This window comes from Canis aureus, chromosome 32, assembly GCF_053574225.1.
Source record: "Canis aureus isolate CA01 chromosome 32, VMU_Caureus_v.1.0, whole genome shotgun sequence".
In the NCBI taxonomy this organism is placed as follows: Eukaryota; Metazoa; Chordata; class Mammalia; order Carnivora; family Canidae; genus Canis; species Canis aureus.
Window position 1 is genome coordinate 32,534,277 of NC_135642.1, and position 122,549 is coordinate 32,656,825.

The following is a 122,549-nucleotide window of genomic DNA, read 5'->3' on the forward strand; positions in this document are numbered from 1 at the left end:
AAATCTGGGGACCATGTTTAAGGAGAGATACTATTTTTTAAATTCTATTTTTTAAAAGATTTTATTTATTTATTGAGAGACACACACAGAGAGAGACAAAGATATAGGCAGAGGGAGAAGCAGGCTCCCTGTGGGGAGCCCAATGCAGGACTTGATCCCAGGACCCTGGGATCACGACCTGAGCCAAAGGCAGTTGCTTAACCACTGAGCCAACCAGGTGCCCCAAGATACCATTTTTAAAGAGATATTATTTATGTACTTACTACTTACTTATTTTAGAGATAGAGAGCGAAAATGTAGGGAAGAACAGGAGGAAGAAGGACAAGCAGACTCCATGCTGAAGCCGGGAGCTCGATGCAGGGCTCAGTCCCACGATCCTGAGATTATGATCCAAGCCAAAATCAAGAGTCAGATGCCCAAACAACTGAGCCACCCAGGCACCCTCCATTTTTTTTTTTTTTTTTTTGAGAGAGAGAGAGAGAGCGTAGAGGGGAGGGGCAGAGGGAGAAAAAGAGGGAGAGGGAGAGGGAGAGTGAGAAGGAGAGGCTCTTAGGCAGGCTCCACCCCCAGCTTAACTGAATGAGCCACTCAGGCTCTCCAAGAGATACCATTTTAAACTGAAGACATACCCATTTACGATGATCCACACTGCTTAGCAATATATTTTCCAACTAACAAGGTGCTTTTTTTTTTTTTAAGATTTTATTTATTTATTCGTGAGAGACACAGAGAGAGGCAGAGTCATAGACAGAAGGAGAAGTAGACTCCTTGTGAGGAGCCTGATGCAGGACTCGATCCCAGGCCTCCAGAATCACATCCCAAGCCAAAGGTGGATGCTCATCAGCTGAGCCATCCAGGCATCCCAACGAGGTGCTTTTTAAACAGTCCTTATATTGTGTCTGAATGAGAACTATCTTACTCGTACTTCAAGTATCTAAAGAATAAAACCTGCAATCAGGGGCTAGAAGCAGAAAATTTTGAGTCTCTAACCTAAGCAGGTTCCTGCTTCATATTTATTAGGCAGCATTGAGGGAACTATGGGGTAGGCAGTTAAATCTAAAGGCTGTACTCTAAGGCTCTGCAAGCAACCATTTCTTCTTACCCTATAATCTCTCATGGTGATGACAACGATATCATCTGAACGCTTATTTCACGTCAGGCACTCTGCTAAGCACTTTACATAGATTATCTCATTTAATCTTTACCACATCTCTATAAGGTAAATAGTAGTATTATTTCCATTTAACAGATGAGGAAACTAAGGCACAGAGGTTGTTAAGTACCATTCCCAAGACCTCATGAATGGTAACTTGCAAAACTAAGATGTAAGCCTAGTTTTGGCTGAAGTTCAAGAATTTTGATCTTAAACAATATAACATACTTAGAGATTTGAATAAGAAATTTAAAAAAAATTATTTGCAAGTGGGGTGCCTGGGTGGCTCAGTTGCTTAAGAATCCAACTCTTGATTTTGGTTCAAGTCATGGTCTCGGGGTCATGAGATTGAGGCCCGAGTTGGGCTCACATGCTGGGTGTGGAGCCTGCTTATGATTCTCTCTCCCTTTCCCTTTGCCTTTCCCTCTCCCTCCCCGCCCTAAAAAAATTTATTTGAGGGGTGAGGTACATAGGTAGCTTAGGTCATGATCTGAGTTGTGAGATGGAGCCCCGTCCCAGAATTTGGGATTCACCTCCTTTTCCCTTTGCCCCTCCTCACCTCTCTCTCTCTCTCTCTTTTTCTAAAAAAATAAAAAATTAAAAAAAACATTAAAGCATATCTGGCTGGCTCAATCATTAAGCATCTGACTCTTGATCTCAGCTCAGATCTTGATCTCAGAGTCATGAGTTCAAGCCCCACACTGGGCTTCCATGCAGTGCGTGGTGCTTACTTTAAAAAAATTATTTGAAAATGAAGCTCTGAGAGAAAGGAAGAAAAAGAGGGGAGCCCCTCAATGAATATTAGGCCTTCCTAGCATTTTCATCATTCATTAGGTCTTACCACTTTCAATGTATTTGATTAAGTGTATTTTTGTGTCTCCTATAAAGAAGGCACTGCTGTCAAGGAGGATGTAAAAATGATTCAGACCTTCTGTGGGGTTTTTTTTTTTTAAGATTTTATTTATTTATTCATAAGAGACACACAGAGAGAGAGAGAGAGATGGAGACATAGGCAGAGGGAAATGCAGGCTCCATGCAGGAAGCCCGATGTAGGACTTGATCCCGGGACTCCAGGATCACACCCTGGGCCAAAGGCAGATAGATGCTCAACCACTGAGGTACCCAGGCGTCCTCTTGCAGTTTTCAAGGAGCTCAAAATCATCTAACAATAAGAAAGTGGTTATATAAACATAATTACATATGATACACCATCCTAGAACCTTAAAGTCTTACAGGAGATTAAGGGAAGGAGCCATCATGTTCACTTACTATATTAAAGTTACAATTTGTTGCATATGAATATTGTTAGGTGAATTGTAGAAGAGAGGCAGAAATCCCATGTTAACCAAAGTGATCAACCATTCTGTAGTGTGGTGCTTAGAAAGACTAGTATGACTCCTGGTAAATCATGTAGCTCTGTCTTTAAGTGAACCATGGAATGTGACCCCTATAAAAAAGACATGACTTGAAAAGAAGAAATGCGTCCTCGACAGGCCTGATGCTTGTTGCATATTTTCAGTAAATGCTCTCCGTGACGAAAACACCTCTAATGTGAGCTGTCGGCCAGCAAACCAAGGCAAAGACACTAGGAAGAAGTGCAGGGGAGATATTTGGAAAGAGCTCCCCACTCAATTTGATGCTTTAGGTCTCGAGAATCTTCCCAGAACGGTCCCAGAAATCCATGGATTTACCTGTTCTTTGTACTTGGAGCACAGAAACCAGTCTATCACCTGCCACCAGCCGGACCCAGTGGATCTTGGTGCCGCCTGCCATCCAAGAATCCGAGATGTGCACGGATTCCTCGCTCTGTGTTCCACTCCCACTACCAACCCTGCTTTCTGTTCAGGGATGCAAACCCAGCTCTGCTTTTCCATACCCCTGAAGTCTGCAGCAGTCTGTGAGCGGTTCGGAGAGGCTCAACCATGGCAGTGCAAAGCAGGATGCACTCCAGACTTTGGAAAAAATAGCTCTAGTGCTCCTTTTCATTTATATCCGACTTTACATTACAAAGCCCATTACAATCATCATTAATTAAACCTGCCACTCATTGCCCTCTGAGGTAGGACTGAATTAGTCTGCTCATTTTACTCCTGACAAAACAGATAGAAAGGCTTAGGGATTTGCTGAAGTGAAGTGGTTCAATCAAGGAAGCTTGGCCCAGTTCTTTTTTCTAGTTCATTCTTTTTCGCCTGGAAGAGGCCTTCACGGTGCCCAGCTCTTAACTCCAAGCAGCTTAAGCAAGTCAACTGGGAAGAGCTCCTTGGCAGGGAACCGGCAGCAATCTAGAGCAGAGCAGCAGTGTGGGGCTTGAATTCTTTGAAAACAGCCAAGTCATATTCTTCTGGTTCTCAGTGGATGTTAAACATACACACGCACACACGATTTCTCCTGTCAGGCCAGGGAGCAGGGCCAGGACATTGGGACATAGTTGGAACATTGATTATGAACAATGCTGCGTTTGACCTGGTCACAAAGCAGCCCACCCGCCACCCACATTTCAACCCTCTGTTACCAGATCCTTTGTATCAAGATTTTAAACAAACTCAAAATCAAACCTATTCCATGAGCAGGCCTAGTCACATAATTTGTGGGGCTCGAGGTGAAAAAAAAAAAGTGAAAACAACAAAAAACAAAAACAAATAGATGAATGAAAACAAGCCCACATATCTTGTATCTAAATATTTAGAAATAGTAGGAAAGATAACAAGTTTCCTACCTTGACATATATACATTTATAATGACCTAAAAAATGATACGAAATTTAGGATATTTTGGCTTCACGGAGCTCCATACCAGAATGTGATGATTCAGGGAGAGCAGTCCTGGCCTGCTTTCCCACCCTCAGGAAGGGCCCACATCGTGAAGGGCCTCATACACTGGTGATGAGGATGTCAGACCATCACCAAGCTCTGGCCACGTTAGCCCCCCTTTTGGCCATTGCTTATGCCAAGAGTGCTACACCCATGGCACAGTGTGCCCTCAGAAGGATAGATCAGGAGAAGAGGCCCATTCCATTCCTGGAAGCAGGGTCTTTGGCAGGGAATTCTGGGGTCTGGGTACCTAGAGTGTGTTCTAAAAGGAGAACATGGCTCTAAGTGAATACATCCACCTGGCCTGTGGATTCCTTGCCTAATAGGGAGTGGTGACCAGAAGAGGGCAAGGGTAGGGCTCTCTAAAGAATGGGCCCAAGGGAGGGGCCCCTCTTCCTAAGACATAAGAGCAAATGATATCTGGCTAAATTATAAGCCAGAAGTGTGAGTTAATACTGGAGTCTGCACAAATCTGGATACCATAAGTAATTGCTACCTCAGCTGTGAAACACAAAGGCACGAGCTGTTTCAAGTGTTTTGCCTGCTTGCCTCCCCCAGGGAACTGACTCTGGGCAGTGGACATGGTCTTCAGTAGGTATAAGGGCCAGATATCAAATGAATAAACTCCATAATTAAATATTTTACCGAAAGGCTGAGCTCCCACGAAAACCCCCATACCAAAGCTTTAGGGAGTGATCCTGGCATGGGTGACCTTTTTGTTGCCTCCCCAAAATGGACCAGTTAGGATGAAGACAAGTGTGGTTCCCTGGGGCCCTGAGCATGTGCTGCCCTGCTCTTTGTAGAGCAGTCCTTGGGTCAGCCAAAGTTGCAAGGAGCTATGGGACAAAACCAATCCTTCTGTCCAATGATTCCCTTCAGGATTGGAGTCATGATCTCAGTCCTGGCTTAATATACAAAAAAGTTAAAATTATGAGCTGCCTAGTTAACTCATGTCCCCATTTCATTTAATGATTTATAATATTTAATTTTTTAAAAGATTTTATTTATTTATTTGAGAGAGAATGAGAGAGAACATGAGTTGGGGGAGAAGCAGACTCTCTGCTGAGCAGGGAGCCTGATGTGGGGCTCGATCCCAGGACCCTGGGATCATGACCTGAGCTGAAGGCAGATGCTTAACTGACTGAACCCCCAGGTGCCCCTACAACATTCAATTTTAAGAAAAACTATGTCCACACATAAAAAGTATTTTTAATCATCAGGCAAAAGATGTAAATAGGGAAATGTGTAAGATGTATAGTTTGATGTTAATTTGTTGTTGTATATATCTTTTTTCATTATTTATTTATTTTTTGAAGATTTTATTTATTTATTCATAAGAAACACAGAGAGAGGGAGAGGCAGAGACACAGGCAGAGGGAGAAGCAGGCTCCCCACAGGGAGCCCCATGCAGGGTTCCATCCCAGGCCTGGGATCATGCCCTGAGCCAAAGGCAGATGCTCAACAACTGAGCCACCCAGGCACCCCTGTTTTGTATTTCAGTAATAAGAGCATTGAGTTCTGGATTCTTGACTCAGACAAAGGCTTTTTAGTCCAGCCTTCTCTAGCACCATCATTCCTAAAGACCTATTTCCTTAATGATCTTTGGATGTTGGTTATATAGATGTTCTTTAATTTTGGGTTTTTTGTTTTGTTTTGTTTTGTTTTTTGTTTTTGCTTTTAAAATGGAGATGAAAATGCAGTCCAAATCAGAACAAAAAGTCAATTCATACCATCAGGTCGTGGTCAGTTCTGGGGGTGTGTACAGACCGGTCTTCCCCCTATCTCTCCCACAACCTTCTCCCCTCACAGATCCACTCTCCGTTCAGACAGAGCCACTCCATGAGCCAGGGACAATTTGTGAGCCTATGTTGACACCATTTCTGGCTGTCCCTTGCTAGTTTGACCCATCTATTACTACGTTGCCACTCAAAGTACCCACCATCCTGTTGTGTGTCCTCAGCCTCCCCACCAGTTCAGGCTCCCATGATTCATCCTCCTCACCCACCCAGTTGAAGTGACTTGTGTGTCCAGGTAGGTGACTTGGTGCCAGCCAATCAGACCTTGCTGGGATGACCCTGTCCTATTATCCAATAAGAAGCGTGGCTCTCACGTGATGCTAATGACTGTTAATAGAATTTGACATCACAGATGCTGTTTATCCAGAATAATCAGAGAAAGGGGCATTCTTTTTTTTTTTAATTTTTTTTAAATTTATTTATGATAGTCACACACACAGAGAGAGAGAGAGAGGCAGAGATATAGGCAGAGGGAGAAGCAGGCTCCATGCACTGCGAGCCTGACGTGGGATTCGATCCCGGGTCTCCAGGATCACGCCCTGGGCCAAAGTCAGGCGCCAAACCGCTGCGCCACCCAGGGATTCCCAGAAAGGGGCATTCTAATACACTAGGGAATCTGTTTACCTATAGATGACCAATTTTGAAAGAAAAGTAAACTAATTTGGAAAGAAGTCTAAGTTAACACAACAGTGTATGACTAGCATATCATGGTTTTACTCAGCACTGTAATTACTTATGTGTATGTCCCACCTCTCCTGCAAGGGCACAGGCTTCTTGAGGGATGGTCTGGATCAGTTTCATCTTTATTCCCCTTAGTGTACCTAGTGGGTTGCTTCATATATTGTAGGTGCTAAAAAAAAAAAGTTTTTATTAAATGAATGAAAATATAGAACACAAACTATAATTTTCCAGTATTGACTTAATCTTTTTTTGATGACTCAGGCTCTCCACGGTCACACATTTCTTCAGGCTTATTATTATGTGTGTTATCTCAGAGGGTATTTAATACAGGCCAAGTGGCTGACAGGGGAATTCTATAGTGATGGAAGATAGGACTTGGTATCTACTGACTCATTCCACTTCTAAATCTATGTGCATGTATTCAAAAGTCACAGAAGTGATCCCACTTATCATTCCCTGAAAGAAATACCGCATCACATAGAAGATTACAAATAAAGAGTGTCTTTAACTAGCTTCTGCTTTTAAACTGTAACCAGGTCAAGGAGCTTATCTTTGAGATTTTTGAGAAGGTAGGATGTTATGAGTACCGTTAATATAACGATTATTTCATTAAAGTATAATCATCAGATTATAATTTACTAATGAATGCAAACATATTTATCACTATGTGCCTAATATATGCCAAGTTTTGTGTTAGTCAATAGGGATACAATATGAATATAATTCATGCCCTCAAGAAATTTAAATAATTTATCTTTAAGAGCATTTTATTATACGGATCATTTTACAGAACTTTAGATGTCACTGTAGAAAACAAGCCTGGGTGTGATTTGACCCTGTAACATGTCCTATGACTCATTCAAAATACAGATAATGCAAGAGAAAAAAACCACAAATGTTAGCTTAATTGCTCGGCATTAGTCTTTTTTTTTTTTTTCCTGAAAAACTCAGCCTCCAGAACGTTCATTTAAGAATCTAGTTTTTTGCACTTTTCAAATGCTGGGTAAATTTGCTTCTGGACATACGGTGATTTTCATTTCAGTTCAATACAATGTCTGTTCCCTAGGACTTGGGGGCAAGACAGCTGCCCCCCGGTGGGGAGGAAGCCTCCATCACAGCACCCATCCCCTCCTGGCCAGTCTTTCTGTGGGTGGGTGCAATCGTGAGAGAGACAGCATGAGGGAGCCCTGCCCGGGGATTCAGGAGAAACCTGGGGAGGCAGGGACAGGTGTTCTCGGTCCAGTTTGTCAGGAACTCTAGTAATGGATGTTGCCTCCCTTCCAGACAGCTTCCTGTAAACACGCTAATTTTCATCAGGACAGTAGGACTCTATAATTCAATCTTCATATCTAAAACTAAGGGTTTATTTATTTATTTATTTAAAAATATTTTATTTACTTATTCATGAGAGACACACAGAGAGGCAGAGGGAGAAGCAGGCTCCATGCAGGGAGCCTGACGTGGGAGTCCATCCTGGGTCTCCAGGATCAGGCCCTAGGCTGAAGGCAGCACTAAACTACTGAACCACCAGGCTGCCCTAAAACTAAGGGTTTAGATGCCATCATTTTCCCAACATCTATTGTGCTGAACACAGGTGCTCCATCAAAAGGTGCCTCAGAGCACAAGTGTGGGGAAAGCTGCACTCTGCATCCAATTGTGAAGAGTTACAAAGCACTTCAGCATATTAAGGGTTCAGAGAAGCCATATCATCAAAACACTGTAAGAGGGACATTTTTCAAAAGGGTTTGTCCTTGAAACCCATTCTTCGGGTTTCACCTACTGTTTTATTTAATGTTTTAAGGTACAAACTTTGGAAACAATAAACAATCTCTATACTCATTGGTTTTATAGCATCCTAAAGCAGAAAAGTATTTTAGGAAACAGAGGTCCATAAGGTTAGGATCTCATAGATAGTCAGTGGCCAAACTAGGTCCCTTTCATTTGTCATTTTCTTATATTCCATATGCCATTAACCCTGGTGAATGAAATTTTACTCTGGGGAGGGCTCCGAAGAGCATCAGTAATTGAAATCTACAGATTTTCTCTAAGCCCCAGGGCTTCCCCTTTGGGTTAAATTCTTGATTGAAGTTACTCCTGATTAAGCAAAACTAATGGTGCATATCCATAGGCTAGGGAGATGTTACTGAGCAGAGAATTATCCACAATTCAAGAAACTAATGAGAAGGGAGAAAGGCGAAATAAACAGCACAGAGTCCAAAGCCCAAGTAATTATCTCCTGGGTGACTAGGAGAAAATTCCTTTTTATTTTTTATTTTTATTTATTTTTTTGATACTGAGTTCAAGGAGATCCTTTGATTTTTTTTTTTTTTAAGTATTGAGTCATATATTCCTTTGGTATCAGGATTAAAAAAAAAAAAGAAAACTGATGTCTGCTATACCAATCTCAAAGTCCAGTGTCCTAGATAGTATCTCCTTAAGGCTAACTTAAAGTCTCACATATCACTTCACAGTGGACTTTGCCTTGAGTTTAAAGGATAAAGATAGTTTTAGGCTTCAATTTCTTTTTCATTCCGTTTGCGTGTAAAGAATTCTGTAAATCGGTGACTGAGTAAACAAACACTGCTCTTAGCAGTGAATTGGCTGTCCCACAGTCCCAAGTATAGTGTCGCCTAACCCCAAAGTAATTAAAAAAACCAAGCAATTTGCATTCTTTTCTACAAAACTACTCTTGAGTAGCAGATGGCAAACACAAATGTTTTGCTCTAGAGACATATGGAAACCTCTCTGTTTCATAAAAGCCTCAATGAATATTAAACGCTGAATGATGCCATTCATTGCAGAAATAAGATGTTGTGATAATCTCCCAAACAGACCTAATTAGGCCATATAGCTACTTGAGTTTCAGAGAGTAATACGTGGGAAATTACTATGTGATTGGGATTTCATTAGCAGTTTTTCTTAATCTGAATATTCATCCTGGCCCCAAAGAATCACCTATTGAGTCTTATTTTTTTCAGCATTGTTATGTTGTCACCATCACTTATAATTGTAAATCTTAAAAATGAGTAATCAAAGAGTTCTGCTTGATTTCATATTAACTGTTTCAGTTCTGTCTGAACAGTCAGAGCAAGGAATTTCAAGAGAGATAGGGTGTTTTATCATAGGTTCTGGAGCATTCAGCATGCTCCCTGATTAACTCCATTTTAATAAGACTTGCTGCTATTAAACAAGACCCCAAAAAAAGTCTGCATTTAAGGTTATTCAGGAAATGATTATCCATGTTAAGTAGGAATTGGAGGCAGGGATATGACTGGATATGGCTCAAAATACAAAGCCAAGTCTTATTTTTCTCTTAACCTTCGAGATTGGCAACCTAATAAATTGCTGTTGCCACTCCAGGGAAGACTGAAACTTTGCACTCCTTGGAAAAGAGAAGTACAGATAACTGAGTCATAAGGTGAATTGAGTGCTGTTTGGAACAAGGAACTAGGTGTCTTGGGCTCCGTTCCCAACACCACACCCTGCCTGGCCTCCAAGAGACCCACTAGGCTTTGAGGCTGTTGATAAATCCCTTCTGTTCACCAGGGGGTTTGGTTCACCTGGGAGACCAATGTCTGTAAAACCAGAACCCCCAAGACAGGTCTGTTATGGGGGTTTGGATTCAAGAGCCAAAGGATTTTTTTTAACGATTTTATTTATTTATTCATGAGAGACAGAGAGAGGCAGAGGCATAGGCAGAGGGAGGAGTAGGGTCCTTGTGGGGAGCTCGATGCAGGACTCAATCCCAGGACCCCAGGATCATGACCTGAGCCAAAGACAGATGCTCAACCACTGAGCCACCCAGGCATCCCAAGATCCAAAGGCTTCTCTAGACAGAAAGAGATGATCTAATCTGGCTCCCCTCATTTTACAGATGAGGAAACTGAGGCATAGAAAAGTTGTTCTCCTTGTTTAAGGTCACAGAGATAGTGGCAGAGCTGGGAACAGAACCCAGGTTACCTGGTGTTCTGTCCAATCCTCTTTCTATTACAAAACCCCAAAATGTAGAAAGTTCAAGGCTGGGATGCCTGGGTGGCTCAGTTGGTTGAGCATCCGATTCTTGATTTCAGCTCAGGTCATGACCTCAGGGTCCTGAGGATGAACTCCTATTGGGCTCCTTGCTTATTGGAGAGTTTGCTTGAGATTCTCTCTGCCTCCCCCCACCACACTCTCTCTCAAATAAATAAATAAATCTTTTTTAAAAAGAAGAAAAAGTTCAAGGCTGCTAAAATGTTGTTTTTGTTTTTGTTTTTTTAAATATTTTATTTATTTATTCATGAGAGACATAGAGAGAGAGGCAGAGACACAGGCAGAGGGAGAAGCAGGCCTCAGGCATGGAGCCCGACATGGGGCTCGATCCCGGGTCTCCAGGATCATGCCCTGGGACGAAGGTAGGCACCAAACCATTGAGCCACCCAGGGATCCCCTAAAATGTTTAACCTTAGCTTCTTGCTGAAGCTGAGTAGAAAGTAGCCAGGTGTGTAAGTGCCGATATTAATTCTAGCTTTGGACCACCCATCCATTCCTTGCCTCTTCTTCCCAGTTCAACATAAATTCATCTGCTTAAGAGAACAAGTCGGAGTTTTCCTGGATTCAGCTCCATGATTTCTTCAAAAATTCCAACAGAACCAACCATTTAGGGGCACCTGGATGGCTCAGTGATTGAGCGTCTGCCTTTGGCTTGGGTTGTGATCCCAGGGTCCTGGGATTGAGTCCCGCATTGGGCTCCTCATAGAGAGCCTACTTCTGCCTCTTGCCTATGTCTCTGCCTCTTTCTCTGTGTCTCACATGAATAAATAAATAAAATCTAAAAAAAAATAAAAAATAAAAACCAACCACTTAGCAGTACTCCATACAAATATCAATATGCACGTGACACCGAAACAGGTGGTAGTATTCACTTGTTGGTTCTATAGCCTGTCTCTTCTTTTCTCTGTTTCTAATGAACCCTATGGTTTAGGTTGAGCTTGACTCTCTACTCAGCTCTACCCCAGTTGGTCTAGGCCAGTCTCTTGGATCCTAGGATTGCTTCATGCAGGACAGTCAGGCCCCGTGGAACTCAACTTTAGGGTATTTACGTAAACTTTTGAGAAAGAGGATCCTCTACATTCTGCTTTGCTGAACCTGGAAGCAAGGAGTTTGGGGAGTTTCAGGAAGACATTTTGTGACCACATTGGGCTGGCCTTTTGAAATAAGTGTTGCTTTGAGGAAGCATTGCTAAGAAAATGAAAGAAAGAAAACCCAGGTCCCAGGCATGTCATTTGACCTGCTAGATTACTCACCTGTCATTAGTTTTATATCTGATTATTTTAGTACATGATTAAATAAATATTTTCATTACTTAAGCCATCTAGTGTTCTATTATTTACTGTCAGAAGCATCTCAAACCTGTTATGATGCTGATATTTTCAGGATATGTTCACTTTGTGTGTGTGTTTTTTTTTTTAAGATTTTATTTATTTATTCATGAGATACAGAGAGAGAGAGAGAGAGGCAGAGACACAGGCAGAGGGAGAAGCAGGCTCCATTCAGGGAGCCTGACGTGGGACTCAATCCTGGGTCTCCAGGATCACACCCTGGGCCGAAGGCAGGCGCTAAACTGCTGAGCCACCTGGGGATCCCCGATATGTTCACTTTGCCATTGGATCGGAATCCATTTTATAATTCCAAAAGGCTTTCTTTAATCCTTCAAGTTTATAAGAAACTCTACCCAAAATGCATAGTATTTACTACATATGCCTTATTTGAAACAAAATCCTACATAGCAATGTCTAGGTTAATGAGAGGAGTGGATTTTACTAAAATATTTTTATTATTTTTTATAAAATATTTTATTGTCAGAAATTTTATGTTAGAGAAAGAAATATGAGGTATTTGAATGGATTCCTTCCAGTCCACCCTCTAGTAGAGTAAAATATTGATCCCAACTCTCTATGCAGGCTAAGCTTGACCTCCTCTTTCTGCTGGCTAGACTCTGCCCAGAAAAGGAAACACTCAGAATTGTTGCAACTTGGGTGGCTTCCTTTGCATTCTAGATGATTAGGTATTCCCTCCTGATACCAAGAAAGAGTTTTGCTTTCATCTGGGCATTGGCCATAGTCCTTGCCCATATTCTAAGGGCCTATGCTATAGATGGCCTCCCATTCAGTCATGTTCTTTAACCCAGGCCTGAAGGATGCAGAATGTCCACATGTCCCTCTACACTTTTTTTTTTAATTTTAAGATTTTATTTATTTATTCATGAGAGACAGAGACAGAGAGAGAGAGAGAGAGAGAGAGGCAGAGACACAGGCAGAGGGAGAAGCAGGCTCCATGAAGGGAGCCCAACGTGGGACTCGATCCTGGGTCCCCAGGATCACACCCTGGGCTGAAGGCAGTATTAAACCGCTGAGCCACCCAGGCTGCCCTGATATGCAAAATATTTAGCAGTCTGTTTGGCATGAGCATTTGATCAAGCAGATTGGAAGCGTGACCAAGAAGAATGTATGTCCAAATAATTAAAATGGACACCCAACCAATCAAAAAGGACGCCTGACAAATCTGAATTAAAAGCCAACCACTCAGAATGAACACCTGACCCATCAGAATAAATGAAGTGTATGCAGCCAAATACCCGTCTCCCATTTATCACTGAACTTTTCACTTGTGGATTCTCCTCGTAATTAACTAGGAAGCAAACTGAGGGCAGGGACCTCGTGATAGATCTCTTTGTATTCTCCAAGTGGCCTTGCTGAGCTGGTTTCATAGTGTGAGCCTAATGGATGTTTGTTTGAGTGGACGTTATTCATCCCATGATTACTCAGGAAACATCAGTGGGTGGAAAGAGTACAGTTTGTCCCTCTTGGATGAAGATAATTATAGATTTATCCCACTGGAATATCACTAAACAAATAGCATGTTTTTGGATGACACACAAGTGATAAGAGAAATTGGTATTTTTGAGGGCTTATCATTCAATATGATCTTGACATGATGGAGAAATAAGATATAATCACATTGGTTTCTTAAACACAACAATGAATAGTATACTTACAGAATAAATGACTTATAAATACAAGATAGTATACAACCAGAAAGGTATTTGTGAGGCCAAAAATACCTAGGTCTTACAGCAAATAATAAACTGAAGGTCCCAGCTGATTAAAAAATAGAAAATGGTTCTCCTTCTGCCTGTGTCTCTGCCTCTCTCTCTCTCTCTCTCTCTCTGTGACTATCATAAATAAATAAAAATTAAAAAAAAATAGAAAACGGGCATGATAGTCAGATGTTCATTCACTTATTTAATAACTTAATTGAGTACCTACTTAAGGCATCATGGTAGGCGTGCTGGGGTCACAGTGAGAAATTAGCAATGTCCTTTTCCTCAAAGACCTCAAGTTTTGTTTTTGTTTTGTTTTTATTTATTTTTAAAGATTTTATTTATTTATGAGAAACACACACAGAGAGAGAGAAGCAGAGACACAGGCAGAAGGAGAAGCAGGCTCCATGCAGGGAGCCCGACGTGGGACTCGATCCCAGGTCTCCAGGATCACGCCCTGGGCTGAAGGTGGTGCTAAACTGCTGAGCCACCTGGGCTGCCCTTGTTTTCATTTTAAAGAATTTATTTATTTATTTATTTATTTATTTATTTATTTATTTATTTATTTATTTGAGACAGAGAGGCAGAGGGAGCAGCAGGCTCCGGAGGGAGCCTGATGTGGGACTAGATCCTAGGACCCTGGGATCATGACCTGAGCCTAAGGCAGACGCTCAACCACAGAGCCACCCAAGCCTCCCAAGAGCTCAAGTTTTAAGGGAGAGGACAAAGAAGTACACAAACTATTAGATAACAGAGAGAGAACTTATTCGATGGCTGAGTCATCAGTCAGTGAAAATAATCACCATGAAGGACATCTTTGTAGCCCACCGGGACAGCTGTGCTCAACAGATGGCAGAGGACCAGAACCCAAGAGTGTTTGGACAGAAGTGTCAACACTGATGGGTGCAGACTGATGATAAGAAGCTGCTTTTCCCCCTAATTTTTCAGGACCATGTAAGCTCCCGGATTCTTCTAGGGTGCAGTTAAGAGGAGGAAAAGCCCCACTGATGGTAGATACCAGTTTGCCAGCCTTTGACAAGTAGGGATCTCAACTGAATTTAATTTCATTCAAGCAGTTAAGAAAGGTGACTTTTCTTACACTCAAGTTTTATAGAGCAATTTAAAACAGTTGAAAAATGCTTGCATGAGTTTGAAGATTTGCCTAGAGAACACACAGACCCTCAAGAATATGTGTAGATTCTTGGGGGGTCTTTGAGCCCCAAATGAATAAACTGTAAGAAGTGAATATTGCACTTGACATTGTGCAACATGGCAGAGGAAAGCCAGCTTGAGGACAAAATAAACATATAGAGGAGGGCAGCAAAAGAGATTACAGGAAAATGAACTAAAGTTCTGATCCAAACCAGCCTGAAGCTCACCCAGACCTCCCACCATTCAGACCTCCTTTCAGCATCATTACCCCACCTCATTAGAAAATTAGCAGGGAAAAGCTCAGATTGACCTAGCCTGGTCATGTCCACCTCTATGGCTGGAGGAGTAAAGAACCATGACTCACAGCCATGACTGGGAGGAGAGCAGCTTCCCAAAAGCAGGCAGAAAGAGTGCCGGCCTGACAAAAACCACAGAGGTAAACTCCTTGAACATCTAGATTTCTGTAAGTCCAGCTGCTGTGTACACGTTAACCTTACCAAACGCTTCAATAAACATTTACAGAATCAGATTGAATGTGCTGGTCTTGCTAGTGCTCTACAGTGATGTAGCATTTCAAAGATGGGTCTGGGCAACTGGCAAAAAATATTGATGTGGTTTCCTCAGAGCACAGTAGCATGGATTTTTAGAAGGGGGTCCACTGATGCCACCTGGAGAAAGAAAGGAAGGTGGCAATGAGCATCCTGTTCCACATGGTACCCTCAGCTCTACAAATATACTCATTGTCCAGTCTTTTGAGCAAAGTACCTTGATTTAATAGTACTGTTACTACAATATGTTACTAAGCAACATATTGTACAAATGTAAAAATTAATAATGCATAAAGAAAACATTTGGATTCTTCCTGAAATAGTGTCCACATATCAAAATTCTTGAATAGTTCAGCAGTGATGCATAGGCTTACCTACCACCTAGAAAGTCCCAATATTATATACACGTGGTGGTAGAGAAAAACCAGGGAAGTGAAAATAAGACAATTTTTTTTTTTATTCCCATCAGTTAACAAAATTCCCCTAAGGAAATTTAGGGACTTTAAAATTCCTAACTCTGACTTCTTTTCTGAACTTAAGTTCAGTGCCACATCAGTATGTTCTTACTCATACAGAAAAATGAATGCTAACAGTAGCATGCAGACAGTGGGGCTGAAGTTTATTTTAATCAGTACACATTTGATAAAAGAAAGATTTCACTGGTTTTTGAAGTTTTTTTCTCCCTTCTTTTCCAGAATGAAGGTGAGGATATAGAATTGAGCTGTCCATGCTTGTTCAGTCCTAGTTGAGTTCTAATTCACAGATTTGCCCAAGTATTGGTGGGGGGGGGGGGGCAGGGAGGCTTAGCCTGTGCCAGAGGGCAGGGCCCTTCTCTTGAGGGGACAGAAACTGACATTGACCTCCTTAGAGCTTTGTTCCCATCAAGTGGGCTCTAGGAATTAGACGTCAGATTGGTAACAACTCTCTGGGTACTGTTATCATAAGTGTGAGTTACTCCTTTCATCTTCTTTCCACATAGAAGGTGAAGGTCAACACTAAGGCCAAGTGAATCTTTTGCCATAGCAAGACTAGGAATAGCGAATCACTGGCACTTTTTGTGAAGTCACAAGGTACTCGAGATGTGTTTTAGAAAAGCCTGCTGTCTTGTTTAACTAACTGTCCCAAGTTTTTTTCTTATTCTAATGGTTGAGTCCATTGGCTCCCTTAATAACCTCCTCCAACCTTCTGGAAGGTATTTCCTTAGATCTAAAGTAAATGCTTAGGCCCATGGTTCTCAATTATTTTGACCTCAGGACCTCTTTATCCTCTCCGAAGAGCTTTTGTTCATGAGGGTCTTATCAATCAGTACTTGACATATTAGAAATTATTTTTTTAAGATTTTATTTATTTATTCATGAGAGACAGAGAGAGAGGCAGAGACACAGGCAGAGGGAGAAGCAGGCTCCCTCCGGGGAGCCTGATGTGGGATCCATCCCAGGAACCTGGGATCACAACCTGAGCCAAAGGCAGACGCCCAACCACTGAGCCACCCAGGCGCCCCGACTATTAGAAATTAAAACTGAGAAGGGAGCAGAGATGAGAGAGGGAGCCCTGACTGGATAGAGTTTCTGATCCTAGACCTCCTTAGCCTTTCCTTGCCCTTTGGCTTTACTTGAGCCAGGAAACCTCCCTTCCAGGAGATCTGGTGGGATTCCTGCCACTAGCAAATGGAAGAGGCCTGAATAATATATCCACAAAACATTTAAAGTATAGTCTAAATCAGTAAGTAAAGGATTAAAGTGAGTATAACACAATGCTGCCCCCCCCCTTCATTTGTCATCCACTGAGAGCTTACTGAGGGCTTAAAAAGTAACCATCACCACAAACATTTCTACAACGCCTGTGGATGTCAAAGTGCTTTCACATTAAGTTGTCTCTTAATTTTTCTCTACAACCCTATGAAAAAAGTTTGTTTCATGCCCATTTTGCAGGTGAGAAAACTGGGGCGCAGAGACGGAGCAATTAAGCCGCTGAGCCAACACTCAGTAAAATCCAAATCTTATTCTCTAGATCCCAAGGGTCATAGTTCCTGCTTTGCCACTTTATAGGGCGCAGACCTGTAGCACAAGCCTTAATATTTTCAATTCCCAGATTGAGCCCATCGCCTTGTAGGGGGAGGGGGGTGGTCTGCAGAGCAGATCCTCTGAAATACCCCTGGGATCTGGCTCTGGTCTGTGCGAGGAGAACATGACTGGGGCTCAAGTTAGAAAGGCAATCATTCTCGCGGAGCTCTGCAACCGAGGGGCTGCGGGAGGGGGCACCGAGGCGGTGCGGGGCAGGAACCCGCGGAGAAGCCGAGGCGCCCCGCAGATAATCCACAGGCTGCGCCCCCGCAGCGGGCAGCAAAGAAAGCATCCCCGCTCCGGGGCCGGGCGGAAGAGATGCGCCAGTCGTGGGACTCGGGTTCCGAGGTCTGGGTTTGCAAGGCGCCCGCACACAAAGAAACCGTCAAGTTGAGTTCCGGCCGCACGACGCGCGGAGCTCGACACGGAGCCTTCTTTCCCAGCAGCGTTGGAAACGCCTCGTCCGCCCGCTCGCCCCGCACGCAGCGCATCTTCCTTTATCCCCGGGGCCGCTCCGACCGCGGGCGCCGGGCACGCCCGAGGCTCCCGCAGGCAACTACAAGTCCCAGCAAGCCCCGGGACGCGCGGGCTGTGATGACGAGGCGCCCGCGGATTGGCCGCTCGGGGCGGGGCGCGCAGGGCTTCTCCAGGGGAAGGGGCGGGCTGCGGGGCGGGGCGGGCGGCGGCGGCTCGGCGGACACGCCCCCTCGCCCGCGGCCCCCTCCCCGCCTCTCTCCGCCGCTGCTCTCGCTCCCCGGTCAGAGGGCCGGAGCGAGAAGATGGCGAAGACGTACGATTATCTGTTCAAGCTGCTGCTGATCGGCGACTCGGGGGTGGGCAAGACTTGCCTCCTGTTCCGCTTCTCCGAGGACGCCTTCAACACCACCTTCATCTCCACCATCGGTGAGGGAGGGGCCGCGGCCGGGCGCGGAGTGAGAGGGAGATGGGGGGCGGGTGCACGGGCCGAGGGGAAGGCTGCGGGAGGGCTGGGAGCCCCAGCCGGGGGACCCCGGGGGCTGCAGGGCGGCGAGGGCGGGGGGTGCAGGAGGGGGGCGAGGGGCGGGCGGGGACGTGAGGCCGGGGGGCGAACGGGGAACTTGGGGGCAAAGGAAGGGGAAGGGGGAGCAGAGCGAGAGGGACCTGGGGTGATGGGGGGCACGACAGGGTTGGGCGAGCGACAGACAAGGTCTTAGCGGGACAAAGTGTGTGTGTGTGGGGGGGGGGGGACACGGAATCTCATGGAGAAAGAGAAGGGGGTAGTGGGTGTGAGATGGATTAAAAGACAGGAAAGAGGAAGGAAATGCAAAGGGGGAAATGAAGCTTTGGGGGAATGGGAGGGACCTGAAGTAAAAGAACAGAGGACACGAGGGACAGGAGAGGTGAGAACCCAACCATCAGGAGGAAATTCGGAGGAACGAGTGACCGGGAGGCGAGGGGTGGGGGCCCCTGGCCACGGGAGGGCTGGATCTCTGGTCAGGGGAGGGTCACTCTACAAAATTGCAGGATGGGGAGAAGAAAGAGTTCAGGGGACCAGAGGGCGGAGTGAGGACAGGTGGTGGAGAGAGTAGAGGAACTCTGGGTGTGAGATGGAGAGGAAAAGGAGAAGCAGGACCTGCAGCCCTGAGGTCGCGCAGAGAAGAGGGAGAGCATGGGGAAGGGAGAACAAGTGGGGAGCATGGGGCGCAGGACTTTCTCCAGCCACTGGGAACCCTGGTTACCATTTTCTGCCTCCCTTTGCTTTTGCTGCTCAGCTGCAGGAGAAAGAGCGAAATGTGACTAATGGTGGCACAACGTACACAGTGTTGGGTTGTGCTGTGCGCGGTAACCGGTGTTGGGAGAATCGGTGGCTCTTGGGAATGGCGTGGTCAGGGAAGACGGGGTTCACCCCTTCACCACCATCTCCTGACAAACAACATTTCTCAACTTTTTGAATTCTTGGGCCTGACTGTTTAGGGACTTCTCCGCGGAGGAATTGATCTTACATCCTGCCTGCCTCGCCTCCCTGTGCATTTTGCCTTGGTTTTTAATGATCACTCGCTAAACGAATCACAACACACAAGTGTACCCCCCAATTACTTTGAATTAATTGTTTTTCCTGGTCTTGGCTGGGAGCTGTCCTTTCTACCTTTGTACTGGCGGCCTTTGTGCTCAGGTATCAAAATTTATAACTTACCATAAACCGAAGAGCAAATCAAAGCTGGTTTTAAGCTGCCTGTACAAGTGACCTTAACATCATTCCCTTTGTCAAATAAATAGCTGCAGTTAATTAAGTACCTTAAGAATCTTAGCGTTTGGTTGTCTGGGTGATGCTTGTGGTTTCTACTAGTAGCTCACTTAAGCACCTTTCACATGGTTCTTTTGGCATATTTCACCGTCAGTTTCTGGGATTATTATGGGGCTAGTGCTATGGTAACAATCGTATTTGAATATTGTATGTTTTAAGGATAATTTGCCTTTTTTTTTTTTTTTTAAAGAATGTTTGGGCATAGAGTGCTCTTAAAATTGAGAACTAGGAAAGTCTATGGTTTGTTTGTTTGTTCTGGCCTCTTTCATATGGATTGAGTGCTCTGAAACCTCCCTGGTGTTATGATGTCTGGGCTTAGGGAAGTTTGAGTTGCAAGTTCTTGGCAGTCATTATTGAGTGGGACTTTTTCTTTTCTGAGGAAGCAGATTTTAAATGTCATGTCTCAAGTATATTCCTAAGAGACTTGGTGGGAGCTGTCGCAGCAATTAAAGGACGTTAGTTTTGGATGCTGGTACCAATTTCAAAACCCCCGAATAAACCTTTTGCATTGTTGATTGTATAGTGCAATCCAGATGGTAAAGGACAGTTTCTAACAAGTTGAGTGGGTAGCCTTTTGTCCATTCTCTCTGTGTGACCCTCCCAGAAGCATTCTCCTGTGTCGAAAGTGAGTGAGTCTTGCTGATGCTGTTTCTGTTAAGCTCCTTGCATGACTTTTGCTCATTTGAAATAGCTTTGTTAGTTTCCCCTTAATTTTTGTCCCACATTTTCTGTAAGGGTATCTGCTTCCTTTTGTGATAGTCGCTTTTAAAAATTACTCTTCATGCTGATGGCTTAGAATCTTTCTTGTATGGATTTTTTTTTTTTTTAATTGAAATTGGTTCTGTGAAGGGTTGCAGCTATGAAGGCAGGAAAACCAGTGTCCCTAAACTGTGTGGAACGGAAGGTAGACGTTAAATGGGATGAGTTTCATATGTGATTTTGGTCTTTATATTTTCTGTGGGGTGGATGTGGTTAAAAGAGGCTATATCTGTGTCTTCAGTTGACTTGGAGGAGGGGAAATCCATGCCTCTTATGTAGCCCCAGAGCCCAACAGGAAGTGGTATTGCACTGCCTTCAAACAGTAGAAAAATTTATATACCTGAAACCTCATGCTTTGCATTTGAAATGAAGCTGGGAAAAGAAGGTGAATATTAACACCATTCTAGTGGAAAAAGTTCCATGCATTCTTCCCTAACCACAAACATCAGCTTGGGGTGTCCACATCTCTAGCAGCAATAGCACTCCCCCCCGCCCAGACCTCTCCCCCATCAGCTGGTGATCTGAAGATGTGGAGTTGGTGGTCCATCTCCTTCCAGTCCTAATTCTTTTTTGAGGTACCTGGGTGTGTAAGTTCTTGGGCTTTTCTGACTGGGTTTTGACAGGGTCTGCCTCAGCCTTGCTGATGAAACTCGATAAGGTCAACATCACAGGAAAAAGCTATTTCTTAATGGCTGAGGTTTGTGTGTGCACTTTGGTAGATGTGTATGTGTGCTCATTTCTTCCGTGCAGATACATACTTAATTTTAATGTTGCTTTGTCAAAGTTTTAAGTCGTTTTTTTTTTTAAGAATTTATTTATTTATTCATGAGAGACACATAGAGGCAGAGATATAGGCAGAGGAAGAAGCAGGCTCCCCTTGGGGAGCCTGATGTGGGATTCGATCCCAGGACCCCGGGGATCATGACCTGAGCCGAAGGCAGACGCTCAACCACTGAGCTACTACCCAAGTGCCCCTAAGTCATTTTTAAAAAAAGCATCTGCCATCTTTAGACCCTGTTTGATAGTGGTTTTGCTGTCATGAAAGGAAGGAAACAGTCATTTTGATTACAGGTAAGGCCGTCTCTCGAGTACTTTCTTCTCATTTCTTTATTTTTTTTTTTTTTAAGATTTTATTTATGTATTCATGAGAGACAGAGAGAGAGGCAGAGACAAAGGCAGAGGGAGCCTGACGTGGGACTCGATCCCAGGTCTCCAGGATCAGGCCCTGAACTGAAGGTGGCACTAAACCGCTGAGCCACCCGGGCTGCCCTCTTCTTATTTCTCTAAGATTCTGCTACCTTCTCTGATATTCCAGCTCCTCTCATTTCCTTTCTGCTCTTGGGAATGGTGGAGGATGCATTATCTTTCACCTGACCCATGGAGAATCTTTCAGTGTATCAGTCAGATAATATTCCTTAACTATTGAGTAGGGATGTTTTATCCATTTGAAATTACAGGCCCAGTTACTAGGACCAGCCAGCCTTTCAGTTCAAATGTTTGAGAACTGAAAAAAAGTTTTTTTCTAATTCTTCATCTTTAAAAAAAAAAGTTATTTACTTGAGAGAGAGACAACAGAGTAGAGAGAGCATGGAGGGGGCAGAGGGAGAAGCAGACTCCCTGCAGATCAGAGAGTCCGATGTGGGGCTGGATCCTAGGACCCCGGGATCATGACCCGAGCTGAAGGCAGACGCCCAACCAAGTGGGCCACCCAGGTACTCCTGAAAAAAGTTTCTCAATGAGCTCCCCCAAACCTCCCACGTAATCACAACTAATGTTTTAAATGTCTGCAATATGTGATGTTAAGACAAGTAGGAAATAGTAATACAGTCAGCTCTGCATTATATTTCCTGTGGGATGTAGATGCGGTTTACTATTGATATGAGGCTGTACCAACCCCTTGAAATGGCCTGTCCTGAGCAAGGGGCTGCTGATAGAACAGAAAGAGAAAACCCAGCCCTGTCCTTTCACCTCTAGCTGGACAATGTGAGCGTCTTCCCTTTGCTGTCTCTCCCCTCCCCACCGCATCCCCTTTCCTGTTAGGGTATTTCCTGAGTGGTTTCATTATTTAGTATAGTCATAGTTTGACAGCAGAAAGAGTTGGAGATTATCACCTTTCTGCCCCTGCCCCAATTGTGTCAGTAGGAAATCTAAGGTTAAGTTGACAGTGTCAAGATCACACAGCTGGTTGTCGTAGAACTTCTCATGAGCCCCCTGGTTCAAGTTTGTGTGACTTCTCACAGTTGAGCTGCTGCTATTTCTGATCAGTCTGATCATCGTCTCCATAAATCTAAGTTACCACCTTTTCCAGGGAGGAATTAGATTTTGCACATATGTTTTTCTGCGAGGAATTTCTCCTAGGCATAACTCAGCATATTATGGCTGTCCTTTGCCCTTTCTTTTGTGTCCCTAGTTACAAGTTGGAAGATCAAAGTGCATCCTGTCATTAAAATTCCTTCCACGTGCAAAATCGCTAATGAAATCATGTTAATAGCAGCATGCTGGTTAATTGTTGCAGCCTGGTCTCATCAGAGCACTTTTAGATGTTTTATTTTGTAATGCTGCATTTTTTTTTTCTTGGATTCACTTTTCCTAAAATCAGGGGTTGGCAGACTATGACCACGGGGCCAGATGTGGCCTGCAGGTTTTGTGTCATTGACAAGCAAAGAATGCTTGGTAACGTTTCTAAAGGGTTATTAAAATAGAAAACAAAGACCAATACGCAACAGGGACCATCTGTGTTCCACAGAGCTTAAAATATTTACTGACTGTTCCTTTATAGAAAAAGTTTGTCGACCCCAGCTTAAAATTAAAAACTGTTTTTGGTTGGTAGCAATTCAAGGCTTTTATCAAGACTTATTGACTGAAAAACAAACTTTGTCATATTTACATTTTTATCCAAGATGTTATCAACATTTGGCTGAGCATAATCCAGATATGTAGAGCAAGTTGATTTTAATTTTCATAGTTGTTTTCCTTAGTTTCAGCCTCTCAAGCAAAAATATGCAAGGAACATGCAACTTCAAATTGAACATTTTGTACATAAAGTCTTACTTTAATGTCAGTTGTCTTCTCTCGAAGCTGTCAGATTTTTCCCTCTGATAGCTTTCATAACAATACTCTTTCAGAAAGAGTAGAACTTAATGCTTGATAATAAAGGGTTGAACGTAACCTTCTCAATTCATGTTCTAGTGAATGGAAAAACCATTCAGCAAAATAAGAATGGGTGTGGGGAAACTGAGTCTTGGATACAATATGGATGTGTTTTAAGACTAAGCATACTTGAGGGGCGCCTGGGTGGCTCAGTCAGCTCAGGTCATGATCCCAGTCCTGGGATCGAGCCCTATAAAATAAATAAAATCTTAAAAAAAAAAAAAAAAAAAAAGACTAAGTGTACTTAAAAAAAAAAAAAAAAAAAGAGTTTTGCCAGCTGTTCTACATGGCAGCAAATCAGGGAGGAGGTTCTCTGGGCAACAACACCAAGATTGTTTGGACCTACTGAGAAAGCTGGAGGGAAATGGGTTCGGATATTGTCTTGGAAAAAAGTCTAGCCTTTGAAGACCAGGAAAAATTTAGCAGTTGATTTTTTAATTAAATCCGATAACTGAATCTGAAAAGAACCATGGAACCAGAAGTGGAAGACTGAAGAGCTGCTGGCATGGCCTGGAGGCTGGATCTGGTTTAGGTCTGCCTGCCTGCAAACGGGGCCGTTCTGGGGACCAGCTGTCTTGGGTGTATTAGAATTAGGGATATTTTGCAGGTAAGAGATTTCACACAGGATGCAGAGAGGGTTGGAGTGGGGATGGAGAAGTAGATTTTAGCTAGTGAGTAATATTATGGAACATAACATAATTAGGGAGCTTCAGAAATATAAGTAGCAGGTGAAGTGGACTGTGCCATGTTGGGTGTTAGAGAGCATGGCGAAGGTAGAGGAGCAGTGGGTCTGCAGTCAGGTCACATCCTAACCTCTGCCATTCCTAGTTTTCTGGCCTTGGTAAGTTACTTGTCCTTCTAGGGCCTTAGTTCCTTTATCTTGAATGGAGTCTAATAATATTAAACCAACTTCTCAGGGTTGCTGCGAATTCCCTAGAGCAGGAATCAAGCCTTATTCACCTTCTAAATCTCCGAGGCCTGTATTAAATGACTCATCAACTAGATGAATGAATGGCTGGATGGATGAATTGTGAAAGCACTGCATGAGCTATAAAGCACTGCTTGAATTTTGGTTATTATTCTCTTTCATAGTATTATAATTAGATTATGTCTGAGATAAGATCAGAAGTGCTTAATTGGAATCCTTAACACAAGAATGGTATTTTCCCCAGTAAAAAATTGTTACATATCTTTCTATTACCGGTTTTAAAGGGATGTTTTAGACTAGGTAAGATATCACATATCTTTCAGTCTCCATAATAAGCTGTTTAACACCCCGCTTCCAGTCCCCCACTGACATAAATACCAAATAGAAAATGAGTGAAATCACTGGGTTTGCTTTAGAAGAGCCATTTCAGCTTTGTCTCTGCCCATTAGCTTCAAACAATGCAACAGATGCCTGTTAACAGTTTCGTGCCCAGTTTTAATTAGCAGATGGAGCTCTGTTTGTGTCTGTACTCTGCCCAGTGCTTGTTTGAGTGACAGGGTAGTGAGTGGATTGGAACTGGGCTGGGCATGTGGGTTGAATAAAGCCAAATTCTGTTTTGAAAAAGATGAATATAAACATTTATTGTATAGAACTTCTTGTGTATCTCACTGGAATGGCATGGTGTCTAGAGTAAAACTAATGTTTACAGTTATGTTCTCTGCTCTTCTTACTGCTCTAAAATTACGTAAGGTAGAAAAAAATTACCATTTCATGGCTTAAATGAAGGGCTTTACTGTCATGAAGTGGCTTTCTTTGGAGACCCATTTCAATATTTTGGCATAGTATGTTGAGGAATATGCAAAGCTGGGATCCAGTAGACTTGAGCATGAATGCCAGCTCTGGTGGCTGGGTGGCGGCCACCCGCAGCGCTGCCTGGTGGCATCCTGAGAGACCAAGGGCTGTGATGAATTCCTGACCTCTGCCTCGATTATGGAGGGAGAAGGTGGGTGGCATCGCCCTACACATTTGCCATCTCTTTCCTGAAGTGTATAGGTTTGCTGTACATCATCTTCGGGCTAAATTTTAGTATTACAAATATTATCCAGGAATGATAATTGGATACGTATTATCCGGAAATGTGTCCTTTTCCTCTGCTTGTTTTGTGTTTAGAGATTTTTCTTATTTTGAGTCAAATTAATAAGAACCTTAAAGGAATTGGGTACCTGATTGTCTTTAGAGGAAGAAACGTCTGCCTTTTTATTTTTTTATTTTTATTTTTTTTAAGTTACTGAGTGAGTAACTCTGGACTTCTTTTGGAAAGCCACATAAAGTGGTGGAGGCAATTGGATGGAAGCTGTTCTCTGCAGCAGACCTGTTACTTGACTGTGGTAAAATACCTTTTTTCTCTGTCTTACCTGCAGCATTCTGCATCAGTTTGATTGGGCACTTTGGTATTTACTGTTGCTGGACCTTTGGACATTTTCCAGGTAGCTCTCACATTCCTCAGCCCAGAATGTTCATTCTTGGTTCCTAGGAATAGATGCTAAAGCTCTCTGTGTCCTCATGTTCATCAAATTTAGGCTTGCTGTCACTAAGAGAGAGGCTGGGACAGTGCTAGTGGCGGCCTTGTGATGGCACTGCAGAACTTCAGAGCACTTTGCAAAAGCTAGGTTAGGTATGGAATCCCACCTCATTATAAAAAACCAAACACAAGGTGGCTAAGCAATGTGTAGTGTTGCAGAGCTTTCTGCTGGCAGAGCTGGGACTGGCATGACTTCCCCACATCACATTGTAATTTTGCATATTTTGGCAAAGAACTTAGCGGTGGTTATTTTAATAACTTATAGATGAGGAATATGCAAAGCTGGGATCCAGTAGACTTGAGATCCAAGTTGAGGAAGTTGAGGGATAGTCTCTAAAATATACAGTCAAGTTTTGACATGAAACATAGGGTGATCTATTTAAAAGTTGAATTGTAAGAGTGTGTTTCTTACGGCCCTATGCAGAATTTATCTGGAATAGGTATCACAAAATATTCTAATCTCATACACACAAATACACAAGGTCCATCACAAAGAGTAAATAAATGAAAGTTTGCTTTGTGAGCAGTGACTAACCCTACTATAATTTGTTTGTTGCCTCTGAATTTGGATGGGGTAACTGTTCATGGCTTTCAACAAGGAACTTTTCATTTTTTCTTTTCTAAAGGTCTCTGAATAAAATCTTGAGATAGCATGGGAAACAATTTTTTGTTGAGAGTTAACTCATTCAGTTTTGGAATGATTCAGACCACTGTCTCGGTTCAGACTTCAGTTCACGAACACTTCACCCCTACCAGGGCTTGGGGAAAGGGGTTGTTGGATCGGGAAGAGGAAAAGAATGAGAACAACATTCTGCCCTTTGCCCCTGTCCATTTCTTTGGCTACTCTTTCAGTCTCTTTTGTTTTTGTTAGTCGCTGGAGAAACTATTAGGTAAGGAATTAGAAACTTCTGCCTCTTAAGAGTGTGAGCATTGGGGCATCTGGCTGGCTCAGCCTGAAAAGTGTGTGACTCCTAATCTTGGAGTTGTGAGTTGGAGCCCCACATTGGGTATAGAGATTACTTAAAAATAAAATCATTAAGAAAAGGAATACATAAAAGGGTGTGAGGATTAATGGTGACTTTGACTCCATTGCTGACTTATATTGTTTAGAACTTGTTGGTAAAGAATTGGTGCTTGTCTCAGTCACAGCCAACAATGAACAGTGACAGGTTAAGTTGTTGAAAAAAAATTTTGACTGGGTACATTTCCCATTTTGTCTATTTACTATTATTTTGAAAATTTCCAGTCCTACAGAAGCATGACAAATTGGTGGGACAAGCAAAATAATTCCTTTCACTTCCAGAAAATTCCATTTATTTATTTGTTTGTTTGTTTATTTTATTTATTCATGACAGACACACAGAGAGAGGGGCAGAAACACAGGCAGAGGGAGAAGCAGGCTCCATGCGGGGAGCCTGACATGGGACTTGATCCCAGGTCTCCAGGATCGCACTCCGGGCTGAAGGCGGTGCTAAACTGCTGGGCCACTGGAGCTGCCCAGAAAATTCCATTTATAATCAAATTTTAAAACATGCATACATAATATCAGATGTGTCTCTCTCTTGGCCCTTCAGCCTTCAACCTTGACAAATAACATTACATTTGAAATTTGTGTTGTGATCTCAGTATACAATTTAGCACATTTTTTGTTGCAATCATCTATTATTGCAAAATATATAATACCCTGAAAAACAATTGGTGCATGTTTGCAATCAGCCCTGCTTAAGCCCCTCCCAAGGACAGTTAGATTGGGCCTCTTTTCTCATTGTGAAAGGCAGATACAGGCTTCGATGGTTTTCATAGTCTCTTCTGGCTGCGGCATTCTGTGAGTCTATGAAATCAAGTAGTGTCTGTAAAGAAAAAAGGATTTGTCCGTTCTTCAGTTAATGGCTATGGGCGAGGGTTCTTTTTTGCAGGTGGATACTACTGTCTTGATGACATGAAGCCAGAAGGAAGAAATAGTAACGCTAGTTAATTTCAGTAAAGCCTGTGTTGATCTTATAAATTGGTTAAATTTTTTGTAGTTCTAAAGAGATTGCTTAATGAATTTGAATCCTGTCCTTAAAAAAATGCTTTGGTTCAAGGTGCCTGGGTGGCTCAGTTGGTTAAGCGTCCAACTCTTTGTTTCAACTCAGGTCATGATCTCAGGGTTGTGAGATCAAGCCCCATGTCCAGCTCTGTGCTAGGCATGGAACCTGCTTAAGATTCTGTCTCCTGGGGATCCCTGGGTGGCTCAACGATTTGGCGCCTGCCCAGGGCGTGATCCTGGGGTCCTGGGATAGAGTCCCACGTCGGGCTCCCTTCATGGAGCCTGCTTCTCCCTCTGCCTGTGTCTCTGCCTCTCTCTCTCTCTCTCTCTGTGTCCCTCATGAATAAATAAACAAAATCTTAAAAAAAAAAAAAGAAAGAAAGAAAGATTCTGTCTCTGTCTTCCTCTGCTCCTCCCCCACCTAAAAAATGCTTTGGTTTGAATAATAAAGCTAAATGTCACCAGAAAAATATCCACATGAAAGTTGGAAAAATATTTTTTTGAAAAGAAAAGCATAAAGTATTTTAAAGTTATCTTGTTTTCTTTACATAAAACGTGGTGAGTGAGGTAGGTGAAAAATAATCTTAAAAGATTAAGAAGGTTTTTTGCTGCTTAGGTTTACTAGTGCTGAACTTCCCTTTGACAGATGAGGGGCCCGAGGCATGGAGATGGCTCCAGGTCCCACAGAGCTAGGCCTTGAGCAGCAGTGTTTGGATTTTAAGTCTCTTTTCTCTTGCACCTCCTCTGCCTTCACTTCTCTTGCTATGAGAAGACACTAATGGTATAGCAAACAATCTGGGCATAGCCAACATTCTGTTGGAGAAAATTCAGGGATTGAACCAGGAGATGGAAAGTCCAAACCCATCTCTGCCCTTGATGAGCCATTACTTTTAGTCAAGGCTTTTAGCTTCTTCCGGTGATCTTTGCTTGCTTGCTTTCTTTCTTTCTTTCTTTCTTTCTTTCTTTTTTTTTAATTCTTTTTAAATTTATTTATTTATTTATTTATTTATTTATTTATTTATTTATTTATTTATTTATTTATTTATTTATTTATGATCTTTGCTTTCTTACCAGTTGAAAGGAGAGGCTGGCAGTGGGGTGAGGTTGCTTATGAAGTTTAAGTTTAGGGTGGGAACTGCAGAGATTTTCTAAATTCTTTACTAATGTCAGACACTAAGTTATTCTTCTTTTCACTAACTTTACTTATTCAGCAACATTGTTTCATTCACAAAATTTTGAGAGAGGAAAGAGTAACAGGAGGAGGATTGCCAGCAATTTAACAGGATGATCAAGAGGGCTCCAAAGGGGTAAACAGAAGAGGTTGTGAAAGCGTGGAAGAGAGGTAGAGGAAAGTTTCTAGGAGGGAATGGCATCTAAGCTAAAATCGGAACCCAAAGGAGGACTCAGTTTGACAGAATGGGAGAGCACAGGGAGGGAGGGCTCCCCGCGGCAGGTGCACCAGACAGCATAGCCCTCTGGAGGAGCTCAGGTCACCCTGCTTGGCCAAAGCCTCAGTGAGGTGGGAGGTGAAGTTGAAAGAAATCAGCGGGCAGGCTGTGATGGGCTTTTAACCTGCTCAAGGGTCTGGACTTTGTCCTGAGAACAGCGGGAGTCACTGAGGGTTTTATGCTGGGCCCGGGTAGGTTAGCAGAGAGTATCCGTGGCCTCTTCCCTCATCTGGACCCCTGTGTTTCCGAAGGGCTTTCACTTATATGTATATTTAAACTCCTCCATCATCACGTCTATGGATAGAGGTTGCTACCTCCCAGTTCTGGAAGCTACCGTTCTGGGAGAGTCATTGACTTGACCCATCAAGTACAACCCAGAGGAAACCCCGACCACACTCTGTCTACAGCAGGCCCCTCTCTCAGAGCGGGTCCCTGCCTTCTCCGGGGGACTGACTGTATTGGCCCCGAGGCTGTGGTAGCAGTTCCCCCTCAGGGGTCAGTAACAACTGTGTAAAGTGACTTGAGAAGCGTGTCACACGGAAAGATGAAATCAACCTCTCCCCAGACAGGCTCCTGTACAGCTAATGCAAACATGTGTCGCCTTGCCCATTGGCCCTGGGAGGTCAGTGAACTTGTGGTTTGGGGTTGTCTCTTGGCCTCTAACCCTGTCCCTTTGGAAGCAGTCAGATACGGGGGCAGGAAGGGACAGAGTTTAATTATGAATCCAACTCTCTGGTGAAAAGGGACCTAATTATAACGGCATCTTGGGACTGCCTTTGCCCAGGGGCTGTTGGTTGTTAGGCTTGTACTGTTGGGGCCTGAGATTGTAATGCGTTAGGAACAGCTGCTGTAATTGTAAGCTGCTTTCCTTTGACAAATTAAGTTTCAACTTTGTGCTAGCCTGTCCTATTCTTTTTTTCAGGGCGAAACTGCCTCCATTCCAGGTTTTCTTTGAAAGTCCAGTTTAACAGTTTACCTCAGAATCACACGGACATTGTAGACTAGACTCACACCTGACTTGTTTGCTAGCCCCAAGTCTCCAGAATGCTGCTGTGAGCCAGAAAAGCAGAAAGGCCCGAGCAGCTAAACTTGATAAAACAAAGTCCCATTTGCTAAAACTCAGGATGTTGCCTGCTAGGGGAGCTCCTGGGTCTCTTATTTAGCCTCTGCCTTCTGGAGTTTTGCAATGGTCATTTGTTTCTCTGAGCCCCTGGAGGATTAGGAGCAGAGCTGAGGTAGGCCACTGGCTTCTGAGAGGAAAAAGTGGCAGTGTGCCACTGCAGCAGGGGCAGTTGTCATAGGACTGTGGGCAGCTCAGTAGTAAGCTCCTAGGACTTCCATTTCTTCAGAAGCCAAAAGGGAATGTCCTGTGCAATACACTCTAAAGACCCTTCCAGGGGCAGCCCCGGTGACTCTGTGGTTTAGCGCTGCCTTCAACCCAGGGTGTGATCCTGGAGTCCCAGGATCGAGTCCCACGTTGGGTTCCCTGCATGGAGCCTGCTTCTCCCTCTGCCTGTGTCTCTGTCTCTCTCTCTGTGTGTCTCTCATGAATAAATAAATAAAATCTTAAAAAAAAAAAAAAAGACCCTTCCAAAACTCTCATCCTAAGTGATCAGCAAAGGATTCACTGACAAAATGGAAAAAAATAGATTTAGGAACACAAAATAATGTGTAGATAAAAGAACTTGGGCTGCTGAGACAAACTCAAGGTCAAGTTTTGTTCAAGAGTCTTGGGCAAATGATTTAAGCATTTTCTTTATCAATAAAGAAAGGATAGTAACTCCCTTTCAGGCTTTTTGCTTCATTTTATTTTGAGAATGAAATGCATCATCGTGTGTATATTATCTTCAACACGTGGGACACACATAAGAAAGGTCTCTGAAAAAAAAAAAAAGAAAGAAAGGTCTGTGTGTGAGCAAACTCAGTCCCAGTCCTACCAAGGCTGTGAGGGAGGACCTTCGCAATCCTCAGGCCTTCACTGTTATAAAGCACTTGCTTTTAGTAAAAGCTAGCATTTATCGAGTGCCTACTATATGCTAGGTACAGGTCTGGGCATTTTACATGATCTAACATTTCTCAGGGATCAATCCATGTAATTCTCAAAATAACCTCTTAGGTGCATTCTGCTGTTATTCCCATTTTCCAAAAGAGGTAATGGAGGCACAGAATGGTAAAATAACTTCACATAGCTGGTAAGTAGTGAAACCAACCCAGATCTGAATTCAGGCATTCTCATTCCAGAGTCTGCTTTTAACTACACTGTGCCTTTCTACACCATCAGGGACTCAGAAATATTATAAAAAAAAAAAAAAAGAAGAAGAAGAAGAAGAAGATTAGTTATCTTCATGGAGGCAGTGTGGTGCCAGGTGTCCTGACCAGACCAGCTGGGTGATGTCACCAAGTCTTTTGACCTCTTTGGTATCAGTTTTCCTTTTGTGCAGAGGATTGTTGTGAGGTGCTTTAATGACGGTGCTGTACTAAAGCATTTAGCACAGGGGCTAGTGTGCAGCCAGGCTCAGTAATTGGTGAGGAGTTTTGTTTTTTCCAGGTAATTTAAGAAGCCCTTGTTAGAATGAGTTCCATAAAAACTATGGGAACATTTTGATTACTTAATGGGGTATGTTTCAGTTTTCTAGAAAATTCGTTCTGAAAGTTAAGGCAATATGCATTTTACAAAGCCAGAATTAGAAATATTTGTCTTTAGCCTCATTCTCAGAGTGAAGTGATTGTCCCTGGCCTTGGCTGGCCTTAAGAAGGTGTCCAAGAGCAGTCCTTGACCTCAGGGCCAGCATGTCAGTATAATGTAAGGAACGAATTCTCCACAGCCTTCTGGCTGCTGCAGACGCCCGGGGCATCTTGAATTCTTCCTGTGGTTGAGAACAAAAACAAAAACAAAAAACAGTGCAAAGTACCCTGTCTAGGAGGGACAAATGTTTCAATTTAAATATTCCAGCTCAGTGTCCTCTGTTAGGGTCCTGAATTTTAAGTGCAGCGACTTTCTGAGGGAAGTCTCCTGAATTTTAATGAATTTGTTTGCATACATGAATTTGAACAATACATTAAATCTTGAAACACCGTAGCTGATTTTAATGGAGTAAATTACCCAACTTGAAAGTTAGTTGATAGGCTTTTCTTTACCAAATAATCAAGATGATGATGCTTTAGTCTCAAAAAAAAAGTCATTAATCATGATCTTACAATATCGATACATGCTATTAATTTCTTTTTAATCATTAAACTGTCTCATCAAGAGAATTAGGGGAATAAATGTGTCAGTATGAGTGTAAAGCATGATTTCCCCCTCTCATGATATTTTGTACTTAATGAGTGATTACATGAACATGGTAGACATAGAGCTGATATTGGGTTTGGTTTAGTATAGTACTTGCTCTGGACCACAAAGGTGAGGTGAGATGCAATTCCCTAGCTTTTAAAAGTATTTTTAAATATTAAAAACATATATACAAAGCTGGTATAAGAGGTTGGCGGAGGCCATGTCTTAAAGGGCCTCCCTGGGTGGTACAGCGGTTTAGCGCCTGCCTTTGGCCCGCGATCCGCCTTTGGCCCAGGGCGCGATCCTGGAGACCCGGGATCGAATCCCACGTCGGGCTCCCGGTGCATGGAGCCTGCTTCTCCCTCTGCTTATGTCTCTGCCTCTCTCTCTCTCTGTGTGACTATCATAAAAAAAAAATTTTTTTTTGAAGGGCCTCAAGGGCCATCATAAAGAGCACATATTTGGGGATCCCTGGGTGGCACAGCGGTTGAGCACCTCCCTTCGGCCCAGGGTGCGATCCTGGAGTCCCGGGATTGAGTCCTGCATCGGGCTCCCAGTGCATGGAGCCTGCTTCTCCCTCTGCCTGTGTCTCTGCCTCTCTCTCTCCGTTTCTCATGAATAAATAAAATCTTAAAAAAGAAAAAGAAAAAGAAAAATCTTTAAAAAATATAAGTTTATTTTGAGGCTTAATAGCATTGAGAAACCATACTCTGGAACTCTCTGGTCTAGTTCATTCTGTCAGGTGACGTTGTATCCAGGAGAGTATCTTATCTTACTAATACTTACTAATAGTCTTCAGATGGTCAGAGTCTTACCTTCTAATAAAGTATAAAGATTGTGATGGTGAGTTCAGTTAATGCTCTGAGCAATGAAATGTGCCAAAATGGGGGAAAGAGCAGAAGCATTCAGAATATCACTTCTGATTCTGGCCCTCTAGAGGACGGGAACCATGACTTGCCTCTTCAGAGCTTGTTTATCTGATGCTCAGGCACACAGTGTTTGTAGAAAAAGTAAACTAACACCATCCATTTCCTTCTGAGGACTGGATCTTGGGCTCCTGCAATAGTGACATCTCATCCATGAGCACATACGTTAGCTTCAAAGGATGTGTAATTATCACCTGTTACTGCTTATGGCTTTTTCTAGATGCAAGAGTGATAAAATCAACCTGTTTTCTCTTTTACCCAGAGAACAAATGCCTGCTAACTTCATTTATGCTCAGGCATACATGCACACTTTCTGGCGCATGGGAGGACCTCGGAATGTTTGTTGAGCGAGTGTACAGTTGATGGCTGATGCCATCTTCTGAAGTCCCAGCCGTAGATGGCTCACTCGTGTCTCTTCCCATAGTTTCTGGAAAAGACCCCACTGCACCCTAACAGGAGCTTCCTCGACCTTTTTCCTTGCCATCTCTAATTTCTGGGTACTTTCACCTTCCCTCGTTTACTTTTCCCTTCTCTCCAAGGAGGCAGTGGTGACCTGTTGATTTCATGAAATACCTTCCCTCTCTCTTGTGACCAGGCCCTGGCAGTTGTCATCTTCTCTCTTACATCTTCTGTTTTTTTTTTTTTCTTCCTCTTTCTCTGCTGGCCCTTTCTGCCCTGCTTTCAATCCTGTTGAAATTGTCCCCATTTTGATAGGAAGACCTGATAAATGCATTACTTCCTCAAGTTACCCATCTCCTTTTCCTTTGTTGTTTGACTCCTTAAAAGAGAAGTCTTGTCACCTACACTTTTCTGTATGTCCTCATGCATTAACCCCTTGAAATTCTGCTTCACAGGCTTCAACACTGTATCCAGGTCACCCTGTCCTCTTCATATATCCAGGCCAGTGGCCCTTTCTCTATGCTTGTCCCTCTTGGCCTCTCAGCAGCCTTTGGCACTGTTTTATTACTTGCTCCTTGAAACTCATTCTTCTACCAGCTTCCAGAATTGTCTGCTCCAATTTGCTTCCTACTCTTCTAACTGTGCCTCTGTTTCCATTGGTAGCCTCATTTCGCCCCCTCCCCCCTTTTTTTTTAAAGATCTTATTGGGCAGCCCCGGTGGCTCAGCAGTTTAGCGCCACCTTCAGCCGGGGCATGATCCTGGAGACCTGGGATCGAGTCCCACATCAGGTTCCCTGCATGGAGCCTGCTTCTCCCTTTGCCTGTCTCTCTGTCTCTCTCTCTCTCTGTTTCTGTGTCTGTTATAAATAAATAAAATCTTAAAAAAGAAAAGATTTTATATTTATTTATTTATTTACTTACTTACTTATTTTAAAGATTTTATTTATTCAGGAGAGACACAGAGACACAGGCAGAGGGAGAAGCAGGCTCCATGCTGGGAGCCTGATGCCAGACTCAATCCCGGGACTCCAGGACAACGCCCTGAGTGGAAGGCAGATGCTCAACCCCTGAGCCATCCAGGCGTCCCTCATTTTGCCTTTTAATTGAAGTCATTGTCCAAGTATCCTGTTTTTTTTTTTTTTTTCCTTTTTTTTTCCTCTTTTGGAAATTAGGCACTTTAATACAATTTGTCATCACACTCATCTGTGTGATTACTGCATGAAGGTCTGTCTTCCTGCCAGATTGACCCTCTGTGAATGCAGGTACCAGCTCTGTTCTTCATGTGTACACTAGCACCTAGTACAGTTAAATAATCTCCAAGTGATAAAGGAGGTAGGCTTGCCCCCTCCAAGTCTTCCATGTAGGACTCCCCAACTTCTTCTTCTTTTTTTTAAGATTTTATTTATTTATTCATGACAGACACACAGAGAGAGGCAGAGACACAGGCAGAGGGAGAAGCAGGCTCCCTGCAGGGAGTGTGATGCAGGACTTGGGTCCTGCAGGGAGTGTGAGGCAGGTCCCGGGATCACGACCTGAGCCAAAGGCAGAGGCTCAACCACTGAGCCACCCAGGTGCCCCCCAACAACTTCTATTTCGTTATATCCCCAGCCTTTCCCAAAGTCCTGCCCTGTATATCCCACCTCAAAATGAGTTCATTTCCTCCTCTTATCTTGTACCCTTTCATGAATTTTCATGTATCTTTTAACACTACCATCAGTTTTGTTTTGTTTTGTTTTTCATTTATCTAGGCTCAAGACCTGGAAGTCCTCTCTGGCTCTTTCCTTTTCCTCAAACCCTGCATATAATTTGTTATCAATTCCTTTCCATTCTTTCTTCTACCACCCTTGTATATGCCCTCCACACATCTCACCTGGATTTTGCAGTGTCCCCTTGGTTTCCTGGACACTTCCAGCTTTACTTGGGCAACACCCCTGATCCTCATTCTATCCTGTACACTTTAATCAGATTCATCGTAGAGCACAGCTCTAGATATTAATCATACTAATCCCTAACTCCTCTTCTTGAAGGTCTTATTTTTCACTTTGCCAGTTGAATATGTCTTTCTCAGTCCCTCCTTTCATACGGTGAGGCTTCAGTTGTATTTCCTTCTGTTTCTTACAGGAATCCTACACTTAAACCCAGGGCCTCCTGACTTGGTACCCAGCAGGTTGTGGCCAAGCTTTCACCTGACCAGTGTAAGGTTTCTAGCTACTCTTTTTTGAGAAGGAATGCCACTTTTAAGTTCCCAAAATTATGTGCTTCCTACATTTTTAGAAGTCAGATGCTCTGTTACTTATAAAATGCTGGTGATAATAGATGGTCATTATTTATCTCACTATCATTTGTAATAGAATTCTTGCTATTTTATTGCTATTTTCAACCTAAGGGAGAAAAGGCAATTTCTAGCCCAGTTTTCTCCCCAAGCAAATTTTATGGGATAACAGTTCCTAGCTTAGTATATTCCTTCTTTCAGCTTCTTCCATTCTCCCTACCACCACCATGTTTTTTCCCCCTTGAAATGTTACCAATTCACAAAGTTAAAAAGTCTAGGAATCACTCTACCCAGAATGGGATGTTTCATGAACACACTTCATATCTGCCTGTTGACATCCTGCCTTTCCTTCCTGATGCTCCTCAGGATGTTCCTTTCTTGTGGTACCATGTCAGAGCTTTTTCCCTGCCCTCATACCTCTGGAAGATACATCCTCTTTCCTCAGTGGTCCTTTGTACGCTGTAGTACTTTGGACTTTTGCATACCTCCCATGTTCTTCCTGTGTTCAGGTGGAACTGGCTTCTTTCTCTGCAGCCCCATCTCCCCACTCCCGTGATAATTTTCTTTAGGGCAGAAGCTTTCTTTGTGTTCTTTGTGTTTTTTCTTTATGTTCTTTGTGTTTTTTCTTTGTGTTCTTTGCATTGCTAGACATTGTAGTTGGTACATAATTGGTGCTCAAAAAAATTGTCATGGAACTGAACTCTGAGGATGATACTGATAAAGTAATTAGGTAAAGCTCACATCTTTGGGGTAAAGGTCTTTAAAAGTGTAAGTTCAGGATTTTTTTTTATTATTCTGAAATTAAAATTACAGTTGCTTACTAAAACATGTTGAGAATAATTGCCCATTTATCTTTACCAACATGAGGCTTGAACTCACGACCCTGAGATCAAGACCTGAGCTGAGATCAAGAGTTGGATGCTCAACTGACTGAGCCACCCAGGCACCTCTGCCCAATTATCTTTTTTTTTTTTTTTTTTAAGATTTTATTTATTTATTTATTTATGAGAGACAGAGAGAGAGAGAGAAAGAGAAACAGGCAGAAACAGGCAGAGACAGGCAGAGGGAGAAGCAGGCTCCTTGCAGGGAGCCTGATGTGGGACTAGATCCTGGGACCCCAGGATCACACCCTGGGCCGAAGGCAGGCACCAAACCGCTGAGCCACCCAGGGATCCCCCCCCCCCCCAAATTATCTTTTAAATACAAAATCATGTTAAACTGTAGCTATAGCTATCTCAGCACTGGGGTAAGGTCTGCAGTGGTTGTGGTGGTGGAGAAATTACACACCTCATTTAACATCTTTTGTGAAACCTGTGAAATCTTTGTTGGAACATTGATTTTGATTTCATTTTGACAGAGGGGCCCTGCAAATTTTTTTTCGCCCAGGTGATAGGCAAACATTTCTGTGCCTCTGGCTTTCTCTAGAGTTGTCAACACCCCGTAAACTTTGGCCTGATCTAGATAATGAGGCTTTCTCTATGTGTATGAGCAAGCCATCTATGAGCTATATAAAAGCCTGTCACTTTCATTTTTCTTTAAGAAACATTTTTATGGGCAGCCCGGGTGGCTCAGCAGTTTTGCGCTGCCTTCAGCCCAGGGTGTGATCCTGGAGACCTGGATTGAGTCCCGCATCAGGCTCCCTGCATGGAGCCTGCTTTTCCCTCTGCTTGCTTCTCCCTCTGCCTGTGTCTCTGCCTCTTTCTCTCTCCGTGTCTCTCATGAATTAATAAATAAAATTTAAAAAAAAAGAAACATTTTTATAAGTGAATTAGGTTTTTCTTTCCACTTTGTCTACTTCTGCCCTGCTTTCCACCCCCACGCCCACCCACCCAGAATCTTTGGTTACTGAGTTTGAATAGTGCAAAAGCACAGCTGGATGAGAAATAGGTAATACAACAGCTGGGTCTCCTAGTATAAGTTTGAGGCAATCTTCAGTGCAAAATAGTTTATACCTTTGGGTTCTTGACCTTCTGTAGTAGGTCATGTTTCATCATTTCCACTGAGGTACTGAGATCATTTTGGACTGGGAAAAATGACAGGGTTTCTGACATAGAAGACCTTGGCAGGAGAAGGAAGATTGTGCCACTGCCTGTTCAGTCTTGCCTCTTCTACTGAAAAGAGGATGGGGGAGGGTGGTGAGTGGTGCTGGCAGTGGTGGCAGCCACAGCTTGTGGGCATTGACCAGTGGACCAGTTTGTAGCCTTCTTTTTTTAAACTGTAGGCTGGTTTTCTCTTATGAGCGACTGGTAGGTAAATAAAAGATGAGAAATTGAATTGTCTCTTGGGGAAAATGAAAGCTTAACATTATACCACAAGCATTTTCTAGCAGCATACTAACAATACAATGTGGTATGGTTCTAATTAACTCAGAAGAGCCAGACCTTAACTCAATCTAAGGAAAGTTCTTTTGCCAAAAGATACTGCTACTCCAGGTGACCCCCCTGGAGCCCTTGCAGTATCAAAGGACAAAAGCAAGGATAGAGTTTGGGAGAGGATTCTAGGGTTTCTTTGAGATATGTGTCTTGTCTGCAAAAGCCCAAGTAAAAGTGAATGATCAACTCTGCTTTCACTGGTTTCAGTGTTTTGCATTAAAATCTCTTTTGACCTAAAAAAAAATAAATAAATAAAATAAAATAAAATAAAATAAAATCTCTTTTGGCTTCTCTGGCCCACCTTTTCTGTTTTGACAGGGGGATGAATAATAGAATATCCTTTGTATGTTAGAAATACAGCAATTGCTGAGATCTTGGGAGAAATTCAAGAACAGATGTTTCTGACACTACAGTGAAATTCTTGCTCTGTTACGTGTTGGGAGATTATTGTCTCACTTACTGGGATATTATAACTGTGCTCTGTTCCAGGCTGTATACACTCACGCCATCTCTCATTGACAGGCTTATTTCACCCTGCTGTATCTTAACTGTGTTGGCCATTTGAACAGAAAGGAATATATAAGATCTTAGGGAGAGCCTTAATTTGAGATTTTCTTTGTAAAATTTTTTGGTACTGTGTTTAGCAAATATTTCCTTTAAGTATATCTGTTTTTAAAAGATTTATTTATTTGAGAGAAAGAGGGTGCTCAGGGAGGGGCAGAGGGAGAGGGAGAGAGGATCTCAAGCAGACTCCCCGCTGAGCATGGAGTCTGGTGTGGGGCTCAATCCCAACACCCTGAGATCATGACCTGAGCCGAAACCAAGAGTCAGATGCTCAACAGACTGTGCCACCCAGGTGCCCCAAATATATCCTGTTGAAAGTAAAAGTGAGTGTGGTAGAGTTCAAAATTAACCTCCAATTAAATCCAGTTATAGTTTTGGTGGATTTTTTTTTGCTAAGAGCCACATTTTCCTTGTATTGCCTCATAGTGACTGATTATAGCCCTCATATATATCCTCTCTAAAGGTGAAATGCCCCCACTTAGCTGTTCAGCATCACTAGGAGCTCTGTCTTCCCAGGACAATGCATCGTGGTCCTGCCTGAGTTGGTGCCTTGGTGCATACCGAGTGGAGCGTGCAGAAGTAGTTCACAGCAGAAAGCAAAACAACAACGAAAACTTGATCCCCAAGGGACGCCTGGGTGGCTCAGTGGTTAAGTGTTTGCCTTCGGCCCAGGGTGTGATCTTGGAGACCCGTGATCGAGTCCCACGTCGGGCTCCTTGCCTGGAGCCTGCTTCTCCGTCTGCCTGTGTCTCTGCCTCTCTGTGTGTGTCTCTCATGAATAAATAAAATCTTTTTTTAAAAAATAAAGAAATAAACCAAAATATTAAAAAAGAACAACTTGATCCCCCCCCAGGTTAATGTTGGATGGGGCACCGTGTTTGTCATTTTTAGGCCTCCGTGTTCGGAGGAAGGGATTTCACCAGCACCTTTTCTGTTTCTGTTCATGTTCACCCGTGACTCATATTTATTCTAGTCTAACCCCACTTTGCTTGGAAAGTTTTTGTATTAGAAAATATCACTTTCAAGTAGGGGAGGGGAAATTCTGCTTGAGCCTCAGAAGAGTCAGGATATTGTGGCTATGATTTGGCCTCACTTTTGACTCAAGAAAAAAATAGGGAATCCTTACAAAGAGAAGTGTTGTCAAGTACAGAGTGATTTTCATAAATAGGGCAAAGAAATGTCATCTCTGAGCTTTTCTGTGGGAAGGAGGGGGGTGGGTGGGGATCAGGGAAATTACTACAAAATTTTCCTGCGTGGTAGGGAGATAGCCTCTGGACTTCCTCACGTTTCTCTATTCACTAACACAACTCTAGTGAATTGCCTCCCGATTGGTATATGAACAGGAAGAAAGACACTAGAACTCTTAAACTTGATCTTGAAAGGCCCATCTTCACATATAATCATCCACAGATGTCTGTATGTGATTATATATTCCCGTAGAGAGGGAATGATAAATGTAAATGAGGACCATGATATAATTTTGCCTTGCTTGCTTGCACATTTTCAGAATATAATTAAAAGCACATGCCACTGTCAGTAGTCAACTATGAGGTTTGTGTTAGGTTTTTGTAAGACTCTGACAGAAACCTAAAGCATGTTTTAGTATGAGTCTTCCCTCTTCCCACCCTCCCCACCCTGCCCGCCTCCCTTCTTTTTCTTTCCTTTCTCAACCCTTTGAAATCAAAAGGAAACTCACTATTATCTCTTCAAAATTAGAGATCATTTAACCTTTAAGACACAGATTAAAATAATTTTCATTTTTCTGCTTCCTAGCTGGTACCTGCAATTGTAACTAAGTTATACTAGATAATTGCTGACTTCTTTCTTCAAGTAAAATCCGATGAGGATAAAATGTCTTCTAGGCACTATTTTACTACCTAAAATAAGTGGATATGTAGGGAGGTAGCACGTGGGAAGGGAGGCAGAGGTTAGGTTAGGGGAGCTATCATAATATGACTTAGTTCAGTGGATTGGTATTTAGTAAATCATCATTTACTAAATAGTGCCAAATGCCCAGAAAAGCCACTGTACTGCCTAAGGACTTTCTTGTTCATTTAGTCACTCAATTTATGCTTAAAATTGTAATGTATGCCTCTTTTAAATTCCAGTGGGCTGTGAATTTATGACTTTAGATGATGCAGCTTTCATTTAAAAAATAATGAGAAAAAGCTTAAGTTGTAAATTTAAATTGTAAAATGGACACACACACACACAAAAAACTGTGAAAAAATAGAACAATCTTCCTCTGGCTAAGGGCAGTTCTTACATGACTTCTTAACGGCTTTGTTTATGAATATTAAAAGTTAAAATGAATAAATTTTGTCTTCCAAGTAACTTTCTACACTTGTCATTTATTCTTATCTCTGTGTCACATCTGCTCTTAAGAACAAAATAAAAGTGGCTTCCTTTTCTGCACCAACTTTGTAAAATGTTGTTTTAAGAAATTTCCAGTGCTTAAAAATTCAAACTGATCATTCTTTTTAAGATATTACAGCTTGGGAAATAAAGGGTTTGTCCAGTGTAACTATCCAAGAGCTTAATTTCAGTTTGAAAAAAAGAATTCTGCAGTGGTGTTGAATTCCTTAGAAATGGGTGTGCTCAGTTTCTAACTCTTTCCAAAGCTTGTGCATCTGACAATGGATGTGACCAGGGCGGGATCTCCTGCCTCCAATTTCAGTTCAGCAGTTCATTTCTCTTTTCTTGTATAACCCTTGTGATGCGAGTTTCTGCTCTTGAGAGTTCACATTTCTGGGTTTTCCCCTCCTAACTTAACAACTGCATGTTGTTAAGTGGTGGGTTGCTGTTGGGTTTTTTTTTTTCCTAACGAAAAAAAATATATTTTTTAAAGATTTTATTTATTTATTCTTGAGACACACACACACACACACACACACACACACACACACACACACACACATAGGGAGAAGCAGGCCCCGTGCAGGGAGCCTGACATGGGACTTGATCCTGGGTCTCCAGGATCACACCCTGGGCTGAAGGCGGCGCTAAACCACTGAGCCAGCGGGGCTGCCCGAAAAAATATTTTCTATAAAATACATATATGGTATTTATATTTATTTTTCTTGTTTAATAATTAAGGTCTTTCAAATTGAACAGGGCATCTAAAGCTCTTCTCTCCTCATAACTTGTGTCTCATTATCACAGAGTTAGGTGTCTGCGTTCTCTACAGGATTCCGAGCTGCTTCCCCATTCTAAACAGGGCAGATACCTACTGTTACTGTTTATGACCAAATACCATGTTTGCCACAAACCACCAGCTGGGTCCTGGGGAATCTGGAAGTTGAAGTCTGGTGTCTGCATAATTTGGTTCTAGGGTTCCATCATTGTGCGTACACAGCCCCTCCTCCATGCCTTGATTTGGACATTCACCTTCCTTCACCCAGACCTGTTTCCTCTTGTATAAAATGGGCATATTAACCCCCATATAGGCTTGTTGATGAGAGTAGTGATAAAGTATACTAAGTACCTAGCACAGTGCCTGGTGCTAAGTGGGCTCTTGAGAAGTGATAGCTATTTTTATTAATAATGCCCTATAGCTATCATTATAGCTATCAACATCATTATCTGTTGAGGAGGTGAGGGGTCTTAGAAGAGTATCTTGAGGGGTATTATTTGATTCTGTTATACAGAGTTATCTAATCTGATACTCATTTTGCTTGACTACATTTTGTTCTTTGGTACAATTCATGCTGTAGCCATTCTGTGCTGATTTAAACAGGAGTCCTTGATTTTGCAGGCGATAATTTCGTCATTCAAAAGGTATAGTCCCAGGCAGCCCTGGTGGCTCAGCGGTTTAGCGCTGCCTTCAGCCCAGGGTGTGATCCTGGAGCCCCAGGATCGAGTCCCATGTCGGGTTCCCTGCATGGAGCCTGCTTCTCCCTCTGCCTGTGTCTCTGTCTCTGTCTCTCTCTCTCTCTCATGAATAAATAAAATCTTTAAAAAAAAAAAATAAATAAAATAAAATAAAATAAAATAAAATAAAATAAAAGGTACAGTCCCATTTCATTCATTTAGAATGAGGTCAATCACCAAACCCTGTTGAACTCTTCTGCCTTTTTGTGATGGGCCTTTGTCTCTTTTGCTTCTTGGCCTTAGGCCAGTGGATCAAAGCATCTCAGGTGATGGAGGAAGCAAAACCTCTGGTAATGTTATGCTAAAAAAATTGGGCATGCTGCCCAGTCAGTATTTCCTTTATTAGAATTCTCCTTTCTCTCCTTTAAGGGTTAGCTCCTTGCTCCTTTCTATGTTTCTTTAACCACAAAAGAGAAAGAACAATGGTAACAATACACATACACTCACTTTTTAATGGCTTCTTAAATTTAACAAATATTTTAGTTTTTACTAGGTCCTGTAGTTAGTTGTCTTTGTTTTTTTTCTGTCATTAAAAAGTGAAGCTAGAGTGGCCTCTCCTTATCAGCAATAGATTTTTTTAAAAAGAAAGAAAGCATGTGACCCTTGGTTGACTTCCAGAATGTTCCTTAGGCCAACGTTTTTCAGTATGGGATGCAACCTAATATTGGGTCATGAAGTCAGTGTAGTGTGTCCAGATCAACTTTTTTTTTTTAATGTTGGGGAAGAGAATAGACCAGAATATAAGAGAACAGAAAAGAAAATACAGGAGTCCATAGCATGTACTAAAGTAACAAGGGATAAGTCGACTGCTACTTTGTGAAACATCTGTTTCAGTTATATAGTGTATAAACATGCACACAAACATATATCACATGTGCTGTGATATTAAAAAGTATTTCTTAACTGTGGGTCAAAAAAGCTAGGAATCCAGGGCGCCTGGGTGGCACAGTCAGTTGAGCATCCAACTCTGGATTTCAGCTTAGGTGGTGAGCTCATGGTTGTGACATCGAGCCCCATATCAGCTCTGGGCTCAGCATGGAATGGGCTTGAGATTCTCTCTTTGCTCTCTCCCTCTGTTCCCCCCACTCTCCAAAAAGCTAGGAAGCTCCTGCTATGGTTGCATTTGTCACTGAAGAGTTAAAAAACAATTTTTTTTTTTTGAAAAAGCAAGTATCTGGAGGCTGTATTTAATCAGATAAAACCCATTTTTTCCCATGAAAGAAAACTGGGCCTTTTAACTCTCAAGCTTTTTATTGATGGAGGGCTTGATGCTGGTTTGACTTGCTCTGTTTTTGTTAGGGTCTTTTGGGTAGTGAGCCTATTGTCTCTCTCCTTTTCTGGTTTCCTGCTTTCTTTTCTCTAAGTGGACCCTGGAAGCCATTCTGGCTGTTGGAGCAATGGCAGAAGTTTTTAGACAGCAGAGACATCTGCAACATACGGTTTTGTGATTGGTGCCAGAGTTTTTTTGTTTTTTTTTGTTTGTTTTGTTTTGTTTTGTTTTTTTTGGTGCCAGAGTTTTAAGAACATTGTGGTTTGGGGAGAAAGTAAAACTCTTTAACCAACATGAACTATCTAATTCTTTCTTTCCCCCTGGTGGTAGCACATGTATTATTATCCTTCCTGATGTGATTACAAAATTGGTTTTTATTTACTTGTGTGTGGATTTTTAAAAAGCACTTACATTCCTACGCCTGTCTAAATTAACATGTTACTTGAAGGATTAGAGTTGAGACAATGGTAACAACCTTTACTTCAATCCATATCTCTAGAAGAGACTGCATTGTTGTCTTTTTTTTCCCCCCATTCTACAATGAAAAGACATCTATTTTATGTGTGCTTAATACTGTGTTTTGTTATTTTCTCAGTAAGTTAAAAATTTTAGTGTTTGTGTGTATATGTGTATGTCTTTTTTTTAAAGATTTATTTATTTATGATAGACATAGAGAGAGAGAGAGAGGCAGAGACACAGGAGGAGGGAGAAGCAGGCTCCATGCAGGGAGCCCGACATGGGACTCGATCCCGGGACTCCAGGATCGTGCCCTGGGCCAAAGGCAGGCGCCAAACTGCTGAGCCACCCAGGGATCCCCCTATGTATGTCTTTCTTTTGATCATTTAAAATTATCCAAATGTTATATAACTTGTCAGTCATTAAGATGGCATTCCGGTAGGATCAGTTTGGAGATATGTGAATCTGATTGTATTCAGAAGTAATTAATCAATGTCAAGGAGTAATTTTTTGAGTGCCTGTGAGTGCTTAGCAAACAAGAGCAATTCTTCCTAAAGGAATTGTGGTAGGTAAAAGATGAGGCTCCTGCCTCATAAGGACTTACCTCTCATTCATCCCTGTAAACATCTACTGAGCACCTGCTCAGGTGCATCACTGTGCTCAATTGCCTGCCTAAATCTAATTGCGAAGCCAAAACTTGTTATATGAAACAAAAAGAATAATGAAGTGCCATCTCTAATGATACCGATTCTAAATCCTCCAGGATTTTGGGGTAGAGAGTGAGCAGAATCGGCTAGGGTAACTGGATGACAGAGGAAGTGGAGTTACTGAGTCTTGAGCCATTGTCAGCATTCCAATGGGAAGGATGGAGAATATTATAGACAGTGGGGGAATCTAGACAAATGTTTAGAGGCAGAGAACATTAGAGTACACCATGAAGGAGGCATTTCTGAGGGTATGTTCTGAGGAATTGTGGAAAATAAGGCTGGGTATGTTTGGTGGGTGGGGACATTTTCTTTTTTTTTTTTTTTAACGATTTTATTTATTTATTCATGAGAAACACAGAGAGAAAGAGAGGCAGAGACACAGGCAGAGGGAGAAGCAGGCTCCATGCAGGGAGCCTGATATGGGACTTGATTCCGGGACTCCAAGATCACACCCTGGGCTGAAGGCAGGCACTAAACCACTGAGCCACTCAGGGATCCCTGGGGACGTGTATTTTAAGGTGGAGGGATAATTGTGGCGTTTCATAAGCTGAAAAGGTACCCCACATCCTGTGGGTGCTTGTAATCTACTTCGGGAGTAGGAAGGGATTGTAAATAACTATGAGGCTGTCCTATAAGTACTGTGCTAGAAGCCAGTACTGTGATGGAAGTATTATAAGCCTTGGAGTCACCATGTTGGTGGCCACCCTTGAGCTATATTGGGACTGCTTGGGCTTGGGACCTGGCAACATCGCTGACTCAGTGAAAGACTTCCTTTTTGGAACAGGCCTGGCTCCTGACTTGCCAGCATATGACACTCCCAGTTCACCAGGTCATCCTGTCCCAAACTGCCCAGTTGATTGTGAAGCTGCAAGATCAAAATAGCCAGGGCTGCTTCCCATCTCCGGCTGGGGATCCTGCTGCATTCCTAGACTGGTTCCCAGGAGCTTCTCCTTTGGTACCAGGGCATGGGCAGAGATCTGCTCAGGTACTTGCCCTCTGCCCTAGGCTCACAAATTAATGGTGGAAATGTTTTCTTTAAAGCAATTGTTGAAAATAATTATTAATGTTTCATGTTAATGGAGAATCATGTTTGACTAGCGTTCAGCTTTCGCAGTTACACGTCCGATCTCTGGCTTGTGATACTAACGCACATTTCATTCTTGCTGCTAAGCGTTAACCATATGCTTGGTTAGGTTTCCCTCGGCTATATTCCTCCCTCTTGTCCTGCCGAAGCTCCTGGGTTTCCTGGCTTCGGGCTGGGTTCAGACAGAGACACTGGCAGGAGATGGGAGGAGAGGAGATAAAGGAGACACCAGGGTATTTCTCCTTTTGCCTTTGTGCCTTGGGGAGCTTCTTCAGCAGAAGCTGTTGCTGTGGGGCTCCAAGTTTTAGTGGACAGGGCCACCGCCTTATTGGGCAACACCATCTCCTCCTTTTGTCTCTAGCTTTAGGGGTGGTAGTGGCTCCGTGCTCTTGCTAAACCTTTTACCTTCTATCTGCTCTTTGGCTCCCAGCAATGTCATGGCTGATGTAATCAATTCCCTGCATTAAGAAGTTCCTTCTGTGGTAAACACTTGAAGTGGATTCTTTTTCCTAATTAGACTCTGATACACTAATCCAGAAAAAAAAAGAAGTTTTTCTTTTGTCTTTTATGCTTTTTCCCCCCCTATGGTGCAGCCTCAGAAATAGGTATAAAATAACCTATTTCATTTATCTAACTGAATGTCTCCTAATGAAACAGTGTGATGTAGTGAAAAGAGCACTGGGTTTGGAGCTTCAGTGATGGCACAAGACAGTCTACCGGCTGGTCCTCTTTAAAAATTTTTATGAGCATTTGTTGTTATTTCCAACATAGTTTCTTTCTCATTATAAACTCAGAATTGGAAGATGCAACCACCATTAGATAGAAACAAGTTATGTAAAGCATTTATCTCATGTCAGAAGACGTTAATGTGCATGTAAGTTATCCTCCAGGTGGCCAGGAAGCATATTTGACCAGTGATAATACTCTAGGCATCCCATACTTCTTCGATTCTTCCTAGCTTTCCTACAGAACCAAGAGCAGATTCCCTAGGGCAGCATATAAATGTCATAGTTCCTGTCTTATAGACTAACATGGGATGGATTTCAGTCATAAAAGCAAACAATTGCTTCTTCTCCTTCTCCTGAAATCTCCTTATTTTGGGCCTTGCCTTGGTGGAAAGATTCAAATAGACTTGCAATGATGGAGTCTTTTCCAGTTTGAAAGGTGCCAGGATGATCAGATCTATTTCAGATTAATCCAGAATAAGAATTCTTTTTTTTTTTTTTTAAGATATTTATTTATTTATTTATTTGAGAGAGAGAGAGAGAGAGAGAGAGACAACGCAAGCAAGTGGACAAGCTGGGGAAGAGGCAGAGGAGGAAGGAGAAGCAAACTCCCCACTGAGCAGGGAGCCCTGTGCGGGGCTGGATCCCAGGACCCCAGGACCTGAGCTGAAGGCAGATGCTTAACCGACTGAGACACCCAAGTGCCCCCCAGAAAAAGAATTCTTAATGCAATGACTATACTAAGCATACTAAAAGGACTCAAAGAGGGAATACCTAACATTCAAGTCCCCTAAGAGTGGACCTGTTCTTCTTCCATGATATAGAGATGACCTGGAACTAGATTCAGCTTTCAGTCCTCTGTTGGAAACTGGTTCCTCCCCAATCCTTTGTAATCTGAGTTAGTAGTACATGGCGGGGAGGGGCTCTGGAACGTCATCCCCTTGTTCATACCCCTTGAGTCACAGAATTCTCATTCTTAGCATAGTGAATGGCCCAGTAAAGGGAGCTAGGCAGACCTGGGTAAATATCCCATCTTTGCCACTCACTAGCTTGTCATCTTAGACAAGTTACTTCACCTCTTTGAGCCTCAGCTTCTTTCTTGGTGAATGTAATGGAGGGTAATGATAGCTATTTCCTAGAGTTACACTTGGCACATAGTAAGTTCATAGTAAATGGTAGCTCTTTAACATAATTTCATCGTGCTTATCAGATAAAGGACCCGGAGTCAGGAACTCAGGATTACAGCTGAGCTGCAGAGGTTTGCTGAGCCCCCGGCCTTAGCCAATATAAGTTAAAATTGACAGAGTTTTTAACATTCTCATTCCCTGTGAATGTTACGTATGCTCATATTGATTTTCAGTTAGTCATTAAAGTTCTTAGAGTTCAGAGAAAATTTCAAACTTGACCAAGACAATAGTATATATACTGGAGTGATGGCAGGGAATGTGAAAGTGATGGTATAGTGAGTGCCCTTTTTTTTTCTTTTAGAGTTTGTTCATTCATTCATTCATTCATTCATTCATTTTAATCTCTATATCCATGGTGGGGCTCAAATTCATGACCCTGAGATCAAGAGTCACATGTTCTTCTGACTGAGCCAGCCAGGTGTCCCCCCTCCTTTTTTTTTTTTTTTTTTTTAACTGTCTTAAACCTTAATTCAAATTGGTTCCTAAACAGCAGTGAAAAACTGCTCTTACCGTGTTTGCTATTTGTGATAGACAAATGCCACTTGTTTACTCTCAGCCTTTGGGGAGATAATTCTACACTTGCCTGTGGAAATGCCAGAACTAAAGCAGGCAGTTTCATATCCTAGGAAATCATGTTTCTGTTGGTTCATTCATCTGTCATTAGTTCCTTCTTCTGAGGAGCAGACCTTAGAATATTACCTTTAATAATAGACACAAGTGAGGCATAGGATTTTCACGGTAGGAGATTGTAATGACCAATCATAGCCCAGGAGCTCTTTCAGGCCCATACCTTCATCTCTGTGTTCCTCAGTGCCTAGCATAGAGTCAGGCTCATGTCAGGCTCAAGACTTCTTATCAAATTACATATTGAGGGGCACCCAGGTGGTTCAGCAGTTGAGTGCCTTCTGCTCAGGTCATGATCCTGGGGTCCTGGGGTCGAGTACCGCATCGGGCTTCCCATCGGGAGCCTGCTTCTCCCTCTGCCTATGTCTCTGCCTTTCTCTGTGTGTCTGTCATGAATAAATAAATAAAATATTTTAAAAAAAATACATTTTGGGACACCTGGGTGGCTCAGCGGTTGAGTATCTGCCTTGGGCTCAGGGTGTGATCCTGGAGTCCCAGGATCAGTTTCTACATTGGGCCCCTACATGGAGCCTGCTTCTCCCTCTGCCTGTGTCTCTACCTCTCTCTCTCTCTGTGTCTCATGAATAAATAGATAAAATCTTTTTAAAAATGCATATTGAAATTTGACCTTTCATTACTTGACTTGATTTACATCTAAGCTACACCTCACTATATCTGTTATAGGTGCTCAACTACTCCTTAGTGGATCCTTTGTGTAGCCAAGCAGTCAGTTTTCTGTTTTATAATTTGAATAATAGACTGTAGTCACACACAGACTGAGGAGTTGATTGCAGAGTTGACAGAGGCCCAAATCTGACACTTCTCTGCCTCGGGAGAGATCGTAATCTCGGGAACGTGGACTTCAACCTTGAGGCCCACAAAGACTGACTTATCTGAAGTAGACTAAATATCCATTTTTCTGAATGTACAGTTTTTTTGCTTTCTTCTGTTACGTTCAGAAATTCACGCAAATAATTGCACTCCAATGGCTAAACTCTTTTGTTTCCCCAAAATGCCCAGTGACATCTTCCTTCACGTACCTCATTCTGCTGACAGACCATTTAGGGTCAGAAATACACAGTCATTGTGGATCATGTTTCTTAAGTCCATTGTCATATGCATTTCCTGACCTAATGGCGACACTGCCCAAACTGGGAGTGCTAACGTTGTGACCACCAGATGTGGAAATCCTGCCCCAGGCTTGCCTGAGGACATCCTTAAAATGACAAGTGTGTCTATAAAGTAATCATGTGAGTGAATAATTCTGTTTTTGCTTTTCATATTAATTACTGAGGGTTACAGTTAAGGTGCTCCGGGGCACTTTTGGGTCAGTCAAAATCTGGGTAGATGAATTTAATGTTGTGAAATGCCACCTTTTCAGTGACAGAGGTACAATTTTCACCTCAGCAGCCAAGTGTGTTTTGTTTAGCTTTTTCTCAATTCTATATATATGGCAAGACTCTGGCTCAAGCCACCCGCTACACACCCAAAGGCCAGAGTTCTCTACCCTCTGTGTCCCTGAATTTACCTTAAAATAGTCTGCCTACACCTGCTGTTTCTTTCTTCCAAATCATATCATAGTATGGGGCCTTATGAGTAGAAAGATGAGTTAAAAATATACAAAGCAGATTATATACGAAGACCACTTTTGCTCGTGTTGTTTGTGTGTGTGTGTGTGTGGGGGGGGATTCCCCATGAGCCTCAGCTGAGCAGCTTTTAAAGTCCAGTGAACTCACTTTATGAAAGCTTGCTCTCTTGCCCTCTCCTGTTTTAAGCTGATTAGATTAATTGAATATGATTAATAAATTATAGTATGGCAAACTCAGAATTATCTGTGTTAATTAGGGACAGGAATAGCATGGAAAAATGAAATCTTCAGATGTTGTCTCTCCTCTTGGCTTTGTCTCTGCAGTTGCCACAAAGACGCGTCATGTGAAAGCAAGCTCACATTTCCTTATCCCTTTCTTTGTTTTTCCATACATTCTTTTTCAGGTGACAGCAAATAAACTGGAACTGAAGGAATTAGGGAAAGAGGGGCAAATTTGTTCAATCTATTTGGGAGATACTGGTTGCAGTCTTCAGTTAGGACTCTTTTAAATGGAGTGCATGAATTAGTTATTTGGTGTACTTTTTTAAAAATGCTTTTCCCCCCAACGATATGGCATTATACTCATTTTACTTTAATCTAGAATTTGAAGTATAGTTGTAGTGAGTACTACTTCAGCTATAGTATGTGTGACCTTTTTTTCCAAAATCACTTAATGTTATAGACATACGTATTTATATTTTGTTCCTGTTATAATATTATAATATAAACGCCTTCCAAGTTTCTGTATAATCTTGATAACGACCAAGGTATACTTTTAATATATTAAAATGTAATACTTTAAAAACATTCCTTCGTGGTGAAAAAGACACAAAGTCTTCAGTGGTTATTCCAGCATTGAGAAGTAAAGGGGGGGATGTGGGAGGTTTGTGTGTTATTTTCAAAGAAGTATGGGGGAAGCCCTGGGTGGCTCAGCGGTTTAGCGCCCTGCCTTTGGCCCAGGGCATGATACTGGAGTCCTGGGATCGAGTTCCACGTCAGGCTCCCTGCATGGGGCCTGCTTCTCCCTCTGCCTGTGTCTCTGCCTCTCTCTCTCTCTCTCTCTCTCTCTCTGTGTCTTTCATGAATAAATAAATAAAATCTTAAAAAAAAAAAAAAAAGTAGTGTGTCTCTACCTCCCTAAAAGAAGATGTCACTCAGGGGTACCTGGGTGGCTCAGTGGGTTGAGCCTCCATGCAACTCTTGATCTGGGCTCAGGTTTTGATCTCACAGTTGTGTTTCAGCCCCACATTGGGCTCCATGCTGGGTATGGAGCCTAATTAAAAAAAAAAAAAAAAAAGATCTCACTCACTCTGGTATTTTGTGGTAGGCAATAAAGGACATTGTCCTCCAGGACCCAAGGTCAGACTGGAGACCTTCAAATGAGTCTTCTGTATCTTACTTACATGCATGTCATTTGGGGCAACCTCCTGCTTATGACCTGTTTAAAAAACATATTTTGTGTTTGTAACTTTGAAAAACTTGCCTGAGAAGAAAGACGGGTGCTAACATTCAGTGATCCTCAATGCATTTCTCCAGGGTTTGGAAAGAATAGTCTATTTTGAAAGAAGTGGGTAAAGGGAAACATAAAGTGAATAATTTCTTTTATCCAAGATTGAGGGCCAGAGTGGAAACTGCAGTTAGTTTTCTTGCTCTGATGCCCAGGTCTTCTTCTATAGTTATTGGGTGCAGGGATGGAAAGCCTTGAGTAGTGTTCTGCTTTGAAGTGGTTTAATAAAAACAAGCTGATAAAATATAATTTGAAATGTTTTTTGTCAGGACACCTGGGTGGTTCAGCTGTTAAGCGCCTGCCTTCAGCTCAGGGTGTGATCCTGGGGTTCCAGGATCGAGTCCCACATCAGGCTCCCTGTATGGAGCCTGCTTCTTCCTGTGCCTATGTCTCTGTCTTTCTCTCTGTGTATCTCTCGTGAATAAATAAATAAAATTTTGGGGATCCCTGGGTGGCTCAGCAGTTTGGCGCCTGCCTTTGGCCCAGGGCGCGATCCTGGAGTCCCAGGATCGAGTCCCACGTCAGGCTCCCGGCATGGAGCCTGCTTCTCCCTCTTCCTGTGTCTCTGCCTCTTTCTCTCTGTGTCTATCATAAATAAAAATAAATAAATAAATCTTTTAAAAAATCTTTAAAAAAGAGAAATGTCTTTTGTCAATTTTAGAAAAATTATTTTATGTGGTACTGGATGATTCTCTGAGCCATTGATATCACATATCAGGACAGCTTTCTAGAAATGGTCTCTTATTAATATTGTTTAGATTTTCTTTCCTTCTAACCCCAAACACAGGATTTGGAAATAAGGAGCATAATGATCAAATGGAAGGTCTGAGGGTAGCATTTTTTGATAGCTCACTCATTTTATGCTTTGATAGAATTACTCATTTTTTAAAGATTATTTATTTAGTTATTTGAAAGAGATTGTGTGGACAAGAGGGAGAGGTGGAGGGAGAGAGAATCTGAAGCAGACTCTGTGCTGAGTGCAGACCCCAATGTAGGGCTCGATCCTACAGCTGTGAGATGACCTGAGTCGAAACCAAGAGTCATATGCTTAACCAACTGAGCCACCCAGTTACCTCATTCTTTGTATTTGAAGGGTTAAAGTGGCAATTAGCTGGGAATAAAGGGAAATGAAATATGATGTATTCTAGTCCTTCATTAGTCCACACTGCATCCTGTAGATCTGAAATATGAGTGAGAGAAGATCTTGGATTTACCAACCCAGTTAGTACTGGGTTTTGGTATCATTGTATTCAGTTAAAAGCCAAGCCAAAGAAATAATGGATGGCAGCAGCCTCTGTCACCCTCTAAAGTAAATAAAATGTCTTAAGTATATAGAAGTGGAGAGTTTTATATACACACACACACACATATGCACACTATATATACTGTAGAGTATATATATAATATATACTATATATAGTTTATATATATAGACAAAAGGCAAAACTATATATATATATATATATATATATATATATATATATATATATATATATGAAACTATATGTAATGGGTCCATGGAAGTGTTTACTTCATATGCATGTAAGGTTATACTGCTGTTAACTTTAAACTTTTGTATCACGAGGGAGTGCATTTAAAAATCAGGATGATATAATCATTTGTAAAAGTTTTTCATTTTTGATTGGGAAAAACTATATTCTGTTCATGCCATTTTTGTTGATCTTTGTATCATCCTTTTACTTGCATATACTCCATCTGTTTGTTTTAACCTTATTCATTAGGAATAGCTTATTATAATTACCCATCTGTCACCCTGGCTACCGTGAGCTGTAAGTGCTGCTTAATTTTACTATACTTTTGTGGCACTAATATTGGTTTTGATCAAGAACAAGCTTTTTTGCTAACTAGATTCAGAGCACTGCAAGTTTGCAGTTATGTTTGTTTATTTTATACTCTGATCACTTTCCTTTTATCTAAAGAAAAATCAGTGGGAAAAGAAGGTGGGAGGGGGTGAGGTAGGTGTTGCAGGAAAGAGATTATGACTTGATAGTTCTTCAGTCTGCCGTAATTGGGTACGGACACTACCCTTTGCCTCCCCCCTGCCATTTAAAAAAAAAATGATTTGTATTAACTTGGTGAGGAAAATTACTAAATTTTGCATTTTGTACCAATACAAGCTGAAATCTTTCTTAAACAAGTGATTTGGAAATTTTCCTGAAAAATAATAAAATTGTAGCTAAAGTTTATTTCAGCCTTGGTGCTGATATATTACATTGATAAAATCTTGTTTTTCCTCTTTTAAGAACTCATTCTTGAAGGGAAAAAATACATAATTTGTTTTTAGTTAGTTGTATCACGTAATGTTGTTACTTAGTTATTTTATATGTATTTTTTTTTCTTCTTAGCTTTCTTTTGCCTCCAAATGAATGGAAAATATGATACATAGTCAATACTTGGAAAGATCCAAAGGATCAGTTTTACTGCATTTTTGGTGCAACATCATTGGAATGTAGTTGTAATTTTTTCCAGTGATAATTCCAGTGATTTGGCAGTATGGTTTTCCCACAGCAACAGTGTGTCAAATCAGAGATTTGCTTTTCTATTTTCATTTTTTGAATAACCACAGTATTCCCTCACCCTTAAATGAAACCAACCTGACCCCGAAGTGTCAAAGACAGACAAGAAAATTCCAGGTTTAGGAAACTGATAGTGACTCATACTGGAGAGGTTTGCCTGCTACAAAGGTATACTTTCTCAGAAACAGTGGCTGGAGCAGAAGAGATGCAGCTGATTTCATTTGGAGCAGTTTGGTTCTTGAGATGGTTATGAATTAATAGTGGGGAAAGGGATAGAAATCTCAGAGACATTCTGAACTTTTATTTTTCAGGAAAGCTTAATTCATATATTAGGCTCTTTATGAAAAGAGATTTTATTGAATGTAAAACATCTGTTCATTGAAAACCTCTAACATCCACATTTTAACAACTTCAAGCATATTACTACTTCCAGATTGAGTAACACTTAAAACATATTTCCTTTTGAAAATGCAAGATTTGCAAAAGAAACTTGTCATGCATTCATGTGGTCATTCTCAAATGGTGAACTGAATGTTGGATAATCTCTGCTGGCCCCTTAATCAGATTTAAATTTTTCAATCCTTCCTAGGTGTTTCTGCATACTTTATCTGAGTTGTAGTTGTGTTATTGCACATTTGCTATTTTTGGTGTGTGTGCGTGTTTTCTCTTGACATTTGTATAGTTCTAGCATTAAAACCTTTTGTTTGTCATTCAACACATAGATTATCTTAGCATAAATTATCATTTGGTATATAGTGAGTTGTTATTTTGCCCTTTTATTTCCCAAAGACATTTTAAGGATTAATTAGATCTTCATAATTTAATCTATAAAGCCCTTTAAGACTCTCAAATATAGACCTTACTTAAAACTATTCTTATCTGTACTGTTTTTATATCTGTCATACATACATTTATGTATGTAATTCTTCCTAATTTCTAGAATTAGTTTATGAGTTTATCTTTTGTTGGTAGGATTAGATTGTATGGGTACAAATGTCTTACACCAAAAATGCCAAAAGTTGAATTTGATTCAGTAACAAGTACAAACTTTTAAAACAGTGTAAAGATGTGCAGCTATTTCAGCAGGAAGGAGTAATATGTGTCACTATTGATTTACACCATAAATTAGGTTTAATTTAATGCTTCCTATTCATAGAATAGAGGAACCAAAGAAATCTGAAAACTTCTGTCTTTTTGGTATGATGCATGTCTTTTTTAAGGGCAGACTATATTCACAGACCACTGTGATCATTATAAACTGTTGTTAAATACCTTCTAAGCTTACATTTTTTTTTCTTTTTGCTGCTAAACTTTAGACTTTCTGGTTTTCAAAAAGGAAACCATATTGTAAACTTGAATTTAAGCAAACTGAAAAATTAAGTGGTTCTAAATATATGCAACAAAATTGGTACTTGGTGAACATGCTTTTATGAACTTACAGAATGTGTATTCACAGAAGAACAATGCTTTGAACTCCTCTCTTTCAATCTAAGTAACATTCTTTTTTTTTCTTTTTTTTAGAGTGGGGAGGGGCAGAGAGAGGGAGAGAGAATCTTAAGTAAGCACTTTCCACCCTGAGCACTGAGGCCAAAGTGCAGCTTAATTAATCTCACAACCCTGAGATCATGACCTGAGCTGAAATCAAGAGTCAGACACTTAACCGGCTGAGTCATCTAGGGGCCTCAATCTAAGTAACATTCTTTATTTCTACTTTTACACATTTTCTCAAGTCCTTTATTTTGGAAAAAAAAAATATTTTAAAGCTTCAAACTGTGATTCTTATGTTTTCCATTTCAGTAATTTGTTTTTGTAATTAGAGATTTTAGCTAATTGTCCTAAAGTCAGCTACTCTAAAATCTCATTAGTCTCCATGTTGAAAAGTTCACCAAAAAAGCCTAAGCAAAATGAGGTTGTCAAAGTTGCAAAACTGGCAGTATCCACCTACCCCATATCTTCATCATTAATAATAAAAATCTCAAGAAAGGAAGTGAATGTAGCCATTTCTTTAAAGTGGATTTCAATATTTGGGACACTTTTTTCTATTTCTGGAGTATGTCTGAAATGTAAATAGACCAGCCACATAACCCATATTCTGATAGCTTGGGATCACAGATGTTTCTAAATGTACTTTTGAAACCAAGTACATTTTTCCCCTTTTAATTGTGAAAGTGCATTTTTGGACTTCTGCTTCTTAAAGTGGGTCAGAGGGGATAGATAGATACCCTGTGTTTTTTTCTTGTTGATGTATGGCACCATGAGTAAACCCAGCATTAGAATCTTTCATTGTTCTCATTCATCGAAAGGGTAAATGTCCCAGAAACTTGAGTTATTATTTTTTTTCATGGATCTCTTGACTGCAGCCAAGTGGACTTTTTATAAAAGCACTTGAGTGGGAACCAGGTATGGATCATGTCAGTTCAAGGTCCCTATTGTTTCCCCACCCCTCAATTTTCCTGGGTCAGCTTCCTTCCCCAAGTAACCCAGCATAGTTCTAAGGTAGAAGAGAGAGCTCTGTGTGTTCTAAGCTACAGTACCTACAGGGCAAAAATGCACCCAGATCACAGCGAGTCTGAAGGTCGGGACAACTGGCTTGTTCCAGAGTTGTGAAAGCCAGAAGTGGTCCTTCTTCATACTTTTTCCATACTGCAGCACAAAATCAGGGCAACCTCCCTGTGCTCTTGAAACAGAAAAGATTGTTAGTAAATAAACATCTGTTGGCTGACTAATTTGACATCAGTGTAAAATAATTTTGTCAATCTGTTCCCTCTCTGTGTTAAATTATATCTAATTTGTGGAATGACAGGTGGCCCAGTACTGCTCACTCCAAGATCTGTTAACTATAGACTTAGGTCAAGTTCAAAGATTCCTTCCCTCTGTTCTACTGGCCAGGCCCTCTCTTCAGCTGCTTCCAACCACACTGCTGGTTTCTGAGAAATAGCTGATAAGCAGTGCTTTAGGCAACTGCTCACGCCAGGTTCCTCCCAGAGCCTCACTGCCAGGTCTTTGCCTGTTCTTGTTAACTTGGGGCGCCCCAGACAATGCAGAGGCCTCAAGTACAACTTTACCTTCTCCTGAAAGGTGCAGGGCACAGTTCCCCACCCCCATCCTGAGGGGGAGGGAGGATATCCTCTTCCTTCACCCACTGGAATGGAAAATCAGAACTCCTTTGTTCCTCTCCTAGAGTGCCACTCCCAAGTGACCAAATGTGTATTCTTTCATTATTCTTAGCCCAGATAGAACCTTCTTTTTCCTCCAGGAAATGCCCCTGAACTCACTGCTTGAAATCTAAATGGCTAGCACTCCTTGCTACCCTAAGCCCTCACTTTCTGAACTTGATCTAATCTTGCTATCACCCACACCCAGTCACCAGGGGCTCACAGGCCCTCTGTATATTGAACAACGTGGGAGTGAGGTAGTGTCTGCTTTCTCCCCCCCACCCTGCCCTTGACTCACTCCCACTAAATGTTTTAAATTGCCTTTCCTCTAAATCTGGTTTCGTTTTTCTACTGTCATGAGTGTCTTCAGATGTCATTTCTTTCAAATAACTACTTATTGCTTCTTAAAAATTAGGAAAAGTTTCAGGCATACAAAAGTGTACCTAATATAAAACAGTCTCACATTCAGGTACCATCACTCAGTTTTAGAAATAATATATGATAGAATTGAAGTCCTCCTGAACCTCTCGTTAATCACCTCTTCTTCTATTTCTTTTCAGAGGTAGCAGCTATACTGATTTTGTTTTTTGTTTTTTTTTTTTGGGGGGGGGGTTGTTTGTTGTTTTTTCTTAAGATTTTATTTATTTATTCATGAGAGACACAGAGAGAAGGCAGAGACACAGGCAGAGGAAGAAGCAGGCTCCCTCGTGGGGAGCCCAATGTGGGACTCGATCCCAGAACTCCAGGATCATGCCCTGGGCCAAAGGCAGACAGATGCTCAACCATTGAGCCACCCAGGTGTCCCTGTACTGATTTCGTTAATAGTCCTTCTCCTGGATGTTTTTATACTTTAATTTCACATGGATGTATATGTAAATGATACATACCATGGTTTTTGGTATTTTTGAAATTCTATAGGAATGGTTTGAGTCTGGGAAATTTCTGCAGTTGGCTTTTTTCAGTTCATATTATGTTCTTAGATGCCCCGTGTGTTGATAAATGTGACTCCTGTTCACTGCTTCTGGAATCCCCTGTGTACCAAGGTACTCTCCGACTCAGGGATGTTCCCTTTGTTGCTAGTGATTTGCTGTGGACTCTTAAAGAGCAGGCCTCCCCCAGGGAGACATGGACATCTGTACACGCCTCTTTGGAAGGCCTGATCTTTAAATGCCAGGTTTGATTTTTGACCCCCCTTTTGAGTAAGTCTTTGTGAAACTGATTAAGTTGCTATATCAGCCTGGGCCTCAGTTTTCTTAGGCACACAAGGAGGACCGAACTAATAAACCTTCTCTGAGGTTCTTTCCAAGCCTAGAATTCTGTGATTCCTTTCCAGCTTGCTTCTCTGCCTCCTTATAGTGCATAATGTATATTGGTTATGAGCTACTGTTTAGCGTGAGAATCAGTTCGGAAAAAGAGAGAGAGAGAGAGAGAGAGAGAGTGTGTGTGTGTGTGTATTTAAATTCAAAATGAAAATGACTTGGAGCCCCTTGGGAATGTTTTCTTACAATGTAGGTTTCCTATTTTATTGACTAGATAAATATTAATGACAAAACTGGCTCTACTTTAAAGCCATTAAAATGTTAATATTGGGGCATATTCCAGTAAACATGGAAGCAGTGATGGAGTCTTCTCTCCTGAGCATAGATGTTGGGCTGTGTTGCCAGCTGGGCAGGCTGCATGAAGCCTGGTGGCTGATGGATTGCTCATGAGTTGGGATGACTCAGGGTCGTCATTTTGAACATGAGGTATCGTATTATGTGCTGCCAAGAAATGATGCTTTCTAAACGATTATTGAAATATGAAGAGCTTTTTTTTTTACCCTAAGCATAATGCCCTTCAGAAGCTGTGTTTTTGAGATTGTATAGTCCTTTTTTAAATTAAAAAAAAAAAATAAAAGTTGCTCCCTTCTTGCCAGAATGAGCTGTGGTTCTTGTTGCTGTTGATATGATAGCGCCCTCCTTCTTTGCAATCTCTGATCATCTGAGGCTAGGGCACAGGCCAGAGCTTTGGAGCTATAGTCTCAGGGACTCTTGGGCAGTGAAGTTCGTGATTTAGTGCAGAGATATTGTGGCAACTATCTGGGTTGCTCATTATTTTTATTTATTTATTTTTTTTTTTACTTCATACTTTCTGTTTGTGGCTAAACACTAGATGAAGTAGTAGAGTTATCACCAACCTAGTAACATACATGTTAGGGTAGTAGTGATAGCTGTTATGATTTGTCCATTTCATATAGCTATGAATATAAAATTTTACTAATTGATAGATTGGAGTATTTTTCCAACAGACGCTATGACTGATTCAACAGCTTTTCTACTCTCTCCTATTTTTAGCAATCCTATGGGTCAGGGAAGTGACCCAGCTCAAGGGATGGGTCTTGATTAATCTAAATTTAGGGATGAGTTTAGATTAATCCAATCTTGGTGACTACCCATGGCTGTGATTGGTTCCAAAACTCAGCATTAGGTCCTAGGACATGACATTCTTATAGTTACAATTCTAGAAATGAAACATGAAGGAAAGGTTGCTGGAGGCCCTGGGGAAACATTTCCTCACTTTGAAGTGAGAGGTGCAGGAAGATGATATCTTTTCTTCTCAGTATTGTTGTTGTGGTCAGGAACCGTTATCCGTCAGGGGATGAAATTGATAGTCCCAAAAGGGCAGAGCCAAAGGAGGTACAGAGAAATGAGCCGGAACTACTGGATTGAGCCATCCCTGAACCACTGGGCCTATTCTATGAGTCAACAAATTACCGTAAGCTAGTTTGATTTGAAGTTTCTATTATTTGCAGCAGAAAGCATCCTAATTGATATAATTACATTACTATATTATAACTGGTTATTCTAATTCTGGAGTAGTCTCAGGAAGTTATCTTTTCTTTAAATTTTAAAGTAAATGTTAATCCAAGGCGCCTGGGTGGCTCAGTCGGTTAAGCGTCTACTTCTTCTCAGGTCATGATCCCGGGGTCCTGGAATTGAGCCCCACATTGATTGGGCAGCAGGCTCCTTGCTCAGCCTGCTTCTCCCTATCCCTGGCCTGGTACTCCTCCTGCTTGCGCTCACTCGCTCTCTCTGTCAAATAAATAAATAGTTTTGTTTTTTTTTAAGTGAATGTTAATCCACCATGTGGTCTACTGATTAAACTAATTAATGTAAAGATCTTGATTTTCATTGTAGTAGATTTCTTAGCAGGCTTACTATTGTCACTATAGTATACTAAAAAAACTTTGAACTTAAAAAGGTGTTCTTAGTTCTCCCCACACCTAGTAGAATATAACCTTTACTTACTTACTTAAGAGTATTTAACCTTTTATCACCTACTGTATACGTGTTTCTCTATGCAGTCTAACTAGCAAAGAGAGGATGGACGGACCCCTTGCTTAATTTGAGAGCAATTCAGAGTAATATGTTAACAAAACCAAATAGCACAGGAAGAAACCAGGACTTGCCACATCAGGGATGGACATAGCCGAGTTGAGAGCTGAGAGAGAGGCCTGGGGAGGACCCATGGGTAGAGTGAAGTCCTCAGGGAAGCGGGCAGAGCCAGGTGAGCCAGGTGGCCATGCACATGCAGAGAGGAGGAGGTGTGGGGCCAAGCAGGGAGGTGTGTGGTGGCCCTTGGAGAGAGGCCCTGAGGGTGACTGTCAGGAGAGCAGTGCCTCTGAGAGGCTGTGTTGCCAGGCAAAGGAAGTTGGACCCATGGCTTCTTAAGTATCCCGGTGCCATTACCACAGAGATTGTGAACAGTTATTCTGGCAGTGGCGTGCAGGGAAGTTAGACCAGGGAAAGATGTTGGCACAGAGTCCTGGGAAGCTGTTACCACAATTCATGCATCAAGTGATAAGAGCTGCAGGATAATAGCATCTGAATATGTAATATCTTACCTTTATATGGAATTTCAGAGTTCCCAAACCACGTTTAAACACATTATCTAATTTATCTAATTAGGTCCCCCTCCTTTTTTTTTTCATGGATGAGGATACAAAGGTTCAGTGCAGTTAAGCAACCTCCCAAAAGTTGTCAATGACAGAACCCAATCTACAGTCTAGGTCTTTTGAGTTTCAGGTCCAGTGCTTTTCGATAATAATATAAATGGCATTTTTCATTTTTATTTTTTATTTTTTTAAGGATTTTATATATTTATTCATGAGACACACACACACACACACACACACACACACACACACACACGCAGAGGGAGAAGTAGGCTCCATGCAGGGAGCCTGATGCAGGACTCGATCCTGGGACCCCAGCCCTGAACTGAAGGCAGGCGCTAAACCGTTGGGCCACCGAGGGATCCCCCCATTTTCCATTTTTATGAAATTTAGGTTGTACTGTTTTGTCTATCAGCTGGCTCCTGACAGCAGTGTAAACAAAAGCTAAATACCACAGCTCCTAACTCTTCTAAACATTGAAAACCTCTGAATAGTGAAAAGATGGTTAAGTATCACAGATAATGGTAGAACTTCCTCAAATTACAGAAAGGTAACCCTTCTAACAAATACAAAAAACAAGAGGCTGGATCCGTAGAAAATTTCCTAAATGTTTTTAAATGAATGAAGAGTGTTTGAGACTTTAGGGAGCCTCCAAGTGGCAGCTTTTATGGGTGCTATCAATATTTATATGTAGAAACATTGTAGTAACATAGCTGTTGAAGGCTTTTCTCCCCCCACCCTAGCCCCCCAAGAACAGCATTTAGTGTTTAAGTCAGTTTAGGGGATATGTAATTGACATATTTTCTTGAAATGTCCTGGAAACCACTTTTAAGGGGCTCTGGACAGAATACAAAAGAATAGAAAAAAAATCTAAAAGCTGAATAGCCAGATGATAAGGATTTAGCAAATTGTGTCCAGTTGTATTCGTTAACTTGTGTCTTCAGAGAGTAGCAGCTTATTGCTGATAAGTGATAGAGCGTTCTGATGTTTGTCAAGGATTTTGTGGTTCTTTGTATTGAAATTGCTAAGCGAGTTTTGAACTACCATAGTCGGGGGGGAAAGCAAGTGAGGGAGGGTTGGACTTTTGACCCCCAAATGACTTTCACATGGTTCCTGGCAGGCCTGCTTGAGTGCTACTTACAAGTTAGAATCACCTATTTTAAAATTAGCAGTGCACAGGTCCCACCCTTGACCAACTAAGTTAGAATCTCCGAAATTGGGGAAAGGAGCAGACCTAGTCATAAGTAGTTTTTTAAAGTTCTCCAGATAATTTTAAGTTCAGCCATGGCTAAAAACTATTCTAGCTATTTCAGCTCCAGCCAGTAAGATGCAAGAAACGTTTATTAAAATGTACAAAAGAGGGACGCCTGGGTGGCTCAGTGGTTGAGCGTCTGCCTTAGGCCCAGGGCGTGATCCTGGAGTTCCGGGATCTAGTCCCACATCGGGCTCCTGCAAGGAGTCTGCTTCTCCCTCTGCCTTTGTCTTTGCCTCTCTCTGGGTCTCTCATGAATAAATAAATAAAATCTTAAAAAATATGTTTAAAAAAATAAATGTAGAAAAGATACTTGCTGGCTGTATAAAATAAATACGCAGATTTTCCCATTCTTGAACTGAAATAGGCAGGTTTGGGGGCTTGAGGTTTTGTTTTTTTCCTTAGCCAGTTGCAGATCCTAAAGAACACATGGAAGGAGATGGAAGAAGACATTGTAAAGAGGTCCCACGGTGATTTTTAGGGAAGGATGGGGCAGGAAAGGGGGTAGGAATCATTGTTTATATGTATTTCAGGAAGCAGAAAATATGGCATGTTCTCAGTCTATCTAAATTACGTAACTTTGAGGGATGTGATCCATTTGTATCAAAATAATGAAGCATATAATACATTGCATTTAACATGTGTGGGAATTCTTTGCAGAGTAATTAGCATTCCTTTCTTCAGCCTGTATTCAGAGGAAACATACCATTCACACCCTCTCTGTGTTCACATTTTCCAGTGCGTTGGAGAGCTTTTTTTTTTCAATAGAAATCTTTGTCCTTTTCCTAATAAGACTTGGATTATATTTGGAGAAATTTAGTATTTCTTTCTTTCTTCTTCTGGCAGGAATTGATTTTAAAATCAGGACGATAGAACTAGATGGAAAGAAAATTAAGCTTCAGATATGGTAAGTAAAAAATAAAAATAAAAAATTATACACAAAGTTTCTACCTTAATCAGGAATTGAAAGTGGGAATTAAAATGTGAATTGTGGTGAGTTAGAGGTAACTTATGATAAATAAAACATCTATTCCTTATCCGAACCAAGGGGAAGTGGGTAACTATTCAAAGGTTTCTCCACCAAGAATGGGAAGGTAAGGAATGATCTTACAGCTGAGAGAGATCTGAGACCTCATTCTTCCCAAACCCTAATTTTGTAGGGAAGGAAACCAAAATCTCAAGAGTGCATGCACTTTTTCATTGTAGTTGTTGCAGCTTTGAAAACAGGTAAGGCAAGAGTAGTCAAGTGGTAGGAACCCTGAATGCGGGATCCCTGGGTGGCGGCAGCGGTTTGGCGCCTGCCTTTGGCCCAGGGCGCGATCCTGGAGACCCAGGATCAAATCCCACGTCAGGCTCCCAGTGCATGGAGCCTGCTTCTCCCTCTGCCTATGTCTCTGCCTCTCTCTCTCTCTCTCTCTATGACTATCATAAATAAATTAAAAAAAAAAAAAAAAGGAACCCTGAATGGGTTCTTCTATGGAAGTACAGATCTAGGTTCTAGGTTCTACCCCTGAACTGAGGGCTTGGGCCAATTGCTTCCCTTCTTAGGGCCTGTTTTTCCTCATTGGTAAATTGGTTGGTTAGCCTGAAGACATCTAAGTTCCCCTCCACATCTGACACTTTATATTTTCATGTTTCTTCTCTTTAAATAAAAAAATGGGGATCCCTGAGTAGCTCAGCGGTTTAGCGCCTGCCTTCGGCCCAGGGTGTGATCCTGGGGTCCTGGGATCGAGTCCCACATCAGGCTCCCTGTATGGAGCCTGCTTCTCCCTCTGCCTGTGTCTCTTCCTCTCTCTCTCTCTGTCTCTCATGAGCAAATAAATAAAATAAAATAAAAAATGAGGACCACTGAACCGATCCAGTGTGTAATGATGACAGCAGTAGACAAAGCTTAGAAATTTAGAGCAGCATAGATTCAGAAGCAGATAGGGCAAAATAGTAAAGTAATTTATATCAGCTTTTTCCTTGGGCTCTCTTTCTTCTTTGAATCTCAGAACCAGGCTAGAACTAGAGCATGATATTGAAATCCACTAGTCCTTCTTTTACAGAGGAAGAACTTAGGACTTAGAGTGGTTAAGTCCATCAGAGAGCATCTGTCTGGGTCAATGATAAAGCTGGGATAATGACCCAAATATGGAGCATTGTGTCAGCTTCATATATTAGCCTAGTGTAGTGGTTCCCAGTATATTCGTTGGAAAACATGGTGAAGGTTACCATAGGTTTCCCTTTGCATCTATTGATATTCACTAAGAGGCCAGATACTTTAAAGATACTAAACTAAAAAAAATTTTTAAGGAGAACCAAAGAGAATTTCTGACTGTGCTTAACAGTCCTGAGCATAGCACCAAGAAGCATTTCTAGGAGCCTGTGGGCAGTCAGCTAGCAGTCAGCTAATTAGAACTTAATATAACATCATAGCACTATTTATCAATACTCTCAACAGCAATAGACTACATTCAGTTTTCACAGCCTACATTTAGTATGGCAGGGTTTTTCCTCCATCCTTACTGCAGAGCTGGTTCTAAATAAAGTAGTATGTTAGACCAAAATAGTTGGTTGGCTCAAAGTTACTTGGCTTCTGTTTTCCCCATGATGTGTTTGCCATATACCAAACTCCGGTGCCCTGGGTATCTAATCCTGACCAGTGAGAGAATGACAAGATAAGATGAATACTGTGGTGGGGAGCCTGGCCCTGTCCTAAGCAGCTGAGACCTAAGATGCTTAAGGGTGTTCAAGGTTCTGAGCTATTTAGTGGTTTAGTGGTAGGCCATAGCCCACCTGAGCCTGTTACCTCTTCTGCAGAATGAGGATGGGGGTCCTACCACTATACTGGGCTGTGATGGGCATCATGTGAGCACAGATGAAAGTATTTTGTGAGGTATAGATGAATGTTAAGGTATTTATTAATGTTTTTGATTTGTTATATTTCCCTTGGGCCTCCATCTCTTGTTTGGGTTGGTATGCATCAGAATTATAGTATATTTCCACAAATGCCTCTCTCTCCCCTGCAATTAAATTGTACAATTTAGTTTGCCATAGTAGCCCAGGGAGTGGTTGTGCGTGGCAAATTTAGAAATACTGATTTTCCCAGATACCAAAGAAATTTGACTCCCTTTAGAGGGATTGTTTCAATCAACGTAATGAGAAATTTCTGAATTTTTCCGAATGTATTTTAAGAGAATGCCATCAGCCAAAAAGCAAGAATACATGAAAGCTTATGTAATTTTGAGGTGGTATTCATATTTTAAAATCTTTGGAAACATTGTCAACCATTATGTGTGAAACTCCAGGCTCCCATTTAATCCCAGGCTCTATAACTGAAAAAGTTCTTGAGGAGATCCATTTGAGTGTGCTCTGCTGAGCAGAATTTACACAGTAGTAAGTCCAGCCCAAATGCTTGCTTTGTACAAAAATCAGACTTTCAGTCAAGAGAGCAAAATGCCTTAATCATTAGGCATTTATAAAAAGAATTATAACTACCTACAGGGATCCAAGAATTTAGAACTATTCTCTATTCTCTCCCACGTGTGTTTGACTAATAGAACATGCCAGTTCCTAGCAGGGCCATGTATTTTCCTGTTGCTGCTTTTATCATGAAGGTCCAAGTTTCCCACCAGAGTCATTGTGAGCTCCTGACAGGCCCCTGTGGCCACCTCCGCCTCCAGCTCACAGACACACAGCAGGCTCTCCTGGTGTCCCATTCCCCTTTCCCTTGAAACCACTGCTTTTGTGAGCAGACCAGAATTCTATCCACAGCTTAAGATTTCTCTTCAGTGATGCTGGTGATAACTTTTAAAACCACTCTCTCCTTTGTTTCAAATTTTAGGGACACAGCAGGTCAGGAAAGATTTCGAACCATTACAACAGCATATTATAGAGGAGCCATGGTGAGTGTGTTTAAGGGTTTTATAACTCTTCAGGTGAAAGTAAAACATGAATATTCATTTGTCAAGTTCATAGGATCCAAGCTAGAGTCTGGTACAATGGGGGAGATAGGTTTGGGGATATGGAAACAAGACATTTAAAGGCTTTTTGTTGTTTTTTTTTTTTTAATGTTCTTTGTTTAGTAACTGCATGTTTTGCCATTGGTCTTCATAATATTAATCAGGTAATTAACTTGTAGATGTTTTGGAACTCCTGCATATGTTCTGAGCGATTGTATATTTTTGCAAAAGCTGGGAGACCAGTTAAAGACAATGACAGTAATTCAGGTAAAGGCTAATAGATGAGAATATGAATAAGGCCATGCATGAGAGTTGGAGGGTCAGAATCGGGCGATATTGTGGTTGTCAGGCCTACAGGACTTAGTGACTCCCTGGCTATGAGGAGGTAACTCCCAGGGGTCTGCTTGGGCTGGCTGGCAGGGTTCTATTGCCCTTTAACAAAACGAGAATACAAAGAGGAAGACAAGACTTAGAGGGGACAAAGACAAGCTTGTGTTTTACTCAGTTGAATTTTGGTGACCACACGGGACATTTGGGGGCTGCTATCCGGTCATTGGTCTTCAAAGCACATCTGACCCTGTCTATCTCTTTCATTTCATCATGTGCCCTTCTCTGTCGGATCTGTGCAGTCTTACCAAGCTGACTTTCTTTCACTCAGTCCAGTGAGTTCTGGGCCATTCTGGTCAGCAGGATACTCACATTTCTGTTGGTGTTGGTACGGTGGCTTTCCCTTTCACCCCAGCCTCAATTCCATTGCCCAGTTCAAGTCTGCTCAGACTTCAGGTCTTGGCTTTACTGTCATTTTCTCAGGGAAGACTTCCCTGACCAACCCATCCCCTCAACCAGATTAGATCGGCATTTGTACTCAAAACTCCCCATACTTCTTTATAGTAGTTGTCAATGTTAAAACAAATTGAATAATTATTGGTTTATTGTTTTCTTTGCTAGCCGTCCATGAGAGAGGAAGGGGCCTTGTCTGTCTTCTTCACTGCGAGTAGCACAACATATAGTATAAGGCACATAGTACGTGCTCACTAAATACTTGTTGAGTGGATAGACAGGTACATCTAGCACTTAACACAGGAGTGTGGTCTAGTGATAACAGATTTTGGAATAGTTAGCATACAAGTGTCAGTTGATATATTTAGAAGATAAACCTTTTAGAAATAGAAGATATGATGGCCTTTAAAAATATGATGACAATGCCTTTCCTTAAACCTGTATAACAAATGTATTATAAAAAAATATATTATATTTTAAGTGTCTATGATTTATGTAGACAGTGACACTTTGAACAGCCCATATAAGAAATAATTTTTTTAAGTGAAAAAAGAAATAATTTTAAAGCGGTATGGATCTGATCTTAGTACAGAAGTAAGAAACAAGACATTTCTACTTCCAATAAACAAGTACACAACAGAAGTGATTATCTCTTTCTCTCATCACTATCTCTGTTTTAACTTAAACACTCCTTCAACTCTAGTTGGTGCTGATTCTTATCACATGCAGTCAGATATAAAAGGTGTATCACCTTTACCGTAATCACTAATTCATTAAAGGTTAACAGTAGAAATGTTTACAGACTATTTATTTACATGGTGTGATAGTGTAAGAATTTATTTATTTATTTTTCCTTCTTTGTACTTTAAAATTTTTATTACAAATCCCTTTTAATTAAAAAGATAAAATAAAGGACAAACAAAAGGTTTCTGGAGGGTAGGAGTACACTGACATTATATTCTATAACTTTAAGATATATGAAATACTAAATAAAGTTTTTTTTTCCTTACAGGGAATTATGCTGGTCTATGACATCACAAATGAAAAGTCCTTTGACAATATTAAAAATTGGATAAGAAACATCGAAGAGGTATGTATGGGAGGAGAATGATGATAGTAGAGAGGAGTCCTGCTGGGTGCTTGCTAAGGGCTCCTTCTGTCTCTGGAAGCGGCAGCTGAGCTGCTGAGAAGTAGGGCATGGGCAGGTCAGGCCCTCTTGTTCTGAGAGCACCACAAACAGAGTGATCTCTGGTGCTGCCAGTCCGACCACTGTCAGATGGGGAGGTACAGAGAGAGGAGCAGTTTCACAGAATTTTAAACTTGGGCCAGATCTTGAAAATACTTTAATACAAGTCCCTAGGTTACACATGAGAAAACTGAGGCCAGAAAGAAGGGACTTGTGCTCCTATAGCTTTAGCATCTGACTCCCAGAAAGATATCTCTTTATTCTAGCAACTTATCATTTTTCCTTTCTAACATTTTCTCCATCGTAGATATTTGAAATTTGTTTTAATTCCAGGTTGATTGGTATTAAGATTTTTTTTTATGTCTTTGACATTACAGAAAGAAATCTGACTTTAAAGTCATTTTGTACACATTTATATTAACTTACATGATTTAATATTTTGTGTAGTTCAGAATCCAGAATACTTTCTCCATTGGCTCACTCACTACTATTTTCTTTTCTTCTTTGTCCCAAACTAATATTTGGAAGTTTTGTTGTTGGATAACCATAGATTTTATTTCTGTTTGTTCATGTACAAAAAAAAGGCCTAAAAATGGCTGCAAGCCTTTGGGGGAAAAGTTTGCATAGGCTCTTTGCTGTAGCTTTTCCCTCCTCCCATCTTTTAAATTTTTCTCTGCATCAGCCCTTGAGCAAAAGATTATTTGTCTTATTATTAAATTTATGGATGTTTCTGACAGGTTAGGATTTGTTTATTGAATAACTGTGTTTTGCTCAGGCTGTTTTTATAACATACGATTTTCTCCTTGCAGCATGCCTCTTCAGATGTTGAAAGAATGATCCTGGGTAACAAATGTGATATGAATGACAAAAGACAAGTGTCAAAAGAAAGAGGAGAGAAGGTAAATTTGAACCGAATGCATGAAGATTGGAACCTATTCACATGAAGCATTTATTTCCTCAGTATTACTTAATTATTGATTTCAGTGTGAAAATTATCTGTATTTTAATCCTTTAAAAAAACAACAAAGAGATGTAATCCATACTTGAATGGTATGAATTAGTATTCAAGATCCAGCTCCATATACTGTGTAGTCATGACTCATTCCTGAAGAATTTGCTGTTTTCTGGGAGATACAAATTGCTCCTTTTTCAAATTCCTGCAGCTTTAGAGTTCAGGCTCTTTTCTTCCACATCTGTGTGAAAATGCCCAGTTTTAAAGATCAAGTAAATCATTCTCTTCAAATAAAAGTAATAAGATAGGAGAAATTTAAACAGTAATCATTTCCAATTCATTATTTTTTTCCTAAGAATATTTTACTCCATATTAGATTTAGGTCATTATGGATAAACTACTTTAAGTTACCAAACTGTGGGTGTCATTTATAGGCATTTCTCTATTTTGTTATCCTGAAAAATAGCAAGAGTGTATTACATGTACATATTTACTCCCATGACATTTTTCTAAATTAGCTTAGAGGCTTCAGTTTTTAAATCTTGGAATTTTGCTTTAGCCTTTTTTTAGTGATACATGCAATATATATTTTGTTTTTAAATCTGTCTGCGAAGTTTTTTTCCCTTAAGAACGTTCATTTAATCTTGTTATTTTAAATGAACTGGGAGCTTTTTGGAGTAGATAGAAATAGAAACTAAATAAAAACAAAAAGCAGTGCGTGCTCAGTATTTAAAGCTTTCATTCTTTTATGTACCAATTTATTAACAAATAATAAGTCAGTATAGTAACCATTGGAGAGTTGTACTTTGGGTCAGGTAAAAGGGATCAGTGAAATCCCCAATTAATGATAAGAGCGGGTATGTGTCTCATGGTTTTTCTTGTAAATATATTAGAGAGCTAAAGTATAATAGAAAAAAAGAATTACTTAAGTTATGTTTTGAGTTGAAGTGCTGCCATTTTATTTATGATGATTAAGTGAGATGTCTACATTTCAAACATAGAAAGCAAAGAAATTATGGACCACAAGAGTTCTCCACTAGATCCTCTACCTTTGAGACTTTGAACAACCTAGAAGATGGAAATGCTTTTTATATACTGAAGTAACTTGAATGGAATTTAAATGTCTGTTTGCCTTTCAGTTAGCAATTGACTATGGGATTAAATTCTTGGAGACAAGTGCAAAATCCAGTACAAACGTAGAGGAGGTAAGAAGGAAACTTTCCATGATTTATTATGTGGTAGCATTAGAGCTTAGGTCTCTGTGTTCAAGTGGTCCTCCAAGACTTGTCATTTTCTTAGTGAATGCCTTCTGTGAGCTCCACCTCCATTTTGTGAACTTTTATGCTTCTAACTTTTATTGTGGACCCAGGTTGTTGAATTTCTAGCACCCAGCTCCCACGTGGGCTATAGGAGATTGCTCAGTTAAGGTTCACTGAACAGAAGGTAGAAGGTCCTTCAAGTTCAGCTTTGACCTTTGTTGGGGAAGCCAGAAATCCTGTACTTGCCGACCAAGCACTGTGTTCTGCTTATTTATCATGGTTCATGTCATCCTTTAGTAGCCTATAGCAGGAGAATCTTAATTACTTTCATGTCTGTACTCTCTCAAGAGAGAATTAAACTGATTATTTAACAGATTCCCTAAGATTAAGCATGACAAATTGTAACACAACAGCCGTTAGTAGAAACAAGCATGTTTATCAGAGATTAGTTTTTTTTTTAAAGATTTTATTTATTTATTCATGAAAGACACAGAGAGAGAGAGGCAGAAACATAGGCAGAGGGAGAAGCAGGCTTCCCGCAGGGAGCCCGATGTGGGACTCGATCCCAGGACTAGGATCATGCCCTGAGCCGAAGGCAAGAGCTCAACTGCTGAGCCATTCAGGCATCCCTATCAGAGATTAGTTTTAATAAATTTTCAGTAAGTGAACTGTTAAAGACAACCAAATCATCCAGAGTCTTCTAAGAATAGATTTTCTTTACAAAGGGCAGAATTGTTGATAATATTTTCTTTCTTTAAAACATTTTATAGGGGTGCCTGTGTAGCTCAGTCAGTTAAGCGTCTGCCTTTGGCTCAGGTCATGATCCCAGGATCCTGGGATCGAGCCCTGTATCAGGCTCTCTGCTCAGGGGAGAGCCTGCTTCTCCCTCTCCCTCTGCCTGCTGCTCCCCCTGCTTGTGCACACACGTGCTCTCTTTCTCTCTGTCAAATAAAATCTTAAAAAATATATTTTAAACTGGTCGTAAAAATGATACATGTGTGTTAATACATATAATTCAATAAACTGTAATATTAATGGTTTTGTAGACATTCAATTTCTTAGGTTACTCACCATTTATCATAACATTATGGCTAAAAAATCGACATTTAAATTACTTTATTGGCTAGGGCACACTGATCTGAACTTTTTGTTTTCAATAACTAATACTAATTTTTCAGGTTGGCTAATGGATGTTAGGAAACAGGAAGCTTCTGTTGATTTATTTACACAAGCATAGATAAGCAGAAAAATACTTCCTCCTGCTTACCACAAAAGGATTTCCTTCCGTCAGAAAGAGGGGAGCCTCTTAAGTAGAAGTAGGAGAAAATTTGTTCACTGAGATGGCCTAGATTGGGTTGCTCTCACAAAGTGAACTCCATACCCTGGCTTGATGGAGCAGGCTTAGTCTCTGTGGCTGTACCCTGATCACAATCTGTAGCTTACAGAGAGCTTTGAGTTATGGAAGTACAGAGCGGGGAGGTGCCCAAGCTGCTTATTTTGACCAGGTATTCGACAGAAATTAGGACTTTTCCCCGAGCTTTATTTTAGTGTAGTTAGCTTTTCATAAAAACTGGGATCAGCTTCTTTAGAAATTTAGATTCAGAGGTGACCAGTGTGACAGTAGAACATTGATAATAAGTGATAATAGTGGTTATCATTGTTTCTGTTCGACTTGATTGGACATAATCTTTCTGCTGAACATCTTTGGGGGGCATCAGGAGTGGTTGGGGACAAAGAGACTGACAGTTATGGGTTTAGCATGGGGACAACTGAAGATTCTTTAAGAGTCTTGGCTCTGTAGAGGTCACTTGCAAGGTACACTCAGTGGAGCATGCAACTCTTGATCTTGGGGTTGTGAGTTCAAGCCCCACACTGGGTGTAGAGATTACTTAAAATCTTTTTTTAAAAAGTCTTGGCTCTGTAGAAACAAAGTAGAGATGGTAGGTTTAAAAAAATGTTTGGTCTGGGTCAAGAGGCACTAGGCACAAAATGTCACTGAGATTAATCAGATTTGTCCTATTTGAACTGATTTCCACAGTGAGGAATTTAGCTGAGCTAAGACAGAAGATGATATAATTCTCAGATACAAGAATGAAAACAATTTGAAAGAGAGGAGATTGGGGATAAAAGAGATTTTTGTGAAAATGGATTCTAAAACTAGAGTAGTACATAATTATTCATTTGATTATTGAACAGAGATATTCAGCATCTCGAAAACAAGGCACTGTGCCCTGCTTTGAGGACCTGGGGTGACTGAGAGTCTCTGCCCCCCTACCCCCAACCCTGGTGCTTTTGGTGTACTGAGGAAGCCACCTATGACTCAACAAATGTCACATTAGGAACCTGTGCTAGATATAATGTGCAGAAAATATTTGATGACTGAATGAATGTCAGTTTTTTTTTTTAATTTTTAGTTTATTTATTTTAGAGAAAGAAAGAGCATGGATGTATGAGCAGGGGGAGGAGCAGAGGGAAGAGAGGGAGAGGGAGATAATCTCCAGCAGACTCCAGAGCCTGACTCTGGGCTCAGTCCCACAATCCCAAGATCAAGGCCTGATCTGAAACCAAGAATCAGATGCTCAACTGACTGAGCCACCCAGGCGCCCCATGATTGACAGTTTTGTGATATCATTGAAAAATAAGATACAGTATTCACATGTGGACTGTGATTAAGGTTCTGTTCTTTCTTAATTAAGTATCAAATGTGGGCAGCCCAGGTGGCTCAGTGGTTTTGCACTGCCTTTGGCGTAGGGGGTGATCCTAGAGACCCTGGATTGAGTCCCGCATCGGGCTCCTTCATGGAGCCTGCTTCTCCCTCTGCCTGTGTCTCTGCCTCTCTCTCTCTCTCTCTCTCTCTGGGTCTCTCATGAATAAATAAATAAAATTAAAAAAAAAAGTATCAGATGTCTTATAATGAAATAATGAAAAAGTTCTACATTTCTACTTAAGACTATATTATAAATATTTATTAATACAATTTTTGGTTTACCTTTAGGCATTTTTTACACTTGCACGAGATATAATGACAAAACTCAACAGAAAAATGGTTTGTATCACTTATAATTTTTATTTGCATTATGCTATTTGTTAAATTTGTTCTCTTATTTTTGCTGTTTATTTATTTGATCAATAGGATAGGCCTGATGATAATATATTCACACTGACTCATTTCTTTCCTGACCCATATTCACCTGGTTGAAGCTTGATTCTTATTTCTATTTCTTCAAGTTTCTTTTAAACTGCAGCTGCTTCTGTTTTTTCATCTGACTCTTTAGGTGGTCTTTAATAGAATTTTGAGCAGAATAATTAGATTAATAATGACATGAAATGATCTAGCTTGGTTTTCATGTGACAGATATTTGTATCTATATATGAATATGATCTTAAAGTTGCTAAAGTTCACTTAAATTAGAAATGATGTCAGTGACAAATCATTAGGACCACCTTGAAAGTTTGTTTTCATCAGAATCCTGAATATAATTGTATACCTTACATTAGCAACTCTTTTTACCTATGGCAAGAGTTTTGCCTATACCTGTATCTTAACATTAGCCTTGAAACTTAACACTCCATTGGCTGTAATTTCTCTGAACTGGAAATAGGAGCTTCGCATCTAATATATTATTAATATAAAAGATGCTATCCTAAAAATATTTTTCTCATCTTAATCCACTTCCAAAGATACTGACAACATCAAAGCCTGATGAGTTCCCTTTCTAATAAAATACTCTATGGAATACACATTTGTGGTGTGGTTTGATGCTTGTATGTTTTAAATAATTGAGATCAAACCACGAAACTTTTATTTCCTTGGTAATTTTATGTTCCCTTTTTTAGAATGACAGCAATTCATCAGGTTCAGGTGGACCAGTGAAAATAACAGAGAACCGATCAAAGAAGACCAGTTTCTTCCGTTGTTCACTACTTTGATGAACTCTTTCTGAGAGACTGCAGCACACCTAAAGGACCCTTTCCTGCTTCTCTGAAAGCACAGGTCAGCCAGCCTCAGAATCACACCACCCGGCTGCTGCTGAGAGCACCACTGAACCTAGACTTCCCGACACAGAATGCCACATGGTTTCCAGCCTTCTAGAAGGTCTATCAAGATAACAGGCTCCTTTTTTCAAACATGGAAGCAATGAAGTGGAGACATGCGCAGGACTTAACTTGTTTCTTCTTTGGTTTGTCCCAGAAAGCTGCTATCTTTTCTTTTTCACTTTGCACATCAGTGTTAGTCTGTCCCTGCTACAGCACAGTCTCAGACTCGGATTTGCACACTTTTGCCTCCTGAAGTTCCAGACAAATTTGTGCACTTGGGGATGTTTGAAAAAAGCAAAACATTTAAAGCAGAGGTTAATTTACTAAAATTAAAAGATGTTTGGTGTGGTTCATGTGGCCAAATGTTATTGCATTGACAGAATTTTTTTAAGGGCTCTAATTTGTGATTTCCTTAAATAAGAATCATTGAATTCTGATCAAATTGATCTTAAAAATGTCCATCTATTCATCAGAGGCCACAATTCCTTTATTTCTTCAGGTAGTTTAGAGTTTTGCTTCATTCCTGACCTTTTTGCCAGAGAGTTTGGGTAGCTGACTAAGTCACTTTTTCATTGGCTACCTCTGTCTAATCAATAGAAGCTACATTTGGAAATTACCTTAATCTCACTTTTCCTGGGGTATTTACTATTTTTTCCTGTTTGACCAATTGTAACCACTCAGTTATCAAAAACAATGTATTTGAACATTGTTGTCCATTTCTAATTGTGAACTTCTTGAGCTGATATTTTACATAGGCAGAGAGATGTACTATTTAGGTTTTATTTTAGCATCTTATTGTGGTTCTGTTATATGGGCATCGTAATATATGCAATATATTTTTTCTTAAGTTCACTCTTTAGCTTGCCGGTTTCATTTGTAATACCCAGTTCCTACTGTGATCCCTGTCTGCAAAAGTTAAGTATTAGATTTAGACTTTTTTTGTAGAAAATTTAACCTATAGGGAGAGAGAGACTAACTTGTTGATATAAATTTAATAGAGATAACTCTTAGTAATGGTGAACAGAATTATTTTTTATTGTTTTTATTTGGGCTTTTTTTTTTTTTTAAACAAAGGTAATTAGACCTAGTGCAGCCTCTAGGAAAAGTCTTGCCTTTTCGTTAGAGAAAATATGAGCAAGGTTTCCATTTTAAAACAGCTGTTTTTGAATGCGTAGAACCCAGTTCCATCTGTTCAGGTTCATTGTTATAGAACTCGGTCCAGTCATTTGGGCCAAAGCCAACCAAAAGCTTAGCTGCCTTTCTCGCCAGACACTGGTACTGGTATACCTTTTGTAGATGAAACCTTCACATAAGGAAAAAAATGGTATTTAGCATTAACTTATGTGCCAAATTCAGATCATCTTGTCGTTGCTGTTATTCTAGCCTTTCAGCGTCATAATACAGAAGGGAGTGATGAATAGGTGATTAGGGAAATGAATCCTGTCAATAATTACTCTTCCTCTTAGGCCTTTTGTGTTTCATGAAGGTTACCATCATACCATCATGCTTGATAGTTTAGAGGGGAGATGAAAATGGAAATGGATTGTTTGTTACCACAGAGCATCGTGCTTCAGATTAAGACGTAGTGTTAGAATGCTTGGACCAGTCAAACCTTTACTACTTGTTTGAAAACTTCTGTACAGCTTAGCGGCGGCAGATAGACCAGAGCTAGTTTTGATGGATACACTAAACTTAATGTTGACAAATTTCAGCCTTCTTGATTCTTTTGTTTTGTTTTTTGTATTTACCTATAGGCTTAAAGGCACCTGTTGGTATCCCAGTATAATCAGTAGTTGCTTGGTTGGAAGTTGATTGTACATCTACCATTTTAAAATTAGATGCATTTTTGGAAAGGAAAAGTAATCTTAGAAACATCTTGTATTTACTAATTTTCTGAAAAAGATCCAAGCAGTTGAGCTTTCTGAACGGTAACGAAGTACTTTGTAAAAGGCAAGTGCTAGGACACCATGAATGAATGTAATCCTCCTAGTAATTTACCTCTGACTATTTGGTGTCTTAACACTTTGGTTTATATCTCAGGGGTTGTCTGCAAACCAAAACTGACATATTCTGTGGTTAGCTTTTTTTCTTTCTTTCTTTCTTTTTTGTTAAACACAGTGCTTTGCTTTTGTTTCATTCCTTCTCTCTTCTTTTGTCTTACGTGGGTTAATAATTAGTCTCCATGAAATTCCCTTTGAAAGAGCCTGTAAAAGTTAGAAGAGTCTAAAAGTGCTCTTTGAAGTAGCAGCAACTTGGGGGGATACGCTCTGTTATATAGAAATAAATCGTCCTTGCTATTTTCTTACATTTAGCTTTGCTAAATTGTATATAATTTGAGCTAAGACCATAGGAAATTCACTTTCTGCATGGTAAAATGACCCAATAAATATTCCACTTTGCTTAATAATGTACATAGAGTGCATTATTTTTTCTATTGGTAGATGAATTTAGTGACAGATAACTGTTCCCTGCTGAAACTGAAGAAATCTAGTTTTGTGTGAACATGTTTGTGGTCTAATGGATAAGGTACATGAAGACTTTTGCAGCAGTATTAGTGGTTCGGTGGCTGCACTTTATTATCAGTGTGCTAATTTTTGACAATGATTGGACTAGACCTTTTCAAATAGAGTCTGAGGATATCAGACACTGAAAATGTGCTGTAACTCAGTAGCATGTAAACCAGTTGACTGTAAAACGTTTCACTGGGAATTTATTTTAGCTATGTTTTATTTCATACAGATTAAGAGAAAATAATCCACCTGTGCATTGGTTAGGAGATGCCACAGGGTTTCTTACTATTTACATGAACATTTTGTGCAGTCTTTGTTATAAATGTTCAGAAGACTATACTCTTTACTTTGAAGGACTATTTTTTAATTATACCTCATTTAGCTAACTAGTATTCTAATACCTGGTAGAAAACCGGTGAGCCAGCCTTTAAGCATCCAACACCGTTTAGATTACATGTTTTGTTTTGGACTAAAGACATCATTGGAAAAGGTAGGAGATAGTTTACTCTAGAATAGAACATACATGTCATATCCACTAGTGCAAAAAAAGGTATGATCTCCCTGTCTCCATTAAGAAATTTAGTTGTGCAATATAGATGAACATTTGCAGAAATTTCTAAGTAAGAGATTATAACTCCATTTTACAGATTCTGAATGCTGAGAATCTGTATTAAGACTTATAAACTTTTTCCTGTGAACAGTAAGTGATGCATTTAAGCAGACCTTTTTTTTTTTTTCTAATTCATGACTTAGATTTCTTTATAAATTTAGTACTTAATCTTTAAAGATGAGCTTCTAAGCTTCAAATTTTAAAACAGCATTTCATTATGTTGGTTTACTTATCTCAGATTTTAAGCACTCATTTTTGCTGTCAGGGTTTTTAGAATTTTTCTTTTAACAGAAAGGACATTCCTTTTTCCCTTCTTGTTATATCCAAAGAAGGGAGGGAAATGGAATGTCTAAAAATGAAGTTCCTTGTCCTAGAGGGACCTAGAGGGATAGGATATGCTAATAAAATTTTAAATCCCGGCACAATTTTACAGAAAATCAGTCTTTTTTTTAGATTAATAAAATTAATGGGAGTCCTGTTTAGGATGAAAAAATTCTAAATGACTGAACTTTACAGAAGTGAAAATTAGCAAATTAGTTTAAACTAGTTTAAACATCCCCATTAGTTTAGGGGTGTTTTCAAATTTTACTTCATTTTTTGAAATGCTTGTGCCATATGCAGTTACATTTATTATTGCCAAGAACTAATAGAACTTCTTGTTTCATTTTCTTACCTTTTTAAAAATGTGAATTTATTATAATTCATTCCTATGGCCTTACAGATGGGTTTTATTTTGTTTGTTTGCAGCTGACACTGCAGTTTCTTTAGTGCAACATGCCATAAACTATTTGACTAAAATCATGCCCCTAATGGGAAATACCTAGTTTTTCCATAGAATTATCCTTCTGTGTACGTTTCAGCATATTTTATTTTTGCTTCAACAGCTTAATGTGAAAAGCTCCTGCAGATAAAGTGAACCTGTCATGTGGTTAATCTTGTTTAAGCCAATTCATTAACTGTATACTGATACTGATGCTGTGGTTTTGTTTTGTTTTTTTTTAATGGATTTTATTCCAGGTGAACTTTTTTTTACAATAATGTTCGTCTAAAATAAAAACTACGTAATGAAAATACTCATGACTCTGAAATGGATTACACATTTTAAAAATGTTTCTTCAAATTTGCTCTAAGTGTGTGATTCAAACCCTGGTAGGCTTGAGATATTTTAGCAAACTTACCTGAGTTGTGTGAAGACTCAGAAAAATGGCCAGATCTCCTGCAAATATACAGAGGTGATTCTGTTACAGAGCTGCATCCTTAAAGTGATCATCCTTCCCTTCTTAGTCCTTGCAAGTTTAGTTTCTGTTGCTTGGTTTTGACTTTCAAATGCCACAGACTGAGGTCCCAGCCCTGTCACTGATCTAACACTATGCACGTTCCCAATCCTAGCCTTCAGCATTCATCCCCACTGCCATTTTGAACCTTCACTGTTCTTAAGCTTCCCACTTCTCTCCCTTTACTCTTGGTAGACAGGTCTTTCACCTCCTGCCTCTCAGAGAAAAGCATCAGTCAAAACAAAGGTCCTTAGCCACCTCTTCCTCCCTCACCTACTGCCTACCATGGGTTGGCGCCCAATGCCTCATTCATCCTCACTCCTTCCTTTTGGAGCAGAAGCATCCCTTCTCTTCTGTGCCTTTCTCACCACTCCCTCTTCTCTGGACTCATCCTCCCACCTCTGCCCGTCAGAGGACTCGCAGTTTTCTCTTCCACCTTCACACTCTTACCATGTGTTATGTGTTACTCCTGTTCCCTCAGCATCTAAGGAGCAGTAACCCTCCAGCTGTTGGCCTTGTGTTTCTCTCACCCATTGCCCTTTTTCCTATTGTTGTTGTTGTAGCTAAGCTTCTCCACAAACAGTTGCCTACAGTTACCATCTTCACTTTTTCATTTTTCATTTATTCTTCAGCCTATTCCAGTTTAATTTCCACCTGGGCCACTTCACTGACATTGGCCTTACCGTGGCCTAGTGGCTAAAGTGGCAATTTTCAGTTCTTATCTCTTGGTTAACCTCTTGGCGGCATTTGACCAGGTATCTCTTCCTCCCAGAAATGTTCTCTTAGCTTCTGTGACAGTATTCTCCTGATTCTCCACTTTTCCAAAAATAATTTCATCCTTTTTAATGGCTCTGAAATGCTCTTAACTTCTGTGATCAGCTGAATAGTGGCCCCAAGGATGTTCCAGGCCCTAATCCCTGGAAGCCATGAATATTACTCTGCATAGCAAAAGGGACTTTACAGATTTGGTCTAAAGGCCCTTGAAATGGGGGATTGTCCTGGATTATCCCAGCAGAGGACATGTAATCCCAAGGGTTTATGGGAGAGAAACAGGACATATTGGAATCAGAAGGAAACTATGTGGTGACAAAGAGGGAGAAAAGGTGTGATCATGTAGGCGGGTGAGCCAAGGAATGTGGATAGCCTCTGGGATCTGGAGAAAGGAAGGTAAGAAATTCTTTCCTAAAGTCTCCAGAAGGAACCAGCCTGACTTTGACACCTTCGCTTTAGACTGTAAAACTCATTTCATAATTCTGCCCTCCAGAACTCTAAGAACTTAAATTTGTGTTGCTTTAGGCCACCAAATTTGTGATTATTTGTTACAGCAACAATAGGAAACTAATAGGGCTTTCAAGTTTGTATCTCTAGCCCCAGCCTCTGCAGACAGGCAGACTTCCAAGTTGATCTACCTATTAGACATCTCCCCTGGCATCTGCTACAGGTACATCAAACATGTCTAAACTCAAACTCCACTCTCCATCCTTCCCCTCCCCAGCACTTCCCACCAACAACCCTTAAACCCGGAGGAGAAAGTTGTTCTCTCTCCTCTTTTCTCCCTCATGATAGCATGATCATCTGCCTAGATCCACACACAGTTTACCAGCCTCCAAGTCTTAAAGATCAAACCACCTAAACCTCTTTCTTTTCTTTTTTCTTTTTTCTTTTCTCTTAACCTCTTTCAAATCCACCCACTTGTCCATTATTTCTGCCCCTGTGTTCCGGCCTCATCTTTTGCCTAGATCTCTATTGCCTCTCCTAACCAGCTGCCCAGTCTCTAATCTTATTTTCCGCCAAGCCAGTTTTCACAGTGCCAACAGGAATCTATCACTGCCAAATTTAATCCTTCAGTGGTACCTCATAACCTTGGGGTAGAAACTAACCTCTTTAGCCTGGCAAACAAAGAGCTTTGCCAGCTCCACATCTTTCTCTCCAGCCTTGGATCTTGTCATACCTTAATTCATACCTATTTTGAAATCACCAGTAATTGCAGTTTCCCCGAACACACCATGCTTTGTCATTCCTTTGCTTATGCTGCTCCTTTTACTGACATCCTACCTCTTTCTGGCTCTTTCTTGTCTTTCAAGACTCAGGAAAGGTTTCTCTGGGAAGACTTAGGGCATAACCCATCCAGGTTAGGAGTCCCCTCTTGTGTATGCCCACAGTGTCACTGCACCAGATTTGAACTGTCTCCTTATTCGCTTCCCACCAGACTCTAAGCTCCTGTAAGTGTGGGGACTGGGTCTTCAGCTTTTGTATCCATGGTCTCCAATAAGGAGCCTGGAACATAGTAGGTGTTTATTAAGGGTCAGAAGAAAATCAGTGAGCTTCAGGAATCATCAAAGTGAACATGTTGAAGAAAGATAACTTCGGAGCTGTTTTCCATTTACTTCTTAATTTAAATAAAATTTTAAATTCATCCATGCCTCAGTAAGTACAGCAGTAAAAAGAGGAGCTTCATTATCTGTTTGTTTTTGTTAAGATTTTTTTATTTATTTGAGAAAGAGGACGGACCCAGGTAGGGGGGTGGCGAGGTATGGAAGCAGGCAGAGGGAGAGGGAGAAGCAGGCTCCTGATGCTGGGGATACCCATGTTGAGGACGATCCCAGGACCAGGACCCTGGGATCATGACCTGAGTGGAAGGCAGATGCTCGACACACTGAGCCACCCAGGTGCCCCCATTATCTGTTTTTTATTCTGGCCCTTACCTTACATTATTTTAAACTTTATTAAATACAGAAGGATTTCCTTTTAATAAGATAAATCACCCAGAATGCTACTTACGTATTGATAAATGGTTAACCTTTTTTTCCCTTTTCTTCATGCATCCTACCCTCAAAATTTAGGTTTTCCCATATTAGTTGCAGGAATATATGAGGATGCCCCCATAGCAAATAAAGTTAATTTCTGTCCCTTAGAAATCCTTTGCTTTCACTTTGAGGCCTTTCCACTGTTCCTCCATTTCTTCCCTATTTTATTTTTGCCAACTCCTTTATTTTTTTTTTAAGATTTTATTTATTTATGAGAGACAAGAGAGAAGGCAGAGACCGAGGCAAAGGGAGAAGCAGGGTCCTCGCAGGGAGCCCGATGTGGGACTCGATGTAGGATTCGATGTGGGATTCAATCCTGGACCCTGGGATCAGGCCCAGATGCTCAACCGCTGAACCACTCAGGAGTCCCATTTTTGCCAACTCCTAAGCAGAGACCTGAATGAATGAGTATTCTCCTTAACAAATTCTCACATATCTGGACTGGATGCCCTTCGCCCTTGCTGTATATTCTCATGGCATCCTGTATCCGCCTGTCTGGCTTCCCGCTAGACCATAAGCTCCACGGAGACAGGAGCACATCTGTTTCTTGTGTATTCCCAGTGCCTAGCACTGTGCCTGATATTTTGTAAGCATTCAGTATGCATTTTGAATGAGTGAATAAATGGTTGAGTAAATATAAACCTAGGGGGATCCCTGGGTGGCTCAGTGGTTTAGCGCCACCTTCAGCCCAGGATGTGATCCTGGAGACCCGGGATTGAGTCCCACATTAGGCTCCCTGCTTGGAGCCTGCTTCTCCCTCTGCCTGTGTCTCTGCCTCTCTCACTCTCGCTCTCTGTGTCTCTCATGAATAAATAAATAAAATCTTTAAAAAAATAAAAAATAAAAAAAAACCTATCAGCACTACCAGAAAACAAAGCTCAAGTGAATTCATTAGTGTCTTGTGAATTACTTGTGGGTCTGTCAAAGCCTTATTTGATCAATTGCTAAAATATGATATTGCTTTTGTCTACTCACCCCGCCTCCTGACCCCCCTCCTCCCAGCTCCCCACATGCACCCAATTCTGAGGAATTCTCAGAGGTCTATATCCAGATCTATTGCATATGCCAGCCTCCTCTGCCCCTCACCTCTTGGGGATTATTTATTTATTTATTTGAGAGAGAGAGAGAGAGAGAGCGTGCACACATGAGCAGGGGGAGGGACAGAGGGAGAGGGAGAATCTTAAGCTTAGCATGGAGCCCGATGTGGGGCTTGATCTCAAGACCCTGAGATCATGACCTGAGCCAAAATCGAGTCAATGCTTAACCGACTGAGCCACCCAAGTGCCCTACCTCTTAGGGATTTAACTTCATCACTTAGTACCTTATGTTTTCAAGTCTTGGAGAGAAGCTAATAGTAAGTACATAAAAACTTGGAGTCAACAGCACTGCTACTTAGCTTCAAACCCCTCTCTTGTAAACAGAATTGTTGAAGTCCGTGTAAAAGTGCTTTTTATATTATTTTAAAGATTTTATTTATTTATTCATAGAGATGCAGAGAGAGAGGCAGAGACACAGGCAGAGGGAGAAGCAGTCTCCACGCAGAGAGCCAGACGTGGGACTCGATCCAGGGTCTCCAGGATCACGCCCTTGGCTGCAGGTGGCGCTAAACCACTGCGCCACCAGGGCTGCCCTAAAAGTGCTTTTTAAACACTGCATTGTATAAATGTAAGGAAATGCATTGTATGCAATGCATTGCATAAATGTAAGGCAATTTGAAATTAGTTTTTTGGTAAATAACCATGAATGTTGATGATTATTTTATTGGTGAATTTGTCCATTTGATCTAGCTGCTTTCTTCTTTTCTATTCCAAAAGATATCGGTTAAAGATGTCTTTACTGACATGGGAGACAAACTCATTACATTTTATAGTACCTTTCCATTTTTTAACTAGATTTGAGGACTAAGAGTGAACTGAAACATGGTCAAGATACTATGAATACAAATTCTCCCAACTTCTAGTTTTGCATGTTGAGTTGCCTACTTCCAAAATATTTGAGGCAACTCTAACCAAGACAGATAGATCTAGTTACAATTAGGGTAATCAAATCATTAAAATAGGGATCAAAGGGACACCTGCGTGGCTCAACAGTTAAGCATCGGCCTTTGGCTCAGGGCGTGATCCTGGAGACCCGGGATTGAGTCCCACATCGGGCTCCCTGCATGGAGCCTGCTTCTCCCTCTGCCTGTGTCTCTGCCTCTCTCATGAATAAATTAAAAAAAAAAAAAAACTTAAATAGGGATCAAAGAATAAGTCATTTTCTGAAGTCATGGCAGTAATTATAATAACAAAAACCTAGAAGAATAGTTGCTACAATTGACTATTAAATTTATCCCTGAGCTTCTTGGGAGTCAAGATAAAGCCTGAATACGATGATTTGGCACTCAGAGCTAAATATATGCATTTGTCAGGAGAAACAAAAATGTTTTCTAGCCCTGAACTCAAATAGTAAAGCATGGATCTGTGAAAGATATTGAACAGTGGTAATTAAAGTTTTATAAAATATGGAGGAAGAAATGTAGATGGCCATTGTTGTATAAAATCTTAGTTTATGCTAAGGACCTGAGTACATTATGCTTCTGTGAAGGCATTTCTGCTTGGAGCTGAAGCAATGGAATTGCATTTGATAACTTTGATTCAGGACAGAACCAAAAGAATCTATGCAGGGGTGAGTCACTCTATCATTTTGAACTGTTGTCTCAACCTAAGTTTCAATAGATGCTTATATAAGACGTTTCAAAATGAAGTATTTTGTGAAGTAAATAGAAAATATATATGTCTGTTTTCAATGGGTGAAGATGACATTTTACCATAAGAATTAAATGCTTTTATTTGAAGACCCATTTTCAGAGATGAGATGAAAAACCTCTTCAGTCAGGTCCCAACTTTTGTCTCCTGGTGTTTGTCTTTTCAGTGTTGACTTCCAACAGTTTCACTCATGATAGACATTAAATAATGAATAGGAATGGCTAACACTTAAATAGTACTTACTGTGCAGGCACAATCTTCAAAATAACCCATGAGATACTATCATCATTCCTGCTAAAGGTGGAGAAAAGTCTTAGATGTGAATGATCAGGGTAACCTTCTGATTTTAATTTTAATTTTTTTTATTTTTTTTTAAATTTATTTATTTATTCATGAGACACAGAGAGTGACAGAGAGGCAGAGACACAGGCAGAGGGAGAAGCAGGCTCCATGCAGGGAGCCCGATGCGGGACTCGATCCCAGGGACCCCAGGATCACGCCCTGGGCCAAAGGCAGGCGCTAAACCGCTGAGCCACCCAGGGATCTCTTGATTTTAATTTTTTTTTTTGATTTTAATTTTTAAACCTCTCAGAGATTGTTAAATTAATATAGAATAGCAAATATTTGTAAGTTCCATTTTGTTAATTAATTTTTTTAGCTGAACAGATATTTAGTGAGCAGCTTTCAGGTGCTGTGGAAACAGAGAAACAAAACAAAAAGTCCTGCCTTCCAAAAGCTTAGATTTTAACTGGCGACATAGATGAACAAGTGAAAACAAAAGGGAGATTTGATCGTTACTATAGGATGGGTGATCAGAGAATGCCTCCAAAACTAACTTTTCGGGAGGCGCCTGGGTGGTTCAGTTAAGGGGGTTTGACTCTTGATTTCAGCTCAGGATCTGAGTTGTGGGGTTCACACCAGGCCCAGGAGCCTGCTTAAGATTCACTCTCTTCCTCTACCCCTTACCCCTCCCTAAACAAAACAAAACAAAACAAAACCCCTTTTCTGAAGACTTGGGGATGTGGGGAGGACACACAAAACAACCCAGAGAAGGACAACCTCCTCCTTTACTCTTTCATACTTGCACTATTGTGAGTTGTCGCCTGGGTTACCGCTATATGGGTGCTGTATATGACAAAGCACGAAGTTCCTGCAACTGTGCAAATGGCAAAATGTGCTCTAAAAAAAGACAAGTTTATTCAGAAGAAAAAATTAAAAATACAAAATTTAGATGTGTAATCCTTCTGTCCAGAGCTGTTTTTCTTTAGTTGATCTGGACTCTTTTACCTGTTCTGATTCCAAAGAGGGCTGAGGAACCTCGCCTCTCCCAGGTCCTCTCCCTGCAGGCACCGACGGCCTGACCAAAGCGCACCAGCGAGGGGTGATGCTAGTTGCAGAGGGTCCGGGCTCCCGCAGAGCCGCCACCCAACGCGGCCTCGGCCTCTGGGCGGCCCCACGCGCCAAGTGGGGCGCAGAGCCTGGCGATGAGGCCCCGCCTCCCGCCTCCCGCCCTCCGCCGCGCCCCGTCTCCGCCCCGCCTCCAGCCTCCAGCATCCTCGGCCCCGCGGCGCCCGCCCCCGCCCCTGCCTCCTGCCTCCAGCCTCCGTCGCCCCGCCCAGCCCGCTCAGCCCCGCCTCCAGCATCCAGCCTCCCTCTGGCCCCTCCAGTCCCCCCGGCCGTGCCTCGCCCCGCCCCGCCCCGCCCCCAGCCCCCTCCGCCGCGCCCCTCCACTCCTCTTCCACACCCCGCAGGCTCCGCCCCTTCCGCTCCAGCCCCCTCCCCGCGGCCCGTCCCGCCTCAAAGCCCCGCCTTCCCCGCTGCGCTCCGCCCCGCCCCTCCCCTCCTCCAGCCCCTCCTCCTCCCTCCTCCCTCCGCCCCTCCTCCCCCTCCCGCCGTCTCCGCCGCGCCCCGCCCCGCCCCGCAGGGCCCCCACCGCCTCCCGCTCCGTCCGCCGCGCTCCGCCCGGTCCCCCCAGTCTCCGCGGCGCCCCGCCTCGCCCCCCCAGCCCTCCCCAGCCCCCTGCTCCCGCCCCTCCGCCGCTCCCCGCCGGCGGCCCCGCGCCCCGCTCGGCTCCGTGGGCGCTCGACGCAGCTCGCGTCCTGGCCAGGCCTCCGGGCCGGCTCCCGCGGTCGCCATGACGGCGGCTGTGTTCTTCGGCTGCGCCTTCATTGCCTTCGGGCCCGCGCTGGCGCTTTACATCTTCACCATCGCCACCGAGCCGTTGCGCGTCATCTTCCTCATCATCGGGTGAGGCGGTTGCTCCGGGACACCCCGGACCCGGGCCCCCCCCCCCCCCAGCGGCTCGACCCTGTCGGCTGTGGCCGGGAGGAGGGTCGGCGGGGAGAGCCGCGAGCCCGCCCCGGCGCCCGGGGTCCTCCGAGGTCGGCGGGACCCCACGGGGCGGGCTGCGGGGCGCCTGACTGCGCCGAAGCCATTAAAATCGTATCAAAAATTGTGGGTGAACTTAAATATTCGTGTTTTATTTTACGGAGGGGGTCCCTAGCTTCCGTCGGACTGTCACGGGCGTCTGTAATCGACCCCGAAGGGGTTGCGAGCACCTTAGCACCGGGGCCTCGGGGCCGTAACGACGCCCCGGCCCAGCCCTGCCGAGATCAGCCGCCTCGCCACGGCCAGGGCGCGGGCTTCGGGCTACGGATTTTTTTCTTTTAAAGCTCCCCAGGTGATCCAGGTGTACACCCAGAGGGTGGAAACCCGTGAAAACGGAAGCACCTGTCAGTGCATCTCTGCAGGAGCTTGGTAAATAGTGAACTCTGGCGGCGACTGTGGTCATAATCCCGGTTTTCACGCGTCTGGCAGCGTTTCCGGGGCTTCCCACGGCCCCCTCCATCCACCCTTGAGGCTTAGTACGAGGAGGAACAGCCGTGGTAGGCCGGTGATAACCACCTTTTCTGAGCTGCTTCAGTACTGAAAGTGCTGCATCACAGGTGTCATTTGAAAACAAATGGAGATTTGGGCAAAAGGTTTGCAAAGCGTGTCGTTACAATCATTAAAATCCACAGGTATGTTGTACAAGCCAGGCCTGGAAAGCTCGCTTAGATTTCAACAGGTTTTCAACCTCTGAATTTTATGCTAATCACTGTGTTCATAGAGATGTGGATGTTTTTTGGGGGGAAGAGATATTTATATATGGATTAAAGCATTAAATAGGGAGAGTAGCAGCAAATAACCAAGTTTCCAGCCAGACAGTCCTTGGCAGATAGTCTGCAGGTGTACTTAGAAGCAGCAGGGCCGCTGGGAAAAAAAAAAAAAAAAATGATTGTTAGGAAAAACCTCACATTGCTTTTGGACTGCATGTTCATCTCACCAGGGAAAATGAACCATTAAGAACAATTAATCCAAGGGATCACTTATGAGGACTCCCCCCTCCGCTTTATTAAAGAGTCAGGAAATCTCTTCCTTCTCAAGTAAGGTTTGTTTTTGTTTTTTTTTTTTTCACTTTTAAATCATTATTAATCCTATTCATTATGCTTTTTACCCCCCTCTAATTTTCAGAGCTTTTTTCTGGTTGGTGTCTCTGCTGTTTTCCTCCCTTTTTTGGTTCGTGGCAAGAACCATTACTGCCAACAAAGATGGACCAATACAGAAATATCTGCTGATCTTGGGAGTGTTAGTCTCAGTCCTTATCCAAGAACTGTTTCGGTTTGTGTATTATAAACTTTTAAAGTAAGTAAAATGTTTGCTTTACCTTTTTTCCATTTATACTTGAATTAGATTTAGTAGTTTGAAACATTAATATAGTGTGGCATTTGAGAGTCTGTGCCTTCATACAGAGTTGAAAGTCAAGGGATTGTGTATTTCCAGCCTGAAAATACAAGTATTTTTCTTAAGTTTATTTATTTTAGACTGTGTGCGTGATGGGGGAGGGTGGTCAGGGGGAGAGAGAGAGAGAGAACCTGAACCAGATTCCCTGCCAAGGGAATGGAACTTGATCCCACAATGCTGAGATCATAACCTGAGCTGAAATCAAGACTTGGAGGCTCAACCAACTGAACCACCCAGGTGGCTTGCAAATATTGAGTATTTTAGCTTATGGACATTTCTTCACTCATTCAAAAAATATTCTTGAAAATTTACTAAGTGCCAGGCACTATCCTAGGCACTGGGGATACATGATGATTAAAAGATAATCTGTCTTCATGGAGATTATATTAGAGTGGAAAGAGACAACACTGGATGAATAAGAAAATACATTATATGCTAGAAGATAATATGTGCCCTGTGGAAAAGTAAGCTAGAGAAATAGTCACTGAAACAAGAAAAACGATTCTAGCTTAGAATTTATATTTGCTTCTCTTTGCCATCACTCTAAATAAATAAATCTTATGGAGATTATGCCTGCCATTATTTTGACTGCATTAGGGAAAAGCAGGAGTTTATTTTGTGATATTTCATATCTACAATAGAAAAATATATTTAAAAAGAAACCATGGTTCCCTTTTCAGGCCAGGAAGTAGGTCACCTGTAGGATCCATGAGGATCTCATATGAAACCACAGATTTGAAACACAGTTTGAACTTGGAACTATTTTCTTTCAGGCAGTCATGAGGTTGGCTTTGAGTACGTAGTAAGGCTTAATAAAGTGATAAGTGTCCTTTTGTAATTCTGCAAATGAGATAATTAAGGCATACCACAAATTTCATACATTTTGCCAAGAGAAAACCTCAATAACATCTCTTGTAATAGGCTTCTGATAATTTGTTCTTGCCAGTATGCAGGGCCTTCTATATTTTTTACTTGATGTTTTTAAAGATTTTATTTACTTATTTCACAAAGAGGGGAGGGGCAGAAAGCAGGATTCTTAAGCAGGCTCCCAGTTAGCGGATCCCACCTTAGGGCTCTGTCTCAGGACCCTGAGGTCATGACCTGAGCCAAAATCAAGAGTCACAGGCTTAATCGACTGAGCCACCCAGATGCCCCTACTTAGCCCTTTTTTCTTTTTTAAAAGATTTGTTTTAGAGACAGGGGGTAAGGGGCAGAGGGGGAGAGAATCACAAGCAGACTCCATGCTGAGTGTAGATCTCTTGACCTTGAGATCATGACCTGAGCCAAAACCAAGAGTTGGATGTTTGACTGAGCCACCCAGGCACCCCCTTACTTGTTGCTTTTAATAACAGGTATTGAAATTTAATAATGAAGTAATTTTAATTACAAATAGCAAATCAGGAAGCCAGTGCTTAGAAGCAAAAGTCTTAGGAAAGGTTTAAAAATGAAATTCCCATCAATTTCTGGAAACGTTAAAGAGCAACAACTAAATATGAACAGTTAATTTAAGTTTCCACAGGAATACAATCCTTAACAGATGGACCATCTAGTCAGCTGTGGTTGAATGTTTCTGGTATGCAGCAGTTACTTTCATTCCAAAATTTTAACTGTAGAAGATATTAAGGTAATCAAAATCTTCCCCTTTCTGTCCTGTGCTCCACATAGCCAAAATAAATCTTTTACGTGGTTGTCATCTTGTGTCTTTCAAGGTTACACATACCTCATTTCTTCACCTGGCCCTCAGAAGACATAGATGAGGCTTCTAAACTTTTTCCCTCTCTGTTCTTTTGTCAGTCAACGTGCCACTTTTTGTTATTAACTGGAGTTTCCCTGGGCTTAGGATGCCCCACAGTAACCTGCTGTGGTCGAAGCAGTACAGAGAGCAGTCGCCTTTCCCACCCTTGCTTGAGCACTGTACTTTTTTTTTTTTTAAGATTTTATTTATTAAAAAAAAAAAGATTTTATTTATTCATGAGAGACAGAGGCGGAGGGAGAAGCAGGCTCCCTGTGGGGAGCCCAATGCAGGACCTGATCCCAGGACCCCAGGATCACTACCTGAGTTGAAGGCAGATGCTCAACCACTGAGCCACTCAGGTGCCCCTGGGCATTGTACACTTATTTGGGCTCAGGTTGCACTGGTTTTTTTTCCTGTCGGCAATATCACTGGCTCATGTTGGTTTTGCATTTTCACATATGTTGGTTCTAATTTTGAGAGACCCAATTTTGAATAGATTTTCACAGTTAAAAAAAAAAAAAAAAAAAAAGATTTTCACAGTTTAGGGACATGGGTTTAATAACCCCTTAGGGGGCACCTGGGTGGCTCAGCCGGCTAAGCATCTGCCTTCTGCTCAGATCATGATTTCAGGGTCCTGGGATTGAGCACGGTGTCAGGCTCCTTGCTCAGCTGGGGGTCTGCTTCTCCCCCTCCTCCCCGCTCATGTTTTCTCTCGCCTTCTCTGTCACTATCTCTGTCCCTCAAATAAATAAAATCTTAAAAATAACCCCTTAGGACTTTAGGTTCTAAAATCCAACTTACGTGGAACGACTAAATCTGCTGTTCTTTACCATCTGTTTACCATCTGTTTTTTTTGTGTGTGTATTCTATCTAGAATTTGAATAGATCCTTTTATTGGTACTGTCCTACAGTTCTAAAGGACTACAAGCTGAACATAGGTTGCCATTTTTAATGAAGGTAGTGGGGAATTGGGGACATATGGGGAGGTCAATCAAGGCCCAGTAAGTTCAAAGAAGCCAGTAAGTTCAGTAAGTTCAAAGTAAGTTCAAAGAAGCCTCTTTAGCCTTCTAGGGAAACCATGTTTATTCCTCTGAACAGGCCTTTGGAAATTAGCAATCAGATAATAGGACAAACCTTTGTTAACAGGTGTCTGTCTACTTGCCATTGCAAAATGTATCTTCACCAGGCCTTTGGATTATTGTACAGTATTTTTCTAGCAGATTTCAGACATGTTGGCTGTCATGTAGTTGTATGTTAAAATAAGTCTGTGAATTATTAAGATACCTTATTCATGACATAAATACGTTTAAGTTGCTCTCATATGCTGCACTACATTCAAATATAGAAACTTTGGTTTAATTAATATTTTAACTCTCTACTTCCAAAGTAGGTTTTCTTTAAAGTACTGCTGCAGTCATATTTTTTGCTATCTGAATTTGGTGCCAAGATTAAATGTGGACAATTTGTAGCACTTTTTTTACACACATGGAATTTAATCAAAATATCACTGCAGTCTAATATAGATTTATTTCATGGGTCAGGCCTTGGGAACAGTACTTCATCTTGAAGAATGAATAAACAAATTGTAACTTTCTGCCTAGCAAAGAGTTGTACTGTAAGAAACTGGCGTGTAGCCATAAGTGATAGACGTTCCTATAGTAATTTCTTTAAAAATCCAAATTATGGTTGCATACATTGCCTAAAACATACATTAAACATTTTTTGCCTTGGGGCACTTGGGTGGCTCAGTTGGTTAAGCATCTGCTTTCAGCTCAGGTCATGATCCCAGAGTCCTAAGATCAAGCCCCATATCAGGCTCCCTGCTTAGCAGGGAGTCTGCTTCTCTCTCTGTCCCTCACCCTGCTTGTGCTTACACTCTCTCTGTCTCAAATAAATAAAATCTTCTAAAAAAATCTTTTTTGGGGCAGCCTGGGTGGCTCAACGGTTTAGCGCCGCCTTCAGTCCAGGGCGTGATTCCGGAGACCTGAGATCCAGTCCCACATCAGGCTCCTTGCGTGGAGCTTGCTTCTCCCTCTGCCTGTGTCTCTGCCTTTCTTTCTCTGTGTCTCTCATAAATAAATACATAAAAAATCTTAAAAAAAATTTTTTTTTTGCTTGAATTGAAGCTTTTGTAATTTAATCCAGTTTTGTCTTATAATGCTGATACCATGTTTCCTTATTTTAGAAAATCTTCCATTTATAGAAAAACGTTAAGGTAATCATTACTACAATTTTTTTTTTAGATTTTATTTATTTATTAGAGAGCATGAGCAAGGGTGGGGTGCAGAGGTGGTGGGAGAAGCAGACTCCCTGCTGAGCAGGGAGCCTGACACAGGGCTCCATCCCAGGACCCTGAGATCACAAACTGAGCCAAAGGCAGATGCTTAACCTACTAAGTCACCCAGGTGCCCCACAAAATTTATATTTTAAAAATTGGACTTTTTCTTCTTTGTTCTTGGAAAGAGGAACAAATGCAAACAGAGAATTTTCCACTTCAGTAAAATGGTCAAATTAAAAACACTGTCATCATCAATCATGTGTTCTATCCATCAGGAACATGGAAACTAATGGTGTTTTCTACTTTTTCATCCTAACGTTAGCATTGAGAACTGTTAATGTTGTAGACCTTCCCTCTCACAAACTTGCAACACAGAATGAAGAAGTTTATTAAACTTTTGAATTTATGTATTTCATACATTTGTGATAGCAGTACTTTGCTTTTAATCATTATTGAGCAGCTTATATAAAACAAATCCCCCCAATTTGATTTTGTTGTACCATTATGTCCATTTGTTGATAGAGATTATTACTGCCATATATGCCTCTAAGCTTTAGTCTTTAACAATATTCCTATGACAGGTTATTTTATTTTATTTAGGAAAATGAAACATTTTAGTTGGTTACTGCTAGATGATATAAGATGATATAGCCACTTAAGTTTTGATTAATGTCCTTCCTACCAAATAATACTTCTAAATGGAGAGCTCTGAAGTGGCAAATTGTTTCTTTCAAGTCTAGAAAAGCAAAAGGCCTTTTTCATTATATTTATTATTTTGACTGAATTCTGCATTGCTTTAATTTAAAGTAATCAATGATATTTATATATTTATGTAATTAATAGACCAACTATATTGAATATTCATACCTTGAAATTTAAATTAACACAATACTCAGAATGTAAATATGTTCTGGTTAATTTCCTACTGTTAGAGTTAACCTAGCTCATTTTGTTTCAGCACTTAGTGAAAACTCAATCTAAAGTATTTGGTTTCTTTATTGCTTTAACAAATATACCCTCTTGTAAATATAATGTAAATATCCTTTGAGTCAGGATCACTGTTGCAGAGTTTCTAGCCAACAAATAGTGACAGTAGTAGAACTGACAGCCACACTTTGCATTCCTACTTAACACATCTGCATGGGAGCATGGACTCAAGTTTATGAATTGTTCACAACAGAAGTACAAATATGATCACTCTGAAGATCATTTCTTACTGAGCAGTATTCTAACGTTTAATATAGATACTCATTTATCTCCTTTTCTGAAGGTAGCATTTTATTCTCCTCTGATTAATTCTCCCCTGAAGCCTGATTGGAATATGAAACAAATCTGTAGAATATTTTATCATCTGAAGACCATATGATTACCCATATGAGGGCTCAGACGATGAGCATTCTAGGATTTAAGAGTAAGGAGAGATTAGCGATTACCAATCATTGGTAGAGGTGAATTCTTTGAGAAGCTGCTGACTCAATGAGACTTTGGAGAATGAGTATAACTTAAGTTCTATGCAGTGAAAGGTAAAAGAGAGAGTAGCAAAATAGCTATAGCCTATGTGGAAGATAATACAAAGTACCAACAAACTGGGATTGAAGATATAGTACTCTGGAGAGAAAAATGTGAAGTGATAAGAGGCCATAGGATATTGAATTAAATATTTACCGAGCTCAGAAAGTAGTCAGAACCATTGCTTTTTTTCTTACTAATTCAATCCCTGGTGGCTTGTTTACTTATGTTTTTCTTATTTTTTCTCTTCTATGTCAAAAGTCAGATAAAAGGCAAGAGTTGTGTGAAAATTTTAGTTGATTTTAGTTAATTGAAAAATTGCTGAGTTTTGTTTAAATGGATTCAATTTGATTTATTTTTTTAGGTTTTACTTTTATTCCAGTTATCATATAGGGTAATACTAGTTTCATTTCTATAATACAGTGATTCAACACTTCCATACATCGCCCAGTTCTCATCACAAGTGTACCCCATCACCTATTTAACCCATCTCCCCAGCCAGCTCTCCTGGGGTAACCATCCACTCTCTATAGTTAAAGTTATTTAAATATATTTTAGATGTAAAGTATAACCTGATCAGGAGCCTTAGTAAGTGTCTAGATTTTGAAATATCTTGCATATTTTCCTGATATACTGCTTTCTCTCTAAAAAAAACTCTATGTTTTATTTTAGAAAAGCCAGTGAGGGTTTGAAGAGTATAAACCCAGATGAGACAACACCTTCTATGCGGTTGCTAGCCTATGGTAAGTTGGAACTGCATGGTGTCATTAAGTGAAAAAACCAGACTTGACATAAAAACCATTTTTATTTTTTATATCTTTGTAGATTATTTTAAAAAATAAATTTACCCATTAGAGAGACAGTATACAGGTGCACACATGCATCTGTGGGCAGGAGTGGAGGTTGAGGGGAGGAGCAGAGGGACAGGAAGAGAAAGAGAAGCTCCAGCAGACTCCTTGGCAGAGCACTGAGCTCAACATGGGGCTTGATCCCATGGACCCTGAGATTATGACCTGAGCTGAAATCAAGAGTTAGAGACTAAACAGACTGAGGCACCTAGGTGCCTCATCTTTGTAGATTTTAAATAGTATTTTATTTTTGCCTTTGCCTTTTGGTGTGCGTTGTTTATTTCTAGCTTTCCAGGACCATTATGTAAAGGGAAGTAATTATAGGTGATCTGTATGTCCATTAAATATTAACCAGGTTTGAAAGTTGAGTTTTTAATACGCATATACTTTAGTTAATAGTTTTTGAGTGATGTTACTGTTATATTCTCTGGGTGGTTACCATGACTTTGGCTGTAGTAGGACAACTTTTCATATTAATGCAGTTAATACCTCTGCAGGTTTTTCTTTCAAAATTATGTTTTAAATATTAGATCTAGATCCCTAAATTGAATCACCCTAGTTTGACCCAGGGATTACTTTCTATGATACACAGTCATCCCTTTCAGTTCTACTTTTAAGCCCTCAAACTTAATTCTACAGACTGTTATCATAAACCAAAGCCAAAACTTCAGCACTGTGTCCTCGGTCTCACATATTGTTTCTGTGCCTTTCTAATAATTTTCTTTTTTCATTTCTTTGCTATATTCCACTGTTCATTTCCCTTACTTTTGCACTATCCCCTGTTTATCATTTAGCCAAGCACTTAACTTCCCTGAGCCAGCCTTCCACTACTTCTCCAACAGTCTCTGTGCCTTTTCCCCTTCAAAATAGTATTCTCTAGTCCTTGGAAACTTGATTTGAAGAGAAATCATAGCATGAAAAGGGTCTAACAATGTGTTTCTTCCTTTTTAGTTTCTGGCTTGGGCTTTGGAATCATGAGTGGAGTATTTGCTTTTGTAAATACCCTTTCCGACTCCTTGGGACCAGGCACAGTGGGCATTCATGGAGACTCTCCCCAGTTCTTCCTAAATTCAGGTATGTGCCTACTAGTTGTGAAGGTTCAGTCTTCTGGTCTCGATGATCATTTGTATAGGAGGTCTCTGGCTTAGGAATTTGAGTGAATATAAATTTATATGATACCTTCTAAAGGCAAAATACTATTAGACATCAGAAGTAAAGGACATAGGAAAATAAAAATTTTGGTGAGAGTATTTTATAATTTTAGGGTGGAATTTAGCATATATAATTTTTTTATTTTACTATATTAATAGTGTTGTGTAGTTGTGTTATATGTGAATTTTTATAGGCTGTATGCTTTTTGATTTGTATTGGTTTGTATTTATCTTCAGTATGAGCCCTAGTGTTTAATTAGTCATCTTGGCCCCTTTTCAGGATAGGCAGTATAACTGAATTTTGAAATTGAGAGGAGAAAAAAAATGCTTTCTAGTTTAATATAATGTTATGCATCTAAAATGTATATTTAAATATATAATTTAAATAATAACAACCCATCTTCTCTTTTTCTTAAGAACTAGAACATTAACAGAGTCCCTTGTTTCTTTGTTTTTCCTCCACAGGTAACTAATTCTCTGATCTTGTGTTATTAATTCCCTAGGTTTGAAAATTGGGTTTTTAACATGTATACATGTTTTGTTTTGAAGGTAAAACATGAAACTTTTATTCTCATGAATGTATCTGAAAAAAATTAATGGTTTCCTGCTTTGAATATTTAAAACTGAATCATGCTATATTCTTCAAAAAAAGAAGTTAAGGGGAAAAAATAATAAAATAGATGAGTTGCCCTTTTTATACAAAGATGCAGTATAAAAGGACCAACTCATTTCAAACTGCTTTTTCATTCACCAAGTAAAAATTGTCATCATGATGCAGTGATCATCCATTTGAGAGTTGGTAGTGTACATAATTAATGTAAAATTTCTCTTAAATTTTCAAGAGGAATCTTTAAAAATAGTATTAAGAAAATGCCACTGTATTTTTTATCTCCACAAGCTATATTATTAAATTAATTCACCCCATGTGCATATTCTATTAATTAAATATTATTTATTTAATAATATTGAAGAAATTTCTGTCCTCAAGGAGCTTACCCTACTAGAATACTATTTCTCTAGTAGAGAAAATAAGACCCCAAAAAAGTGAGTATTTTATTACAGTTTAAGGTAATAGTAGAACCAGATATAGGAAGGTAAGTCAGATTTTAAAAACTGCTACAATAGTTTAGTCATCCTTCTTGTTATAGTGATCCTTAAACCCAGTAGACTCTTGCTCCTTATTTTAGTCCAGGCCTTGGAATCTCCTGTCTAGATGACTTCCACCAACCCTCAACTGGTTAGTCTTTCCTCAACACACTTTTCGTATGAATCTATCCTGTATGGAGTCTCCAAAATGATCTTCCCTGTACAAAAATGTGTAATGACTTTCAAAGGTTTCTCCTTTCTAAGAACTAAGTCAGGGCTCATTACATCTGGCTACAAGTTCATAGGTTGGAATTATTTAGTGGTTCCTCCAACAAAGCAAATTTTTTTCATTTTAAGCATTCCATAATTAGTACATTTCTGACCGTTTTTTGATGGATTATAGTAAGTATTAGTGTTTTTTTTTTTTAAAGATTATATTTATTCATGAGAGAGACACAGAGAGGCAGAGACATAGGCAGAGGGAGAAGCAGGCTCCCCGCAGTGGGCCTTCTGCGGAACTCGATCCCTGGACCCCAGGATTACACCCTGAGCAGAAGGCAGATGCTCAACTGCTAAACCACCCAGGCATCCTGAATACTGAATATTAGGTTTTTATAATAAATGTAATGTTAATAGTTAACTCTCTATGAGAGTCCAATATAAATGAACGAAACATAATCAGAAGGGTACAGGGTACTACTGCTACAGTTTTCTATATTTTCTGGAAGTGGTCTATTATACTGCTACATGAGCAATTTTCCTTTGGTTCAAGTAGCATTCCCCTAATGGAATTTATTTTTTGGCTAGCTTCTTTCACTAGATGGTGCTAATTCCCTTTCATAAGACTAGCTTAAAATGATTCTTTTGGAAGAAAGTGAAAGAACAGTGTGCTAGCAGTTTGAGGGTTGTGTTTGCAGTTTCTTTAAATTCAAGGGAAAATTCATTATTCAAAAGAAAATAAAGTATTTTAATGTCTTTAGCTGTTAGGATGGTAGGCTGACCATGCTGTGAATATATATGTATACAGTTACTTTATAGTTAAAAAAAATAGTTTACCATATGCAAGAGTTTCTTATTTGTTGTAGCATCATTCTTTGGAGCATAAACTTTGAATTCTAAGTTTAAGAAATTACTTTTCATTGCATTTTAAAATAACCCCAAATTTATATATATATATATATATATATATATATATATATATATATATATATATATATATATTTGTGTTTGTTATATGTATTATTTATAACTGCTGTTGTTACCACTTATTTAGGCATGAGCTCATTTTTAATTTGTCAGTTAAATCTGTAAGTTTATATGTTAGTTTAACATATTTCATTACAAATGCCTAAGTAGTACAGAATAAATAGGCCTATGGGGTCACTAATTAGTATATTTATGTTAGTATCAGAGATATACTGTGATACCTGTGTGTACATAGGTTTTTTTTGTTACAGGTAGGCATAGTTTATAAATATGTATGTTTAAGTTAATTATTATTTGTAGTTGCATACCAGGCTGGCATTACCTTTTCTTAGAATCATTACCATTTATTATTAATGCTATATAAAGGCAAAATATGGAAATTGGAGTCCTAAGTTCAAGTCTTATTCCTGTTCATTAATTTAGTATTTTGGGCAAGTCCATTTGATCGTTTAAGCACTCATTCTACACATGAGTATTAGTGTTTTTAGTAAACAGAAGTTATACCAAGTTATAACAATACAATTTAGTTAATGCCTGTATTTTCCACTCATAGTGGGGAATAAAGACAAAGCTAATTATTATACAGTGTGATAAATGCTATGATGAGGAAGAGCCATGAGCTCACAAAAGTCAAGCTCTAACTCACACTCAGGTGATATGGTGCTTCTCTTTTTGTAGTACTTTCTGCACTTGTAATTAATTGGTCAACTGTGTAGTTATTTATGTCTGTCTCTCCAAGCTGGATGCTAAGCCTTTTAAATGCAAGAACTGTGTTTTGTTCACTCCAGCACCTTTTGGAGTCCTTTAACACTACATGGTCTCAAATATCGATTGAAAAAATGAAAACTCTGCACAGCTTGTGGAGGAAGTGCTATTTGAGTAGAAACTGAAAGGATGAATAATAGTAAGGCAGGCAAAAGAAGGAGGTTGTCAGGGAGGAAAGTTCCAGATGGAGGGAAGAGGTGTTTCCCTTCTGGCCTAGAGGTAAGAAAAACATTGTTCCCTGAACAAAGGAAGTACTGGACTTCTGTCTACCCCTCAATTTCCTTATCTTTCAGGAAGAACAAAAGTAATACCTAGCTCAGAGTTGTAATGAATTAAATGAAATTAATTTAGAGAGTATATATTTAAGTGATCTAATAAACTGTAAAATGGCCTAAAGAGAATTTGTTCTTATCAGGGTAGAGAATTCGGTTCTTGAAATTAAAAAACAGAATTTAGAGGATAATTTCTTTATGTGGAATCTGGATTTATCACTCTGAATTGCCTCTCTTATGCTTTAGAAGAAAAATATCTTTAACTAGTACTCAATAAGAAAGTAGTTAATATTTTATTTTTAAAACTTCCCTAAATCAGGGGCACCTGGGTGGCTCAATGGATTGACTGACCCTTGATTTCAACTCAGGTCATGATCTTAGGGTCCTGAGCTCAAGCATCATGTTGTTGCCATTATAGTAGTAGTTGTTGGACTCCCTGCTGAGCAGGGAGTCTGCTTGAGACTCTCTCGCTCTCCTTTTGCCCCTCCCCCTGCTCATGTATGCGTGTGTGTGCGCGTGCTCTCTCTTTCTCAAATCTTAAAAAAACTTCCCCAAATCATTTCATTTACATTTTCTAGGCAGTGTTCCTGTCTAGGTAAGGTAAGCTTTTTAGCCACTCGCTAGGAGAAATCAGTACCGGTCAGACCCCATGTGGAGTATCATGTTCAGTTCGGAGCATTGTGGTTTAACAGGAATACTGTAGAACTAAAATTGGTACAAAAGAACTTGTGAGTATGATGAAAGATCTAGAAACCATGTCTTAAGAGGACTGATTGAAGGAAAAGGAATGTTGAACTTGAAGGAAAATAGGAGTAAGAGGAATATAGGATATTACATTTTTGTCCCAATTTGTCATTCCCTTTTATAGAATTATACATCCACATTCTTATATGGCTTCATGGTGGCCTGGATGTACTTCTCTGCCCCAAGATTAAACTCAGTTATGTGGCTTCAGTTGGTTAATTGGTGAATGTAAGGTAAATCAGAAGCTAAAAAACCACTTGCATGGTTGGGTCTGTGCTTTTGAACTCTGGTCATGTGCCATGAGAACATGTCCTACATAGTTAATGCCCACTTGACCTCGACCTCAGAATGAACATGTATAGAGCAGACCTGTGTTGCAGCTGCAGTGAGGAGTCAAACCCACCTGTACCAGTAGCCTACAGCAGTGCTGCCCAGGCTGAGCCCAGCCTTAATCAGCCAAAGCACAGTCAACCTTTTAGACCAATGAGCATGAGAATAAATCCTTGATATTGTAACCCAGTGAGGTTTTATTTCATTCATTCATTTTTTTGCCACGATACTTTAAGTATAATCTTTATGTCAAGTCTGTTACATGCTTAGACTTCTAAATGAAAGCTCTTTGTAGGCCAGATTATCTTGATTAACTACATTACTAATTCCAAAGTGGTAGAAAAAATATAACATCGGGATTCCTGGGTGGGTCAGTGGTTGAGCATTTGCCTTTGGCTCAAGGTGTGATCCCGATCCGGGGATCGAGTCCCACATCAGGCTCCCTGTGAGGAGCCTGCTTCTTTCTCTGCCTATGTCTCTGCCTCTCTCTGTGTCTCTCATGAATAAATAAATAAAATTTTTTTTTTTTTAAAGAAAAAATATAACATCTATTAATGATACAAAAAAAACTTTTAACAGTAGAGCTTAATATGCAACTCTTATTCTTTACTGAATGAATTAGAATCTTAATTTCTTATAATAAATTATCATAACTGCCACTGCTTATGACACAGGGGTATTCCATATGCTGTAGTATGTCATCAGTGTTGTCATCAAATATTTTTTCCATTTTGTATTTTCATTATATCAGTAGTGTAATGGTCTTTCCTTCAAGCTGCTCAAGTAACTGAGAATGGAAAATTATGTTGGATTGTCCTTTCATTAAATCTTGGCCAGTTAGAGACTAAGTAGCCTGGGATATGTTACCACTTATGCAAAGCACAGGTAGCCATCACATAGCCTGCAAACAGGCAGCTCAGTGGATTGCTTCACTGAGTTTGGCTGAAAGAATGATTCAGTTTGTGGCTCTAGGACTTAGTGGCTCCTTCAAATATGTTCCAGGCCGCATTCTGAGACCCTGCTATCTCCTTTGCCACACAGCCAAATGGCCAGTGCCTGCTGACCCCTGCATGGCTCAGGCAGGCTGATGCCTTCTGCTTCTCATTTCTCTTCAGGCCTTGTTTCTTCTTCACGTATGAGTCAGTCCTTATTTTCTTTATCCACTGCTGCCTTTAATTTTTGGTATTTTTGGGGATGCCTGGGTGGCTCAGTGATTGAGCGTCTGCCTTTGGCTCAGAGCGTGATTCCAGAGACCCGGGATTGAGTCTCACATCGGGCTTCCTGAATGGAGCCTGCTTCTCCCTCTTCCTGTGTCTCTGCCTCTCTCTGTGTGTGTCTCTCTCTCTCGTGAATAAATAAATAAAATCTTAAAAAAAAAAACTACTTTTGGTGTTTTTTGTGTTTAGTTTCTTTTTTTTTTCCTAGAAAAACTCCCAGAGATATTTTTCGTAATGATGAGCAGGGGCAGCCCAGGTGGCTCAGCGGTTTAGCATCGCCTTCGGCCCAGGGCCTGATCCTGGGGTCCCAGGATCGAGCCCTGCATCGGGCTCCCTGCATGGAACCTGCTTCTCCCTCTGATGTCTCTGCCTCTCTCTCTCTCTGTCTCTCATGAATAAATAAAATCTTAAAAAAAAACAACAACAAACTTTTGGTGTCATTTGTTACACACCATTTTTGTGGCAATATCTGAGTAATACAGAAAATTACATTTTTAAAAAATGTGCCACATATGGGGACAAAATAGTTGACTTGTGCTTCTTCAAAAGCCTTCCTAGGATCAACAAGCAGGAGTTGGAATAGGGTCTCTCAATGGCACTGTTGACATTTGGGATCAGATAATTCTTTGTTGGCAGGCGATAGAAGGATGTCTTGTATGTATTGTAGGGTGTTAGAAAGCATCTCTGGCTTCTACCAGAGCCAGAAGTACCCTACCCCCAGTTATGGCAACCAAAAATGTTTACAGATATTGACAAATGCTCCCTGGGGGCAAAATTGCCTCACTTGTGAATCACTGAGTTAGAAGGCAGATTTTGGTTGAGTTTGAGAAGGAACTTTCCCACAGTGACTGTTTTTTTTTTTTTTTTTTTATTCATGAGAGACACAGAGAGAGAGGCAGAGACACAGGCAGAGGGAGAAGCAGGCTCCATGCAGGGAGCCTGATGTGGGACTCAATCCCGGGACTCCAGGATCATGCTCAGGGCCAAAGGCAGGCACTAAACCACTGAGCCACCCAGGGACCCCCCCCCCCCCCACAGTGACCGTTTTAATGAAGCAAGCTTCTAATCTGAATTTGAAGTGGAACCTGTGGGATATACTTTTTCATTGCATAAGGATTAGATTAAAAAACATCTAAGAGGCCTCCCAATGCTGACTCTCCAGAATGATGAATTAATCTGAAGAGGGAATTTCATCACTCTTTAACATTTGCTAGGGAGACTAAACAAAATCATATTTTCGGCAGTCTGTTCAACTCACGAACATACTTCTTTTTAATGTTAATGTTAATTTTTCTTTAAGTTCAATTTGCCAGCATATAGTATAACACCCAGTACTCATCACATCATGCCCCCTCCTTAATGCCTGTCACCCAGTTACCCTATCCCCCCAGCCACCTCCCCTTCTGTAATCCCTTTGTTTCCCAGAGTCAGAAGTCTCTCATGGTTTGTCTTCCTCTCTAAATTTTCCTCACTCAGTTTTGCCCCTTCCCTTATGGTCCCTTTTGCTATTTATTATATTCCACATATGAGTGAAACCCTATGATCATGGTCTTTCTCCTATTTATGACTTATTTCACTCAGCATAATATCCTCTAGTTCCATCCACATTGACGTAATTGATAGATATTCCTCCTTTCTGATGGCTGAGTAATATTCCATTGTGTATTTTTTCTTTATCCATTCATTTGTCAAAGGACATCTCCACTCTTACAGTTTGGGTATCATGGACATTGCTGCTATAACATTGGGGTACAGGTGTTCCATCACTTCACTACATCTATATCTTTGGGACAGATACCCAGTAGTTCAATTGCTGAGTCAGAGGGTAGCTCTATTTTTAACTTCTTGAGGAACCTCCTCACTGTTTTCCAGAGTGGCTGCACCAGTTTGCATTCCTACCAACAGTGTAAGAGGTTCCCCTTTCTCCACATCCTTGCCAATATTTGTTATTTTCTATCTTGTTAATAGCCATTCTAACCAGTGTAAAATGGTATCTCATTGTGGTTTTGATTTGTATTTCCCCTATGACAAGTGACGTGGAACATTTTTTCATGTGCTTGTTGACCATGTGTAGGTTGTGTTTGGAGAAATGTCTGTTTATGTCTTCTGCCCATGTCTTGACTGGATTGTTTTTGGGTGTTGAGTTTGATAAATTATTTACATATCTTGGATACTGGCTCTTGAACATACTTTAGGAGCATTTCCATAAATATGAAGTGATAAATGCTATTTAAACACCAGTAGTCATTCAGATTACTTTCAGAACACTTCCTTTATGATCTGGCTGGTATTAAAGGACAGTACTACATCTTTCTTATTGCTATGTACGTATGTATGTATATGAGATGGTTTTCAAAATGCCTCTTTTAAATCTTGGAGAATGTTATTTGATTAGGAATATATATACTTCTGTATTATAATAACTAGGTCACAGAATTGTCATGTTTTTTAAAGCAAGATTTTTTTTTTTAAGATTTTATTTATTAGGATGCCTGGGTGTCTCAGTAGTTGAGCATCTGCCTTTGGTTCAGGGCATTGATCCCGGGCTCCCTACATGGAGCCTGCTTCTCCCTCTGCCTGTCTCTTAAAAAAAAAAAATTGTATTAATTTATTCATGAGAGATACACCGAGGCAGAGACATAGGCAGAGGGAGAAGCAGGCTCCCTATAGGGAGCCTGATACAGGACTTGATCCCAGGACCTCAGCATCACGACCTGAACCAAAGGCAGACGGCTCAACCACTGAGCCACCCAGGCATCCCTAAAGCAAGATTTTTAAGTTAAATCCCTATTATAGGAAAGGAATTTTCAAAAATATTTAGTTCTGTTGCTTGACTTCTACTTGAACTAGGTCATTGGAGATCTCTTAAGAATCCAGAGAATTTCTGCAGCAAAGAGGGACGGAGAAGAGTCCCTTACTTCACAGAACCTTGATACCCCAGACTATCTTCTTACTTGGAAAAAGGCGAGAAGCTCATTAGTAATCACATCTGTCTCTAGGCAGTTGAGGCTAACCCTTGGCTTTGCAAAGTCCTCCTCTGCCTGTTGCTACTACCACCCAGCAGCAGCCACTGGCGCTCTCTGGTATAGTTAAAGATTCTTTGAAGTTGTCAGAGAAAGCCAGATGTTAGCAGTTTCTGTACTGGTAGAATCCAGTGTTAGAATCAGTTGCTATTTTAGGCCATTGACAGAAAAGTAAATATCAGGAATAAGGGAGAGAGGGACGAGCGTGAAAATGAGGATGTTTATGAATCTGTGTACTAGAACATTTGGAGTATATTCAAGAAGGAGAAAAGAACCAAATAGTAAATATAGCCTCTTCTTTTTCTTTTTTTTAAGACTTATTTATTGATTTGAGGGAGAGAGCATAGCAAGAGAGGCAGGAGAGAGAGAGAAAGAGAGAATCCCAACTGCAGACTCCCTGCTGAGTGTGGAGCTCAATGTGGGGCTCCATCCCAGGACTCGGGGATCATGAACTGAGCCAAAATCAAGAGTTGGATGCTTGCTCAACTGACTGAGCCACCCAGGTGCCTCTAAATGTAACCTCTTAAAGATAACTCTGAAACATTTTGCTTAGAAATAGGTTGAAACAAACGTTCTTTACCAAGAGAATTTGACTTAAAAGATTGTTGGACATCCATTATCAAACTGGCAGCTGCAAATTCATAAACATATACATACATAAACATACATATACAATACTTGTTAGAATTATTTTTCCCTTTCCCTCCCTCCCTCCCTGAGAGAGAGAGAGAGAGAAAAGTGCGCACACATGGGGGCTGGGGGCAGAAGGAGAGAGAATCATGAGCAGGCTCCATAAGCCTGTTGTGGGGCTCGATCCCATGACCCTGAGATCATGACCTGAGCTGAAATCAAGAGTCAAACGTTTGAGCCACCCAGGTCCCCAATCTGAATTGTTCAGATTTCTGATAAGTGTTCCAAATCACTAAAAATTATGGAAGCTCCTTTAAAAATCTGGATTATAAATGAATCATGATATTTTTATTAGTTCGGAGAGATTTTTCTACTTTTATAAATATTAGAACAAAGCAAATTTCAGAGTTAGATTTACTGAAGGACTTTTAGAATTTTATAGTTAGGAACACGAAATGAGAAAGTTTTAGTCATTAAAAGATAGTATCCTAGAGGTACTATTAGCGAATCTTCATTTCTAGTGGAAATTAATTCTATTTACTAGAGAAAAGTATCAAAATAGTATGCATGTATCTCTAGCTACCTGTATGTGGCCCAATAGATATTCTGGTCTCAGTTTCTCTTGGACCTCTGATCAGTTACAGACGGAATAAACAATGAATTCCAGTATCCTAAATAGCACATTGTAATAATAAAGGCTTATGATGACATGGAAGGCAGCCAGAAACTAATGCCAGCTGAATAAATAAGCAGTCAAGTAAGCACAGAGAGTGTTTTAACAAATGTCTGAGAGATCCCCTTTGGATGCTGTTAATAAAACAGTAAACTGAAAGGATGAGGCAAAGTTCCTTGAGATTGTATTTTATGCACTGTGGTAGCCCCAGTGCCAGGAACAGTACCTGCCCGTGATGGACATCGAATAAGTACTTGTATGGATTAAGGAAAGGGGAGGAAGAAAATAAATGTAAAAGGTAATACAGGTCAGAGGAAGAAATAATCTGTAAGAGTGAAGAAGAGTGCATTTTAAAAAGCATACTACCCAGGAAGCTGGGATAAATGTGATATTGCTTGCTGCTTTGCCTTGCTTTCCTGCCTGACCGTATAAGTCACTGAAGGCCTTGCTGTAGTCATCTTTGAATCAGGAGACTATAGCACATAATAATATCATTTATTGAAAAGCTGTGGTTTACAAAACACTGTTCTTCACTGCAACAGCCCTATGAGATATTATTGTCCCTATTTTAGAAATAAAGGAAACAGAGGCAAAGGAGTTAAATAGTTTGCCCACGGACACATCGTGGAGCTGGCATTCCATCTCGGGACTGTGTGACTCCTGAGCTCCTGTACAGAGTCTTCAGGCCAGTCTATCCAGGTGCTCAGTAAATGTGTGCTGAGTGTTTTTAAAAAATGAAGAGTAGGTGTCAGAATTCACCAAGGAGATGGCATTAAGCTAGATATTAAAGTAAGATTTGGATGTGGTGAAACGGCAGGGAAGTGCTGTGTATTCAGGAAAAAGGGACAATCAGTTAAAAAAGTAAAAACAGAGACATAGGATATAAGAGTTCTGGTTTTCTGCTGTATAGGCTATATTTGAAGATTAGTAAAGGATGATAATATGGGTCTAGGATGTAGAGGGCCTTGCGTGGTAATCAGATATTTAGACTTTACTTTGGATACAATATCAGTCCTTCAAAGATTTTTTTTTTTTTTTTTTTTTAGTACCTTACGTCATTTGAGTTTTAGTCTACTGTCATCCCAAATATATATTTTTAAATTCCTCCTCTATTTAAGGTATTTACCATCATTTACTGAAATGATGGCACGCTGTCACTAGATAGAAAAACTTGGTTTGCTCCAACCACAGTAGTTATGTCCTTTTAATATTGTTTTTGGATGTTTTAGATTTTGTATAAATAGGGATTTTCCCACAGTATGCTTTCTTACCTACTCAGCATTATATTCGTGAGATCATTTATATTAAAGATCATATAGTGTACCATTGTATGAATACACCACAAGTTGGCCATTCTGGTAATGATGGAAATTATTTGTTTCAGCAGTGGTTCTCAAATTTGACTGTACATCAGAATGCCCTGCAGGGCTATTTTTTTTTAAGATTTTATTTATTCATGAGAATACACAGAGAGGAGAGAGAGAGAGAGGCAGAGACACAGGCAGAGGGAGAAGCAGGCTCCATGCAGGGAGCCTGACGTGGGGACTCCATCCCGGGTCTCCAGGATCACACCCTGGGCTGCAGGCGGCGCTAAACCGCTGAGCCATCAGGGCTGTCCATCCTGCAGGGCTATTTAAACACAGGTTGCTAGGCTCATTTTCTGATTCAGGAGGTCTAGGGAGGGTCCCAAGAATTTGCATTCCTAACAAGTTCTCAAGTACTAGTGATCTATTAATCCAGGAACTAAATGCTTCAAAATATAGATCTAGCTGTGGAATTGTTGGAGTGAAATACATATTTTCAACTTTACTAGGTAATGCTGAATTGATTTTCTATCTGCAACGTGAAAGAGAATTATCAGACTTGAATTTTTGTCAGATTGGTGGGTGTTAATTGTATTTTATTTTGTGGCTGAAAAGGAAAAGTGATTTGCCTTTTTTTTCATCTTAAAACTTTCAGAATATATGGAACTTGCCCTTTTTAAATGTTTCCAGGGCATAGGAGACAGACAGACACACACACACACACACACACACACACACACACAGACTATTCCACAGAAAAACCTGAGTGTGCTGATCAAATTCAGTTTCAGTTGCTTAAGAAGAATCTAAGAGAATTATTGCAATTTTTAATATTTTTATTCTTCCATTGGCTTTTTTTTTTTTTTTTAAGAAAAGGAGAGAATACAGGAGAAATTCCACTTTAGTGAGCAGACTGGTTTAAATTGAAGGTAGTCCATTTAATTGAGGAAAGTGCAGAAGGCTAATTTGGAAAGATCTGATTAGATACCACACTAGTTGTATTTCCTTCCTCAAACTTTTTGAAAGCCAGGTCCAAACTGACTTTAGATTTAACAAGTTCACATTTAGATGAGAAGGTGCTGCAGAGCTGACCCCTTGTTAAGAAGTATTGCTTCCCAAGGTACCATTTGACCAAATGTATGTCCTAGTTCTGACAGGTGGTGTTTACTCTCAGTGGTGTGGTGTATCCCAAGAGCTTGTGTCATGAGCAGGTGGTCAGTGGGTTTTGGCATCTGTTGTCTATATGACTGGACACTAATGGATGACTGTCTTTCAGCTTTCATGACGCTGGTTATCATATTACTGCATGTGTTCTGGGGCATCATATTTTTTGATGGCTGTGAGAAGAAAAAGTGGTCTGCCCTTCTTATAGTTCTTTTGACCCATCTGCTGGTGTCTGCCCTGGTGAGTATTGCCACCATGCTCACATTGTTTTTTGGAACTCAGGTCCCCATATCTAAAATGGTAGATTCCACTATAAATGAAATACATGCTCATAGTCAAATGAAGAAATTCAGAAAAGTTATTGAGTGAATGGTAGATAAATAAATCATCTAAATCTTCTTATAGAAAATAACTATTTGTTGGTTGATTTCGTTAAAGATTTTTCTCCATCTTTCTTTTAGAGGTAGAGTCAAATCTGAAGTAGTTTTGTATTATGTTTATGTTATGTAATATATTTTAAACAATTTCCATATTACAAATCCTTTTAATATAGAAATTTTAATAATCTTATTACATAAAAATTATATTACCGTTTGCTTAACTGATTGATCACATCTTTTTCTACTTTTGCGTCTTACAATGCTGTCTTGAACATCTTTGTACGTGAAAGCTTTTCAATATATTTAGATTCCAAGGAATGAAAATATGAAGTTAAAATGTATAAATATTTTTAATACTCTCCACAAAAGTTGTATCATTTTTGCTCATTCTGATCAATAACAAGAGTGCCCAGTTTACTCTTTTCCACACTGAAATGATAAGTATGCCAGTTTTCAAAATAAATAAAATTTAAAAATAAAATTTGACTAGATATATTTTTAAAGAACTATTTAATGCTTTGGGTCTGACTTTCATTTTAATTTGTCATATATTTACATTGGAATTATCCCCACCACTACCTTCTCCAGACCCTTGTAATTTTTCACTTCAAAGTATTGAAAAGTTTCCTCATGCTTCTCTCTTCTCCATCATTTAAAATTTATTTTTTTTTAATTTTTTTATTTATTTATGATAGTCACACACAGAGAGAGAGGCAGAGACACAGGCAGAGGGAGAAGCAGGCTCCGTGCACCGGGAGCCCGATGTGGGATTCAATCCCGGGTCTCCAGGATCGCGCTCTGAGCCAAAGGCAGGCGCTAAACCACTGCGCCACCCAGGGATCCCCATCATTTAAAATTTATATCAAGTTCTCATACTGGACTCCTTGACCTTTGATCCATCTAAAATGCAGTTTTACAAGGGTGCCTGGCTGGCTTAGTTGGTAGACCTTGTGGCTCTTGATCTCAAGATCATGAGTTCGAGTCTCAGGCTGGGCATAGAGATTACTTAAAAGATAGATAGATAGATAGATAGATAGATAGATAGATAGATAAAAATACAATCTTACTGTTTCCCCTACCTTAAACCTTTCAGTGGTGCAGGATACTAAAGTTACCTTTAATATGATGGCAACTATGTGAAGCCAAATCTTCATGGAAAAAAGACTGGAAAGAGACTACATTAAAATATTAACAGCATTTATTCTGAGTGGCTTCTTTTTTTCTTCATAGTTTTTGGCGTGTTCCAGATTTTCTGCAATGCACACTTTTATTTTTATTTTTTTTTTAAAGATTTTATTTATTTATTCATGAGAGACAGAGAGAGGCAGAGACACAGGCAGAGGGAGAAGCATGTTCCATGCAGGGAGCCTGATGTGGGACTGCATCCCAGGACTCTGGAATCACGCCCTGAGCCAAAGGCAGATGCTCAACCGCTAAGCCACTTAGCCACCCGCTAAGTCTCTACAATGTACACTTTTATAATCAGAAAGGAAATTACATGAAAAAGCAAATGTCCTTTTTATGGATCCAATTGGCTATTAATTTATTCAAATATTTACTAAATGCCTTCTGTGTTCCAGACACTGCTCTGGGTAAACAAAATAGTTTAGTGAACAAAATAAAGATCTGTTTTTACAGTTCAGTATTAAACAGTAGATATAATAAATAATAAATTTTATAGTGATAGGTGCTGTGGATAGTAAATCAGGGTAAAAGGAATCCAGAATATAGGGAGGCAGGAGATGTCAAATTTTTGAATTAGGTGGTCAGTGTAGGCTTCATTGTGAAGGTGATATTTGAGCAAAGAAGTGAATTAGATTGATCATGTGGCTGTCTGGAGAAAGAGCACTGGACTGCACAGCCAGTGGCAAAGTCCTAAGATCAAAGAACTTGTTTGGCATGTTTTTGGAAGTGAGGGTGGCTAAAACAGAATGAGCTAGGGGGAAAGTTAGTAGGAGAAACTGTTATAGAGTTGAAGGTGGGAGGGAAGTAGAGGTTGGAAATGAGAACCACATCTGGATAATGCAGAACTTTGACATTTACTCTCGGTGAAAGGGGAGTCATTGTAGGGTGTTAAAGAGAGGGACATGATCTAACATTTTAAAAGGATCACTTTGCTGTTTTAAGGGTAATCTGTATCAGGGAAAGAGATTATAGTCATCAAGAGGAGGATGGTGATAATTTGAATGAAATAGCAATGGATAAAATGAGAAATGAGATTGAGAACATATTTTTGAAAGTAGAGCAAACAGTATTTCCTGACAGACTAAGGCATTGGAGAGAGAGAAGAAGAGCCAAAGGATGTTTCCAGGATTTTGGCCTGGACAATTAGAAAGATGGAGTTGCCATCAGCTGGGATAGGGAAGCTGGTGAAGGGAGATCAAGAGTTTATCTGGGCACATTATAAATGTAAATAGCGGTACCTATTGGATGTCCAAGTGAAAATGTCTGTTAGGCAGTTGGATGAAGAAGTCTGGAGTTTGGGAGAGAAATCCAGGCCAGAAAATGGTGATTACAAGGAATAAGTTTAAGCAGACAAGAGAAGAGGCCCAGGGACTGAGCCCTGGGATACTCCCACATTGAGGCTGGGGAAAGAGGAGACTGCAAAGGAGATTGAGAAGGAGCCACTACTGAGGTTGGAGAAAAACCAAGAGGCAGGTATTCTGGAAGCCAAGTATTTGAGAAAATGATCAGCTGTAGCAGATACCCAGACTTCTTTGTTTGACCTAAGCCTTTTATCAATCTTACTGGGTGTAAAATTTACCTTCTTGCTGCTTCCCACAGTTTACATCATGTACTCCATCTAAATTGATCCATTATGGCTACTCAACAGGCATGCCTTGTCCATGCTGTTTTATTTGCAGTGACTCCATTCTCTCTAACCTAAGTCAATTTGGAAAAGTACTGATTCAGTGTGAAACATCCCTGGAAAAGGTGTATATTCCAGACTCAGCACAATGGCTAGCTCTTAATTCATAGCTGTTATAACACTTATCCTCAGAAAGCATTATTTTATTTAATATAGTTCTTATATCTTATATCTATCTAGAGTTTGGTCATCAAGATGAGACCAAAGATTTTATCAATCTTTGTATCCTCAATCCAATAAATGTTGTTAATTATTGAATAGTTGATATTCTCTTTAATGATTAAAAAGAACCCAGGAAAATAAATTTAAAAGAACCCAGAAATTTGAAAGATTATATGCCAAAATGTTAACAGTAGTTATCTCTGAATAGAGATTTCAGAAATGTTTAAGTGATTGTCATGTTAAAATACACATACAGAAAAGCATACTGATCAGAAGTGTACATCTGGATGAATATAACCTATGTAACTTGAACCCAAATGTAAACTAAAACATTATCAGCTTCCATGAGCCTTCTACCTTAGTCCTGACTTCTAACACTGTAGCTTGCCTGCCTTTTGGTATTTTATGTAAACAGAACCACATAGTATTTGCTCTTGTGTCTGACTCCAATTTCACTCAACAGCATATTTGTGAGATTCATTTGTATAGTTATTAGTTCATTTTTTGCAGTGTAATATTCTACTTTGTGACTATACCTTGTTTTATCTATCCATTATCCAGCAGAAATGGTATCTCCAGCTTCTGTTGTGAACAGTAATGCTTTGAGCATTCTAGTATATGCCTCTTTTGAAATATGTACACATTTCTTTTGGATATATGCCTAGGAGTGGAATTGCTGGTCATGTGGTGTACAAATGTCAACTATGTATACTACTCAGTTTTTAGAGTAGTTGTATCAGCTTACATCCCCATCATTAATTTGTGAGTGGCAGTTCCTCCATTTCTTCCCCAACAGGTAGTATGTCACACTCTTGTTACTCATCCCACTAAGTATATTGTAGTATCACATTATGGTTTTTGTTTGCATTTCCCTAATGATTAATGAGATGAAGCATGTCTTCATATATTTATTGGCCATTTGGATAATTCTTTTGTGAAGTGCCTGTTTAAATCTTTTTCCTATAATCCTGTTAGGTTGTCTTTTTTATTTTTAGGAATTCTTTCTGTATGCTCTAAAAAGCCTTTGTCAGATGTACATACAGTAAATAGCTTCTCCTATATTGTGGTTTATCTTGACATCCTCTTTATGTTGTCTTTTATATGATCAAAAGTTCTTCATTTAAGTGTAGTTTAATCAATTTTGCTTTATCACTTGCAGTTTTTGTTTTCTGTTCAACAAATATTAATTTATCTGAATTTCAGATGGTAAAATGTTTATTTTACTCATTTGTACATTTTAATTTTCTACAACAATCACATATTGATTCTGTAATTGTTTAAAGGAGAAGAAAATTTAAAGAGATATACAAAAGAGCTTAGCACTCTGTGAAGTATATTAAAATTAAGTGGATTTCTGGAGAATCCAGAATATGCTCAATACCTCCCATGCCCACAGATGCCTCTTGAGAAAAGCATTTTTCTGCAGAAGGTGCCACTGTACTACAGAATCAGCCCATTTTCCTGGCCAGAGCGAATAGTCAGGATTGGTGTCTTAACCAGGGGCATGTGCAGGTAAGGTGAGAGTAAGGACAGTGAGGAGCCATGGAGGTGAATGGTGGATAGGTTGCCCCAATTGAATGCTCCTCTTTGTTAAGTATAAGGGCTGGGCTAGTTGGGAACCCATCTCCCCACCTTACTCTAGGTAAAGGATGTATATCCCTCCTTCTCTCAAAGGCCAATCCCTCCACCTGGGCTCTAGATCCAGTTCTCTCCAACGAGGACTTCACTCCTCTGATTGTGCCCTCCATCCCACATCACCAGCTTTCCCTCTCTTCGTCAGCATATAGACATATCTTAAATAAAACTTTCCACTCTTGCCTTTTTCCCCTTCTAGCCATCACTCCTTTTTTTTTTTTTTTTTTTCTGTTCCTCATCATGGCAGAATTTTTCAGTTATTTCCACTAATTTTGTTTGCACTTATTCACCTCTCATAGTTGTAGTTCCAATCTGGTTTCTACTCAACTACCCTTCTAAAGTTGCACTTGTCAAGATAAAAAAAAAAAAAAAAAAAAAAAAAAAAAGACCTTCATTTCTCCAAATCGAATGGACATTGGTGTTTTTGTTTTCATCTCAGCACCTTTAAAAGAATTGACTACCACTCTCTGTGAAACATTTTCATCTTTTGACTTCAATGTCACACTGTCCTGATTTTCCTCTTACTTCACTGTTTGCTCTTCTCAGACCCCTTTGCTGACTCTTTTTCAACAAGAGTCAAGCTGATAGAATGGTGTTGACACTTTTAATTTGCTTCTGTGATACTAAACAGCACAAAAAATTTAGGGGCTTAGTCTTGGCTTCTCCTTTACCTTCGCTCTACAATAGCTCCCTGGGTAACTGCATTCAGAGCCATGGCTTTAAATACTGTCTATAACGGTGCTTCTGTATTCCTTTTTCTAGTCCAAGCCTTTGTTCTGAGCCCCATAGCCATATACCTAATGCCAAAGGATATCTGTCCTTTGAAATCTCACAGGCACGCTACTCTTACTTAGCTTGTCTTCATTGAACTTGATTCTCACCCATCACTCTGAGCGTAATCTTTCTCCAAGTCTTTGTCATCTAGCTAAATAAAAAGCACCACCATTTACCAAAACCAGAAACATGGAAGTCATTTTAGCCTCCAATTTTCCCTCATATTCCATCCATCAGCAAGTCCTCTCCATTCATATTCCCCACTCACTCACTCATCTCTACTGCTGCCACCCTGGTCTAAGTCAACATCCTGTACTCCTCAGCCAGTGCTTGTAACGGGTCTCCTTGCTTTCATCATTGCCTCCTTTCATCCGTTCTGTGCAGTTTTAAATATCGAAATCAAGTTATTCAGCTCCCTTACCTTGACCCCTTCTGTGGCCTTCCATTACACTGGGGATGAGGTCCATTCTCCGTATCAACTTGCTGCATTAACTGTTTCCTACCTTTCTCTCTGACCTTATCTCATGCACCCCCCCCCCCGCCATCCCTACACACATATTAATATCACTCTTCTCAGGTTCTCAGCTGCACCAAGTTCTCTGCTGTCCTATGGTTCCCTCCCTCAGTCTGCACAAAGCTCGTTTTCTCCTCCAACTATATGTGTCATTTTAAATGCCACTTCCTCAGGACTTCCCCTGAGCAACCTAAATAGACCACCTTGTTCTTACTTAGCTAGCATCATCACAATTACAATTATTCTACCTAGCATTCATCATAATATGTAATTATTTGATTCCTTTATTTGTTTCTTCATTCATTACTTGTCTCTCTTACTAGCATATAAGCTTCATTAGGAGAGATCCTAATGAAGTGTTCAGTGTTGTGTAACACCATACCTCTTGGCATTTCATCAGTATTTTTTAAATGAACTTTTCAAACCCTCAACAATTTTTCCACTGAAAAAGAGATGCTGTTCCCTCATGTTCCCTTGAATACTAAGGATTCATCCTAATGTAACTTGGACTTGTCTTACTTTTTGGCACATTATAAGAGCCGATTAACACAAATTATTTTAAACGGTTGTATAGCATGTATCTCCTATTGGGTATTCTGACTTGTAATTACCCTCTAGGTTTGCCATTTGAATATAGTAAAGCACACATCTATGTGCTAGTGTCTGTTGACTTGGTTAGCTCTGTGTGTCTTTGTGGTACTCAGTATGTGACATACATCATATGTTTGGTAAAGCACCCCAGCTGTTGAAAGTGTCTCATGCAGAACATGAAAGACTCCTAACTCTGGGAAACGAACTAGGGGTGGTGGAAGGGGAGGTGGGCGGGGGGTGGGGGTGACTGAGTGACGGGCACTGAGGTGGGCACTTGACAGGATGAGCACTGGGTGTTATTCTATATGTTGGCAAATTGAACACCAATAAAAATAAATTTATATATTAAAAAAAGAAAGTGTCTTATGTTTTCCTTTATCTTTAGTGACTCTACATGTTTAATAAGCCTGCTGTCATTATGCAAGCTGATTTATTTTTCTTTTGCAGACCTTCATAAGTCCTCATTATGGAATAAATCTGGTGTCAACATATATGATCATGCTACTCATGGGCATCTGGGCGTTCTTTGTTGCTGGAGGCAGCTGCCGAAATCTGAAGCTCTGCCTACTGTGTCAAGACAAGGACTTCCTCCTTTTCAACCAGCGCTCCAGATAACCCCCAAGAACCAGCACCTGCCAAACAGTAAGCTGCATCTTTAGAGGAAGCACAACTGTGCCTTTTTCTAAAAATTCCTTTTCCTGGTGGAATCTAGAAAAAAACAAAACCATCTAGGTAAAATATGACTTTCATGCAACAGCTCTCTGAAAGGGATACATTAGTGGATGTATATGTCCTGGCTGCACATTAGAATGTCACCTGAGGAAGCAGAAAGGAGATTGTTCCCTGGGCTCCACCCTCCACATTTAATTGGCCCGGGCATTTGGTAAATTTTAGGATTTTACTTATTTATGTGAGTTGGGAGGAGCCAAGGAAGAGGGACAAGCAGACTGTGCTGAGCCTGGAGCCTGATTTGAGGCTCAGTCTCAGTACCCTGAGATCATGACCTGAGCCAAAACCAAGCATCAAGATGCCCAGCCAACTGAGCCACCCAGGTGCCTCTGGGCATTTGGTAATTTTTAAAAGCTTCCCAGATGACTCTGATATGCAGCCAGGTTGAGACTCATTGGTGTCCAAATGGGAACTTCCTGAGAACACCATAAATGAATAAATGTCAGATGTTTAGCTGTCTCTCAACTCAGCTTGTGCTGAGCAGGTAAATCTGTGAATGTCCAATCCTGCTCGGCCTTTGTCTTTTAAAGTTAGGTCACAAAAGGCTAAAGGGCTCTCATCCCTAAGAACTGTTTTCATGCTCCTTACTCATACCCTATTTTATGAGGACATGGTAGGTTGTGCTTCTACACGCAATAGTAAATTGCACGACTTACTATGATACTTTAGCCAAAGTAAGCTATTGATTAACAAGCTGTATTTTTTCCTGTAGTTTTTACATTCTTTTTGCTTTTTGAGGCATTACATGGTTTGTGAGCATAGATTCAGTTTCTTTAACTAAAACTAATTATTTTCTGATTTCTGGGAAGGTATTAATAAACCAAGAATTTTTGTGCAACTTCTGTCTTTTCTGGGCTTAAGGCTTTTTATGAGTTCTACCCCCAAGGCAGTGTTTACCAGCTGAGTGCTGGTACCTGGGCTGGCTGGGGTAAAACCCATTTTTCTAGCTCTGAGCATTCTGCTGGTTGCTGAGTGATGTACCTTGGACAGGCTTCACTAGAGCTGGTGAAAGTTAATAAAAGCCAATAGTGTGATGTTGACACTTTAAATTTGCTCCTGTGATACTAACCAGCACCTCCCCACCAAGTGATATAGTGTAAAATTGGAAATGTCTTAAACTGCCAAATTCATGCTTTTACAAAATCCATATAATCTTTGGATCTAGCGAATGTCTCTGGGTTTTAGTAGCAGACATAACCTTGCCTTTGTAGGAATACCCAAGGTATTTGTTCAGCTTCTAGCAACCCTTTTGATTTCCTTTATAAAGAGGAAATGCCAGTGAATTGTGCCTTTAACTAAAAATTGTTCCCAGTTGATGGCTTTTAGAGAGTGGATGGTGTGCAATGAAAATTCCCTATACATTAAAGTGATAAGCTCAGTGGATCCCACATATACAGTAAAACATCCAAAAGAAATGGGAGAAGCAATGAGAGTGTTCCATGACAGATGGAAGAATTTGACAGTACTGTCGGGGGGAAGAATAATGGACATGTTTTAAATGAAAATGTGGCCAGTATTTTGGGCTAGCCACACATCATTTCTGGGGCCAGAACTTCTCACATGAACTAGACCTTTATCAGTGAAATCCCCTCTCATGGTTAAATAACTAGAATTTGTCAGTCTAGGGATTCAGAAGAAATAGGATTTCCAGCAAGGCTGTAAACAGTCCCATAGCAGTTACAGTTATTCCCCTAAAGTGTACTTTGCAACACTAATTAATACCAATACTTCCATTAGAGTTTGCAGTTTTCCACCATTATACAAGATTTTCCTTAGACTAGAAGAGTCATAGGAAGAGTCATGGACATAGAGACAGAACAGTGAAATTTACTGTGCAGAGTTGAAGGAAATGAAATACTCATTGAACTGGGCTTTATTCCTACTGGAACGTGGCATTCTTTGATGAACAGAATAAGAAACATACATAGTTGGTTATCACTGTTGACTTACAAATCTCCTAAATGGGTAGTCTGATAAAATGTTTGATCTGTAAAGTATTGAAAAATATGAGAATATTAATATTACTCATTGCACCCTGAGGATGTCCTCTGTGCATTAATAGTTTAATATTAAGTAAAGAAGTTGGCTATTGTAAAATCTCATTTATAAAAACTTGTCAGGCAAGAGGAAAATCTTTGATGGTGAGACTCTTGTCTGAGGAAATTATTTAATAATATTTGATTTGCTGTGAATAAAGGAACTTTGTAATCCTGATTAGTCTTAAAATGTGAGCATTGCCATAGTCAGCTTAGGCACTATTTTTACAAAACTCTGCTTTGCCTAATGCCAAGGGCGCCCAGAGGGAGAGTACAGTTTTCCTCTGTGGCTGTGTATATATTGAGATGCCTTTTTTTTTCCTCCCTGCATTTGTTATTAATGATGAGCCTTCTGATCCCTGACAGTATTTGGAGAGGAGGAGGTGGTGTTGATATTTTATGTTCTCCTCCCCACAAAGTTTTCTCAGTTTGGAAGGAAATGTGGATATAGTTAAAGTTGAACTTGGAATGTGAATATTGTTGCAGTGCTTGACTATTTTGCCATGTGATTAATACAGTTTGATTTTGTTGCTCTCTAATGAGTTTATATATATGTTTTATTTGTCTAAGTTAGTAGTTATAACTGGAGAAGTTTTGTTACCTCAATCCTGGCCAGCCTGGCTGGTAATATTGTAGTAGCAGCCTCTTTAGAGCATCTAATGAAAAAGTGGCTGAAAAGAAGAAATGATGATAACTGCAGATTGCATAGAAAATAGCTTTTGTTCTCATTGTTAATTTTTTTTTCTTAAAGCACATTTCAGTGTTTGCTGAGAGTGGCAGATCCACATAAAACATACTGGGTGTTCTTATCCATAGAGTAGGGTCAGGACAAGCAGTTGTGACAGAAGCTTCCTACTACCTGTGCTCCTTCCACTTTGCAGTCACCTCAGACTAACCCCAAGGCAGGGATTGGCAGTCATTGTGGGCCTGAGGGCCTCAGGGAGGCCAGGGTGGCCACCTGTCTTGGCCAGCAGCAGCTTGCTCCCTGAGAAGAGCTCCTTGAAAGTGCTAGCTTTCATTAGTTTTTCTTGGGTCCTACTGTTCCTAACTCCAGGTGGGCAAAGTAGGTATCACAACAAAACAATTTTAAAGTGCATTGCTTAGAGCTTTTTGTTTATGATTGCATTGTTTACAGTTGTGATTTAATAAAAGGTGTTACTTCTATTAAATTCTAGCATTTAGAGAGGTAGCTGCTGTATCATTTTATATAAGTATACAATGTGTATCATTTTATATCAGTTATGCTGTTATGTGTATATACTTGTAATATCAGGCCTTGCATTCAATACACAATGCAATAGACTCTTTCCAGACCTGTATTTTTCTGTGAACAATAAAAATATTGTTTGGCACTACTCATTTCCTGTGTCCTCTTCTTTGGAGCAGTATATTCTTCAGTATCTGTGTTACAGTTTTTGTCTTTTATAAAACTTGGCTGTATATTCTGTTTGTGACTGGTCAGCTCTGACACTTTTTTTTTTTTTTTTTTTTTTTATAGAATGAATTTGGAAGTTTTCTTTTCTTTTTTTTTTTTTATTTATGATAGTCATACAGAGAGAGAGAGGCAGAGACATAGGCAGACGGAGAAGCACCGGTAGCCTGACGTGGGATTCGATCCCGAGTCTCCAGGATCGCGCCGTGGGCCAAAGGCAGGCGCCAAACCGCTGCGCCACCCAGGAATCCCAGCTCTGACACTTTTTAAAGAAAAATCTTTGTTATCTTAAAATTCATAAGGCCTATTTCATTTCTGTATGTTTAGAAACAGTTTGGTGCAGAGGCATTCTTTGAGGTGTGTCAAACCAAGTGAAAGATTGTTTTCAAAGATCTTGGAAATCACCTTGAAAACTCTGTTCTAAGTAATTGTTAAATAGTGAATTTATAAAACATCATATAATATTGGCTAAAGATGGCAGTTGGTTGACAAGGAGAGTAGTATTTGCTTTTTATCCAGTAACCCTGAGCAGCCCATAGAGTCCTTTTGTTTTTTTCTCCCCTTGGTATGGAGACAGTGCAGCTAAGGGGAGGAGCTTGGCTTTCACACATCAGGCAGACTATATAGAAAATCATTATGGCCTGAAACTCAAACCATGTGATGCTTGTTCACTCTGATTGGAAATGAGGCTCCTCCAGGTTTATGTTGTGTCATTAGATGAAATATCCTCAGAGACCAAGAGCTTTTTAGTCCTCACTTGTAAAGCCAGTGGAAGAGGTGTGCGTTTCTTAGGTAATAGCCCAGATTTGTATACAATTTTTTTGGCCCTTCCCCACTGAAATTGTGGCTCTAGTTTAATTGTTGTTTGTTTGGTATTTAGCTGAAATAAGGACTTCCCTGTGACCAGCCTCAACACATGAGAAATCTCCAATGGAAAGAAGTATCTATTTTATCTTCACCTCATTGAAAATACTGAATAGATGGAACCACTCAACTGGCTTATGGATTCAGTCTCAGTAAAAGAATTTTTAAGGATTTAACACATTCTAAGGTGACCGTAATAGATGATGATCCCTGAGCAGGTCTTGGCTTTAAGACTCAATAATAGGAAGTACTTGTATACATGTAGATCACTGTAAATCCTTCTACCTAGTAGTAAAACCATTCATTTTTCAGTGCTTGAGCAAAATCAGAGGTGGGGTTTGTAGTGTTTAATCAGGGCCTTCCATGTACAAAACACTGTATTAAATACTTTAAAAGGATGGAAAAGAACAAAATGGTGCAGATTTTTGTCCTCTGGGAACATATAACCTAACTGCCTAGATTAAAACACATAAATATTACTTTACAGCAACTAAAAAATGTGTACTACCAATTATGAAATAACATAGAATAGGATGAGTGCATGATACTTGAAATTTTAGTAGTAGATAAAAGGCAATGGATGGATAGCAGTAGATGAAGGGCAATGGGTAATGTATGTAGATCCAGAGGAAAAGGTAGGACTGAGGACTGAACCCTGGGCACTCCAGTTGAGAGGTTGGAAAGAGGAAATGGAGTTGTCCACTGAGGAAAGAAGGAAAATCAGGAGAATGTGGTGACCTGAGAGGGGAAGGTATGTCAATGCTGTTGAATAATGAGTAAAATGAGGAATAAGAATTAATCATTATATATGGAGAGATGGAATTTCAAGGTAGGGATGAATACCTAAGTGGGGTGGATTATAGATATTGGGTGTTAAGGACATTGACACAGCACATCAAGTACAGATAACCATTATAATTACAGTAGGGAAATGGGATGATAACCCGAGGAAGATGAGGGAGAAACAAGAGTTTTTTCTCCACACTGCCCCCCAATAATCAATCATAACAGCATGTTTGTATGAAGATGGGAATCATTCAGTGGCAAGGGAAAAATTGATGATGCAGGAGATGGGGAGATAGTTGCCAAAGCAAAGTACCTGAAGAAGGAGTAGAATGAAATTTTTAGCATTAAATGCTTATATAAGTCAAAATGTTTAAAATCAATGACTTCTAAGCTTCTACTTAAGAAATTAGAAAAAGAACAAACTGAAGCTAAAATAAGTAGAAGAAAGGAAGTAAGGAAGAGAATAGCAAAAATCAAAAAGCAGAAGAACAATTGGAGAATTTTAGTAAAACAAAAATCTGGGTTTTTTTTAGAAAAAATCAATAAAATTGATAAAGCTCTGGCCAGATAAGGAAAAAAATGCATAAATTATGAATAGTATTATAGATCCTATACTTATTAAATAAAAATGGAATATTATAAACAATGCCAATAAATTTAAAACTTAGATGAAATGGACAAATCCCTTTAAAAAACAAAGCTCACTCAAGAAGAAATTGAAAACCTGACTATCACTTCAGACTGTGTTTTTTCTTGTTAACATGCTTTATAATTACTTATTAGAAACT

The 122,549-nt window shown here is 40.4% G+C and overlaps 2 protein-coding genes and 1 long non-coding RNA gene across 3 annotated transcripts; 2 read left to right on the forward strand and 1 right to left on the reverse strand.

Annotated features, from left to right (window-relative positions):
- Positions 1–14,662: 14,662 nt before the first annotated feature.
- LOC144303348 (uncharacterized) lies at positions 14,663–64,035 on the reverse strand. Its single transcript, XR_013370425.1, has 3 exons — positions 63,871–64,035; positions 57,362–57,500; positions 14,663–15,338 (listed from the first exon to the last, which is right to left on the reverse strand). It is a non-coding gene; the product is annotated as an uncharacterized LOC144303348 (long non-coding RNA).
- RAB8B (RAB8B, member RAS oncogene family) lies at positions 17,956–79,516 on the forward strand. The gene is made up of 8 exons (XM_077881378.1): positions 17,956–18,184; positions 64,011–64,071; positions 66,991–67,051; positions 68,901–68,978; positions 69,884–69,973; positions 71,166–71,231; positions 74,281–74,331; positions 75,123–79,516. The coding sequence occupies exons 1-8, from the start codon at positions 18,061–18,063 to the stop codon at positions 75,213–75,215; spliced, it is 624 nt and encodes a 207-aa protein (XP_077737504.1). The 5' UTR covers positions 17,956–18,060; the 3' UTR covers positions 75,216–79,516.
- A 7,803-nt stretch (positions 79,517–87,319) lies between these two features.
- APH1B (aph-1B gamma-secretase subunit) lies at positions 87,320–121,388 on the forward strand. Its single transcript, XM_077881377.1, has 7 exons — positions 87,320–87,518; positions 88,785–88,955; positions 95,249–95,319; positions 96,376–96,498; positions 109,102–109,229; positions 116,362–116,556; positions 120,992–121,388. Exons 1-6 carry the CDS (start codon positions 87,406–87,408, stop codon positions 116,527–116,529), a joined length of 774 nt encoding a protein of 257 aa, XP_077737503.1. The 5' UTR covers positions 87,320–87,405; the 3' UTR covers positions 116,530–116,556; positions 120,992–121,388.
- The last annotated feature ends 1,161 nt before the right edge of the window (positions 121,389–122,549 follow it).

Coding starts and splice junctions, on each gene's coding strand:
- RAB8B (XM_077881378.1), top strand. CDS start 18,061: ATGGCGAAGACGTACGATTATCTGTTCAAGCTGCTGCTGATCGGCGAC. Junction 64,072..66,990: donor AAAATTAAGCTTCAGATATG/GTAAGTAAAAAA, acceptor TTCAAATTTTAG/GGACACAGCAGGTCAGGAAA. Junction 69,974..71,165: donor CAAAAGAAAGAGGAGAGAAG/GTAAATTTGAAC, acceptor TTTGCCTTTCAG/TTAGCAATTGACTATGGGAT.
- APH1B (XM_077881377.1), top strand. CDS start 87,406: ATGACGGCGGCTGTGTTCTTCGGCTGCGCCTTCATTGCCTTCGGGCCC. Junction 95,320..96,375: donor TATGCGGTTGCTAGCCTATG/GTAAGTTGGAAC, acceptor CTTCCTTTTTAG/TTTCTGGCTTGGGCTTTGGA. Junction 109,230..116,361: donor ATCTGCTGGTGTCTGCCCTG/GTGAGTATTGCC, acceptor TTTCTTTTGCAG/ACCTTCATAAGTCCTCATTA.